At 42.3% G+C, this 144,179-nt stretch overlaps 2 protein-coding genes across 10 annotated transcripts; one reads left to right on the forward strand and one right to left on the reverse strand.

Annotated features, from left to right (window-relative positions):
• Positions 1 to 21,202: 21,202 nt before the first annotated feature.
• FBXO15 (F-box protein 15) lies at positions 21,203 to 96,243 on the reverse strand. 9 transcript variants are annotated; one of them, XM_023647979.2, is made up of 11 exons: positions 95,604 to 95,732; positions 89,031 to 89,141; positions 86,510 to 86,614; positions 82,049 to 82,291; positions 81,282 to 81,491; positions 77,332 to 77,458; positions 75,752 to 75,834; positions 74,415 to 74,557; positions 53,447 to 53,571; positions 24,217 to 24,249; positions 21,204 to 23,963 (listed from the first exon to the last, which is right to left on the reverse strand). In XM_023647979.2, exons 1-11 carry the CDS (start codon positions 95,705 to 95,707, stop codon positions 23,658 to 23,660), a joined length of 1,590 nt encoding a protein of 529 aa, XP_023503747.1. In that variant the 5' UTR covers positions 95,708 to 95,732; the 3' UTR covers positions 21,204 to 23,657. The 9 variants fall into 9 exon arrangements, with proteins under 9 accessions (XP_023503749.1, XP_070131959.1, XP_023503747.1 ...); XM_023647980.2 differs by lacking the exon at positions 95,604 to 95,732 and adding an exon at positions 90,334 to 90,613; XM_023647981.2 differs by lacking the exon at positions 24,217 to 24,249 and having other exon boundaries at positions 21,203 to 23,963.
• On the forward strand, positions 95,816 to 106,857 carry TIMM21 (translocase of inner mitochondrial membrane 21). The gene is made up of 6 exons (XM_001493345.6): positions 95,816 to 97,021; positions 103,216 to 103,278; positions 103,376 to 103,473; positions 105,985 to 106,058; positions 106,147 to 106,252; positions 106,356 to 106,857. The coding sequence occupies exons 1-6, from the start codon at positions 96,721 to 96,723 to the stop codon at positions 106,449 to 106,451; spliced, it is 738 nt and encodes a 245-aa protein (XP_001493395.3). The 5' UTR covers positions 95,816 to 96,720; the 3' UTR covers positions 106,452 to 106,857.
• The last annotated feature ends 37,322 nt before the right edge of the window (positions 106,858 to 144,179 follow it).

Consider the following 144,179-nt stretch of genomic DNA (forward strand, 5'->3'; position numbering starts at 1 on the left):
AGAAGGAGATAGTCTCCCTCCTGCACACCAAGAGCTAGAACACTCATTTGCCGTGACCTAAACAGAGCCAGTGCTGCGTTCCCCCCCAAGACTCTGACCCATGAGGAGCTGCCCTCAGCTGAAAGGTCACAGGTTGGCGGGGGGTTTTGTGGAGGTGAAAGTCGAGTGGTGGCAAGTTTCTGGTCTCGGCAGTGGGGTGCAGAGAGGCCAGAGGAGAAAGCACACTCTCTCTGCACCAGGGTCTTGGCTGCGCCTTGCCTCTCCTTACTCCTGACCAAGTCTTCCGGTGGATTCTGTGAGCAGCCTGAACACACTTCCAAAATTTCTTTTCTGTTTCAGTTGGCCAATTTGTGTTGTTTGCTACTAAGATCTCTGAGAGGTTCACACGTATCATTGTCTAAAATTACATTATTTATGTATTTTTTTACATATTTATTATCCATCTTCCCCCGTAAAAGATAAAATTGGGGGCAGAAACTTTGTCTTCTTTGCCAATGTGACCCCAGTGCCTAGTAGGCTCTCAATAAATAAATATATGTCCACTGACAGGTTGAAGCGAGTCTAAGGTTCTTATGAACAGAAATATTTTGTATTTTATATGCCCTTTGATAGCCCTAAGATACTCATCAAGATTTAAAAAAGAAAGACATCAATTTATATTTAAATTCTGGAGAAAGTAAAAAAAAATTTTGAGGGGATTTTGAGATGGTAAAGAAACTGATGCCAAGACCAAAATCTATGTATCGCTGATTCATTCATTTGAATTCAGGCCAGAAGTATCTAAAATGAACTATAAATCTGGTAGCTGGGAAGTTATCTAACATCTTACAAGTACAAACCATTCAGCAATTATGTCCATGTAGTTATGCTCTGCAAGGCCCTAGGACAAGGCTCTGCTTACAATGTCCTTTCTTGGGGAAAATACCAAATTCCATCAAAACAAGGCTCCCACGTGCTTTTGTTCCCAATTTCCATCACACACTGAATGGCATCTGAGGAAGATCAGGACCAGGATTGGCTGTGAGCATCCTACATGTCCAATGATTGAAGGTACCAGGTACATTGGTCCCATGTGTCCCCTCCTCCCAGCTTTCCCAGCACTTCGCATTACAGGTGCTCACCCGGAAGACTGGCATTTTTGGAACTGCACCCTTTCCTAAGGATGCTTCAATGAGGTGAAATAAAGTACACGGTCTCCAGTAGACCAATTGGAAATAATAATAGAGATAAATTAAACTCAAGGCTACCCAACTGGGGACAATATTCAACTCTTTTACCAAAATTACAGAAACCAATTAACGAGCACAAAGCCAGACACGTGGACAGTGTTAAGAAAAAGCTACTTAAGGGAATGAATGAAAAGATCAAGCTTATCCATGTCTCCCCACTTTGGGGCACCTCGAGCTTTTTTACGTTACAGATTCCTTCGAGGGGATATAATGAATGCCATAGACCCTTACTCCTGAAAAGTGCACATCTGACAACCTTTATGAATATTTCACACAGTTTAAGTGCCTTCGTGGTGTATCTGAAGCTAATTCCTGGAGTCCCTAGAGGTCTTCAGACCCAAGTTAAGAACCCGTCGCCTGGAGTTAACCAACATTAGAAGAATCTGAAGAAGGGAGCCGGGGCAGGAGGGCGGTCGGGAAGGATCAGTCTAAGATTTGGAAAACGAAGGTGTGAGGATTGGAATGGCCTGGGGGTCAGGAAACATCATCTCCACGCCTCCGTCTGCCCTTGTGCATGGTGAGAGCCTGGAGGGGCCGCACTTTCCTAAACATCATCTTTTTTCATCTGCAAAATAATGGCAGTCGGAATGGAGAATTCCAAGATCCCTTCCAGCTCCCAAATCCAATGACGCTGCACAGTCCTCGCTGAAACTTTCCTCTCTGTCAAGCCATCATCAAGCTGACAAAGTTATCTAGGAACAAAAAAAAAGTCGCTAAAGTCTCTTACCCTTTTAGGAAAAAAATAACATTTCCAAAAATAAGGTGTCTCTTTAAATAGATAACTGACTGTCTCACTAGGTAGTTGGAATTGTCACTTGAGGATAAATGTAAAAGAATCAATCCAGAAGCTGCATCAATATTCTAAGCCCTTGCCTCCCACCACCTCCACGCAGCTCTGTAAAGCTCTCGCTGTGACAGTGAGCTCCAGCCTGCGTCTGTCCTCTGACGTGGGGGAGAGAATCGAGAGCCACCAATTGTGCTGCTGTAAGTTAAGTGCTGTCAGCAACTTCAACAGCAAATCCTGGCCTAAAAGGATTCCAACTTGTCTTAGAAGCTTTGTGCAAGTTGAAACGCAAAGCTCGCCAGCTCATGTGATAAATCAGGGTGGTGGTTTGGCCGCACCTGCTGACAAGGTCTGACAGACTCCATGTAGAAGCCACCAGCATTAACTTTGACGTGTATACTGTCTCCTTGCTCCAAGGAGAGGAAGCCCCTGAGGCTGCTTTTCACGGAGGCTCAAGTCGTGAAGATTTCCTTATCCACAGAAATGTCTGCACCGATGGTTTCAGGCAGCAGAGAGTTCACACACGGTTAGTGTGAATATACCTTTTAAAAACCTCTCTTTTCATAGAGACACTTTTGAGAAAACAAAAAGCTGAAATCTATTGTCCTAATAGTAAAAAAAAAAAGTCACTTCAGGGCCTGCCCTGTGATGTAGTGTTTAAGTTTGGCGCATTCCGCTTCAGCGGCCTGGGTTTATGGGTTTGGATCCTGGACGCCGATGTACACCACTCGTCTGCCATGCTGTGGCGGCAACCCACCTATAAAGTGGAGGAAGATTGGTGCAGATGTTAGCTCAGGGCTAATCTTCCTCAGCAAAACAAAAAAAAAAGAGTCACTGTGAAATTTCCTCATGTCATGTTTTTCTTCTTTATTTGTAGGAGTTCTGTTCTGATCAAGAGTCTAATAAGTTCATCTCCAAGGCACTTCCTTTCACACAGGTCCCATCTCACTTTAGGGCTGATGAGTAGCACTGTTCCCTCTTCCAATCACTCAGTTTTATTTCCTAGAGAGAGGTCCCATGGAGCCAGTTGCTCACAAATCATTTGTTTCAGGGCTATTAAGGGGTTTCCATTAAAAGAAATAGACCAAGGCAGGCATCATTTTTCTAGGATGAAAAGAGCAATTATCATGAGATGCAGCCACAGTGGAGCTGGCGGGCAGGGGGAGGGGCATGCATCCTCCTGGGACTGCCTTTGCAGGGGAAATCACTGTTACACTCAAGGCCAAGGTCAGAGTGTGCTGCCTGGGATGTCCTGCATCTCAGTCCTGTCTAGCCATGCAAATCAAGCAGTACTGCCCTCTCCCTCCTGCCAGCCTCACCAGGTACCCGCCTCACTATGAGAGTCTATGCGACTCAACTGAGTGTTGAATTCTTCGGACAACATTGCTTCAGTGCCCATGGGGTCAGCAATGTGCTGGGCACTGGAGACCCAGAAACAAACTAGCCCCCAAGGTCCTGCTGTATTCTGGCAGAGAGAGACGGACGATGAAGACGTAAGCAAATAGAGAAGGAGATTGCATCGGCTAAAGACTAGGTCAGCAAAGTGAGGGATCCTTAGGGTGTCACGGGGGTGGAGATGGACTCCTCTAGACTGGGCACTCAGGGCCCCCATTTCCGGGGACGTGCTCTTTGCACCAGGACCTGAGCAGCCCTCTGAGAAGTCCTTGTGTGGAGATCCGGACAGGGAATCCTCTACAGCTGTTTGTCCATCTCTCGCCTCCACTCCCCAAAGTGCCCGGCAAAACTGTAAGGCTGAAAAGTGAGACCCCCAAACAATGTCCCCCTCACCTTGCCAAACAATGGAACAGGCAGTCCTGGTTTATTCCTGTTGTCGCAGATAATGTTAATACTGACCCCCACATACATACATGGTCCCCCAAATGGACCAGTTTGGATTGTAAACTGTGAGTTCATCCTAAGTATGGTGTACCTTGTTCTGGGCCTGTCTCTACCCCTCCACCTTTGTCAAAACCTGCCCTCCAATGTGATCTCAGAAAGGATTTGATTCCACCTCTTGGCTATTGCGAATAGTGCTGCAATGAACACAGGACTAACATCTCTTCAAGAGCCTGGCTCCAATTCTTTTGGATAAATACCCAGAAGTGGGATTCCTTGATCATATGATGGTCCTAGTCTTAATTTTTTCAGAGAGCATGATTCCATCTGCATGAGGTATCTGAAACAGTCCAATTCACAGAATTAAAGAGTAACATGGTGCTTGCCAGGAGCTGCGGCTGGGGTCAATGGGGAGTTACTAGTCAATACCCAAAGGTCCCAGTCAAGCAAGATGAGTAAGTTCTGGAAATCTGCCGTGCAGCAAGGTACCTGTTGTCAACTTAAAGATTTGTCAAGAGGGCAGATCGAATGTTGTGTTCTTCTAACGATAAAATAAAATTTTAAAAAAGCAAGAAAGGATTTGAGAACTAACTCACACAGAGGTATTAGTACTGGTAACGGCAGAGCGACTTACCACTTACATGCATTTGCATCAACACTAAGAAAGGATTCTTGAAAAACATGTCGTCAGGAGTTCAGGCACGGCTTTGTAGCTTCCGGACACTCCTCAAATCACCCTGTGAGGACGTCCACCTTCTGCCAGCAGCAGCCTGTCCCCATACACAGACTCGCTCAGTGAACCATAACCCTTGCTTACACAGAACCCTGTTACATTGCCTCCCAAGGGGGATTTCACCAAAACCACCAACAGAGCGAACTTTTTTTAAGTGTGTAAGTCAGCTGGTCAGCTGGTTAGCAATATTTAATGACCACCCAGTCTGTGACGCCAAGGTTACCAGGCACGGTTTTTGACATGTGGTACGAATATGGAATCCACCGAAATTCATGATGAAGAAGCACAGGGAGGGTCCACACCCTACCTAGGTTCTGTGAACAGAACGCGTTCTATACAACGTAGAACATCTGACTAATTTATCTATCTTTCTTCTAAGAGCAATTATAAGGAAGCAAAACAAGTCTGAAGACAGAGGGCTCAGGTCTGGAGGTAATTTATTCAGACTTCAAACTCTCTAAGGATAATAAAAGGTAGTAAATCCCAAACTACAGAGAGTCAGCGGCAGGGCGCCTCTCCAAATTTATTCTATTCTAGATGAGCGATGATTAAATCATACCGTGATTCATTCTAAAATGCAGTGGTTTTCAGTACTGCATATGTTTAAGACATTCAGTTTTCTCCTCCAGCTTAAAACAAAGAATACAATTCCTCATTTTTTTCAACAATAGTTCTTAGATTTTCTCTTCTTCCACCACTGAGAAAGAGCTTTCTTGTCTGAAATACAACTTCTGCATTCATAAAGCAAGTAAATTTATTCTTTAACTATATGCATGATACATGATTTTGCAAACAAGGAATTTTCCATGAATTTAAGGAGAATTTAAAGAGTCATCTGCATAGATAAATCTGAGCGATTAATTATTAATGTAGAGCAAACTAGGGAAGTGGGGTACACCTCTGCCTCCTGGGCTCCCTGTTATCCCCTCTCATTTTCCCTCATTCCCAGCATTTCTATAGGCTGATGCCATCCTCCGTGAAGAGGCATAAAAAAAACATGGAGAGTGAAGCAGAGAGCCTGTGGCCTGACAGTCGAGTCCTGGAGGGACCAGGATGAGGACAGGCTCTGTGACCAAGAGATGAGGGTGACAACACTACTGTTCCAGTAGAGCTGCAGATGGAGCCAACATCTTTCCCCAGGACTTCCACAAGAATTTAGTTCTCTCCATGGTGCTACTGAATGGAGAGCCTTTTGTACCCAGCACAGTTCCAAATGTAGCTTCTCAGTAAGTATAACTGGAATCAAATTTGTTTCCATTTGATAAAGCCAAAATAATGAGAATAGAATTTTCCAAAGGTCTTCGAGCTGAATTTAAAACAACTTGTAAATGCCAAGCGAAGTTCATGTTGGTATGTCCATATGTAATCTGATGCATGCTTACATGTGATGCCATGTACACACATGTGGAAACACGGGCCTTGGACTCTCCATCGCTTTCCCCTTTTCCAAGGCCACAGGGCCCCCCACACTCCACCCTCCAAAGCTGTACATCAGTGACCCACTCCCACTCCACACTATTTATTGTAGTACTGATTTATAGTGATTAGGGCAATGGCATTCCATTTATATCAGAATTAATGGAAATCTCTATAGTTTGTTTATATATTTAAGTTAATATATAGAAAAATAGGTAATTTTAGAATATGAGTTTAGTCATTCTCAACAAATCTTTGTGTCCTTTTATACAATGTCCCAATGTAAAGAATCCTTGTATCAGAATTGCTAACAGGTAGATACCTGGACCAAGGAGGTCCCTACCTGTCTGTGATAACAGAGATGCTCGGCCCCTAAAGCAAGAGCAGAGGGCGCTTCACAAGGTTGTTCTCCCTGGGTTTGCTACTCGTTATAGCTGCCGAGTGTGGTGCTGAAGGCAGACCTGCGTGGGAGGATTTGGTAGGAAGTGCATGGGCCATGTGATTTGCTCATATTGTCCTAAATGTTTCCTATGTCCAAAAGCACACAACAAGGAAAGCATGTTAGGTGATAAATGATATACCAGAAGAGATTTTTCATGGGAAGTCGGACAACTGTATATCTGAAATGGCTTAAGTACAATCCTTCTTAAAGACAGGCCGGTGACTAGATGATGTATTAAAATAACTCCTCACAGTAATTTATATACACCATTCCAAACGAAAGCATTTTATTTTTCAAATGTCCTACCAATAAGATTCCATATGCTCTCCTTATCAGCTTCGGCAGCATTTAACAAGCCTTCCTGGTTCTACTTTTAGTAGGAGTGGTGGTAGCGGGGGGAGGAGGAGTAACAGTAGTTGTGAAAGTTCTGCTTTTCACCTGCAAGTGCTTCTTAACCTTTTTGAAGGTCATGGACATTGTTGAGCATCTTTCGAAAGCCATGGACATCCTCCTCAGTGTGGTGGACTAATACACACCCAAATTTTCATTAAACAAATACAAATAAATATTCATAGCCTGATTATAAAATATAAAGATTAATTGCTACGGGTTGAATTGTGACCTCTCAAAATTCATCCGTTGAAGTCCTAACGTCCAGTACTTCAGAGTGACCTTATTTGGAGAAAGGATCTTTACAGAGGTAATCAAGTTAAAATGAGGTCATTAGGGTGAGCCCTAATCCAATATGACCAGTGTCCTTATTAAGAAAAAAGGACATTTGAACACAGAGACGCACAGAGGGAAGGAGATATGAAGAGACCAGGGAGAAGACGGTCATGTACAAGCCAAGGAGAGAGGCCTGGAACAGATCCTTCCCTCACAGCCCTCAGGAGGAACCAGCCCTGCCAGAACCTCGATTTAGGACTTCTGGCCACCAGAACTGTAAGATAATTTCAGTTGTTTAAGCTGCCCAGTCTGTGGTCCTTTGTTAGGCAGACTTAGCAAACTAATACTATAATTTTGTGAGATTCCTTCATGCTGATATGTGGACCTGTAGTTCATTTTCACTGGTGTCTGAATATACCAAAATTTATTTGTCCACTCTGATGCTGGTGGAGTGTTTCCAAAGGTCTGCAGTGCTGAATGATGCTGCTGCAAACACAATAACACACGCCTCCCTGTGTGTATGTAACGAGTGTCTCTAGAATGCCCAGGACTGGGATTGCCATGTTTCTTCATGCAGATTGTTTGGAAAGTGGATGAACCGATTTATATACTTAACACTAGTGTATGAAGACTTCCCTCTGTTCCTCAAACTGGCCTAAACTTGATATCATCAGAATTTTTCATTTTTACCAATCCGCTGGGTGTGAAATTATATCTCATTAGAGAGATTCATTGATTGATTTCCATTTACTATTACCACCATTATTATTTATGTCTTGCATTCACTGATTTTTCAATCTGTAGAAAATCACACAATATGATTTGATGTTACTATCTTACATTTCAAAAGTTGTCAGTTTGTGAAATGAGCATAGATCCAAATAAGAGAACTTGTTATCAGCCTTTCAACATTGTTCACTCCCACTGTTCCATGGAAAATTGTAAGTTGAGAGTAGTGGTCACAATTGCAGACCTGAGATGGAGGTTTTGTGGAAAACAAGTACTATGCTGATACATTTCTAGGCAGCTGTAGTGAGCACTGATTCATGTTTATGGCTATAATTTTGGGTTATTTCCCTAGAGAGCCTTCATTAACAGTAAAATATCATCATACAGACATTAGAAATCTCATCGTTTTTGGAGAATGTCATTCCTTGGAGATAAAACCTGTTGAAGTAAGAAGAAAAATTGCTCTTAGGTCCCTAAGGGAGTAAAGCATACAGATAGGATTTAATTTCCCAGAGGTCAACGTGCAGGTCAGTGGTAATATTTAAAATAGAAGCCGCGTATGCAGCACCCCCTGCTGCCCCATCCATTACATGATGCCAGTTCCCTGGGGAAGCGTTAGCCTTCAAGGCTCGCTCAAAAGAGTTTTATACACTTCATTTAGTCTTCTTGACATAAACTTAAACTTGTAGGATCAATATTTTAGAGCTGAAAGAAGCTTTAGAAATCACTCTAGTTCAAGCTCTCTCGTCTTAAATATTTCAGAAAAAACAAAACAGAGAAAATGGCGTTCCTTAAAACCACATGGCAATTTAGCTACAGAACCAAAATAAGAACCCGGATCTTCTGAATCCCAGCCCAGGGCTCCTTCACAGGACCCCTGTCCGACTCACACTGTGTCCTGCACAGCCCGACATCCTGCAGTGAACACCTGTAAGAGGAAACCTTGGTTCTCTGGACAGGGCTACATAGACCTGAACAAACAGCACTTGATGAAGACTGAAGAATTTCTCTCCGGTTGAGAAATATTAAATGACCTAAGAATAATCAATTTTTCTGACAGAAGAATTTCACAATCCATTGATTTAGAATCACATGGATGGATGATGATGTTTCTAGAACATTTGTACCTGCCACGTATATTTGTTACCTATGTTTACAGGAAACTGTAAATCACTTGTTGGGCAAACCATTAATTGCGAAAATACATTTCAACCTGATAAAACTTCTAAAACAATTCTTTTATACTATGAACTTTTAGTCATAGGAACGAATTCTCAAATTCCTCTTCTACACAAGTTAATTTTTAATTAAATAAAATATGTCTAGCCCTGAGCAGATATTATAGGTGAAATGTTACTCTTGGAACTAAAGATAAGCAAATATTATCAAATAAAGAGCAGATCTGAGCAAAAATCATTTATAAGGTGACAAGATATACAAACAGAAGTTTTAAATTACAACTTCATGAAAAATCTCTCTCGAGTTTTACTCATTTCAAATATAATAAATAACAGGGCGTAACAAAATGTCTTAAAAGATTTAAATATTTAAGTTCAACTGAAAGTTATTATTTAGGAGAACATCACAAATACACGAATTAAAATATATTAGCATTAAGTTGCATTTTCACATTATTAAGAAGAAAAGCAGCTAACTTTTCACTAGCTTTTCTCCTACCTTTCTGTTTCTTCTGGTACCCTCTCCGTTACCCATTAAATATTTTCCCTGGATTCCATTTCTCCCGTCTTCTTTCAGCGACTATTATTTGTGTACCGTTGCTAGTTATTGGCCTAAGCTCCTTGTGAACATCAGACTTTACAGATGTTTAATAATCACAATAGCTGGAGGTGGGTATTAGTAGCCTCAGTCGACAAACTGAAAGTTAAAGAGGTTAAGAAACCAGCTCAAGTCACAAAGATATTCTCTCCCTGAGTAGCGCCATAAACTAGTGTCATCAGGTAATTCTCATATGGGATGCCTGAGAACTCCCAAATCTGGATCTGTAGTCCCAAATTCTCTCTGTGCTCCAGACCCATATATCAAACCATGTAATAGACATTGCCACTTGGATGTCCCACAGGCACCACTGCCAAGAAGGACACATCAGAAATGCAACCATAGTCTTTCCTCATAAACCTGCTGCTCATTCTACACATCCCTGTGCTCTTCGGCACTACTAGGCACGCAGTGATCCACGCTGGGAAGCAGGGGCCCCTGACTCCTCCCTATCTCACTTCCCGCCCACTCACACCTACAATCGTTACACATACACTGTGTGCCAGGACCCGTACCAGACCCTGAAGATATGACAGCAGACCAGACTCTGCCACTAACTCTCATTCCAGTGGGAAGACGGAGAAGTCCAGTGAAATTTAAACAAAAGTCACCATTACTGTATTAAATGGTGTAAAAGGATAGGACATGATACAAAGGAAGGTCAGGTCAGGGTGAGGTAGGGGTGAGAGGTGTTGCAGAAGGCAGGAAGTAAGGTCTAAGCTGAGATCTGAAGGATGAGTGGAAAATTGGTAACAGGTAGGTGGGGAAAGTCAGAGCAGACAGAACAACATGTGCAAAGTGAGAAGAGCTGAGAGAAAGACAGAGTGAGTGCCCCAAAGGGAGGGAGGGATAGAAAGAAACGAGGTGAGCAGAAGCCAGATTAAAAAATTCTGTTGACTGTACCTCCAAAATATCCTCCAAATTTACTCTCTCCTCTCAATCTGGAATATGGCCACAGCTGGCCAACTTGTTTCTATGCTTCCTTTAATTCACCCTGAATTCTGTTAAAGGAGTCCTTTTCCTAAAACACAAATCTGATCACTTCACATCCTTGCTGAAGGCCTTCAGAGGCTCGCCATCACCCCCAGGCTCGACTGCCAGCTCCGCCATGCCACTGCTCAAGGCAGGCTGGTCATACCAAGCCATTACTCGGTAGTGTGTCCTTTCCCCACCCTTTGGGTCTTCTGTGTCCCAGCAGAGAGTTTCTGCTGGGCTTTCATTCACCTTAGTACAAAGTTCACTTCTCTCTGGTTAATTACCCGTGATAGTGACATGCATCAATTCAGAAAAGAAGACACCTAGAAATCCAGTTTGTCAACAAACCTTGGTGCCGAGAAGCCAGAGACCCTCCTTAGACCCGCTTTCGGAGCTGAAGGACCTGCCGCATGTGGAGACTGAAGGTTGGGCAAAGTAAAGATGGACTCCACCAACGGCTCTGAGCTCCTCCTCGAAAAAGCCACAGTCGCTCTTGCCTTTGGAGTGAGCAATCCCTGCTGGATCATAAATCCATGGGCATGGCATGAAGCCACTCAGAGATGGCCCCATGGAAATGACATAGCTGATTAATTTATCATCATGCAAAAAAACAATTGTAATATGAGTTTTTAAATGAACAAAGATTTTAAAAAATTTTTTGAAATCCCTGGCCAGGATCACATGTATTCTAAATAAGTTTGAATGCACTGGTGTCCACGTCGGTAATACAGCTGCCTGGCTGACAGGGCAATCAGCCAGGCGTCCCTTCCCAGGACAATTCTGGGTAGATGCTGCCCATTTCTTGTGACCTCTCCCATTCTGGGCTTTCTTCAGCTTTTTTCAGAAAAGGAGGAAGAGAAGAACACACCATGATGCAGGAAAGAAGTCTTCAATCCAGGCCACTGCATTACAAGTATTAAAAAAACAAAAGTTTCCTGGCTCTGAGACAGTCCTAAGAGGGCTCAAAGAGTGGAGACAGGTCTGGGCACACATGGGGAGACTGACACCAATTCGGACACGACTTGCCTCAGACTAAGCTGCTGCAGGAAGACCTGCTCCCTGAGGAAGAGGAGAAGGAGAGGAGTAATCCCCACCCTCCACCGTCTGCTCGGGCACCTGCCCCACTGGGCGCAGGACCCCAGTGCTCTAACGGGCTTCTTGGAGAAGGGCAGGCCCTCCTGGATCCAGGCAGTGCAGACTGCAGGGCAGGGCCGCATCCTCAAGGCACCCAATCCCCTCGGTGGTGTCCCAAGGACAAGCAGCCCAGAAGTTTGCCAGTGCCTTCCCTTTTCTCCTCTCCCAAGAAGGCAACTTCCTCTCATCTCTGGGCCTAGTAAAAGAAGATATGGCCTTACTATTTCCCTGCTCATGGAGAACGGGGTCTTGCCACCACGAGAGGCTTCTTTCAAGGTTTTCTCATACGCTTAAGCATCATCTAGAACCATGAAGCCAAGACTCCCCACAAGCTGATGTCGCTCCCCATTTGAGGCTGGGGGTCAGGAGGTATGAGGAAAGGTTTCTTGTGCCCCCTTCCCATCTCTCAGCCATCACCAGACGATGTCCCAAACTATGCTGGAAGAGGCAGATTTTGTTACTGAGGATAAAGGCAATTTCAAAGATAATGAATGTAGAAGTGGTAGAAAAGGACACTGAATAAAGGCATCTTTGGAACACACACACACACACACACACACACACACACACACACAGATGTGGCTGACCTACCCACAGATTTTTGCACAAATGTCTCAAGATCCCTGTTACCTAGTTTCTAAATACAAAAACTCCACACCCTTCTTCACTAAGAAAACTCAGCCTACTCCCCCAAAGAGAGACTCCACTGAGGGGACCCTCCCTACCCCTGCAACATCGAGGGTATCGCCTCAGCTCTGAAGGCACTGATGTCTGTGGCACCAGTCCCAGCGACCTGCCAGGTGAGCGGTGAGGGGACGGAGGATGGATTCCAACCCTGCAGGCGACTCCGAGTGCAGATCCTTCTTCGCGGGAGCTTCCTTTTCTGTATTTTCACCAGAGAACAGTTTCCACAGACCCTTCATCAGTTCACCCCTAATGTCGGCAGATCTCTCAGAGGCAGCCAACCCGACACTCTCCGGGAAGGAAGAGCATTGCCCCAACTAGTGGGCACGAGCTTGGCCCCGGTGACAGGGATTCCCACTGCTGTGACGAGTCCTGAAGTGTCCCCAAAGAGCTCTCCTAGCCCCTGATGTTCAGAGGCTGCTCTGTTACCTGAGAGGACCACAGCTAGATTCTTTCCATGGAGCGGAGCCCCTGAGGGAGGGTTTGGGATTGGGGATAGAGCAGGATGCCCACTCCTCCTGCCATATCTGTAGCATACTGTGCTGTGTGTGCAAGCTTGAAAATAAATGTGAGCCTAAGTGAGACTTCAATTGCTTAGTGATTAGTCATAACTGTAGGGAGCAGAGGGAGAGGAATGTTCCAGAAGACAGAAGCTGAACTTTGGTGTTGAATAACCTGAGTGTCACATGACCTCTGTGGTTATCAGCCATGTGACCTTCAGTTGTCTCATTTGTAAAAGCGGGAAGAGCAATGCTTACCTTCCAGGGATGCTGTGAGGATAAACTGAGATAACAGCAAGATTTCAAAGCATCCATACACTGCCTGGCGCACAATTGATGATGGCTTCCGTTCTTTTCCAATAAGTTCCATGATTGGGTTAATAATAAAGAGAACACAGAATTCTAAAGTTGCACAGTCATTCCAAAAAGCAAGTTGTTGTAAAATGTTCAAAATGAACAAAGGAGCAGTTTTTGACTCTCATATAATCTAAAACAGATTGGAAAAAAGGGAGTATGCACATTTTCAACAGCATCAAATATGTCAGAAATGGGAGAAAACACTGAATCATCTCTAGATCGTGGACTCTAATGCAGTTTCTAATTGTTCTAATAATTCACTTTTATGGAGAGATCAACTTATTGTCGAAGGAAATGATATCCCGTTAATGTCTTATTAATAATAATTACATTCTTCAGAAATTGATACCTAAGACAGAATTCAATTGGTTTAAAAAGATACAACTTCAACTGTATCATTTGGGTGGAAGTGTTCTGGTCACAAAATGTCCATAATTACTGTAATTCTCTCCCTGTTTGAGTCTGAAATTATACTGTTGATATCCCTTTAGTGACAGAAGCACTTTGAACAGCCAAAAAATTTTAGATATGGCTTGTCTCTTTTGATTGGAAGTTTGTTGAATGCAGCTGCAACATTTCTGAGTTAAGCTATGTTCATGTGCTCTCATTCTGGCTGGAACATTTCAGTCTCTGCTGTTTTGATTGCAATATTGTCCACCAGGCCGGACTTATGATTAATTCACGTTATTAAGATGACTAACGCTCCTTTCAGATGGCAGTTGAAAACCCACAGCAAGAACAGCCTTGAAAGTGATTTGACTGCAGATTTAGGGGGAGTGGAGGTTATGTACTTTTTCCTTCTATAATTCAGCAATATTTAAGCGGGATGCATTTAACATCCCATAGGCTGTTGTGGTTTCTCGAGGATCCCGCGAGGGGCTGGGGAGAAGAGTCAAGCTTGCTGTGTTCTCGGGGAGCAGATGATGAATGCCTTGATACAATCAGCCAGAGATGAGAGAAGCAAACTGGAGTCCCAGACAGAAGTCAGAAGTAGAACTTTCTTAGAAAACGTATCTGAGATGCCTGTTTAGCCCACCCCTTCTTAGAACACTACCTGCTTTCTGTGTCAGGGATTGGCTCTAGGAGACACCCAGCACTGTGCCAGAGTGGGCACTTGACCCAAAGTGGACTAATAGGATTTTTTTTTTTACCTCAAGAGCTTGCATTAAAAGTAAAACAAAAAAACACGTGGACTAGATTGTGCTAGGTATTGACTACATAAGCTCATATGGAGGTGAAGACACATTTCACACCCAAAAGCCACTTGCCTGCTGAAGTTGTGAAGGGGCAGGAGCTAAAAAGCCCATAGGGAAACCAGTCTACAGAAATCACACAGAGCAGATGCACGGGCGAAGTGAGTTTCTTGGGGAGACAACACACAAGCCCACTTTCCAACACCCCCAAGGCCCACATTCCACCCCTGGGAGCTAAGAGCCTCTCTTAGATCATTACCATAGATCCCCGTTTACCTCAAAACCAGGATAAGTATGAAGCCCCAAGTACCAAAGCCAAGGACCACCACTGCCCATCGCAGCACCACCAGGGGATAGCACTGGGGGCACCGGGCACTGAAGGAAACCTCTCCACCGTGTGTCTAACAGGACCCTCGCAAACCCCCTTGGCAGCTTAGGGTATAACTGAACTAAGGCCTGAGTCACAAATCATTTTTTTAATCGGATGTTCTTTCACTATCTTAGAAGATAATTCTTTCTTTGTATTCCTTATTCTGGATAATGAAAAGCACAAAATTGGAACCAGAAGACATGGGCTCAACTCCTGGCTTTATCGCTTCCTATCTGTCTGTGATGGGAAACTACTTCATCTCCCTGAATGTTTATTTCCTCCTTTAAAAAATAGAGATGATAGTCATTTCTATCAACTATTTCTATTGTTATTTTCTTTACAAAGCCTTCTCTAACTGCCCAAGATGAGACTAGTTTGAATGGAACTTGGTTTATATCTCTATAATAACAACGGACACGTGACTGAGCCAAGGGATGCAAAGATGTCTGGTCAACCACGATTCTGGGTCTGTGTGTCAGGTGCTTCTGGATGAGATGAACATCTGCATCAGTACACTGAGTAAAGCAGACTGCCCTCCCCATGTGGGTGGGCCTCATCCAATCAGTTAAAGGTCTGAAAAGAATAAAAAGGATGACTCTCCCAGAGTAAGACAGAACTCCTCCTGCCTGGCTGCCTTCAAACTGGAACATCAGTTTCTTTCCTGTCTTCAGACTCAAACTGAAACATCAGCTCTTCCTGGGTCTCCAGCTTGTGGCTCATCTCAGCCTCCACAGTCATGTGAGGTAACTCCTTATAATAAATCCCTTTCTATACATATGCGGATCTTATTTGTTCTGTTTCTCTAGAGAACGCTGACTAATACACACATGGTATACAATAATTCTCTGTGTATATTGGTATTCTCCAGCAGACTATGAGACCTTCAATTGCAGGAACTGTCTCAAATGCATCTTTGTAAGCACAACACATGGCATGACATCTAGCAGAGTAAGTGCTCAATAAAGATCGAATGAATGAATGACTGCCTTTCAGATTGGCTTTTGCAGCTGTTGGGAGGTAAAAGTAAAACACGTGTAAGTCCTTTGAAAAAGGCACAACTCTATACAGAAATTATATATTTCCCCACATTAGTCCCAAAATCCATTCTCACTGAAGAAAATCAAATCAAACTAGGATTCGAATGTTTTTAACCTCTGTTTTCCATTAATCTTGATTCATTTAAAATATAGCTAACGACTGACTCTTGTGTGCGTGGCATGCTCCTGGCACTGAAGACAAACAGTGTAGAAAAGGTCCCCGAGTTTCTATTCTAGTGCGGGGGTGGGGGCCAAGGCGTGGGGAGGCAAACTTTAAACAAACAAGAGGATCACCACTAAAAGCAATGCAGGGTCATCCTGGGAAGGGGGACTACATTAAATTGCGCCATCTTCTCCACCAGAAGATCTCAGTTCTTGTTTTTCCACTATCTTCTTAGCTCGTTTTCAGTTTCTGGCACCTCAGGAAGGAGCTTTAAGCAAACTCTGAATTCATTCAAATTAATTTTCCTAAAACAGAGTTTTGATCACAATATTTTCTTGCTTTTTTAAAAAAGCTGTATTGGTTTCCCTTTTCCTACAAAGTAATGGACAAATGACTTACTGGCGTCCAAGGCCCTCTGCAGTTTGGTCTGACCCTGTCTGAACCTTTCCACCCTGTTCATCTTTGGATATGCCTGCCCACTTTCTGCTTCATGAACATGCTACATCCCCCACCTTGACCCCATGCCTTCGCTCACTCCACTTCCCTGAGAAGTCCCTTCTCACTTCCTTTGACCTTCATACTCACCCATCGGCACAGAGTCCAACTTCTAAGACCCAGATTACTTGGATAATAGGTCTTTGGTACACATTATCTGCTTAATAAACATTAGCTCCTTCCTTCCTTCTTCCTAGAAGAAACTGTTTGCTTCACCAAGTCTTACAGCACTTGGTCCAAAACTCCCTTATGGAATTTATCTGGCTCTGACTTGTATTATCATTTTTTAGGAACATGTCACATATTCCATCTGGATTATTATTTCCTTGGAAGAACAAATTGTTTGATTCAAGTATGTTTTTCCTATAGTCCAGTACAAAACAGTATTCAATAAATGTTTGCTGAATGGATGATTTTGGAGAATAACAAATGACCCAGCAAGTAAAAACAAAGTACCCCAAACTTTTTCATATTTTTCTACTTCAACTGATGATGCCATATTTATAATGTCTTATACTAAAACATTCATCACTCCTTATGGAGTTTGGTAAGCAGTCACCACAGAAGTACTGAAAGTGAGAATAATTTCTTTTTAGCAAGAGTGACCATTTTGGTGACAATTCAGAAAATTATGTGCTGTGTATAATTATGAGCCATTTCCAACAAAAAAAATAAGTAATTTTGAAGTTCTCTTTTATAGAAGATTCTAAGATTTTACTCTGGTGATTCTACTACACAATTATAATGATAATACTTCCTGGCACGAGGACATCCAAGACTCTCAGAGTAGCATTAGGGTCTGAATGTCCTGCTAGATGCTGGGACACATAGCCCACTGGACAGATAGCATGGTAGTGAGGCTGCCTTCGCTCATCCAGCCCCAAGCAAGCAACCGGATGACCCTAGGCAAGACCAGGAAAGAAGTGCTCAGTTCTCAAAGAGTTGTCTCAGAGTCATGAGCAAGTAAAATGGTTGTTTCAAGGCATAAACTTTTGGAGTGTTTTATTGTGTAGCATGTGATCACTCACGTTCTATCTATAACAAAGGGAATGAATAAGAAATCTGTGGGAAAATACACAACATTCTAGTTAAAAGCAACAAACTATGTACATGTTCAGCAGTATGAATAGATGACCAAAAAAAAAAGTGGAGGGAAAAAAAGTAATAATGAGAGAAAGATTTATAGATCAACATCTTTAGGTAAATTAAAAACACGAAATCACCATCTAGTCAACAAGGATATATGTCTATTGAAGGGTAATCGCCAAGAATGAGTGTCTATGGGGAGGGCAATGGGAGTGATGAGAGGTGATGAAGGACAAATTCATAATACACATGACACAACAGGGACATAATTACATCATAGAATACAATAGAGAAAGGGGCCCTGTATGGACCAGACAAGCCCGTTATGACCTAAGGAATTAGGTTAATCTAACTCTCTGCAACTAATAATAAAAATTGTTGGTTTTTTTTGAGGGATTCTGAACTCAGATTCCTTTGTAAACATCTTTAAGTTCTCAATCCACTTTAAAGAAACTAAAACTAAAAATCATAGGTAATGAAATATGCTTGTGGTTTATGCAAGAAAAATGACACAGAATTGCAACCTGCTCAAAGAAGAGACTGATCTGTATCAAAAGACTGGCAAGTGAAAGTCCATACTTTGGCTTTAAATTAAAATATTAAGGTTATCATGCAACATTTCCTTATGATTCCCCTATTTAACTCACTTTTTCAATTGACTATTCATGAAGTAACTGGATTACTTCAGATTGTGGGCTTCCTCTGTACTTGATATTGTATAGCTCAGACTTTGAGAAGCATCTTGTATTGTGAGTGCCTTGTTTGTGTCGTGGAGAGCCAGTCTACACTGAAGGAAATGGTTATTTCTACTCTCAGTCATCCTGAGGAGGGAAAAAGGAAGTTGATCTTAGATTGGTATTGAGGAGGACCTGGTTTTACTCTGTGGAGGCTAAAGACTCCAGGAGGGGAGAAGGGAGTTGAAGGAAATGCCCTTCGGAAGAAGGAGCCGAGCCCTCACAGCCTGCCAGGAAAGCAAGTCTAAGGAAGACCTGCTCAACAGCAGCCTCCCAGAGAAGGGTCAAGACAAATGGATGACAGGCTCAAGGGCAGCACCTAACTCGCTTTCAGTATTTCTTTCCAGTCTCACAAGGCCCTTACTATATTCTCACACCTTCAATAAAACTGGTGACACACCACAGGCTGGAATGGGCTGAGCTTGCAGGAATCAGAGCAGGAGCTGTGTGCACACTTGCTTGAATTAGCCCAAGAAGAGACAGAGCCAGAGTGGGTCATGAGATGGCCCAGGGAGCTGCTTAGGGCAGAAACTCAGAACACAGGGTTACAGGCGATAACCAGATCAAGTCTATCAAACACACAACTTCCCCCAGGGGTCAGAAACAATGGAGAAAGGGCCACGTCCCTCAGCCACACTGCACAGGGTTCCTCCTGAGTTAGCTGGAGGCCACAGGGCGGGCTGTGGGAGCAACCTGTGCACTTCACTGTCCAGCTCCCTCCGCTCTGTCAGACCACCCTGCCTCAGCATCTGCTCCTCTTCCTCAGACCACCTCATTCAGGTGAGAGCTGCCCATCAAGGCTCCATGTCCGCCCCCATCACTGTGATGGCAAGGCAAAGGCTCTCCTAGGACTATGTCACCTGAAAAGAGGAGAGAGAATGTTGCTTTCTCTTTTGCTGAGGAGGTGTAAATTTGTGATTCCAAAGTAGCCAGCAGTTATATCCCCCAACACACAGGAAAGCCAAGAAAACAAAACAGAGAGAAATGCGCCTGGGGAAGAGGCTACCAACGAACCCTGAGGTACTCAAAGCCCAGGGCCTGCGGCCGGCTCATCCCTGCCCCTGCCAAGGCGCCATCATCTTGCTCTTCATTTGATTCCATAAACAATTCATGATCTTTTCACTCAACTCACGCTTTGCTTAAGTTGGTTTTTCAGACATCTTTCTGAGGAAAAAAAGCATCCAGAAATGCTAGAAAGAGTCTGAAAAGAGATAAGGTGCGTCAGTTTGCTGGGGCTGCCGTAACACAGCTCCACACACTGGGCGGCTTTAACAACAGAAACATATTGCCTCATAGTTGGGAGGCCGGCAGGGCTGGTTCCTCCTGAGGCTGTGAGGGAGGACCTGCGCCAGGCCTCTCTCCCAGGCTTGAAGATGACCGTTGTTTCCTTGTTTTCATACCGTCTGCCCTCTGTACTTCTTTGTGTCCAGGTTTCTCCTCTTTATAAGAACCAGTTGTGTTGGATTAGGGCCCATCCTAATGCCCTAATGCCTCTTCTTGAATTGACTCCCTCTGAAAAAACCCTCTTTCCAAATCGGGTCATGTTCATAGGTACGGGGCAGGGGTTGGTTAGGACTCCAACATCTTTTGAGGGGACACGATTCACCGTGAAATGACGTCACGGCTCTGGCTCCCTCAGGATGCACCCTCATTGCCCACATCATCTTGTTATTAGCCACTCCAAGTGGGATCCCACCCGCCTCCTCTAGAGAGACATTTCCTCAGCCCTTCCCTCTTTCCCTGGAGGACCCCCAGCCCATGGTGACCGAAGAAGGACCTTTGTCACTCCCTGCACTGAGTTTTCAAAGATTCTAAGAATTATGGCAGTATTATAACTACCCAAATAAGAATACATAACTGAGTGCCGTTTTGAGAGGGATGACAAGGAAGTGAGACGAGCAGAGCCTCCTCCCTCCTCGATTCTTCTGGGCCTCACGTGTTACCCAAACTGCTTGGCTTCTATCCAACAGTCAAGGCATAACATAAATTCTAACAGTTAAATGTACGTAAAATCAAGGAGGGAAGCTCTACAACTGCTGTAAGTAAGTACAGGGAAAGCAGACCAAAGCAGCCCTGTCAGGCCAAGGACTTCCATCCTTGAGGGTGGCTGCCAAAATCACCAGCCGTTTATGAAACAGAGTCTGCGGGAGAGACGGGCTGAAGGCCTCCAGGCTGAGGAATGACACCTGGAAAAACTGGAGCTTCTGCAGCTCACAGGAGGTTGGTGTTGTTGTGTGGACAGATGTCACATCTCCATACTGGCCGGGGCTCTAACACGAGCAGGGGAGGACAAGGGCCTCGTTGAGTTTGTGCCTCCGAGGGCTATGTTCTGAATGTTTGTGTGCCCCCAAAGTTCATATGATGAAATCCTAACCCTCAAGGTGATGATATTAGGAGGTGGGGCCTTTGGGAGGTGATTAGGTCATAAGGGTGGAGCCTTCATGAATGGGATGAGTGTCCTTATAAAAGAGACCCCAGAGAGCTCCCTAGCCCCTTCCACTGTGTGAGGATATGCGAAGTCTGCAACCCAGAGGAGGGCCCTCACCCAACCACGCTGGTACCCTGATCCCGGACTGCCAGCCTCCAGAAAAGTGAGGAATAAGTTTTTGCTGTAAGTTACCCAGTCTGTGTCATTTTGTGGTAGCCCTGAACAGACTAAGACACTAGGCCAAATGCCTGGTGAATATGAGCCCACCCAGGAATGGGAAGAGCGTCTGAGGCAAATAAGCAGGGTGAGCACCCACTGACCCTCCCCTGTGAGGAAGAAAGGGATGAACCACCAAGGAAAGTGAACAAAGGAATGGATGTGTGTTTTGACTCTAACCAGGACTTATAGAGGTGACTGAGTGATGACACAGCACGATGCCACTGAAAGATGTTTTATGACTCACAGTTCTCAAGAGGATGGGCATGCCACACCACACTGTTACTGAACCAGGTTCATTTTTGCCTGCCTCCCAGAAATCCAACCACCAAGACAACAAGATTGCAGCAGAGAGGGAGTTTCATCACAAGGCAGCCATGCGAGGAAGCAAGAGCATGAGTCTCAAATCTGCTTCCCTGAAAACAGGGACTTAGGGATATTTATGGGGTAGGGGGCAAGGTGGTCTGAAATGTGGAGAGAGCTGATTGGAGGTGAGGAGACGTGAGATGACTGATGATCCGTGCAAGTGTAGTCAGACTTCTGCCTCTTCATGGGACCCAGGTTCACAAAATGGCAATATTAGCATGAACTGAGGGTGGAGATTTTAGCCTCTTGAGGTCAAAACGTTGCCAATCGGACATCTGCACAGGCCTGGTTGATGAGTTGGTGGTCTCAACCAGCCTGAAGTGGACAAGGAGTTCTATTTCCTGAAAAACAGCTCACACACCCATTACCATGGTGACCCAGGCTCCAGGGAGATGTTAACTATAGGAACTTAGTGGGAGTCAAATAGCATATTGCCTAAACAGCACAGTTAACAATGGGTGGGTTAAACAGCTAAAAGCTATAATAAGTAATTGCAAAAAGGAAAAATCTTTAGTACCTAGGTACTTAATCATCAATGGCTGTTTGCCCATTTCAACACAGGGCCACATGGGGAAGCACCAGGGTCTGTGAGGAGCAGAAGGAGAGGAGAAGGCACGGGCTGGAACTTTGAGTCATTTCCACAGGAGGAATGGGCACACAGGGCAGGGAAGTTTGAACAAGTTTAGGATTGAATCGTCTGAGTAATTACAGTGGGTTCTGGCCCTGGGGGGCTCTGGGGCAGGGGAAACTTTGGCTGGTGTGTGAGAGTCACTTACAGAGGGGGCTGGGGTGTGACCTCTGGCTTGTTTGGCTTGTATGTGAAAGGTGTGCTCTCCGGCAAGTTGTTTGCTGTCTCTAGGAACTAGCCGGCCCTGGGAGGGGCAGTGTCTCCCAGCCAGCAAGGCCCCCACGATGTCAAAGAATCACAAAGTACAAGATAAAAAACATGATTAATGCAGTATAGAAGTGTGTCAAATGTTTCCTCAGAGTTATTCCCATCTGTGTATGTGTGCTTTCCTTTTCACTAACTGATATGACATAACACATGAAGATATTTCTTAATACTTAAAAAATACTTCATTCTCAAAAGTAAAAGCAAAAAATATAAAAAACTTACTGCTTTGTGTTATGTAACGTACCCTCTTCACGGATGCCAGACTGTTCTAACCATCTAAATGTCACGGCATCCCAACCCCACTTAAGTCGCTCACACAGCTCCTCTGAAGCTGAATTCCTCAGGAGGACACACATAGGCCCTCTGCAACAGGGGCCAGGGCAGATATTCAGCTCCAACTCCCGCCACTAAGAAGAGCAAACTATTCGCCTTTTATCTACACACAAAAATGATAAAAATCCCAGGGCTGTCCCGGTGGTGCAGCGGTTAAGTTCACACGTTCCACTTCGGCGGCCCAGGGTTCACCAGTTTGGATCCCAGGTGTGGACCTAAGCACCACTTGGCAAGCCATGCTGTGGTAAGCATCCCACATATAAAGTAGAGGAAGATGGGCATGGATGTTAGCTCAGGGCCAGTCTTCCTCAGCAAAAAGAGGAGGATTGGTGGCAGATGTTAGCTCAGGGCTAATCTTCCTCAAAAAAAACCCCAAAAAGGTAAAAATCCCTCACATTATCATTCACTATGTGCTGGGCACTCCACTAAGCATTTACACGCATTTCTCCATTTAATCCTTCAAATACTTCATTTTACATGCTAGAAAGTCGAGTCTCAGAACATAAGTAACTTGGCCCAGCTCACGCACTCAGGAAGTGGTGGAGGAGGACATGAAGCAGCCTGGTCCTTTCAGGACCCTCACAGGTGGCGGCCTTCCTCTGGCCTTTTCATCTTACTGTTCCTCTCATGGATGTCCTGCTCCTCCCTCCCCCACTGTGACCCGAGGTGGGGGTGGGGGGGGCGCCTCAGCTGGATGGAATGTTGACAGGTTTCTTCCCGACTCTATGCCCCTGACCTCCTTTTCCTCAGAGCATTTCCTTTAGAAAACTTGTCGTTGTAAATTCTTTTTCTGCCCCTTTGAGATGTAAATCTCCCCCCAGCACCTGCCAGTTTTACAGCCCAGGAAAGTCTGTCTCAAAGACGTGGGAGCCAGCACTCGGAAAGGTGACCATCAAGGAGATGCCCCTTGTCTCCCCATCTCCGTGGGAGGGCAGGAGCCTAACTTGGTGAGCACCACTTAGCAAACGCAGGTGCCTAACACCTTGACTAACCTCCCCCTAGGTACTTTCCAGCACTTACAACTCTGCAGTCTCTTTGCTCAGCTGCAATAGTCTTGAATAAAGTCTTCCTTGCCGTTTTTCACAAGCATCGGCTGCGGTTTTTTGCATACAATTTTTCTCTCCTTTTCCTGCTCACAGGACACAGCCTCTGTGAAGCTCCCCACCCCCCCAGCAGGGGGCAGCCTCCCCTCCACCGTGGTCTCCCCCATTGGAGCTCCTCTCCGGCCCCACTGAGATCATCTGCCTTCATGACCACATCGCTGGTCCACCTGTGCACCTCACTCATCTGTATACTTCTCTTTTCCCAGCCTTCTGGCAGCCAGCAGAGCACATGCCACTCAGGAAGCACTCCGTAAGGGTTTGTTGAAGTGATCAAATAAATGAGCTGAAAAAAGAAAAGCAAACAAATCTTTATAGAATACCTTATTTTAAATCAGAAGGAATGCAAAATATGAGAAAAGTATGTATTTTATGTGTATCACACTAGCAGTTTCCAGGTTTTAGGATAAGGTTTCAGTTTTCCAAGGGCATGACTCAACAGGATGAGAAAAGAAACAGAAACAAAAAGAATGAATGTCAATTATTGCAGTATATAAATTTCAAGCTTCTGTTATCTGAATTTTCCAAATTCTACTCACCTTTTGCATTTCCGCCCATGTCACTGTGGTATGCTGCCAAGTAATAATACACAGATATAATTCATTATAATACGCTGCTCAGTATAAACAGAGAGAAATGATAACTGTATCAGTTAGACATTTATTATGGGCCGGGTGCTTCCCTTCTCACTTAATACAGCAATCCTGTGAGGAATCTACTGCCATCATCTAGATGACATTTCACAAATGACAAAAGTGAGACTCCAAGAACTAAATCACATATACAAGGTTACTCAATTAATGGGTGGCGGAGCGCAGAATTGAAACCACGTCGATCAGATGCCAAAATCAATGCTATAACCATCAGACTAGCCTGCCTCCACGCCGAAGGTCACTTACAAGCAATGGACACCAAACTTGAGAGTCTCTTGGTGATTTCTCCCAAAAGTGACAAATCATCTTCCATTTTTAAAATTATCTGATCTCTATCACAATTTTTTCTTCATTCTGTTCTATTTAGATCACTACACCAAAACTTCAAAGTAAACAATTCAAACTAAACTTAGGGAGAAAATATTTGGTGAGAGAACAGACAAGCTTTCATTTTTATCATACTGTCTTTTCTCTCAAAACTTTATATATTTCCTTCTCTTCCCCAAAAGTGTCAATGCATTTTCTATTACATACACACACACACACACACACACACACAGAGCTATCCTCACTGTCAGATTTTCCTCTTTTCCTTCACTAGCACAGTAGAGGTCTCCATATTTTCATTTTCCTGTCTTGTCTCCTAAGAATAAACAAGGAACCAATAACGACAGGTAGACCACTCTAAACCCTCCCACATAAAGAGAGGTCATAAGATACATTGGAGGAAATGTAGTCTCATGAGATTATGCCTCCTAAAATGCTCAGGGTGCCACCTACAGAACTCAGCTACACTAGGCAGCTGTGTGATTTAGTCACATCAGTGCAGGGTCACCTCTGTGTCCCTCAAGCCTGGGGGCTACAGGAGCCACCCTTTCCTCCTGCACTCCTACAGGGACAAGCAGACCACCTTGTCACCTCCATGTCACACGGTAGAGACAGCACCTGGAAGTCATATAATAAAAACACAGTGCATCAGCCACCCTTCTCATCTAATTGGAAAAGGCAGAGTGACAGCTTACAAGTGAACTCGCCCATTCTTCTGTCGCAGAGACACACACACAGCTCCTTTGAATGTGGAGCCCTTAGCCCAACACAGGGCAGCCGACAGGGTGCAAAAGTCGCAGTCCCCTCCCTTACATCGCTTTTTGTCCCCTCACCCACTCAGATTCACTAAATTCCCTCTGGAAGAGGAAAGGATTGAATGGAGAGCAGGCACCCCTGCCTGACCCGCATGATCGCTGGAATAATGATTGACTGCTGTGAGGCAGGCATCATCTCCACTTGGCAGAATAAGAACAGGGGATGGGAGAGGAAGGAGACATGACTCAGATCACATCCCAGTAACTGACAAGGCTACGATTTGACTTGGGCTTTGCCGACCTCGAAGGGCTTACACTTTCAGCTTCATCCTCCTAATGTTACAGTTCATGAAGTACAGTTTCACTAAGAAATGCAGATTTTTAAAGTGACTTTATTTCAGTATACCCAACAGAACAGCCAAAGCACAAAGGTGGAGGATAAAGACGGTTTCCTTTGGGGTCTAAAGCTCCTCAATCTGTACCTTTAGTCAGAATCTTTCCCTTACCAGGCCCCCCTCAGTCCCAGCTTCCAGCTGACCTCTCCCCTCACCTGGCCCAGCAGAGGTCCCCTTCTCTTCCTTGCCAAAAACAAATGATGGTGATTCTCCATTTCCCATCGCTACTAACAAAACATGTGATCAAAGTTTAAGGCCACAACTCTTCATTTATAAAATGTTTTTATCTTCTCCAAAACACCTGCCCACTGGCGACATCATTGTATTTATTTTTTCCAGGTTCTTTAAGGCCTTCTGATTCACACTGAGCAAAAAATGCTCAGAAACAAAAGGACAGGTCAAAGAATAAAATGGGGACATAGAATAATAAAGCTATAAATGCAAAGCCTCAAGAATGTCCTTCACTATCCAAGACATCTATTTGCTTTTCAAATATTAAACAGCAATTATCTCCATGACCTACATAAAGTACATGAGTGTTAAAGAACTTGCCAGTTGTGGTAAAACAGGCCTCAGTATATTTAGAAATAATGGCCACTAACGTGCTACCCACTAAACCAAGTCAGCTGTGGTGACAAACTAATAACAGACTTTCATCCATTTGTTCATTAAGTAAATTACATTTTTATTGGGTATTTATTGTGTGCCAGGCACTGTGGTTTATCAGTGTTCCAGGGGGATCAAGAAGCCCAAATATCTAGTCTGCCTCCACTCTTCAGCATCACCCTTCATCCAAGTGCTGGACTGAAACCTCCCACCTTCACCTGGGGTGGCCAACACCCCAGTCCTGCTATCAGCTCAGCTGCACTTGCAGTAGAACACACTGGGAGCCTTTGGGAGCTTCAGAAAGCTAATAGTACATATTAGGTTAATATTTTTCCAACATTTTCATCTAAATTTCCACCTTTCTACTACAAAGTAGCATAGTCCTATTTTCAGCCCTCTTTTTGAAAGTCCAAAGTTGATGCTAATGCCCTTGAAGTGCATCTTAACAAGAGAGCAGCAGGCAGGGAGCCGTGGGGTGGCGCTCACAACAGCCCACTTGATTTATCCATTACCTAAAAGGACTCTGCAAATTGGTACATAACAGCGATCGGCCCCAGGATGAGCCCAGGGCAATAATTGCCTTAATGAGGTTTTGTAGCTCTTCTCAGTCAAATCTGGAAGTGACAACAGAGCTTTGATTATGAGAAGAAAGAACTCAGCCATGCATCACTGGTGACTTTCTCACAGCAGAGATTACTCATTGTTTTGCATCAGTTCTAAAGCTACATACAACAGTTCTCTTCAAACCAAGGAATAAGTGACTACTAGTGTAGTCTGATGTGGTACTCTAATGTATGAAGAAAATACATCAGAGGCTGGCCCCATGGCCAAGTGGTTAAGTTTGTGTGTTCTGCTTCGGCAGCCCAGGGTTTCGCTGTTTTGGATCCTGGGTGTGGACATGGCACCGCTCATCACGCCACGCTGAGATGGCGTCCCACATGCCACAACTAGAAGGACCCACAACTAAAATACACAACTATGTACTGGGGGGATTTGGGGAGAAAAAGGAGGAAAAAAAAAGATTGGCTACAGTTGTTAGCCCAGGTGCCAATCTTTAAAAAAAGAAAATACATCAGAGCAAGTGATGGAAATGTTTGCAGTCACACTGTTCTCTTGTTGGCCTGCTAAATTTGTGCATTAAAACTCAGACCAGTCACTTCCTAAATCCAGTTTTTATATTTGAGGTTTCATTTATGTTCAAAATATCCTTTGCTCAGACCTGCACATGTGAGGGATTGGCATGGAAAGGCTGGATTAGGAGGGGGTTGTATGAAGATCAGAGGTAGCGACCTCTGTCCACTTTTGGTTCTCTCATAGTGTTCTTAAGAATTGCCAGTTGATGCAGTAAATGAGACTATAGGTGTACATATATTTACACATTACAAAGGTTTCCAAAAATTTAAATAAACCCAAACTTTATATGTTAAAGATCAGTAAAGCACTCTTCAACATAAATCTATGAAATATGGTAAATACTAAGAACACTGAAGATCTTAAAACTTAACATAGATGATGATGATAGATAGATGATAGATAGATAGACAGACAGAGGTAGGGATGGATGGATGGGCAGGCAGATATAGACAGATAGATGGATGGATGGATGGATGGATGGATGGATAGATAGATAGATAGATAGTAGAGATGGATGGATGGATGGATAGGAAGATGGATGGATGGATCAATGGATGCATAGAGACATGATTCATATTGATGACAGTTTTAACTTACATATGAGATATTTCAAGCATACTAGTCACTTAACATTTTGCCATATTCGCTTCATATCACTTTGTTTTTCTTTGTTTGTTTTGCTTGTTTTTGTTTTTGTTTTTGTTTTTGTTTTTGTGGGCATCCTTGTCTGGTTCCTCTTCTTAAAGGGATAGCTTTCAGTTTTCCTCCATTGAGAATGATATTAGCTGTGGGTTTGTCACATATGACCTTTATTATGTTGAAGTACTTTCCTTCTATACCCATTTTATTCAGAGTTTTTATCATAAATAGATGTGGTAGCTTGTCAAATGCTCTCTCTGTATACACTGAGATGACTTTATTCTTCATTTGTGATTTTTATTCTTCATTTGGTTAATGTGGTGCATCATGTTGATGATTTGCAGATGTTGAACCATCCCTGAATCCCTGGAATAAATTCCACTTGATCATGGTGTATGATCTCGTTAATGAATTGTTGTATTCAATTTGCCAGTATTTTGTTGAGGATTTTTGCACCAACGTTCATCAGTGATATTGGTCTGTAATTTTCTTTTTTTGTGTTGTCCTTCTTTTGTGTGGGTTCTTAGTATCAGGGTAATGCTGGCTTCATAGAATGAGTTAGGAAGCTTCCCTCCTCTTCAACTTTTTGGAAGAATTTGAGAAGGATGGATATTAAGTCTTCTTTGAATGTTTGGTAGAATTCACCAGGGAAGCTGGCTGGTTTGGATTTTTATTTTTTGGGAGGTTTTTGATTATTGTTTCAATCTCCTTACTGGTGATTGGTCTATTCAAATTCTCTATTTCTTCTTGATTCAGTTTGGGTAGGTTGAATGATTCTAAAAATTTATCCATTTCTTCTAGATTAGTTGGCATATAGCTTTTCATAGTATTCTCTTATAATCTTTTGTGTTTCTGAGGTGTCCACTGTAATTTCTCCTCCTTCATTTCTGATTTTATTTGAGCATTCTTTTTTTCTTGGTGAGTCTAGCTAAAGGTTCGTCAATTTTGTTTACCTTTTCAACGAACAAGCTCTTGGCTTCATTGATTTTTTTTTCCATTGTTTTTAAGTTTGTATTTCATTTATTTCTGCTCTGATTTTTATTATTTCCTTCCTCTACAGATTTGGGGCTTTGTTTGCTCTTCTTTTTCCAGTTCCCTTATGTGCACTGTTAGATTGTTTATTTGAGATTTTTCTTGTTTGTTCAGGTAGGCCTGTATTGCTATAAACTTCCCTCTTAGAACCGCTTTTGCTGTATCCCATAAATTTTGGCATGCTGTATTTTCATTTTCACTTTTCTCCAGATATTTTTTAATTTCTCCTTTGATTTCTTCATTGACCCAATCATTGTTCAGTAGCATTTTTTGTTTAATCTCCACATATTTGTAGCTCTTCCAATATTCTTCCTGTAGTTGATTTCTAGTTTCATACCACTGTGGTCAGAAAAGATGCTTGGAATTATTTCAGTCTTCTTAAAGTTACTGAGACTTGTTTTGTGGCCTAATATGTGATCAAACCTGGAGAACGCTGCATGTGTATTTGAAAAGAATGTGTATTCTGCAGCTTTTGAACTTTGTTTTGAAGTATTCTCAGTCCCTTGACCCTTCCTCCCTTCCTCCCCCAAATTTAACCACTCACTTGAAGTGAAGTTGATCACTCCCATGCATGTTTTTAATACCTTAAATGCATTTTCTATAAATGCATGTTTCCATAAAATATATGGCAGTTGGTTTTGAACGTTTTAAACCTTATATAATATAAATTCTATCATACTGAATGCTATGTTTTTGAGATTTATCCAGGTTCATGCACATAGCTCTGGTTCATTCCTTCTAACTGCTGTATAATATTAATAATTTATTAATATACAATTTTTATTCATTTTCCTGTTGATAAACACAAAATTTTTCCAATTTCTTGCGATTACAACAGTGTTATAAATATTATACATCTCTCCTTGTGCACATGTGCATGAATCACCTGCTGATATGTACTTAGAAATGGAATTGCTAACTTGTAGAGTTTGCAAATTTTCAACATATTATAGAATGAAAAATTATTTTCCAAGGTGGTTGTACCAGTATGTACCCCTACCAGTAGGGCATATGAGTTTCTAGGCTCCACAATCTGACTAATACTTGTAATTGTCAGACCTTTACATTTTTGCCAGTTGAAGAGTGTGAAACGGTATCTTACTGGCTTTTAATTTGAACTTTGCTGATGACTAGTGATGTTGATTATTTTTCCTACATTTAGTGCCTATGCATGGTTCCTCTCCTGTGACTTGTCTGTTCATATCCTTTGTCATTTTCCTATCAAATTTCTGGTCTTCAGCTTATTGCTTTGAAGGAGTTTTAATATATTCTGGATACCAATCATTTAACAGTTATGTGCTCTACAAATGTCTCTCAGTCTGTGGTTTGTCTATTTCATTTGTTTCATTTGTTTACGAATGGAAGTTTTGTTTACATTTAGTCAATTTGATCCACATTTTCATCTATGGCTTGAGTTTTTTATGTCTTTTTATTTAAAATCCCTCCCTATGCTAAGGTTAGATATTCTCTGATGTTTTCATTTAAAATTTGAAATTTTGCTTATGTCTTTAGTCTATCTAGAATGTATTTTGGTGTATGGTGTGAAGTAGGGAGTTAATTTAATTTTTTGCATATGGGTCCCAGCACCACTTATTGAATAGTCCATTATCTCCCAACTGACTTATAATGCTACCTTGCCATAAATTGTTTCCATAATTGGAAACATATGCATAGTTTTGTTTCTGGGCTCTCAGTTTTTTGTTTTTATAAATCAATGTTTTACCCCTTGAACTAATTTCACACTGTTTTAATTACATAGCTACAAAACCAGTCTTGAAAGCATGTCCCGCTACCTTCTTCGAACTTGTCTTCTCCATTCTTCATCTTATAGTTTTCTATACGGTTTTTCAATTAGTTTATTAAATGCAAAACTTTTTTTGCAATTACATTGCAATGGTATTAAATTTGTGGATTAATTTGTTGGGAACTGAAACTGTTAAGAGTCTTTCCAACGAAGAAAATGGCAACTCTCTCAACTTATTTACGTCTTTGTTAATGTCTTTTAAGAAAGTTGTAAGTTTTCTTCATAAAGATCTTACATATCCTTTGCTGGATTTGTTCTCAAGTATCATAGAGCTGTTTGTTTTGTTTTGGGTGGATTTGTTGGCAATTACAAACAATACATTATTTAATTAAACTTTCTGATTTTTTATTTTTAAAAGGAATTAATTGATTTTTACACATAGGTATTTTATCCAGAAGCCTTGCTGAAGTCTCTAATTTTAATAATTTTCCAATGGGTTAGTTTAGGGTTTTGATGTAGAAAATCATATCATTTGCAAATAACAGTTTGATTACTTCTTTCTAATCCTTATTCATTTTTTTCCCTCTTTTTCCAGTCTTACTTCACTGCCTTGGGCCTCCAATCAAAACATTTATGCAAAGATCACAAACGGACAAAACTAAATCATTTAGGAACGCACACTTGGATTATTAAAGTAGGAAGAAAAGTAAGGATGTGACAACCTAGAATTCAGGACAGTGGTTATCTTTAGGGAAAAAAGAAGGAGTTTTCATGGGAAAGGCACCTGGGGATTTGAGGGGTTATGTCAATTCTGGGTGGTGGTTATGCAGGGTTTTGAATTATAGTAACTCATCAATCCATACATTTTTCCTTCATGCAGTTTTCCATATGTGTTATAACTTACCATTTAAAAAGGATTTTTTAACTGTTTAAAAATGAATTGGAGAGCATCCTCTGTTTTCATATGCTCTAGAACAGTTGGCAAAATATTGATATTATCTGGTCCTTGAATATAAAGTGAAAAGCCAGCTTCAAATTCTTGGTGGGTTTTTAAAAAATATATTGGTTTTTGATTATTAATTGGATTTCTCCAATCATTTTAATTGAATTTCCTTAATGACTATATTTCATTCACATGTTCCATTTTTTATTGAATCAATTTTTGCCACACTTTTCTAAAAAATTATTAGTTTTCTTTGTTTTCTATTGAAATAGATTAGTTCATAATGTCCTCATATGTTTGAGTCTCTGCCATATCAGTACTTCTGTCCATTTTATCATTGCTAATGTGGTTTCCATCCACTTCTTTGGGGGTGATTTTTATTTTCCTCTTTGTACTTTGTTTCGTACTTTTTAAATTTCTTGCAAAAAGCATATATCACTTTTATAATCCGTAATAATCTAAGAAGTCTATTTCAATTTTTGGAGGAAAAACTAAGGCCTCTGGGAATTCTTTCATAATGTGAAGAAGCACCTCATGAGGCAAAAAATCTCACCCTAAAGTATTTAGTTAATAACTTAACATCTCACAAATAAGATTTGTTTAAAATGCACTTCCACACATGAAAAGGGATGTCACGTGGCACTTTTTAAAACAAAAATAATGCGTGTATAGGGACAATTTTGAAAAGAACTAGATTGACCTTTGTATTTGCATCTCGCACTATAGAAGCCCCAACTCTGGTGTGGGAAGTGAAGGGAATTTGCCCACATCCTCACTTTCTTGGTCTGAAGACAAAGTGTTGCACCGTTTCCGTGACCACTGGCTGTTGGGATCATCTGGGTGTTGGAATAAAATTTTTGACAACATATTTAGAAAGGTCACTTCTCTCAATGGGAAGAAAGTGGATTCAGCTACTGTCACCAAACCCTAATATCCTGAGAGACTGTAGGAATGCAATGCATTGGGAAAATCATTTCACTTGCTTTTCAAGCAGGAGTCATCTCTCAATTACTTGACTTCATATTTGTCATGCCCCTTAGTTGCATCTCAGTTTTTATTTTATCAGTTTTATTTTAAATAATCGTACCACAGGATCTCAATGTACTTTTATCTTGTATTTTAAGCTATAGAGCAAAATAAGTGAAAATATCATCCTCATAGGTCAGTATTGAACTACCAATTTCTTTTTTACTTCTCAAAGACAGGCAAGCTCTCCAACTCATAATCTCTTATGCATGGTCTGCAGAGTCAGTAGATTGGAAGGTAATTCTGCAAGTGACAGGAGTAGTGATTTATCATTTGTGAGGTTCACAGATTGCTAAAAGGGGACTTATTCCAATGTTTCTTAGGTGAATTTCATCCCAATTATACACATTTTCCAGAGACTGGCCCTGGCTGAGGAATTTCACAAAAGCTACATTCTCCCAAATGAAGCTATTAACTTCTCCGGACACTCACAGTGATAAACTGCGCTGTGAGCAGAGACTTGGGCACAATTTCTAGTATTCATTTGCCTTTAAAAATAACTTGCCTATTCACATAAACCAGCATCGCTTTTCTAATGGATATTAGCAGTTTAACTATTTGAGTCAAGTCAGGAAAAGACATGTAATTGCATTCACTTCAACAAATTCACTTAAGCCGGACATTTGTTGTCTGTCTACTATGTGAAGATAACATTTCCTTCCTTTGGCAAACTTTAATGAAGTATGAAGCTTTATCAATTCAACATGTCCTCTCTATGGGCTTATATTTAGCATGCTATCTTGGTCAGCAAGATTCTCTTCTAAATGACATCCTAGAGGTCACTCTGAAAGTGAACCGCAAAGTTAGAACCAGGACACAGCATCCTCCGCTCCCTCTTCAATGCCCAGATGGTTGCAGTAAACACTGTAACCTCCACACAATCACAATGCTCTTAACTTTCTAAAATTGAATGTTTTCAGCTGCATCCTGCCTTCCTCATCCACACATCTAATATCTTCCTTTAGATGTACTCATAGTTTAGCTGCTGAGGAGGAGGGAGAGAATTACACTGCAGCATTCAAGACCATCTGCAGCTGGTTGTTATATATATCGGATTTCCGATCCCAGGATGGGCATAACTGACTTCCTTTCACATGGAAAAACTTCTCTAAGATTTCAGTACAGCAAGTGGAAAACAGAGTTATGAACCCATTTTTAATTCATGAGTAGTTTCGGTTTCGTCTTTGAAAGTTGTCCAGGAACTTTAATTTGAGCTCTGAAAATGTAGGCATATCTTCAAGTTAAATAGACATTGAAGGCTGAAAACAGGGAAATTATTGTTGAATCAGAGAAATTTTATTACAGACTGCAATAGAGTCAATACTGTAAAGAGTCAGGTAATAATCTGTGCCTGCTATATACACAGTAAATATTTGCTGTATGGAATCTAATACCTTGGGAAAGAGCCTGAATAAAAGTAGCTGTCTCCACTCTACTATAGCTGCAGTTTCTTCCATATGACTCAGTTCTGGACCCTGTCCTCCAGTGGACTTTCTGAGGGCGTACACTAGCTCCACAAGGGACTTCTACTCTGATTATCATGTGATTTTTCATACTGTACACTGCCCTGATGGAACAGTACGAACACAATTATCTACCTGAGGGTGAATTCCTGGTGGCTCTGACTTATGATTCAGAACTCTTACGGAACATTTTCCCAGAAAATTAACCTGTTAATGTTTCTGGAGGAAAAAGGGGGAGGGGGAGTGTGCAGACATAATATAAGTTTGTGCATTAAGAGTAGCATTGTGTGTTTGCATTGCAAGCTACTAAATCCACACCTACGTCTACCTCCCAGCAAATTTTATACAGGGATGACCTCTGTCATGTTGCGTTGTGCTTGTCCTACACAGATACTTTTACTTTCATTGCTCATTTATGTCTTTGGAGAGCTCCATTCTGGGTTACACGTGGCATGCGGAGTCTCACCATATAGAAAGGGCACCATCACCTGCTCCGAGAGCAGTGTCCATTATTCATCATGGAACAACTGAGTGAACAGCATTAATCTCTTGGTATCGAGCACCCAGAATGTTCACTTCCAGCCTCCTCCATCCAACTAAGTAGCATATTCCCCTAATCCAGGATGGCCTGTCCCAGCAGCCAGTGCTTCTCCATCGGACTGTGAGGGGGTCAGAAGACTCCTTGCTCAGCCAGAGCACAGACTTTCCCTCCTTTGAGAACACAGTTTCCACGAGAGCCTCAGCTAGGCTGTGTGTTTCTTGAAGGCAAAGACAGACTGGGATATCCCCCACATGCATAGCATAATGTCTCCCACGTGCTAGGAGCTTAGTGAGGGTTTTGTAAATGAATGAATGAATAAATGATGAATGAATGAATGCAGACCTGTTACATTCCTTCTGCTAGGGGTAGTTTCTCAGGGGGAAACACACAAATATCACCTGGTGGATGCACGGCAGATCTGAGAAGGACAAGTCCTCCTGCCACGACTGAATATCATTACATAGAAGTCTGACAGCTGGTCACAACTTTCAAGAAGGGCATTGTACGTCCATTCAGTGAGCACTTACTGAGTGAGTCCTCTGAGCTAGAACAGTACTAAGCTTTGGGGACATGATAGTGAGCAAAAATCCTGCCGGCCCTACCCCAGGGTGCGACTCATGGCATCCAGGCCTCTGTTTCTCTTTTTCAACCCTTCTTAGGACCATTTTACACTGGGTTCCCCACTGCTCCCTCTCTCCCAATCTTCTTGGCCATGACCCTCCCCAACCTCCTCTCTATACGTGAATTAAGTACTTCTTTTCCTGAAGTCAGGATATCCTCATTACCTCTCCCCTGCTTTCGTTCCTGATGCTCTGGTGACATGGTCAGAGATGAGTGTCTGCCAGGGGACTGGCCAGGGGTTCTCAAGTCGGGCTGCAGGAGCAGCAGCCTGGGCATTATTCATGAACCCATTAGAAATGCAGACTCCACAGCCCCACCCAGTGTTCTGAATTTGAAACTCTGGGGGTGGGGCCCAGGAACCATGTTTTAAAAAGTCTCCCCAGATTCAGACTCTACCAGAGTCTATCAGCCAGACAGACTGGGAGAAGCCTGCTCTAATCAAACGCATTTCTCCTAAGGCCCTCCCGAGACACTCCCGGGTGGGAGAAAATGGTTCTGGCCAAGAAGGGCAGTTCCGGAGCATGGGACAGGCCTTCGGGAGGGGGAGACAAGCACTAGGGGACGTGAAGTGGGCACTGAGCAGCAGGAGGAAGGAAGAAAGGGCGAGGAGAAAGAAGGCCCAGCCAGCGCACAGTGTGGAAACCGTCAGTCAGGCCTCCCCAGGGAAACAGAACCAATAGGACATAGGTATGTGGTTAATTTGAAGGAACTGGCTCATTTGCTTGTGGGGGCTAGTATGGCCAAAACCCACAGGGCAGGCCCATAGACTGGAAACTCAGGCAGGAGCTGATGCTGCAGTCTTGAGGCAGAATTCCCTCTTCTCTAGGAAACCTCAGTGTTTACTTGTCAGTGACTAGAGGAGGCCCACCAAGATAACAGAGGGTAATCTCTTTACTTGGAGCTGGAGTTAACAACATCTACAAACTACCTTCACAGCAGCACTAGGCTTGTGTTTGATTAAATGCCCAGGAACTCTAGCTTGGCCAAGGTGACCATGAGACTACCCATCACAGACACCTCACCTCTGGGGAGATTTTCTGAGGACGAGCATCAGACAAGGGAGTCCAAGCTAAGACTCCAATTCCCAGGGGACCCAAGTCCCAGCAAAGGCAGAAAACCTGTGGTTTCAGCATAAGATCTCAGCCCACGGATCACGCAGCTAGAGATTAATGTCAGATAGATCAATTTTGCTGCCCACACTAGTAATCGAAGTCAATAGTTATTGAACAGCTACCAAAGACATGAAATTAGGCACTGGGGATGTTCAGGGTATAAGACAGAATCCCAAACTTGAAGGTCATTGGAAGTCATTAGCATAATTATTAAGAAATTGAGTTTCACAAATATTTATTAATACATTGTGTTCCTCATTGGTACTTCTAAAACTTGAGCCAATTAATTACATTAGTCCCCTGCCAAAAAAAAATAATTGAAGAATTATGCTACGGGGCATAACCTCCTTTCCTAGCATTCCTGGAAAAATCTGAAAGATAGGACAAGGACTTCCACCCCAAAATCTTACTAGAAAGCTAAACTGTCAGAAACTACTACATAACACATATGGTAAAAAGAAGTGTTTGTGCTCAACTGGAGGGTGTGGCTTAGACTCAAGGCAGTAGATGAGGGGTCTGCCTCCTCCCTCCCCAAAGTCTTATCATCATCAAGTTCAGGGGTGAAACAGCTTGTTCTGAAACATCCCCTGGGCCAACTTACCAGCTCAACTATCTGTGCAGAGAAAGTGAGAGGAGAGGACACTGGCAGAGTTTTGCCCAAAGGCCACGTCCGCTCTGTGCCTGAGGCAGGAAGCACAAGAGGGGACAAGGCCCTGGGCTCCTGGTTGAGGGCCCAGTGACTCTGCCCCTTCGTCAAAGGAGCCACTCCGTCTGCCTTAAGGCCTCCTCCTCACACTGTGGGCCCTAGAGCTGGTTAGAGATGGGATCTCAGGACCAGAAGCTTCATTTGACAAAAATCTGCAGATGATTCGTCAACACATCAAAACACAGTGCAGTAGGTGAGCAGGGGCAGAGCTGGAACCGGCAGGGAGGCAGAAACCTCTCCTTCCCGACACCCCTCCTTTGTTACAATCTCCAAACCATCAAGCCTCATAAAAGCAACCTAGAAGTGACAGCTGTGCTCCTCAGAGGAGGCCCTCAGCACATGAGGGAGCCCTGACACCATAAGGACTCACCCTCATTGTCTATTGTCCTTTATCTCCTTCCTGGGCTCAGTTCAGCCATTGTCTCTAAACATCGCTGAAGTCGATCAAAGCTTGGCAGTTAAGTTAAATCTAAAGTCACAGCATTTAAAAGGCTAAAACTTCACCAACAGCCACTTCCACAAAGCGAGTGCTGCTGGTTTGGTTTCACCATGCATTCTGCACTCAGCCCCATCCCGACACAGGGTAAGAAATTAACTTCTCCACTCATACCAGCCCTCGCACCACACAGAGAGCCCCTCTGACTGACAGTAGTTTACATCTGAAATCCACTCCTATCTTTCAGGGGTATGAGCAAACTGAAATGCAGAGAGGCTAAGAAACTTGCCCAAGATCACAGAGCCGGGACTTGAACTCAGACAGCCTGGGACCAGCCTTCATCTTCTAGGCTAGGGCCTTGAAGCACGGGGCCTTCTAAACCCTGACCCATAAATATCCTTTCCCATCCTCACTGAGGAGACGGGGCACTGCACTTCTGCATAGAAACATGTTTTCACTCTATACAGGGGCTGCTGCACGGCCTACATGGCATGAAGTGTATATATTTGAAAACATTATGGTTTGACACATGTCTTATGTGAAATCATTAATTGGGATGCTGTAACATATCAACTTAGAAAAATTAACAATAATAAATAAAATGCAAACTTTTCCAATATTATTTCCCAAAACTGTGCCCACCTGAACTGTTGGGCACAAACATCACTGCCTGCTGTCCAGGGCTCAGCAATGCACATCGCCTCTAACATTCACACCAGTGCCTAAGGCATCTGTGAAAACTTCCTAATTAATGTGCCCCAGCAGAGGACGTACAAGTACACCATACAAGCAACATGCATCGGCTGAAAACTGCCCAAGTTGCTGACAAACATCAAAATAAGATGATGACACTCAAAGACACCTATGAGTGAAAGACACTGATACAAGGGTATTAGAACATTGGACTCCAGTGAGGCAAAGAGAAGGAAAGCTTTGGACTCTGGGGGTGCAGCCTGCCCCACATACAACTTTCCCTCCGTCTGAGCCTCTGCCGCAGACCAAGGCCCTTCTTCTCCAGCTGCCCTTCTCCTACTCCGTCTCCTCTTTCCCCACACCTCTTTCCCTCTCCATTCACTTGTCTCCCACTTTTCCTTTTTCACTCTTGTTCAGAACTGTTCATTGCTCTTGCACTTTTGTGTAAACTGTCACATTCCCTCCTCAAAGTGAAAACCAAGTCTATTGAATATTGAAAAGGAAACTGCTGTTTTTTCACATATCTGTCCATTTTCTTTCCTCCCTTCAGGCCCTTTCTTATGCTTTTCTCTCTACCCGGACAACCTTAATTTTGCAAAACAAAAATCAACCCATATTTCAAGGTCCATGCTGTCTTCTCCATTACCCAGCCAGACCTCATCCCCCTCCTCCCAGGGCATGGAACGCTAGGCCTGGGTTCGCTTTATGATTATTTTTATCAGTTGGTGCCCACATCTGTTCATCTCTGTATACATGGCACCCAGATCAGCACCGTGTGCTGGAAAGGTACACAATGAATGCCTGTTGAATGTCATTGTTAGGGTCACTGGTCATTGTTCAGGGGAAAAATCTTTTCCCATCTGTGATTTAGAATGAGTGCCATGAAGTATGAGCAAGAACTCACAACTTAAATGTGAAGTATTTGCTGCAGCTCAAGGAGAATGTACATGCCTACACCCCAGAGCTCATGATGAAGTCCAAAACAAAGAGTTTACATTCATCAGCCACGTGATAATCTCACCATTTTCACAGAGTCCGGGATATTTTAAAGAAGTGAAGGAAATCCTCAGTAGTCTGTCCAAGAAGCCACATTCAACTCCAGAGACAGGACCAAGTTTCAAGCCCATAAGGAATATTAAAGGCACAATTTCCTCACATAGCCGACCATCTACAGATTGATGGAGGGAGAGGCCACACACAGAAGTAATGCTCTCTGTTTCTATTAAGTTTTTAACATAAATCATAGTGATTAAAATGCATGGTTATACTCCCTAATTTAATCACACCCTTGAGGAATAAAGGTGAACGGTAACATAAATCCATGAGATTATATTATGCTCTCTGCCTCCTGAAGGAAACTTGTAGCCTTTTTCTACTATCTGTGTAGAAGGTTTTCCATTTTGCCGCACCATGAAACAGTTTTGCAATCTGGGGATCTTTTCCTACAGACAGTTTTGAGAATCTCTTTAAAAAATAGCTATAAATGTACCACAATTATCTCCTTGTGAAGAGAGGAGAGCCTACAATTTCTGGCTGGGCATCACGCGGGCCTATTTAGCTGTGCACGGAGTGGGTAGTAAATAGAAACATCAGCACAGCCATTTCAGAGGCTGCCTCAGAAACAAACTTCTCTTGCATGACCATTCATTCCACTTACACAGAACAAATAATAGTGCAAATTAGCAATTTAGCTATGGATCAGTGGCCCACAGAATCCTATTACAGAAAGAAAGTATCTTATTCAGGGGAAATGGGTGGATGGGGTTTATCAATCTGTAAGAGATACCACTTAGTATCTTATTCCATGACAACTGCAATTTCTTGTGCCCTAATCAAAAGCAAGAAATCAGTATGCACTGGAAAAGCACAAGAACCAGGGGCAAAAGAGGACGACTGGGGTACAGGTTGTATGTAAATAAAAGATCAAATAATTTTTATTGCAGGCTCCACAGTCTAGTTACATCAGAATCTAACAGTAGAGTTCATGCAACCATGAACCAAATTTCAGATTTTTAAATATTTTATTACATTATAGCAACATTAATAGAATTACCAATAAAATGTACCCATAATCCCATGACTTCAACAAATCAAATTGCATTTACTTGTCCATTTTTCCTTCTAGTTCCTGTTACAAAAATACATAATTTTTCTTAGCTTGAAGCACACTGCAGTTAAGAAGTACTTGACATTTTAAATCAATACAGAATGTTTTAACCCCATCATTTTGACCCTGAGCATGTTTAGACTCTATTTATCAATAAAAACATTTCCCTCAGAATTATAGCAACGTTAAATGTCATTAAACCAACGTAATCCTTCGCTTTGTTTTCTGGACTGCATAAGTAAACCATGTGCATTTTTTCATTTTCATCAGGACCAGTCCCTTTTCATGTAAATATCACAAGACAAATTTGATTCATTGATTTTTTTGGTCCCTATCAAATTTTACAAATTGACATTTTTGCCACCAAGTATTTTCTGAAGTGTCCATCATTTCTTCCAAGTCTAAGGTTGTGACGTTTTAGCTACTATTTGTCTTATTTTGGGTTTACTGTCTCCCCCAAGTCTAAATTTTCCTAATAACGTATGCAATCAAAACACCACTGCAGCTGAGATGGAAAACTCCAAATACTCTTTTAGACACACATGATATAATAAGACTTTCCTTTTGCTTTTCATAGGGATAATCATCCATGACTGACTGAAATCCCCTAAGCAGATGTAGCATAGACTACTCCTCCAGCTTCTCAGTAGAGCTTTGAGACCCGCCACAGCTTCCCTTTAAAACAACAGAGGTGGAGCCGGGTGGGATCACACTTACTCTGTGCATCTCCAGTGGGGGAAAGTATGGTCAATGAGTCATGTTTTCTTTTGACAGTTACTTAGAGGCAGGTGTTGGCACCACGTGGAGAGGAATATTGCGGCAAGAGTTATCAAACGAGGGAGCATGTTTCCTAAGACAAGTGAACATCCTGTTTCTAAAAGAGTATAAAAACGGTGCTTGAGTTCAATGCCAGTCAGAAATGCCAGCAGGTGGAAATACTGCTCATATTGTCTTTTTTTTTTAAATTATGGTAAGAACACTTAACACGAGATCTACCCTTTTAAGTTTTTTTAACTATACACTACAGTATTGTTAACCACAGGGCTATGCTGTATAGTAGATCTCTGGAACTTACTCATCTCGTATAACTGGAATTTTACACCTATTAAGCAACAATTCCTCACTTCCCCCTCTCCCAGCCCCTGGCAGCCATCATTCTACTCTCTGTTTCTATGAGCTTGACTCTCTTAGACACCTCATATAGGTGGAATCATGCAGTATTTGGCATTCTGTGACTGGCTTATTTCACTTAGCATAATGTCCTCAAGGTTCATCCATGTACGGCAGGACCTTTTTTCTTTAAGGCTGAATAATATTTCAAGGATGTACACACATTTTCTTTATTCATTCATCTGTTGATAGACACTTAGGTTGTCTCTGTATCTTGGCAATATATTGTGAATAATGCTGTAATGAACATGAGGTGCAGATATCTCTTCTCGATCCTGATTTCAGTTCCTTTGGATGTACACCCAGAAGTGGGATTGCTGGTTCTATTTTTAATTTTTTGAGGAACCTCCACACTGTGTTCCATAGTGGCTAAACCAATTTACATTCCCACTAACAGTGTAGAGGGCTCTTCACATCCTCACCAACACTTGTTATCTTTTGGTTTTTTGATAATAGCTCTCTCAACAGGTGTGAGGTGATATCTCACTGTGGTTTTGATTTGCATTTCCCTGATGATTAGTAATGTTGAGCACCTTTTCACACACCTCTTGGCCATTTGTATGTTTTCTTTGGAGAAATGTCTATCAAGTGTTCTACCGATTTTTTAAACCAAGTTACTGGTTTTTGCTATTGTAGGATGCCAATATTGTCTCCCAGAAGCTTTCTTATTTTGCTTTTCACATTTAGGCCTATAACCTTCCTGGAATATGTTTCTAGGCATGGTGTGAAGTAGGTCCACTTTTCTCTCTTCCAGACACTGTCTAGTTGTCCCAGCATCGTCCGTTAAAACCCACTCTTCTCCCGCTGCTCCGATGCCACCTTTATCACAAAACGTGCATCTGTGCAAGTCTGTTTCTGAGCTCTGTATCCTTCTCCAATTGTCTGTTTGTCCTTTTCTTGCATCAAAAGGCCTCTCATACTCCCCGTGGCTTTATACTAAGTCTTTCTATGTGGTAACGCTGGCCCTACCTCCTTGTGCTTCTTCAAAGTGACTTGGTTAGTCTCAGTTCTTTATGTAAGCATATACCAGTTTCATTGACTTAAGGCATAATTCTTTTAAACAGTTTTATCCCTGTTAGAATTGGCTTCATTACATGTTTGTTTACATTATGCTAAATACCTAGTTGATGGCATTTTCTTGAGTGCTAAATGTTCATGAGGGTCCTTCCACCTCCCACTGCCATGCAACATGGAGCAGAATGCAGCAACAGTCAGAGCACGGGCCAGAAACAGGCAAATCCTAGCTTGTGTCTTACCAGATGTGCACCTCTGGGTATTTAACCTGAGTCTCAGATCCTCATTGTAAAATGTCATTATCATACCATCTACCCCGTGGGGTTATTTAAAAGACGCAGGTAAAGCGTGTTGCACAGTGCCTGGCACACATAAGCTCCCAATCTGTAAAAATGAAATTCACCATGATCTCAGTTTCTCCCCGGCCAACATTAAATCAGTGAGAGATCACAGGTGTTTCATCTCGAGTCTATGGGCACTTCTCTGAATTAGACACATAAAAATGAATGTATCTATTTTTTTTACCTGAAGAATATCATCCCTGAGCTAACATCTGTGCCAATCTTCCTCTACTTTACTGTGGGTCCCTGCCACAGCTTAGATGATGAGTGGTGTAGGTCTGCACCCAGGATTTGAACTGGTGAACCTGGGCCACCAAAGCAGAACGTGCTGAACTTCACCACTATGCCACAGGGACAGCCCCATAAAAATGAATGTATTTTTTATATCCATTTCACTGTGACTCAATCAAATGACTATATGTCAACCACTAAGCACACATCTGCCTTTGAGGTGATTCCCAGAGTTCATTTCATAACCCTCAAGAGGCTAGAAGGTCAAGTGAGAGTGTTCACTAAGGGCAGCTGACCAGGCTGAGGCTGAGCCAGTGCATAAGACTCTAAAATCTGACATTTCACAGGCAAATCACAACTTTCACACATTCCTCAGAGCATGCACTCACACCTGCTCATCATTTTCAGGAACAAAACACAATTTTCTGTGCACCTGAAATGATGGATGTGTGAGCCTGAGCCCTGCCTGAGGACCCTTCTTTCTCATGTTTTGCTGAAGGCAAGGCCTATTGCTGTTTGTAGTTGTCCCTTTAACCCCTTTTGACCCCAGAGCAGCCTTTCCTTTCCAGACCTTCCCGGCAGCCTGGTAGAGTGGCAACAGTGAGCAGGGGTGATGCAACCCTCAGCTGCTCCTGATCATGTATTACGTTTCTCAACAGCCACTCCCATTCCTCTGGGGTCCCACTGTCCCCTTTCTTTCCCTGTGCTGAATCCTACTGAGCTGTGCTCCCTGAGCATGGCTTTCAGCCCCAGTGGCTTCTGCAGCCCAGGACTTGTCTAGCGGGAGCTCACAGGAAATCCAGGTGTCATGCCTTGAAGCCCCAAGAGACCACAGAAGACGTCCTGTGCTGAAGTCTGGTGCCGTATGATTCCACATACAAAGCGGATCCTGGAGCATAGGACCCACACTTTTACACCCAGCTTTATAAAGGTACGTTTCTCTAATTTATAAACATTGGAAAGACATATTGCATAGAGTGATGTTTCACGCGAACACTTTCTTTCTGCAGTGTTATCAGTAGACTTATAAGGAGATGTTAATGACAATAAGAGACCACTATCAAGTCATCCACAAAAATCATCTTTGCAAAGCCTGGTCAGAGCATTGGTCTGATTTTAAATCAGGCAAGATTTTACATCTGGAGTACATGTGAAGTAAGAATATGTCCCTTTTATTCTATACTAGAGGTGGGTATGTTTTTCTGTAACTCACACTTGTCTCCTTTGCTGACTGCGCAGTTAAGAGTTTGCACCTGTTACTTTTCTTGAATTGATTCAACTCAATGAGCTCCACTTCTTAATCTCACTGTATTTAAGATACCCCAGCATAATCATTCCTCTTGCTTTGCAGACGAAAGGCTTCCTCTTGGACAAAGGAGTATGATTAGTACATGCTTTTATTTCACGTGTCTGACAACTTAATTTCAATACGTACAATACTGAGATAGCCAGCCCCCAACAAAGGAGCTATGATTTATATTGGGCATAATCTGCGAACATGTATGACACACAGAACTAATACAATGTTAGTATCTCAATCCTTGAGAAATGTCTCCCCTTCCCTGATTATTGATCCCCACAACCACCATGTGGGGTAGAGCTAGGCAGGCACCTGAAGCAGGTGGGGTGGAGAATTCACATGGCCCACGCAGGGTGAGGTGGGGTCCTCGCTCGGGGCAGCTGGTGTGGGAAGCAGGGCCTAGGAGGGTGGTAAGGACACCCACACAGAAGAGTGTCTATAATAAGGTTGTTTTAGATTTTGGACTTTTTCATTGCTGTCTTAAGCCAGTCTTGAGGCTAGAAGCAGGTCAGTCCCCTTTCGGACCTTCTGATTGAGTCCACACCCCACCCACCGCCCTTATGGGGCTCTCACTCTCAGGGGCCACTATGCGCCTGCCCTAATGGCCCCAACACCAGACAACTAGGGACAGCCCCTATGCCAGGAGCCCATGGAATTATTCTAATTGTCCAATCCACAGGGAGCTTTTGGAACCTAGCTAACCCCACCCTGCGTGCCATCCATAAGATGCCTCTACAGCTCCAGCTTGTTGGTGCCCTGTCCCCAGCACAGCCCCCTGCGTGGCCCTGCCTGGCAGCTTCTCACATTTGGAACTCCCTGTCATCTATCCAAGTGTCCATATGTTGCATCCCAGCATCAGAAGAATCTTTAAATCTTATAAAACAGTAGCCTAGTGGCACGTTTCTGGGCCCAAGAGGGGTGAGGAAGCTGCAGGAGGAGGGATCATGGAGGCATCAGGTGTTGGGGCCCTGGAGGGGTGAGAAAGTTTTCCTCGTAGCAAAGCGTCCAACCACAGCGTATCAGAGCAAAAGAGAGGACGAGAGGCATCTGGCAAGAGCAGGGCAACAGGATACTGGGTTCAGGTGCTGTCTTTTCAGGCTCCTCCTCCGTGAACTTACTATTCTTTCCTTTGTGACAAGCATCCTGTGACAAGACACTCTGAGACAATGTAAATATCTTGTTTCTCACCATACTTTCATCCACAAATTTTAACATCCACTGATTCTTGCTTAAAACAATTATTACTATGGTTTTGCCAAATGGTGAAGATGAAAACTAAAGTTGATAACCTCAGAGACTTTTGCCCAAAGATTGCAAACTACAGCTTAAAGACCAAATTCAGCCTGCTGCCTTTTTACGGAAATAAAGTATTTTGGAACACAACCAGATCCATTCGTTTGTTTACTGTCTGTAGCTGATTTCATGCTCGATGGCACAGCTGAGTAGATGCCACAAGACACCACATGTCCCATAAAGCCTAAACTTTTATTGGGCCCTTTACAGAAAAAGTTTGCCAACCCCCACATTAGAGAAAATACTGCATTTATGAAATAGGTATAGGTACAGAATATATTATAAGGAACTAGAAAAAGAATCCTTAAAAAGTACAAATCTGATAATCAAAAAAAAATTCAATAGAAGGGTTGAAAATAAATTGAGGCAATATTCCAGAAAGCAAAACAGAAGACTAAGAGAGAGATAAGATGGAAAAGATAAGGGGCTTGAGAGGATCAATCCAGAAAGGATGACAGCTGATTAGTAAAAGTTACAGAAAAAGACAACAGAGAAAATACTGAGTTTTTTTTTTAAAAAAATCCAGAACTGAAGTACACAAATTCTTAAATTAAAATGACCCATAATGAATAAAAAAGACGTACTCCAAGGCACATCATCTTGAAATTTCAAAATACCAAGAAAGAGGAGAGAATTCTAAAAGCTTCCAGAGAGAGAACAGGGCACATACAAATGAAGATCAATCAGATAGCATTACAGACATCAACAATGCTAGGAGAAAGACTCACAAAAATGTCTTCAAAGTTGTAAGACGAAATATTTTTCATCCTACAATTGGTACCCAAACTATCCATCAGACATTTTCAGAAATTGAAGGATCCAAAATATATCTCCATCACTTTCTTAGAAAGCTGCAGGAGAAGGTGCACCTCTGGAAAGAAGGACACAAATCAAGACAGAGGAAGACAAGATTCCGTAAGACAGAGGATTCACACGGAAACTTCCAGAACGACAGCTGTCCAGCAGGGCTAGAGAGACAAGGTTGAGACTGAAGCAAACAGAGTCGGAAATCTGGGAATGAAATAGCCTGAGAGGAAAAAATCAGAATTCATAGATTATTTGATACGTTTAATCATTTAGGAAAAAAAACAACACTGAAAAAATTGACCAACATATGAAAGACTGAACAGACCTTTAAGGAAAATTTTAGATTCATTGAAAACTAGGCAAGTAAAAAGAGGAAGCAATTATTCATCCAGGAAAAATAAAAGATTGTAAAAGAGAGAAGAATCAGAACACTCCATGCGACCCTGCAGGGAACGATGATATCACAGTCACAACAACAGACCAGGACAACTTATTTAAAACTGTAGTAATTATTTGGTATGACACAAGAGGAGAGGAGGCTGGTGTCAAAGGGCTATGTTTTACCTACCATAAGTCAATAGATGTCTAAAACTGCTAAGTCCAGAAACAGCCATAGAAGATGATTACTTAGAAATAGAGGAGTAAATATGAGAAGAAAAAGCTTTAAAAAGCTGAACACTATCTCAGACCTTGAAAAGGCAAGTGGAGGCAAGGTTGAGTCTTCTAGCATCATTTGATGACGTGTGGTGTGTGCACGATTCTTTGAAGAGACACTTAAAAACACCCTGACTCTGTGAATGCCTTCGCTCTGCCTCACTTAGCCCTTCCCCAGCACTGCCCAACACACTTCCCCTCAAAAGTTAACTAAGATGCAAAGGGCTCCAGAGTCAAGACAGAATTTATCCCTGCCCCTGTCATGCTCCCACAGTTCCTGTTATATTCCATGTAATAGTTTCCATTGATTTAACAAATAGCTACTGAGAATGGATTATGAGCTTGGCATTGGGCATCCCGTTAGGTGCTGGAGAGACAGCAGTAAACAAGACGACACAGTTCTGCTCACAGGACTAGTAGTCTGGCAGGAAAACAGATATTAAACACATATTCAAGTCAATCGGAACAAGCATTGTAAGAGGAAGCCCCAGCTTGCAGTTTCCCATCATACTGCCATCATGGAAGTATCTGGTTCCCGTTCTATTCAGTATCATTAAAACAGAAGTAAAGAGAACAGCACTCTTTCTCTGGCTCTACCTCGTTTCAGTATTTTCAAGACATCTAGTCCCTCCACAATTTAACCCAGTGAGTTCAAGGAGTCACCACACATCATTTTGTGGTTGTTTTTCAATTCAGTCCTGAAAGTGAAACATGGCCTCCGCCACCTGCCTCTTCTGTCTGGGCTGATCGCTCAAGCCACTGCTTCTCCAGCCCCTCTCACCCAGGCGGAGCAAGTGCTCTACGTCCCCTCTGGTGATACGATGAAATAAAGTCCTCCTGTCCTCTTCCTTCCCACGGGCGCCGGCCCAAGGCTACGAGGTTGGGAGGGTGAGAACAGTATCAGCACCTGGAATCCTTTTCACTCTCACACTTCTTCTGCCAAGAACCTAATATCTGTCCCAAATCTTTTACTGCCGTCTTCAAATTCTTCATTCTACACTCACACACACACACAAACACCTCAAAAGAGAAAACTGATCAGATAATTCAATATAAGAATGAGAAACAGAGAGGAGGGAACTTTAAGCAAGCATGCCCCAGTAGAAGCAACACAGTATTTCAAAAATCACTTCTGAGAATAACTTTAAGTGGGAGATAAAAATATGATCAAAAAATAATCAACACAATTTAAAACAAATTTAGAACCAAATCCCTAAAAAACATATGCTTAGATACATGTTACCTCTATTTGAACCCCAAGCATCTGTCAATTCTCTTAAAACATTTCTGCAGAGGAAGTGTTCACTAACTCATCTATCTTCCCCCACTAATGTAGACTTGGTGTCTTAACTGCTTTTGTATCACACTTTGCTCTTTCAAGCAATAACAATTTCTTCTGATGATTTCAGATACATCTTTCCTTGTGAAGTAGGCTGTCTATTTTACTTTGCTTTATTAAAGACTAATGTGGCTGCTGAATGCCATGAATATAGCACTAATTTTAATGAATACCATGAAGTTTATATTTAATTATATTTTCTCATTTTGGGTTCTAACCAATAAAGAAAAAAAACTTACCTATACAACATACACACACACACGATAATCACATGATCACACGCTTAAGTAGAATTTCTTGTTTTTTAAATTAAGAGCAGAGGAGAAGCATCTTTTTTCTTTTTATTTTATAAGAATTTTCATTGGCGTGTGCTATTTTCATGTTTTTAAAATTTAACTTAATCCTCTAAACATTAAAATGACCCAGGAATCATAATTTCTAATGTGAAATAAGAAGGCAAACAGACTACCGCTTTATTTTAACTTCCAACACCAAGAATAAAACTGGTCAGTCCAAAATAAAGAAATAGCAACAATAATTTGCCACCTACTGCTAATATTTAGTATTTTGTCCCAAACCAATGGTTTATTTTTGCTATACTAAGGTAAAGGACCAGGTTGACAATAAAGTATTCTTCTGTCTCTTCGATCCACACCAGCTGCACATGCACTTTTCCTTCCGAGTCCATGTAGTCAACATAGTATGTTTGTCCCAAGAAATTAGGACCATCAGAGGGCCTGGGAGAAGATCTCATGCAAACCGGGGAACTAAAACACCAAAAAGGTTTCCCATATTCGTCCAAAAGAGTTATGTCCATTATAGAACAACTCTACAAAATAAACACAAATATTTACAAATGTAAGGATAAAATGGACAATTAGACACGATTTTCAGATCTAATTAATAAATGTACAAATGAAGGCTTGTCATAAAGGATGAACAAGAGTTAAGTGAAAGAGAAGGGAGAAGAGAAAAGAGAACAAAATTACAGGAAGAGGGAACAATATACATAAAGATCTCGGAAGACCACGACAGGTTTGCAGTACTAGAAATTACTCAGCATGGGGTCAGGTCAGCTCTGTCCACCATCGTACCTTTGCCACCTGCCACGGTAACCGGTGCCAATAAAGGCACGTCAGATAAACAAACGGGAGGAATACAATGGGGGTAGGAGCAGCAAGAACAGCCACAGGGATGTCAGTTATCATTACACACTAGTAAAGACATGATAAAAGCCCTCAATCAACAGCGGCGGTAACTCACAGGAAAGAAGAGATGGAAGAAATATTTAAAAGACAAACTGAGCAGGATCAGTGGGTAGATAACCTCTGCTGGGCTTTCTGAACTCTATCTACAGTCTCAGCGGATACCCAAATCCCTGCTTCACAGGGCACAGGGGCCATCTCCTCCTCACTTCTTTTGGAACCTCGCTGCCTACTCCCCATCCTGTCTGAGAGGTCTCCTTTTCCATTTGGTTCCTTCTCCATAACAAATCATTTCCATCCTCAGGGGAGAGGTAGCAGATAAGGCATAGGGGTATTTATTTTAGGACCTCCCTCAAACCTTCGTCCCACTCACCATCCATCTTTCTCCTTGAGAGATGTATGTTTCCAATTATCCTTTCCAAATCAATCCCTTCTCAGTGTGAACTTCCAGAATGTAGACAGCTAAGCAGTAAGCAGAACTCACCTCCCCTATAGCAGTAAATCAGTTTTCCTTACCTGCACCCCATCTATAAATGAACTCTGCCAGACTCAAAATTCAGTGTCTGGGGAGAGGATGACACTCGCACACATGGGAATGTTGTATTTCTTAAGAGGCATCCTCATATTTAATCACCCATTTCACTACAGTACGCATCAGCGAACTGGCCACAGCACCTTTCTTATGGGGGGGCCGGGCACAGCCACCACAACAAGTTGAACCTGTAATATGGCCATCAGTAGGTTCTACTGAACTCAACTATTCTCGAATAAAGCAGAACCCCAGAGTTATACTAAAATATCTAGCTTAAATTAAAATTGATGCTGAGCTCCATATAGATTTAGAAGTAACATTAAAATAACATCAAAAAATGCCAAAGTATGAAAGAAAAAATAAAAGGAGAAAGTACAAGAAAAGCCTTACCAAAAGAAACTCCATCACTCAGCCCTGTGCAGGGACTGAGGGCAGACAGACCGGGAGAGCGCTTATTCTGAATTAGACTGAGGGCTGCAGCACGGCTGCCACTCCAGCTACTCAAAATGGCTTTGCACAACAGCACGCTGACCAGTCAGAGCAACTGTCCTGTGTGCGCTCACTACTAACATCAGCCACTGCAAGCGTCTCTAAACGTAGCTGATATCATAACCTGACTTAAAAAAAAACACAAAGAAAAAGCTGATCTGCTTATAACACGATTTTTTTTTATTTTAAAGTTGGATAATCTACCCTACAAAATTATAAGTTGTTGAAATTAAGACTCCAGGAGCTCAAGCTACAGACACTTCTGATCTGAGTGACCTCTGTGCCAGTGAGTGCTGGCTGGAGGTCACCACACCTCCACGCTCCTCTGAAGGAGAAGACTCTTCTTGAAACAGTAAACCAGAGGACCTCAGAGACCCCTTTCCTGACCACACATCGCTTCAAACAACGTAGTGCAGCAGGCAGTTCCTCTGTCATTGTCACTAACGTCACCTTTCCATCTTTTTGTCCCTTGACCAGATTTGGGTGACACACCTTCTTATTGACCTGTGCTCTGACGGGCATCTGAAATGACAAAGCTAGCAGGCTCCTTCCAAGAGGCTGTTTCTACAATTTCCAAGAGATGCAGGGCTTTTAGTTTGTTGGTTTTTAATGGTTATATGTACCTAAGAAACTTTTTCTATCATATGCCCTTGCTTATGAAAAGTTTTTCACTCCGTGAAATTGACTTCTTAAAGAATATTTTATAGTTTCAGTATACTGAGGGGGATCAGATACCTGGAAGGAAATTCCTGACTGCACGGCAAACACAAGGGATGTCACATCACTTACTTGACCTTTTTTCTTTAGGAACTCTAAAGACATTTTTAAGTCTTAACACCGAACTCAGAATTATACGCAGCAAAATGCAAATCAACCGTATCCACCTGCAGGCCCGAGAGAGCAGGTACAGGCTATGCAGCTCCCCTCCACCTTCTCCCCAAGCCCATCTGAGAGAAGGAGCTTATGGGAAAAACTGTCCAAGGGACACATAGTCCATGCCTGACTTTAAGGGCTGGAAATCCTGTTTTCAGGTCAAGCCATTTTGCTAGAAACCTGCATGCATGAGTCACACTGCTTAGCGACCTACAGAACCACTGCTCAGAGCTCCTCCTGAAGCTGTATCCTCAGCTCCTGTGAGCGCTGCTGTGCACTGGCTGCTAAACCATTCAGAGACGGCCCCTTATGGGGCTCTGTCTGCCCTACATAAAGCCCCACTGGAGACTGTGTTTTTAATGGTCGGAGCTGGATAAAGCTTTGTTTCTTTGTATAATTACTATACTTCCCTTTCCTCCCTAATGAGAACTAAATCACTGCTCTCATCCTGCTCTAAATACCAGAAAACACAGAACAAATAATGCCATTTTTATAATTATGCTGACCCTTTCAGTCTGTCGTACTTATATTCTGCCTTTCTTGGTCCTCAAGGACTATTTCGACTTTAATATTTTATTTTAGTACATATTTTTATTATAAGACCCATCTAAATAAACAAAAGAAGTCAGGTCTGTGCTCTTAAAGACATGAAACAACATTCTTTTGTATATGATAAACATAATCTTCACCAAAGTTTAAACACTTGTTTACAAATAAGAAGGATTAATAAAACATCCCATTATATCAAGTAGCTCAAGTGATATAAATAATTACCAAGAAGCTCAAGAGACAATAAGGACAGTTAAGTGTTTTTAATGTTCAATAATACTGCTCTTGGTCTCAGTAATCATTAATAATTCTAATAAGGTCCACACATGTATGGCAGAATAAAGACACCTTACTGGAGGCCCTCTGCATTCACAGGAGATCGATCCCACTGAATATGAAAATCCTATTCATCCCACAAAATAAAGACAGAGAGTAATGAGAACCAAGGGCAACCATGGGCACTAGGACCACAGAAGAAAATGAAACTGTTAGAACAGCTCTCATCTTCCTCCTCCTCCTCTCTCCTTCCCTGACAATTCCCAACCACTAAATCAACTCTCCCATCCATGTGGCTACTTTTTGATGGAGGTATAAATTGATTTAACTGTTTAAAGAAATATCTGTATCCTGGAACTTATAACTGCAATAAATTTTAAACTGGTGCAGGAGTAGTTAAGGGGTTTTTGAGTAAATGCTACTTGCCTGGTCCAACCTACAACTCCACTCTTTCTCCCAAAACAGGCAGACAGACAAAGGGGCTTCAAGGGAGTGCAGGGGTGCAATCAACATTGTTCAGAAATGTCGCTGCATGCTACCTACCACCCCTACCCCACCACAGTCAATGAACAAGAAAAGGTACTCAATAAGCACATGATGAATGAATCCACTGATTGACAATGGCTAAGAAGATGTACATAAATCTTCAGACACTAAAACAATAAATCTAAGACTTTAAAAGCAGTATCACAGATATACATCAAGAGACATTTTTTATTATACAGAAAACAAATTACTTTAAGAAAAGAAAATAACAAATTACCTTTATACAGCCATCAAAAATATCGGTTCTCCAAGAGAGGCCAACTTTTCCGATAAGAGGCAGGTGTTCTGTGTTATTTTTAAAACTTATAACAATGAGCTTTGCATATCCATTTTCAATGTATCCTGAAAAGATTTGAGATTTTTTAAATTACTATATACCACCGCAGGACACCAAATCAAGATTCTTCAGGTTTGCCATTCCATAAAGGATGCCTCTCCACAGCTAAGTACTAGATTCAGTGATGGAGGAAAACAGTGGCATAGCTAATTCAAACGTCTGGCTTGAGGCCAAGGCAGTGTACCTGCTTTCCAGAGACACAGAAATGCGTGTGTCCTCACTCGGGAAAAGTGATCTCAAAGGTGAGTCAGGGGGAGCTGCCTGGGGTGAACCTGGATATTCACACTGTCACTGATGGAGAGTCTGCTCAGGAGGCAAATGTTCTTCGGATTTGATGAAGCTAACAGCAGTGCAAACAGAAAACCAGAAGTGTGGAACTTAAGAAAGCAGATGCCAGAAATGGTCCAGAAAGGACAGCAAATGTGAGGGAGCAAGGAGAGAGATGTCCAGAGAAATGAGGAGTTTGAGAGCCAGTGAATATGGAAGAGATAAGGGAAAAAGTCCAGCACACATAAAACAAACAAACGTCTTTGCACGTACTTATAAGTCGAAATCCTTGCCATGCTTACCAAAAGCTAAGACCAGAGGCCCTGCCCCTCCTCTGACTAGCTCAAAGCTGATTAACAGCAGCCTCCCCATGACTAAGGGCCGTCACAACCCAGGCGCATTCACGTTCCACTTTCAAGGCACTCATGGTAGGGGTGCCTTCACATGACCACGAGCTTCACATGACCAGTGACCATCACGCATAACAGCATATAGCACCTTCACTCAAGACTTCTTCAGAGAGAGACACCCGAACAAAGGTAAGATCTCAGTTACAGTGCAAAGTGGAAAGAAGAGCGAAAAGAGCAAATGCTCTTTCACTCTACATTGGTTATTCCACGGGACAAAATAAAACCAAAGCTAAGTTGCCTTGGGAGCCAAAGCCCTATTCTAGAAATTCTACACAGTGTTCTCACTTAAGTGTAGCCAAAAGGTGAAATGCTTCACCAGTGGCCTCTTCTGTGACACAATAACAGGCTCTAAGTGAGAGGTCCTGTTAGAGGCAGGGCATTGCCACCCTGCAGGAGGGTGCTGTGAGCCCTTTTGTATGGAGGACAGAGGCAGCCCATATCTTCTCCATGGCTACTGGGTAATTAACAAGCACTGTGCAGCTTCTCTCCTCCGCTCCCCAGGTGTAGGAGTGAATGCCAAATGACACTGACCCTTCCCAGGCAACAGCTCTACTGTCACCTCAGCAGGGCTCAATGGAAGCAGGGAGGAAATCTGTGGAAAGCAAAGCCTCAGAGGAGGCACAGTAATGACATTCTGAATGGACCAGATGTGGCTCGGCTCTGCTCTATATTACTGCACAGCCATGTGCAAAATCGAGAGAGACCTCTGACTGGCTGGCATGTGTGCTGGCAGCCGGACGGTGTCATACAGAAAACCAGGAGTTCATTTTCCATGTGGCTTGTCCTCAGGACACTGCAGAAAATGGACCCATAAGTACAACAGCCAATAACATTTCACTGGCAATTGTCTGAGCTAATAAACATGAAATCGCTGTAGGAAGCAAGGACGCAGTTACTTTGCTGCCATCAGATATTCTCCCACTTTAAAACAACCATCACATTTGCAGTATCTTAAAAGGTCAGAGCTCCTTCCACCAACTCTCTCTACCTATAAAAGAAAAAGGTTAATCTCTTCCTACATTTAAAAAATCTGCACATAGAATGTATGTGTGAAAAAGTGTGTGTATATATAATAGGTAATATTTTTGAGTACTTATTGCACACCAAGCATGGTACTAAGCACTTTATGTATAGTAGCTTAAAAGACTACTTTAAAAGAATACCTTAAAGTAATACTATTAATCAGGTATTACAGTTTTCTGAATTCACAGGTGAGAAAACTACACACAGGAAGGTTAATAGTACCTTGTCTAAGGTCATACCACTGGTAAGTGGCAAAGACATGATTCAAACCTTGTTCTGTGTCTAGAGCTCATGTTATAATAGATTAAAACATACACAAAAAGGAGAAAATATAATCACCAATTAGTTTAAATACTAGCTGAGAATTTATAATGTAGATTTAAATTCTTATGAAGCTTCGCTTTCATATTACTGCCACTAGAGAAAAATCTGTAAGTTAGCAGACAAGAAACATTGGGGAATCATTTACGGCTCACCAAAATTTTCAGTAATTTCTCTGTTTGTGAGCCCCACAGTCACTATCTCCCACTTCAACCTTCCTATAACTAAGTCGTTAGTGACCTGGGTTCCTTTGCTGTGAGCCAACATGTGCCTATTGAATTCCTGTGTTGCTTAAACTATTCAGAATAAATTCTGTTGTTGGAGACTCTAATCTTAACCTACCAATGTAAAGAAATACAATTCAAGGCTCACCATTCTTGGTTCCAGTGACATTCACTTATAAGCATGGCCTCACAAAGACCTCATTCCAAACCCTGCCCAGCCATTTACTAGCTGTGTCACCTTGGTCAATTTTACTCCAAGCTGAGTACAATAGGGATAAAAAAAGAGAGTACTTTATACTTTGTGATGATTAATGGAACTAATAACATATCTTAACATTACAGGGTAGATTATTATATATGCCAGGCTAAATGTGCTAAACACCTTACATGCATTATTTCAACAATAATACTCCATCTAAAGAGCCAAACCTACTGCCAGGCAGAAATTAGAGATGTACTATGTTCATGGACTGTAAGACTCAATACTGTTAAGGCATCCATTTACCCAAATTGATCTATAGATTTAATGCAATCCCAATCATAATCCCAGCAGGCATTTTAATAATTTATAAATAATCAGTATAAACAAATAAATAATATTTGACAAGCTGATTCTAAAGTTCATATGGAAATCATAAGGACCTAAAATAGCCACACATTCTTGAAAAGTTGACTTCAAGACTTACAAACAGCAAGCAACACAGTGTGGTATTGCTATAAAGATTAACAGAATAGAATACGTGGGTCCAGAAATAGACCAATACTTTCACAATTGATTTTTGACAAAGACATCAAAATAATTCAATGAGAAAAGAAAGTCTTTTCACAAATGGTGCAAAAAACAACTTGCTGTCCATATGGGAAAAAAGAATGAAGCTCAACCCTTCCCTCACACTTTACATGAAAATTAATTAGGCAGGGATCACTGACCTAAATGTAAAAGCTAAAACACTAATACAGCTGGAAGAAAAGAAAGAATATCTCCATAACCTGGGGTAGGAAAAGATTTTTAAGACAGAAAGAAGAAAACAATAAACCATAAAATAAAAAACTGATAATGAGAGACTCCTTATCATTAAAAAATACCATTAAGAAAATGAATAAACAAGACATAGACTGGGAAAAAATATTTGCAAAATATTCATCTGAAAAAGGACTGGTATCCAGAATACACAAAGAACTCCTATATTGAGGAATAAAGAGACAACTCATTTTTTTCAAAAAGGCAAAATGATTAAGAGGTACTTCAAAAAGAAGATATGCAAATGGCCAATAAGCACATGAAAAAGTGCTTAACATTATTGGCCATTAAATAAATACACATCAAAATCAAGATGAAATACTACCACACACTAGAATGGCTAAAATCTAAGACTTACAACATGAAATGTTGGCCAAGATATGGAGCAATCAGAACACTCATACACTGCTGACAGGACTGTAAAATGGTACAACCTCTCTAAAAAAATTGGGGGTAACTTCTTTTACATAAAAAAAATTTGGCCATTTTTAATACATAAAGCTAGCCTAAGACCCAACAATTCCAGTCCATGGTATTTAGCCAAGAGAACAGAAAACATATGTCCACAAAAATGACCTTCACAAGAATTCTATGGCAGCTTTATTCATAATAGCCCAAAACAGAAAACAACCCAAATTTCCTGTCCATCGACAAGATGAGCAAATTGTGGCATACTCACTCAATGGAATACTATTCATCAATAAATAGGAATGACTATCAATACTTGCAAGAGTATTGATGAAACTCAAAGACATTTTGCAAAAAGAAAGAATCTGGAAACAAAAGAGTACATCCCATATGATCCCATTTATATGAGTTCTAGAACAAGAGAAACTAATCTATGGTGAGAAAAATCAGAAAAATATACGTGGGAGTTCTTGTACTATTGTAATTTTTTCTAAGCTGGAAATTATATCAAAATAAAAAGGTTACAGAAAAAGCAGCACTCAATAAAGGTTAGCTGTTAACAAACAGCTGTATCAACCTTCCTCCGAAGGCCCCTTCTGCTCATTGCTCCGGCTGCTGTTTTCTTCCAACCTGTAACTCTGGGCATGCCCCATAGCTGTGTGTCCTCAGATCTTCCTCAGCTTCCCCTATGCCCTAAAACTTCAACATTCACCTCCACGCTGTGCTGATGGCACCCTTCTACCTATACTAATCTCTTCCTTTTCTAAACCCTTACTGCACACACTTGAACATTTAATTTTATTGGAGTGTTTCTACATGTTAGATCTATTTCCTCAAATAACCTACAGTTTTTGGGAATAAAGGTCATGTCTTCTATAGTATATTAATGGCACTAATAGCATTTCTCATTTGTCATGATTAGAGTTCATTTTTTGCCCTACAAACAGAACATAGAAAAGGTGGGAAGTAAAGACTATAGAGAGGAGAGATTATTGGTTGATTGGTTGATTGGCTGATTGAATGATTTTCCTAAGGCAAAGAGAAGGCAGGCAACCAGAAGCGGGAAGAGGGCTTAAATTATATTAGAACTACCTGAGGCAGGAAAAACAAAACACAGGCTAACTAAACAGACAAACTTGATAAGCAGACTGAATGAGAGAGGACCCTAGATCACCATCTGAGAGGCCAGCTTGGTAACAGACAAGTAAGTGGAACAGACGTCAGTAAGCAACTCTCAGGTTCTTGTGTAAATCTTGGGTAAAGAGGTAGGGAGAGCCTACAAACTCAAAAACATTTGCCACAGAATATTAACAATTTAAAGCTTCAGAAACCTGCTGCTACAAAGGAATAATTAATAACAACATGGTATAATCATTAGACCCTAATGATCAAATAAAATTGGCAGTATCTCTTTAGGAGAGAAAATCTTTAGTATTCCTCCAGTCCCTGTTAGATATCTAACATAAACCTCCTCAAGGCATATACATGGCCCCTTCTTTTTCTCAGCTAATTATTTTCAGATACCTCTGTTATTTTCCAAACACCTGATAAACATGAAATTTAAGTAGCTAAATAAAGACATAAATCATGGAATCTTAAGAAAGAAGGCCTCTGAACATAATAAGGATCAGAACTCTCTCTTCTAGTTTCATTTGTTATATAGGTTGCAAAAGTGAAATGAATTGGAGTTGCATTGGTGGGAGATGGAAAAAAGAGAACTTTCAAGTCTTTAGGACAATTGCCCTCTCCAGATCAGACTCGGTGGATGTGATCACACCAATAAAATCTGTAATCTTTTGAGCAACAGAGTCTCTACTTCTTTCATATCAGCTAGGATCCTAACAGGCTACATTTGCTGGTGGTATTGTTCCTGATACTGGTGAAAATAAACCTAATTTTAAAGAGAGTAAAGTATGTACTTAGACTCTTTGAAAACTCAATGTTTATTAATTCACTAGTGTTTGAAAACAGCTTTTTCTGTTGATGTATTTAAAGGCTCAGACTTGTATTTTCACAAGACCCAGTTCTATTTTCCATGCCTATTTTCCTATTTTCTATCAATTTAGTCCATTTGAGTATAAATTATTTTTTCTAGACTAATCCTGGAAGGGAAGTTTAAGGGAGAAGTATAAGGATATTTGTTTGGGGCTCTCTAACACCTGTTCTGCTTCTCTTGCTAAGCACATTCCAATATTTCTCTGATAAACACACCCAGGTCAGTCCCCAGGCTTCATGTGGTAGAAGCCAGGCTCAGATATGGAGCCTTCTGTTCATCTGGCCACATGGCTGAGTCAAGGATGAGTTCATGACCCAACCAGAGCCAAGGAGATGCAGTGAGACTCTTGGGGGGAGGGTGGACCAGAAAGGAGAAACTTAGACTTGGACGTGAGATCTAGAGCTAGCCAGAGTTGTCTTGAAGGGAGGAAGTCTAACTCAGAATATAGCGAAGCAGGAAGAATCAGAATGGGAGAGAGACAGACAGGGTGCTTAGACATAGGCAGTCCCACTGACAGGCAATGAGCCTGTGCATCAAACTGCACTTGAAATAAAACCTTCCCCTGGATTTTTCAACAACATAAATCCTTCCTGCTAAACCAGTTTTAGGTTAGGTTTATCTGTAGCTTTCAAAGAAAAAAACTTTTTTTATCTCTAGAGAAGTGAATTTTAGAATCAGAAAACATGAATATATTTATCAGTGGAAAAGCAGTTGATGGGAAAACAGATTCAAGATGATGAAGAGATGAGACAAATGGCTAAATAAAGGCCCCAGAGCAGGAAGGAGCAGATATATTTAAGAAGAGAAATTGGGAAGCATGTTTTGGAAAGAAGTGGGACATCTTTTTTTCTGAAATAGGAAAAAAAAACAAGAATACAAGAGACTATGATACAGTGACGATGTTATGGCAGATGAGAGAGGAGGACGAGGAAGCACAACAGGGTGACAGTTTTTCTTAGCAGAGCAGGTAGTGAGCCCAAGAACAAGGAGTGGAGGAGGAAGATGACTGAGTCATATCTGAATAGCCTTTCTGTGAAACACAAAGGGGAATTAGCAAGAGCTGATTAACGGATTTCTAAGTAGCAACAAGGGGGAAGTTGAAATCTGACAGCCTCAATGGACAACGAGCATTTGTGATTTTCCCCAAGGAACTGCTGAGCACTCAATACGTTAGAAAAGCACCATCAAGGTGAGCAGTGAGGGAATCCATAGGGCAACAAGGAAAGAGATTCTGTGCAGCTACAGAGGAGGAGACCAACAGTGTAATCCAGGCACACACCCAGAAAAATGAATCCAGGAAGGGAACCAAGAAGCAGAAGAGTGAGAAGAAACCCAAATAGTTCTGTAGAAGTAAGGCCCCGGAATGATAGATGGTAAGGAGGTTGTGATCTGATAAGCGGCTCTAAGCTCAACGTCCTGCAGATCTAAATTCCTAATACCAACTAAATTCACACTACGGGAAAAATTAGAAAATCCATCACTTACGTTTCTTATAAGACTTATCTTCCTCAAACTACTTGTTTTAAGGAAGAGACTCTATTTCCAAATTGCCTTAATAAATATCCATGAAAAAGGCAGAATATCTTATTTAAACAATATTCTTGAAAACAAAAACATAAACAAAGAACTCATAGCCCTCCCTCTAAATGACTAAAAGAATTCAAACCACCAGAGAGGAAGAACAAATCAAAACCTGAGGTCAAGTCTCAAATGGCAGTCAGAGTCCAGAAACACAGAGAACATGAAAAGGGCTCACCTGAGGTCTTCAGAAGCTGAGGCCCCTCCTCGCACACCCTGTGTTCTTGGCAGCACCAGCTTCTAGGGCACAACCCACGCAGCTGCAAAGGGACCCTGTTGGTCTAATGTTCTGCTGCCGCCATTTTGAAATTCTTAAGAATCTTCTAACAAGGAGCCCCGCAGTTTCATGCTGCGCCAGGCCCCACAAATCAGGCAGCCTGTCCTGCTTCCAGGTAACATGCCTACTCCTGATGAGCTCTCATATAAAATGTATGGAGATCTGGGCTGTCTCTTTCTGTGAACAGTAATTTGCAATGCTGATTTTTCATAATGGGTCACCAGATGCACAAAACAGGAAAAATGTACTCATAACCACTGATGAAGACGCTATAGAGAATTATCTGTTCTAATTTTTCTGGGTAATCACCACCCAGAAAGGACTGCCCTATTTCCAATGCCTTCCTGTTATGATAAATGCTTAGAGAGGATACTCTGACCCAGAAACATAGAAAGTAATTAGTATCAGGGAACAGAGGGAACAAAAGAGTCATCTATTTCTGGAATCACAACAACAAAAATGAGCTAACATGCTATATATGAAAAATATGTGAAAAAAACGATAAAACTTTAAAAGAAGAATTTCTCAAAGAGAGGTTATCTGGGCTTATCAGGTTCTACTGCTGAAGAGTTGAACAATTCTACTTTTTTGGTAGGAAAAAAGAAGTTACTAAGGCCCATATCCCCTTTTTATCCCCTCAACATTTTCTATTGTGTCTTACAGAGTAAGAGCTGAATATTTACCATATAATCAGTATTATAAAGAAAAGTATATCACAAAAACTCTAAAGGATATAGAATGAATCTAACAAACAGATAATGGAAACATAATCTAAAAGAATTTCTTCACAATAGCAACACAAAAATGAAGTACCAGTGAGTGGAGAAAGGTGCAGGATCTACATAAAGAACATTTCTCCCAAGAGCAGTGAAGGAAACTTAAATACATAGAGAGAGAGTCCAAAACGCTAAATAAAAATATATCAATTCTGGGGCCGGCCTCGTGGCCGAGTTGTTAAGTTCGCACGCTCTGCTGCAGGCGGCCCAGTGTTTCGTTGGTTCGAATCCTAGGCGCGGACATGGCACTGCTCATTGAGCCACGCTGAGGTGGCATCCCACATGCCACAACTAGAAGGATCCACAACTAAGAATATACAACTATGTACCGGGGGGCTTTGGGGAGAAAAAGGAAAAAATAAAACTAAAAAAAAAAAAAATCAATTCCTTCCAATGTACACATTTAATACAAATCTGATCAAAATCCAAATGGGATATTTGAAATTCGGGCCAAGTGATTATTAAATACATATAAAAGAATGAGTGAAAATAACTGAGAAATCTTTGATAAAAGTTCCTCAGTAGGGACCAGCCAGTGGTGCAGTGGTTAAGTGTGCATGCTCTGCTTCAGTGGCCTGGGGTTTGTTGGTTCAGATCCCAGGCGTGGACCTACAGATCACTTATCAAGCTATGCTGTGGCAGGTGTCCCACATACAAAATAGAGGAGGATGGGCACAGACATTAGCTCACCAGTCTTCCTCAGCAAAAACAGGAGGATTGGCGGCAGATGTTAGCTCAGAGCTAATATTCCTCAAAAAAAAAAACTTCATTAGTAAGAAATTTTATACTGGGGGAGGGACATATATTTTCACGACAAAATACACTTGTAAAGCTTGAAATATCTGGGGACACAAGAAGAAGGGGCACTGATCCTCAACAGAGAGAAAGAATCCTAAAAGAGAAGGGTATGGGAATATATAGGCTGTGGATAATGCCTATGTTAATCAAAATGCAGCATGGGTTTACACACAAGTAAAACCTTTGAGAGATCCAAAACAATATATAACAAATTAAAAGGCAAAAAACAAAATAGAGAAAATATTTACAATGACTGTAACTCAAATAGATCTCATAAACATTTAAACCAATGGAACCGATCACACATAAACAAATGGCCATTCAATTAGAAGAGAAATATAAAAACAGACGGCGGCAGCAGCACACGCCAAGCATCCTGGAAGCACTCCTCGTTACCTCACCTGAATCCTTGAGGAACTTGTAAGGTAGGTTCTGATGTGACCGCACTTTACACGCGAGGACACTGATAACCACCCACAGTCACACACGCCTGTGAGAGGCGGTGCTTAAGTCGGAGCCTACAAAGATGCCCCTTCAACAGCCTACCTGAAGGCTGCTAAAAGAACCACAGTAGTTTTTTTAAATAGTCAACCTAATATCCAAAAACATGCAAATTTCAAACAATCAGATGTCACTTTCACCTCTCAAATCTTCAAATATTTTTCAAAATAATGCTCATGATGATAGTGCTATAATCCCGAAAAATGGAGATCTAAATACCCAACATTAGAATGGGTCAATAAATCATGATAAAAACCAAACAATGGAATATTATGTAACTTTTCAAAATCAAATTTTCAAACACTATTTAGTGACAAGGGAAAATGCTCACAATGTAATGGTAAGGGGAAAAATCAGGATACAACATTAGTCACATAACGTGGTCCAAAGATATAAATATAGTTATATATTTGAAAATGGACCAAAATATAAACAATAGTTGTCCTTGGGTGATTTTTATTTGCTTATTTACAAACTTCTATATACTCAGAATTTTCAAATTCCATAACAAGAGAAGGACATTAGTTTTTAAATGCATTTTTAAAACAACTCAGATAGAAAGTCAAATGACAGAAGCAGGACACTTTGTTTTTTAAAAATCCTTTCCCTTTGCTTCTTATCACTCTCCCTCTCAGTACTGATAAAAAGACCAAAACATGCTGTACTGTGCAATATCTTTTCCTTCAGCTTCTGAAAATTGGTAATAATTAGCTTGATACAAAGATCAAAAAATACACATTCCTTCCTACTTTGCATTGCTGATCATGGCCTTTTTCAAGCTCTATTTACACTTCAAAGACACAACTGGACCATTTCCTGTCTGCTCTTTCACTGGGCTCTCCCATACTCTCATCAAAGTTTTCATGGACAGTGGTGCAGAAAAGAGCTAACACAGCAGGCCTCAGACTGTCTAGGCTTGGAAAGGCCTGCAAGATAGGCCCTTGCTGGTGTCCGGGAACTCAGATTTCAGGAATGTTCCCACCTCCCCATCCCTAACTGGTAAGAGTTGCTCACTGTGCCTAAACGGTTGGTACCAACAACGTGGTTTATGCTGAACACTTTTCCTTCTGGGAGTCTGGAATTTTGGTACACGCCAGGCAGAGGGTGCCTATGTGAAGAGCCCCCAAAAAACCCTAGGTGCTGAGTCTCTAAGAAGCGTCCCAGGTAAAGAAGATTTCACTCATGTTCTCACAGCTCACTCCTGTGTGCCTCCACTGGGACGGGATCTTGGAAGCTTCACCCGGTTTCGTCCAGACTTCACCCCGGACACCTTTTCCCTCTGCCGACTTCGCTCTGTAGCCTCACTGTACACATCTCAGCCATTAATACAACTATATCCTGAGTCCTGTGAGTCCTCCTAGTGGATCACTGAACCAGGGGTTGGTCTTAGAGACCCAATGCCAACAGTCCATCCACATTTCCAAGAGAATAGAAAAACCCACCCAGCACTTTCTATTAAGCTTACCTAAAGTTTTCATTTACAAATGACTCTGTCAGTATTTCCTTCACTGTTTATCCTTCCCTCCCTCCTGCCTCTCATAAATCCAATTTAGGTGACAAAATATTGTTTCACCTAAACTTCCTTTTAGCTTAATTTTAGTGGCAATACACAAAGTAGCAGGTAGCAAATATGTGCAGGTTCAGGGATCATAATTTTTTCTTTGAAAAGGAATCCTTTTAAGAAAACTCTTAATGCAGCCGTGACTTGCCAAAGTGGCAGGACACATAAAATACAGAGAGAAAACTTCCCAGTCCCTTGGGGGAGGAATATGACAAAGTTCCAAGAAGCAGCCATCAAATAAGCCTTGAGGGAAAGAAGAAAGGACACAGATCCTTTTTATTCACTATCAGGTGGTGCTGGGAGGGAGTAAATCCGATCCCCAGACATAGTGTCTGACTGAGGGAGAATAACGTCCTGAAGCTTGAGCTATAGATCATGAAACGGGAGGACTAGGCTACTCCTGAGCATGCGAGTACAGAACCTGCTCTGATCTGAAAGCAACGAAGGGTGGAAAACCCAGCAGGGCTTGGCAGCACCAGCCCAGGAACTGTGCCCGCCAGATGAATGTTGGAACCCAAAGCCAAGAGGCATTAGCTGTGGACTCAACTGGATGAGGACAGCACTGGCCGAGTGCACGGACCCTGCGGGGTGGCAGCAGAGGTGATGCTTGTCCCTGAGTGTCTACCACTGAGTCAGCTTGAGTGTGATCCTCTCCTCTGTGTCTCAGGAATCGCACTCCAGGCACTAAGAGCTAAATAGCATCTTCTGGTTTGTTTTTAGTAACATGCATTGTAAAAAAAATAAATAAATTCAAAGGACCTTGTAGCAAAGTACAAGAGACAGAACTAAGAAAATAGAACAAAGAGATATTTTGTTCACAGAAAATATCATGACCGTGTGATAGAGAGTATCAAATGGCCACTACTCATTCTGAAAGCTTCACTGCGATTGCTCTGTCTACATATAAGCATGTCCTGAATCCTTTAATTATCTGTATTCCCTGCAGAGTCAACTCCAGAGGTCCTCTTAGCCTATCTTAGGCAAATTATCCTACACAATGCATTCTATACTAACACTCTAAAGAAATGTATACATACCCTCTAAAGGATGAAGATATACTTAGATTTATTGATATATTATGGTACAATTAACTACAATAGCTACTAATTGCTTTGCTATAAGTCCAATATTTATCAGAGTAATTTGACAAAAGAATCTGCAAGTGCAAAAGATGTGTACCAGGTGTCTTTGTACCACTCCTCTAGGTATCTACCGGTTCAATGACACCACACTTCCTTGTCACTGCAGTTCTATAGAGTGTAACATTCGGGAAGGCCAGTCCCCTCTTACTGGTCATTTTCAAAATTTAATCAAGACCTGGATGGTGATCACATAGGTGCTTGCTTTACGATAATTTGTTGTATGCATTTCTCTGTATATAATTGCACAATACAAAGAAGTTTAATTACAAAAAAGAGAAAATCAAGGGGACAATGAACACAATATACAGAACGGTGGTAACACAATACACAGAACTGGCAGGAAGAGAGGGAGAAGAGAGCAGGAGCGACACGCAGGGGGCTTCAAAGCTACTGTAATGGTCTATTTCTTAAACTGTGTGGTGGCTACATGGTTTTCCTTAATTGTCTCTTGATGGCCTAAATATATATCATACACAGAAAAGATAACACTATCTCACAAATTAACATTTTAAAAAAATTTTTATCAGCCATTCCATACGCATATGTGGATTTCTAACTGGATTTCAGACCCAACTAGGCAAGTTTCACGATATATTCCCGTTGGGATTTTTTAATAGAACTGCAATGAATTTGTGGACTAAACTGATACATCCTCAGAATTCTTATTTAAAGATGGAATGTTGGAAATAGCCTGACAAAATGACCAATTCAGGCTCTGTTGATGAACTACGTCATATGGAAAGCTGTGTCCTTTCCACTACTACATAACCCCACTACCTTAGTGTGGACCACTCCCCATTAACTCATCTGAATGTCAAATTTGTTGCTTTTCCCATCCCCAGCCCTCTTGATCTGCCCTTCCTCAGAACCCTCCAGGATTCCCAGAGCCACCCTTCCCCAGTGTGTCTGCACCTGGCTCAGCAGGCTTCTCTGTGCCCAACTTGTGGAGGGCAGACACCACGTGTGACACACGTCTATCCCCCTGCACCAGCACATTCCCTGCATTTAGCAAGTGTTTGTTAAAGAATGAATCAAATAAACAAACCAGCCTGGTCCCCTTCACTTCCGGCCACTCCCTACAGGCTGCCTCCTTAGAGTCAGGCCTGGCTTCTCACGTCTCACTGATGACAAACAGTGAATAGAGCCACCTCAATTGTAGGGACACTATGATAAAACATTTTATCCTTGATAGGGAGAAAGTGTTCTTAAAAAATAGGGGCAAAGTGCTGTCATCCCCAACTGCAATGACATAGCTGGAATTTACTAAATATACCACATAGTACCACAAGAGAGTTTCTCAAAAACTGTAGAGGACATTCGAGTTTGTATTTTTTTTAAATGTAAGAATGACTCTGATAGCAACAGCGCCCTCTGCTGATTCCTAATCGCAGAACCACGCGCAGACGAAATGCATCTTGAGTCTCGTGCAGTCTTCTTATGATGAAAATGTTTTCTTATTGTGAAAATAACAGATGAAAGGTGAATTATTCCCATCCTCCTTAATTTTACCCAGCCTCTTATGTTACAATAATCATCTAACCTTCTCAGGGGTTTATCAGCATTAACAGGAAATTGGCTTAAACGCTGCTGCTTCAGCAAGGCAGCAGGAAGGGCCCTAGCTGACCACCCTTGGGAGGCCAACACTTTGAAAAGACAGAGTCACACACACAAGGACATACTCTGGAAGCACATTGCTGAAAAGCACAAACACAAGTGAGATGCTATAGGCCAGTGTTTAAGACCCTCGGCTCTGGAGTCAGGGGCCTGGTTGCGGCTGGAGCTCTGCCGTGCATTGTACATGATTAGAGAACTGACCTAAACTACCAGCTTCAGCTGCTTCGTCAATAACAGCAGAGATGATAGTACCCAACTCACAGACCTGCTATGAAGATTAAGTTAAATAATATAAATATAAAACATTTAGCAAGAACCTATAACAAGTGCTCATAAATGTTCTCTGTCACTATCGACTTCATCATTATCAAGGGCATAGCCCAGGTATGAGGAATGCATACAAAGCTTAAGCAACATTATGCTGCATTTGTTTAAGAGAGGGTGACTCTTCTCTGAAGTTCTAGACATCCTCCAAGACAGACCTGGACCTAACAGACCTCATCCCTGGAGAACACGGTGACGAAGCTCTTGAGGAGAGTGTAGGTCACGTCAGACAAGAACTGCTGGAAGTGAGGGCCCCTGAAGACATGAGGGCTGGAGCCAGAGAGCCAGAGACTAAGTTCTCCCTACACCAGCCCAGAGGGCAGACAGTTTGTACCCTGGGTATAGACCGGGGCATGTAGAAGCACCCTCTACAGTGTATAATGGAAGAGGGATGAGATTTTTTTCTCTTTTAAATACCAGAATAAAGGTAAACAAGCGAAGTACAAAGAAACCAACTTGGGCTCAATGAAAGGCAAAATGTTCACACCTTCACAAAACTGGGTGGGCTGTTCCCAGGGCAAAGCAAATTCAGGCCCAGGAGGAGTCATTCGCTAGATCACCTTTCAGTTCCTCCCCAATTCTGAAAGCCCAAGATTCTGGGCACAGCAGAAAGAACACGGAAGAAAAACAAGAAAACCTGAATATTAAACAATCTAAGCAACCAGCTAAAAGAAGCTAGAAAAGGATCAAAATAAACCTAAAGAAAATAAACGATTTTCTAGGAAATCATATAAATACTAAAATTGAGTGGTTGAAAAGAGGAAAACTTGATTATGACTGGATCAGAAACAGAGTAAAAAATGAAAACTACAGATACTCTAACCTGTGAGTTTCAATGGAAAAACACTAAATACCAAATAACTGAAACGAGTAACTAAAAATAAGCACATATATGACAAGAGGAGCTTATCTTAGGGATTCTAGGATACTTACCATTGGAAGATATATTACTGAAATTCACTATATTAATAGCATGAAGGAGAAAAAAATCATATGATCATCAATAGTTGCCCCAAGATGTATTTGATAATACTTAACAATGATTCCTGATTTTTTTTAAAAATCCAACTACTCTAGGAATATAAAGAACACATTTGTAAGGAGACATAACAAAACCTAGAACAAACATACTTAGTAATAAAACATCTTACTAAGTTAACATCCTCAATTAAGTTGGAAATACCTTCTCATAGGAGGAATTTGCTAGTGTCCTTCAAGATTATATATGCATTTACCCTTTGCTCTATCAATCTTATTTCTAAGAAAGCATCGCAAAGACAAGCAGGCAAACTATGAAATGGTGTGTGAACAACGCTGTTCACTACACCACTATCTGTAACAGCAAAGCTGGAAGCCATTAACGAACTACACAGCTGTTTTAAAAAGAGAGAATGAGAAAGGTCTCCATCTCATTCTAAAGAGTAATCTCCAGAATATATTAACCGGGAAAAAACAAGGAACTTAAAAGAGAGTATAGTGTGCCTTACTAAAAAAAAAAAAAAAAATGGAAGAAATATGAATACATTGATATATAGCATTATAGATACAGAAAGAAACATTTAAAGAATAAGCCAAAAGCTAAAATAAAGGGTCACCAGTGGAGGGAAGGAAAGAACAGGAGTGAAGGAATAAGAAGAGTAAACCTCCCTGAACGACCTTGTTTTATAGTTTCAAACTTTGGCACCGTGTCAATGTGGCATGTAACTTTTATAAATGTACCAAAAAAAACAAAGCAATCCTGAAAACTCAACTGAAACAAATCACTCTAATTGTATATCAGTGATAGCACAAAGACAAAGTTAGTGACTTAACTTTATATCTCTAGTATAATTGATCTTAAGCACACAAAGAATTACAAGGAAATTCTTAATTTAAATAACATTCCATAGGCTTATTATCAGTAATAATATCAGCATTGTTATTTTGAAATTATAATATATTGTAATGCAGTTTGGAACAAAGACTTTCAGAATAAGAAGACAGCTACAAGATATAAATTCAAAAGTTAATTAAAAACCCTAAGATCTTTAATTTAAATGAATATGATTTATTTCTTTCCATTATAAAATTTTCAAACTTCTTAGCTTTGCCTATTGAAAACCCTAAAAGGAATGAAAACCCAAGAGTAACAGGCATCTCTAGGATCCAGATTATGGTCTCTAAACACCATAGTGTAGTGGGAACTAAAAGGAACCACTAAGGAAAATGGACAATTCCAGGTCTGGGCAGGAAACAGACAAGATGAGCTTGAGGTATCTCGTCATGTGAGAACACAAGCCAGCTACCAAAGATGACTAGAGTCATGTCGAAAGAACACAGGAGCAGATGACCAATAACAGGACTATCTGACCATCACGATAACAATACAAATAATAATGACTGCAAATAGACTAAAACACGTACACAATATTTCTTAATCCATTACCCCCAAAAAACTTACAAGTCATCTTTGAAGACTGTTAGAGCATTAACTCACTATTTTGTGAATTAATAAAGAAAAAGACTCAAGCATGTACCCCACCTTTCTTGTACTAACTATATTTCATGGTAACTAAATAGTTAATAAGAGAAAACTCTTCTTTACAGAAGAATCCTAGCTAATACACAAAGAAAGAATACACATAGAGTGATAGAAGTAGGGAGTCATCATTGTGCAATCTCTAATAAAATAATGGATATAGGTACCCATCATTTGGTAAACATTCATGGAGGAATTTATCATAGGAGCAGGCTGAAAAATCCTTGAACCCACTGATCATCTTAATATAATTAATATTTAGAAAAGTAGAGGGGCTGGCCCGGTGGCACAGCAGTTAAGTTCTCATTTTCCGCTTCCGGCGGCCCAAGATTTGCCGGTTCGGATCCCAGGTGAGGACATGGCACCTCTTGGCAAGCCATGCTGTGGTAGGCATCTCATGCATAAAGTAGAGGAAGACGGGTACAGATGTTAGGTCAGGGCCAGGCTTCCTCAGCAAAAAGAGGAGGACTGAGAGTAGTTACTGGCAGTAATCTTCCTCAAAAAAAAAAAAAAGAAAAGTAGATACTGTGTCCTTCTGATAATTGCAATGGGAAATACAGGGCATCACCTATGAAGTATTCTTGCCAAAAAAAGAAAAATTTAACTATGATTAAGCCTCTAGATATGACTACCAATGTATAGGAAATATGGGAGAAAAATCATCCAAAACACAGAAAATTGTACAGACAAACAACATATCCAATTTTTTCAACAAATAAATAGCATGAAAAAAGAGATGGACTATCATAGATCATAAAGGACTTAATAAGCATATTGACCAAATGCAAAGACACAAATAGGCGTAAAGTAAAAGAATGGAAAGTTACACCATGCTAACACTAGTCAAAGAAAGCTGGAGTGCCTACATTTATATCAGATGGAACAGATTTCAGAGCAAAGAATACTACCAGGAATAAAGAAAGTCATCTCATAGATGATGAAGGGGTCAGTTAGTCAAGGGGGGCATAACAATCTTGAATGTTTGTGAATAAAATTACAGAGCTTCAAAATACACGTAGTAAAAACTGATCGAACATCAATAAGAAATATACAAATCCACTATAGTTGGAGATTTCAATACTCCTCTCTCAATAATTCATAAAACAAGCAATCAGCAAATCAACAAGGATACAGTAGACTTCAACACTCTCAACCAACTTTACCTGATTAATGTTCATAAGACACTCCACTCAACAACAGCAGAACATACGTTTTTCTTAAATACACGTGGAACATGTACCAAAACAGTCTGTGTTATCAGACATAATACAAGTCTTAATCAACTTAAAAGAATTCAAGCCAAAGCATATTCTCTGACCACAACGGAATTTAATTAGATATCAGTAACTGAAAAATCTCCAGAAATATCTTAAACATTTGAGAACTAAAGAAAACATTCCAAGCCAATCCATAGATCAAAGAAGAAATCAAAGGAAAATTGAAAGCATTTTAAAGTGAATGAAAATAGACTTTTATCTCAAATATTTGAGAACTAAAGAACACATTTCAAGCCAATCCATAGATCAAAGAAGAAATCAAAGGAAAACTGAAAGCATTTTAAAGTGAATGAAAATAGGCTTTGAATATGATGTAGTCTACACAGAAATTGAAATATAATGATGTTCACACCTGAAATTTATATAATGTTATAAACCAATGTTACTGCAATTAAAAAAAAAATGAAAATAGGGGCCGGCCCCATGGCCAAGTGGTTAAGATCGCGCACTCCACTTCAGTGGCCCAGGGTTTCACCAGTTCAGATCCTGGGTGCAGACACAGCACCGCTCATCAAGCCATATCAAGGCGGTATCCTACAGCACAACCAGAAGGACCTACAACTAGAATATACAGCTATGCCCTGGGGGGCTTTGGAGAGAAGAAGAAGAAAAAAAAAGAAGACTGGCAATAGATGTTAGCTCAGGTGAAAAAAAATGAAAATAACATATCAGAATGTGTGGTATGCCACTAAAGCAGTACCTAGGGAGAAGTTTATAGCAACAAATGTCTCTATATCAGAAAAAGAAAGTTCTCAAATCAATGACATCAGCTTCTTCCTTAAGAAACTAGAAAAACTAGAGCAAATCACAAAGTAAGCAGGAAAAAAATGGAAATAATAAAAATCAAAGTGCAAATCAATGAAATACAAAACGTAATAGAGAAAATCAATGAAGCCAAAAGCTGATTCCCTGAGAAGATTAATAACATTGATAAACTTGAGCCATTCTCATTAGGAGAAAAAGAAAGAAGACACAAATTACCATTCAGGAAGCAGCTGGCATTAGATTCTACAGACATTAAAAAGACAATAAGGGAATATTATAAACAACTTTATGCCATAAATTTGGCAACTTAGATAAAATGGACAAATTTCTTAAAAGACACAAAATACTAAAGCTTACTCAAGATGAAATAGATAAACTAAATAGCCCTATATCTATTAAACAAGTTGAAACTGTAGTTAAAAACCTTCCCACAAAGAAAGCTGCAGGTCTTGATGCCTTCACAGGTGAACTCTATCCATCATTTAAGGAAGAAATACCACCAATTCTATGCAAAAACCCCCAATAAATTCAAGAGGAAGGAAAACTTCCCAACTCATTCTATGAGATCAGCAGTGGCCTGAGACCAAAACCACACAAAGACATCACAAAATAATTAGAAGATATTATGGAAGAGAAGTAGCAAAGATAAAATACTAAAAAATCTTAACAAGAAACGTGCAAAACTGGTATGAAGAAAATTCTGAAACATTCCGAAAAGACACAAAAGTATTTGTGAAGAAACTGAAAGGCTTTCACATTTTAGGTAGGACAACTCAACAACAAAAATGTCAATTCACCCCACATTAATACATACACTTGACATAATCCTAATTAAAAATGCCATCAAGCACAGAAAAACCTAGAAATCTTCTTGAGTCAAAAAGCAAAGACTCAAAAACTAATGGAAGCATATCAGTAGGGCACAGAACCCAGTCTGAAGTAGATCCCACTGACCTAACCGGGGATAATTTTAGCTTCAAAAAGAATACTGTCTGTAATTGATTATAAATTATTGAATAAATAAAAATCCAAGAGTCCAAAGTGACACTAAACAAGAAAGAGGGAGGGAAGAGAGAAAAAGGCCATGCTCAAAATCATTTCCATCATAGGAGGTAACTATTACATCAATTTCTTAATCTAAAATTGGCAGTTAAAGGGAAGGGACTAAAGGATTTACCCTGCTGTTATAGGCATTCACCCAGTTGATGAGGAAAAGTTCTTTACAAAAGCTCAGCTAATAAATGTAGAAATAATGACATGATTAGAAAATCCCTATTTTCTAAACTCAAACAAAAAACTGACTTAGGCAAGGACTAATAACGGATGTCAAATCCATTAGGTGAAAGAATTTTGGGAAACAGGATATTTCAAAATAAAGTATACAATTTCTGCTATAAAATGTTTCTACAAAAAATGTTAAACTTCAATCTATGCAAGTTTTTACACCAAACTTCCCGTTTATAGGATACAGAGGAATGCTAGCAAGAGGAAACAATCACACAAACTGAAATGGGGGGCCTTCTATTCTTTCCCACATTCCTACATCCCTTCTTTTCTTTCACTTGGCTGAAGTCCCCTCCTTTCTCTGTCTACCCCAGTCTCTGTTGCAGCCTTGATAAGCACAATAAACACTGATGCACTACATACAGAAGGGCTGGTTTCTCTTTATTCTTATCCTGGACAGGTGCTACTCTGGCCCAGCTGGCAAATTTACCAAATTCCTTTCAGAGAGCAGGGAAGAAGGTGGGGGAGGGGAGGAGGCCAAACAACAGGGAACATATCTGTAGAAAAGATGAGTACAAAATACACCAAGAAGGTCGAAAGTGATGGTGACGAAGGAAACAGAGCCAGAAGCTACAGAGATGAGATCTGGCCAAGGTACTTCACAAGTCCTGGACGATACTGAGAGGGTCTGAGAGGACAGAGGGCCGAACAACGATAAAGTGACCAGTTAGGAGGACAATTCTTAACTTGGACATAAAAATTGGTTCTCTGTTCTCTCCAACCTTTTAATTTCATACTGAAACAAAAACTCAATTAGTTTCACCTTTCTTGGTAAAGAGATTGCGAAATGTACCACACAGGTAGAAAATTCCACCGCTGTGCATATCAACATGGAGTTGGTAGCCATGCAGTCCATACTCTGGGTTGTCATCCAAAAGGGGGCTATGAGGAGGCAGCTCGTAGGGGCTAAAAAGCAAAACAAAATATACACACAAATTTGTCAACACCAGAGATAAAACGTTTGGATTGAAAATACTCTTTAAAAAATTAACATCCATTCAAAGCACAGCTCCTATCAAGCCTCTATAGGATTCCCAAGAACCTTCAATACTACGAACTCAAAAAACTGCTCCATGTTCCTTTTACCAACTTCTACAAAACAGTCAAAGATAGGTGTTCCGTAGGCATCCACAGGCCTCACAGGCAAACATCTTTCTGAGGTCTGCCCCAGGGCAGCAGCTCTGCAAAGCCAGCTCTGCTCCTCGTTGGTCTCAGTATCAGAGGACAGGACTGCTCAGCAGGAAAATGCAGCAACAAGACCTACAGCTTAGGGACCTGGGCAGAAGACCCCAAGCCACAACAAACAAAGTTCTACTCAGTAAGAAAAGCCTTCTGACATAAGGGAACAACTCAAAAGCATTAATTTTCTCCAGATAATAATAAAAATAAATAAAACACATATGGGACGGTCTAAGCCCCTAGGGGAAGGGTGAGAGCTACAGTGAAGGGAAGGCACAGTCCCTACCTGAAGACCTTCAAATTCATTAAAAGACATGCACTGCACAAACCAAGCAAAAGCACATCTGCAGGCCAGACCCAACAGGCCAGGGTTCTGTGTGTCTTGCAAGATATGGAAATTCACATTAGTGCAAAGAACTTGAGGCATCTTGATGCACCGGCATCTTGTAGTAATGAAGCTCTCCTGCCCCTATAAATAATAGTCTACTAGGTACCTAACCCTCTGCCGTTGTTAGTGCCGTCGAGTGGATCCGACCTCTCGTGACCCTGTGTTCAGCAGATGGGAGCCCTGCCTGGTCTCTGGGCGCCACTCTCACTTTCCGGCACTGTATCAGACAATGACCTGCTACTATTCATAGGGCTTTCATGGCCAGCCTTTTCAGAAATGGGTGGCCAGGTCCTTCTTCCTAGTCTGTCTTAGTCTGGAAACTCCACTGCATGATCCCAGAACAAATAAAGCAAATACGTACTCATAAATAATCCAATTATTTTAGCAACAGCTAAGTAATTATGCCTGTTGGCTTGTGTCTGATTAAAAACAGAATATCTTTGTAGCTAGTCTCAGGATACTAAGATGGTATCAAGTTCTAATCCGTTCTATCGACTGTACAAAAATTTAATACACCACAAACAAATACATACATAGTGGCTGAGCCTAACGTGCTCCTCTCCACAAGGTGATGGAAATGAAGATTTGCCATAACAAAAGCCAGTTCTTCCTCCCTCTGAAAAGTTAATTAAAAAGAATACATTTTTCAACTGAAATATTTTAATTTTTCACAAGGTCGTTGTGAAGATCTCAGCACATTCATCTTACAGACAAATGCAGTTTCTTACAACTCTAGGATCACCACGGTGCTAATGCATTATTACTGCTAATACATTATTACTATCTAATAAGACTTCTTTGTCATATTGACAGCAAGACCACAATTCACCCAAACATGCAGAGCATGCAATAGCAAAATGTTCACAGGATGTCTCCCATACTAACTTGTGAGACATCAAAATACTGTATTACATATGATGATGGTGAAAATATATTGTTAGTTCCAGGTTGTTTCAAATTCTGTTCAAAGATAAAGACAATACTGGTAAGACCTTCACAGATACAAGATTAATTCCACAAATACTTAACATTGGTGGCATAACATTCTTCTCTCGAGTACCTGCTTGACTTGGCAAACCCAGCGGGGGTGATTAGATTCAACTCTTCACTCACCCATCAGGTTGAGCAGCAGAAAATGTGGCTGCACAGGAACTGATACCTATTTCTCCCCAAATTCACAGCTGGACTGACCAATGTAGGTAACCCAGAATGGTAAATCTGAGGGTGCCATTCTCAAGTAGCCAGACAGAGGACAATCAGATCAACCAAAGTCCTCATAACTATGTGGGCCAACATATACTGATGAATTAAAAAAAGGCAAGCAAGCAGCCTGCTGTCTTGCCCACAAGCCACCACCACACACAGAAAGGGAGGGAGGGAAAGAAACAGTGACTACCATAGCAGGTTGAGAAAAGAAAAAGGTACGAGAGGCTGCTGCTGTAGATCTTGGTTCTACCTAATCATCATACAGAGACACGTGCTGCTATTCTCAGAATCAAATTTGTGAGCTACTATCTTAAAACATCCATAGGCCAAAGTCACAGATTTAAACAAACCTGTGGTGTACAGAGGCACATCACACTCTTACGTTCTTCACTGAAGTGACTGCCCAGAAAACAACCCAAGAGGAGGGAGCTAGGCAACAGGCTCAGCCAGCGAAAACAAAAACCTCACCGAGTGGGAAGGCTAACTCCTCAGACGCTTTACCCTGAAGGGCAGGTTACACTCAGTGTCTACAGGATCAGAAATACATTAGAGGGACTGCCAGGTTCAACGCACAGTAAGAGACTTTGGCAGAGAAAGGACCAGAAAAAAGGAACACGGATTGACTGGAAGGAGAAAGGGGGAAGACCCCATGATGTTAAAGCAATAATGTGAACAGAACCATCCAGGCAGGAATAGGTAGCTTATCACTAGTGACAGCAGAACTGCAGAGTAGTCCCAATGGAACAGAGGGTCACTTAGCTAGAAAAATGCAGCTGGTAAGATGGTAAAAGGGAATGCAGTTAGTGAGAAGTCTAAAGGACTATACTCTTGATATGATGCATAATGGTGAGTAAACGTGGGATTGTGAGTGAGGAGATGACAGTACATGCAGGGACTCAAATCTTACCTTCCACAGCCCCACCAGGAGGCCTGGGTTTAGGCAGAAGATCCGAATGAGTCTGTCACAGCCAAACATGGTGGATGCAGTTAAATTACTCAGATTGTACTTTGCAATTAAAGAATGCCATCGAGGTCTTTGAACATCCATGCCAAAGAAAGGAAAGAAATAAATGAGCTTTCACATCTTCAATGTTGTCAATTCTCTTTAGCGTATCTAAAAATACTTTGGAAGAGCATGCTAATAATGTGCACATTGCTAATAAGGCACGTGTCAAGGGGCAGGGGGACACAAAGAACTTGTATAAATAAAAGGCAAAGCGGACACATCCAAATTCCTCTCCCAACTATGTTTTTCTTCCCTCCTTCTTGCTCTTACTGTCAACTCAGTGGCCTGGTCAGAAGCACACTGAGGAATCATGTAGGTGAGGAAGAGGAAGAACTGTCTTCTTGTCCATTCCCCTCAAACCCAGCACAGTGGGTTTCTCCCTATGTATTCCTAATTAGGTGAGGGAAATAATGCAGAAGCAAAGACGAAATACTTAAATGGCAAAACAGCAAGTGTTCTCAGCGGGCCATGTGAAAGCAGACATACCTTTTAAAGTTATTATCAAGAGCAACTCAGAGATATTGAAAACCGAAACATTAGAAAATAAATTTAAACCCAAATCATGAGTGTTTGCATAAAGGAGATACACTGTGAACTCTATATTAGAATTAGTGTCTAAGAGTAAATAACTTAGATGTGTAAGAAAACAGAACTCAACTCTCCCATTCATCCTAAGACTTAAAATCAACACAGTGAAACATTCTGTAAGCACTATAATGGTAGACATAGAGGTCTGTCATTCCCAGGAACCCAGGGACAGTGCAGGAAACTAAGAGAGGGGAGATCTCAATGGTCAATTCACAGAGCAGAGCAGAGAAGAAAGTCTCTAAGGAGCTGGGCCACATTGCATTCAAGAGTTCACCTCCAGGGGCTGGCCCATGGGCATAGTGGTTAAATTCACCCACTCCACTTTGGTGGCCCAGGGTTCACAGGTTCAGATCTCAGGGGCTGAACCTACACACCACTCATCAAGCCATGCTGTGGCAGTGTCCCACACACAAAATAAAGGAAGACTGGCACAGATGTTGGCTCAGGGCCAATCGTCCTCAAGTGAAAAGAGAGAAAAAAAAAGAGTTCACTTCCAACACCAAAGGCACAAGCCAGCAGGCGACAGGTATTCAAATGTTCATTCAGTAAAAGAATTCAAAAACCAAAGAGTTCAGCTGTGGCACTGTTTCAAAGCAGAGGGCCTGTAAGGATCAAAACCAGATCCACAGCTACCAGACTTCCCCACTCCCTTGTTCAATTTTCAGAGAACTTCTTGTGCTGAGAACACATTAGGTAGGGAGAGGCGGTAGGTGAGCATACGTGTGATGGATAATCTAAAAAGAGGGCCAGCATAGGTAGAATATACTGGGAAGAAGCGGAACTCAGGGTTTGGAATCTAAGTGTGGAGTCATGGAAACCACAGTTGAGACCTTAGCTCCAACCCTCCAGACCATCTCAGACTGCCTTCACCTGTGTAGGGGGAGACCACCAGCCACCTAAGCGGGGAGAGTGGAAAAGGAAATGAGAAAATATTACTAGAGTACTTGGCACACACCAGGCACTCAATAAGCAGCAGTCACTGCTACTCTCATTATTAATGTGGACAGACGAGGCCGGGAGGGTGTGAAAACCCTCCTGCCATTCTTCAGTGTGCCCAGAGCTGGAGTGGCCTCAGAAACACGGCCCCAGAGCAGTTTAAACAGATCCACAGAGAAGGAGCTGGGTCTCCATTTGCCCCAGCCTCACGGGCCCCTGAGAGAGAAACTAAGGCTGATATTTACCCAACATTTCTCACAAATTTGGGGAGGTATAGCATCAACTACAGAATGGAGAACACTGGCAAGAGAGAAAATTTAATGAGTCTGACTAGAAAGGTATAAGTTACAGGGAAATTCAAACTGCAAATTACATTAACAACGCTTTCACTGTTCTTGAAAAAATTCTCATGGAGGAAACAAAAAAGACTGAACTAAAAACCACCAAGTCTCTCCCTCACTGTCACACAGATGCATACAAGGATTTGTATTTTTGCATGATGAAAGCATTTGCTTACAAACTTGCAATAAAAGTGCCAATAAGACAGATTCCTGAAAAACATTCTCAGGGTTTGTTTACCACTGTTTATCAAATGCTGACTGAAGTCCACTGAGTTTTAATTTAAATAAACTACATTAAATGAACATTCCCAGTGAACTCTAGCATTTCTGTCACTTTGCAGTATCTAGTATTCCTGACCTGGATGACAATTTTCAGAAACACAGCCTCTTTAACTGAGCTTTACAATTCAACACTATCCATTTAAATTAGCCTTTCATGATCATTTTAATTGATGTTAACAATTTTGTCTTAATACCTATAAACAATATTTCATGATATGCCAAGTAACATATTGTTCAGTCAAATTAGTACAAACGTCGTGCACTCATTCTCCAAACACAATTTCATTAAGCATAAAACCTAAATTCTGCATTAGAAAAATCTGGTGTTCATCAATAATATCACATGAAATTTCAGAGATTTATCCAAATAAGGGTACCATTTTAAAAAGTAACCGTGTTTCTAAAATATCTGCAGTAATATAATCAGGGAAAGTATTTCACACGTTTTTCTTCATAGCATTAAGACAGTTTGAGAATACAATAAAACCTGGATTTACCAGCACTAAGAAGTCTGAGACTCTCACATTCACAGCCTGACAGCTAGATCAGCAATCACTAAAACAATCCTCAAAGAACCAGCACCAGAGAGAGGAACCACAAACAAGGATCCCAGGTGTTAAATTGCAAAAATGTGTCCCTATCCAGGGAAACCACGAACAGTGTCCCTCCAAAGAGACAGCAGGCCCTAAGGTGAGATAGCTCAACACCTTCCATAGCAAGGACATGTGTGAGAGAACCCAGTGGGTGGGACTGTAGCACACAAGGCTGGTAAGAACAATAACGTGGTAAATCCCACCGCAACATCAAAGGACACCGAGACAGTGAAGGAGGTGGTCAAGAGCAGGACACCAACGCTGGAGAAGGCAGCTGTCACTTTTGCATTTGCCATGACTTTTATACAAAGATACTTCCCTTGGTCAGGAGGTCAGGATGCTACACATGCCACAGTTCAGCTTTTAGGAGAAAACGACATGGTGAGAAAAATGAGCGTGAGAGATTCGCTGGTAAAAGCAAGACGCAAGCCTTATAATGACTGTGTACTTAGCACAAAGCCACCTCATGACAAAATAACAATAAGTACTCAGTAAGCATCAGCAACATGACACATACGTATGTGATTTATGCACTTGACAATGAAATCTTTTGACAGTCTTCACAGTGACCATGCATGCTAAATACATCACTATCAGCACGTGTGTATTTATGTATGTGTGTATCGCCACCCCACTTTACAGATGAGAAAATGAAGGCACAGAAAGAGTACGTTACTTGCACAAGGCCACATATATAGTAAGTCAAACAGAAAATCACATAAAAACAACTAATTATTATGACTTTATGATCTAATGTTTAAATTAAGATTATTGTACCATTTACTAAAGAAGGAAAACATAACAGTTTTATATATCTTTGTGTTAAAATGGTTAAAACTCACAAGGTTAGCCATCAAATCATCCAGGAGATTTTGTTAACTAGAATATCATTCCCTAACCATTATAGATAACAAAGATATGAGGAACCTAAATTTAGACCTAACCATAAATGTGATAAACCTATTCTTTTCCTATTCTATGGTGATCCACAATGAAAGAGAAGTCTTTAAGATGCAATCAAATTAAAATGCACTGGTAGTATTTTTTAATTACAAAAGTAACGCCAACTAATATTTATATGTAAGATGTTCTTACCCAAATTAGTACTTACCCATTTTTCATGGGGGTTTTAGACCGGTCCATAAAAACTGGTGTCACACCACACAAATCTAAGGTTGACAATGTGGCTAGAAGTGGCCAGTTTTTGCCATACCACACAACTGTAACTGATGAATCATTTACTGAAAGATCAACATGCTCCATCATGTACTCTTTTCCACTTTTTTCTTTCAATATAATTACCCAACCTAAACCAGATTTTCTGGAGAAAGAAAAGCAAGCTAGAAATGTTTGCCTCAATGGGAAAAAAAAAAAAAAAGAAAAGCTAATGTCTATTTCACACATCATTTCTAAAGCATCTAGTTCCCTAAAAGCCAAAGTCAAAGTTCTCAGAACATGCTCAATGTTAATTTTCATTTCACCAACAGTTCTGTCTTGAGAGTTTTTCTCCTCACCAAATGCACATTCATGGAACAATGTTCTAGGTACAAGCAATACACAGATAAGCGAGACAAAGCTTCCACCCAGAGGGAGAGGTGCCTTGAATGCTCCTGGCTTTACTAGAGCAAATTACTAGGTTATTTCTGCTTTTCATAAAACCTTCAGCCCATATATACGGAATGGGAAAATACTTGGTATTTTATAGATACACAAAAACACATAAATAAACAGTCCCTCACAATATGAACTGCACATGTCCTATATACACAATACTTTAAGCTTATACTATCATTCTTTTTTTAAAGCATTTGCATATTTAAATGTCTAACAGTACTCTCAAATAACCACGATGCCCCTTCTTAAGAAGCCACTGCATACCTGAGGGCCTCTTTGGTTTTAACAGGAAGGCCTGTGTAAGGGTTGACAGGTTTGAGAACCTGAGCTAGTGCTGCTTTTACAGATGCTATTTGTTTTGCAATATATTCTTTCTTCCAATATCCAGCTTCTTTATCCTCAACTGACAATAAGTTCATAGTCACAGCTGTCTTCTCTACTGAATTAACTTTCCAATTAGATCTCTTAGGTGAAAAGGCAGTTGAGTAGATTCTGATCCAAATAAAACTGGGGGAAAAGAGGAAATATGTTAACTGTCTAAGAGACACTGTCATGCACCTGTAGTAGCAATATATTAAATTAGAGATGTACAATAATCTTTAGTATAATTCCATGAATAAGTCAAGCTGACCATATGCCCTTGTTCACATGTGAAGGTGAACTGTAGTTTGAGGTAAGTGTTTTAGATTCACCAACCCCAGAAACACAAACAAAAAGGAAAAGCTTGTTTTCCAAGGTCAAGTCAAAATGAGTGATCTCATGTTATGCGGGATCATCCAAACTACTGCCTTCTCACACCAACAATTGAATAGGAGATCTATTATAGAAAAAGAGGATGGAAGAAGTGTATACAACGGGATTCCTATCTTATTTGAAAGATATACTTTTTTTAAAAGATCAGAAAGAATATATACATACATACACACAGAGAGAAATGTCTACAGTAACTGAATTCTATATTCTTTTTGCTTTGTATATTTTAATTTTCAACAATGAGCATGAACTACTTGCACAAAGAAAAAAATGAAGGTTGTTAATAACAACTAACAATGACAGTTAACATTTTTTCAGCACTCTATGTTCAGCTTTGTTTCAGCACTTCATACCTTAACTCATTTAATCTTCACAACGAATCCATGAGGTAGCTACCATTATTGTCCCCATTGAGCAGACGACGTAACTGAGGCCCAGATGCAAAGTGATCCGGCCCAGGTCTGTGTACGTGAGTAAGTGGTAGAAGCGGGGCTGAATCCACGCAGCCTCAACCAGAGCTCACATTCTCATCCCCTGTACTTCACTGCCTCATCAGTAACATAAAGAAATGGGCTCAAAGAAAGAATAATTTTATCGAAATTCAGAAAGCAATGCTGGAATTCAAATTCAGCTCTGGCTCAGAGTCTGTGACCCTCCAACTCACCACTGAGAGGCCCACAAGAAGCCACATGAGCAGTGGCAGTTAACAGGGGCCAAAACTGAGCCCAGGGTGCCTCTCTCCCAGCCAAGGCTCTCCATCAGGGAAGAGAAGTAAACTTCTCTTGGGGGAAACTGAGGCAGGGGTTAAAATCAATTTCCTAATGTGAAAGGTGAATTTTACATAAATAAACTTAATTATTTGCTAATTTATGTCCCCACATTTCTATTTAGTGCAATAAGGGAGAAACGGCCAAGAGGCAGCTGGGAGAGGGTGATTTCCCCATAGAAGGGGACGATCCTGAACTGCAGGAGGTCCATGGGAGATGCCACAGAGACTCTGGAGGGTAAAAACTGTTTCAGTCATCCAGAAAGCACCGCAGCAGAAAAGGAGCATTTCTCAAACATACAACTTGGGAACACATCTCCTTGACCCAGGCATTACATGGACAAACACACATAATCAGATTCCTACTGACATCTCTTTTAAGTATGAGTTTTAAAGTCATTTCTCATCCCACAAAATCATTTATTTATATCATGCTTTTCCCCTTAAAGCATTTATGCTTTCAGTTCAGAAATGTCTAGGCTTTCACATGTGAGCTAATAGATGCAAAATGATGATTATTTGAGTACATCTGGGTAACAAAACTGTTTCATCAAAATCCCTTGAATGGACACTTTTAAAAACTACCTTTGCATAAAAGCTTGTTGGTGTTTTCATCGACTTTATTTTACTCATCATTTCACTCCATGTAAGTGATCCTTCGCTTTAGCAAGACTTTCACTGAACCTCAAATTTCTCCCATCAGCACTACGTGAACCATGGCTGATTCTATTTTGTACCTGCTGGAGCACTCACAAACCACACACACACACACTGCCGTGGAGAGGGGAAGCAGAACACGAACCCCACACATCTCCAGTTATAACTACACCTAACCTTTGCACGAAGAACCACTTTCACATACATTATCGTACTGAATTTACTGTGGGGCCTAAAGAGAATAAAAACATCTTACAGAATTAAAATGTTGTGTAGATTGTTCCCCCTGACTATTTATAAAATACAAATATGAAGTTTAAGATGCTTTTAACGTCTCCAAAACCCAAAAACATTCACTTCTTGATCACCAAATGCTCCGGTCCTGTTAAAAAGCTAAGGTGGATTTGAGAACAAGTGCATATTTATCTAATCTGACTATCAGTCAGGCACAGAAAGACTCCAATCCAACAAGTTATTCAGCAAATGGGGCTAATTTAATGTTCTGATAAACAGTGTTTCCCAGAGGGATGGAAAATAAAAACCCAGATGATAACAACCTGTGATAATCCAGATCCAGCCTGATGCTGCTCCCCTGTCATCCCCTCGCAGAAACTGTGCTCACACTGATGTCTGTAACACACACGGCAGGGAGGCAGGCCCCACTGATGTAATGGGGTGTGGGGAGACCCCAACCCTTCAAAGGTGTCTCCTCATACGTCAAGAGTATAACTGACTAAGGGCATGCTCCTGTCCTGTCTTCAGAAGCAACACTTAGAAAATACCATTAGTTTTCAAAATCATCTACTGTTTACACATTTGATTGTTAATACATCCTTTTATGAAGGCAGACTATGACTCTTAACAATACAGTTCAACTTACACAATTAAGATTTATCCTTTGAAAACGAAAAACATGAATGCAATTTCATCAGAAGCTCAGATTTTTTTAAAGAACAACATCCAAGAAAGTGACGTGGATACACAATTACTACTAAAAGTATGCAATGAATATGACTAGAGCTATGGTGCCAAATTCAGAGAGGCCTGCACCATCGAGGCCTATAAAGTTAAGCAGAGAGAGGTGATATTCAGAGAAAGTAAGAAATTTATAATTTATCAGCTTATCTAATTAAATCTGAGTTCTACCCTTAAATAAAGTAAGAATCCTCCAAAAAGCTACAGTTTTAGACGCTTAGTTGACCCCTTCCTTGAAAAATGGCTCACTGCACTTTGTTTTAGTGAATGCCTTCATCTCTTCTTAAGGTCATCATGGAAGAGACACATAAAAATTGCTCTACATTCATTCCAGAAACTTGGTCAAGAACTTCACTCGTTATTTCACTCACTGATGGGTGTGTGTGTATACTGACATAGACAGACAGACGTTTTCTCATACAGGAACATTCTTCTAAACTAAAAGATAAGAAAAACCACCCTTCTCAACCCCAGAATGGTATATGTCCCCTTCTCATTACAAGAACTTGACTGTCATTAGTATGATTTAGAGAAATTTTTAAAATATAGGTTCCAGAGCATAGAATTAATTAAAATCTCCAGAAATGCAGGCTAGAGATCCAGCTGGTTCTACTGCAGCCATTCTGTGACTGGCATGTGAGAACCATGGCACCGGATAATGTTTCCTGCCCACTATGTTCCAAGATTAAACAGCATTACCACTCTCCCTCTGTCATTATCCACATCCTTATCTATTAAACAAACCACCAGTGAAATCTGCATCCTCACTTATCTTGACTCTTCCCTGGTTGATATGTGGGGTCTACATGGGAATGACATCTGTCTGATCTACTGATCTTAAGGAGAGAGGGACCTAAAAGCCACGATGTTCAGCTGTAAGCCACAAAATTCTCACCAGAAGTTAGGAGGATTCCACTGTCTCACCCTCCAAGATAAAATTCTGAGCTGCAGACAAAGATGACAGTGACAACACAGAAGAAGGGGCTTCGCCCCTTGTCCCCTACTAGCCCAGGTGAGCTGGGTGCACCTCATCTCCGCCGGCTTCCCGTGGTAGAGCACTCTCACCTCTCTGCAGCCCCTTCACGCCTCCCTGCAGAGCAAGGGGCCACGGTTGGCAAGTTTGGGTTCTCCCCAAATACACCTCACGGAGCCCCGTCCTCTTCTTTCTTCAGGATCTGCTTGACTGCCAGCAGAGCAGTTTGCCTGCTCTGCCAACCCAGGGCCAGGTTTAGCCAGAGGCAGGCTGAGACTGTGTGGCTAAGCCCGTCTGCCTCTGGCAGACGCAGCAAGTCTTCCTGGCCAACAGACTAAAAGCCACTTTCTCCAATAGTTACACCAACAACAAGTTTGATCTTTCTCAGTTCATGCAAAGGATATTCCTTTCTTCAAGCAAATAAATGCAAATCTTTGAAGATTATATCATATGACTAAAGCATGAGACATATTATGTCTCTGTCTAAAAATAACTCAAAGTTCTTTTAAATTTTAAAAATTGGTCAAAAAGCTCTTACGGTCTTCACAACTTCCAGAAAACGCCATCAAAACATGACAGAGAGAGTTGGTTTTCTCCTTACTTGTCATTGGCCAGATGGTAAAAGCGCCTGTTCACACATCCGGTACACAGTAGGGTCCCAGCATCCAAGTAGGAAAAGATCTTCAGCAAGATTTCTGAAGGCATACTGAGATGGGGGAGAAACGAGAGAGGCGGGCCAGTGTTTAACCTACGAGTTACCCAGAAAACTGGCTGTTCATCTCCAAATAGAAGGCAATAAACAGACTCTTGCTGTACAAGAGGCACCCTCATCTTCAATTGTTTTCTCGATTGATACGCTCTGGTTATTATAATTCTCATGACATAAACCAGTGTGGACACCAAGGGGACAAAGAGCTAACTTCCTTGGCATTTTGATCACATTCTCACACTGTGAATCAACAGGCAGGATTTCACTGCCTCCCTCATGAAAGTACGTATTATTCATTGGGGAGATAAATGGAAATAACAGACGAGACAAAGAATGCATTCTTAACTATTAATAAGCAAAACACAGAATCCCCCCGCCTCCAAAAAAACAAACACACTAAGTGGAATAGAAAGTATCAACTAATTTTGCACCTAACCTCAGCCACTCTCATGCACCCTCATCCTGCATGTCCTCACACTGCGACTGTTCTGCTGGGGCTTCACCGCAGCACCAAGCCCCTCGTGGCTCCCGCTCTCCCTCTCTCAGCAGCACTTAACTGACCATTCCCTGTTTCACAGCGATCTTCTCTTCTGGTTCACAAACACCACCCCCCCTCAGTTTCTTGGACCTCACTGGTGTTTCCTGGCTCCTTGGTTGGTTCTAAATGTCCCAGTTCCTCCGAGCTCGCTTCTGAGCCCCTTTGCTTTCATGTCTACACTCTCTCCACAAGACATCGCGTCCATTTCCGTGGCTGCAGACTCCTCCCAGACCTCACCCTGACCTGGACTCACATACCGGCTGTCCATTCGGCATCCTCATTCCACATGCCCTAGGCATCTCATCTCTAACTCTCTCCCACCCCCGACTCCAAGGCCTTTCCTTCCCACAAACAGCACCTGCGCTTGCACATCAGCTCAAGTCAATAGTGGCAGATTCCTGTTTCACGTCTCTTTTCCTCTCCCACCTACATCTAATTCATAAACAAGTCGTGGGAGTTACACCCCTAAATATGCCTCAAATTTGCCTATGTCACTCCATCTTCCGTCCTTCGAGAGAAGGGAGACAAGTAAATAAGTAAACAAGACAATTTTAGAAATCCAATGACATCACACCTCTGTGCTTAAAATCACCATACCGTGAATAAAGCCCAAGCGCTCCTCCCCACAGTCTCTGAGGCCTGGCCTGATCTGGGCCACCTCTCCCTCTCTTCACTCACTGCCCACTGCCCAGCGCCCGCCGCTCCTTCAGCATGTCAAGCTCCTGCACCTCTGTCACTTGGCTTCCCCTCTCCGGATGCCCTTCCCCAAGCTCTTTAATCTCAATTTTCAGTTCTCAGCTTAGATGTCACCTCCTCAGAGAAGTCTTTCCTTACCATCTTACCCTCTATTCTGGATTACAAGTCCATTTGTTTTCTTGATAGTTCATATCCCAATTTATAATTCATTACTTTTTTTTAATCTGTCTCCCCCACTAGACCATAAGCCTCATGAGAACACATGTGAGTGGCTCGCCATTTGTGTCCCAGCTCCAAGCACAGTATCTGGGATGGAGAAGGTCCTCGAATATTTGATGGATGGATTAACTGAATGAATATTTGTTCTATTTCTCCTATCAGATTATTGTACGACAGATTCTATTCCCAGAGTATACAGTTTAAAGCTTAAATTGATGTCCTTAATTAAATCCTTCTTTTTGGCTTTTCATTTCTTTTTAATAACACACTAAAAGTATGTACACTGTTAGCAGAGATAGTTATGATATAGTATTAAAAGCCCAAAACCTGAAATCAGGTAATTTATACTTGAACCTGAATTTTGCAATATGTAGATTATGTGAGCCTTACTTCCTCCACTGTAAAAAGTCTATCTATAATAATGCCCAGCTCTCACGGCTCCACACAACACTTAGCATGTAGTTGGTGTTCCATAGATGTTAGTACAGTACAAATCCACAGGCATCTCAGCATCAATTTCAAGTAATAATTTTTTTAAAAAAGATTCTACTGATCTCGATGCTGGGTTCACAGTACAGAATCTTGCCATGGCAAAATGGATTCCCAAAACACTGAAAGCTAAGAAAGTCAGAGACCTTTCGAGATTTTGCAAAATAGACTTCAATCTTCTTCCTCCTTTTTCAAGGGTCTTTATCAATAATTTTGAAGAACCTTTTTAAAAAAGGAAAATTAAATTTACTTGTCACTTTTAGAAGTTTAGCTTCATAAAATTAGTCTAATAATGATAGTGGTGACAGGCCAATGACTCATATCAAACTCTCCATGTTGTACATTCTTCCTACACAATTCTATTCTTAGGGAGCTCAAAATAGCAACTTGGTATATACAGCGTTACCACTTTCTCTAATAACTCCATTCCTACAGCCCCCAAAAAAGTGGCAGACTGCTTCTGCTACTTACCTATCCAGAGACACAGAGCAGTCAGCAGAGGCTCTCTCGCAGTGCCTTTCCCGTCTGGCATGTTGCTTCAGAGTAGCACAGCCTGCAGCATATCTGATACATGGCCCATTCCTGAAAGTAAACATGGAAAATTCAAATTATAATGAAAGGTGAACTGTCCACTCCCCTCTATAAAATTTTAGAGGATTCATAAACTCCAAAGACTACTCGCTGTAAAACTTCACCTCTGCAAAGAAAGAAAGGCAAGGTGAGAAGGAAGGAAGGAGGGACTATGAAACATTCAGTGTCCTGAGTAAGTAATCCTGAAAACTGGACTTACTCTCGTGTGTTTTAAACCTAAGATTCAAAACTTGCTTTTATTAGAGCACATCACAGAGGCGCCGTACAATGTGTTTAATGGAAACAAAAAGGATAAAGCAGTTTGGCTAGTTTCAATAACACAACAAGAGAAACCCAATAAAGATAGCATCGATAGAGTTAAAAAAAAAAAAACCTGTAGATGTGTAAGCCAGAACTGCCAACACGATCTACAATTTCACCGACCTTTGAGGGATACGACTGGGTCCAACTCTAGATTTGGCAGTCACAGCCAAAGAAGTACCAAACACTCACCCACAAATCTGTTCACATTTTAACATCTCACATTCAATGGAATATATTTTAATTGGCCATCTTTTTTTTTATTTTAGTGGTACATAGAATAATAGTGAATCTTATAATTAATGGCTTTTAAGATTCAGTGAAATAGGGTATAATATTTTATGCAGTTAGTCCTTTTCAGAAGTTCCTAAAATAAATTTCTATTAAAATCAGTCCTCAAAACCAGCAGTACTCAACAGCAGCTTGCTGAGATCTGAAACACCCAGAAAGTCATGGAGCTCACAGCCTCCCATTTCTAGGCAGCAGCCCATGGAGAAAGCGCCTAGTGGATATGCTATTTCTCCTGAAGCCCTGGAAGCTGCTTGTTTACCACATACGTGAATCAATTATTGACCCACCCCCGACCCAGCACACTACTGAAGCAAATGATATCTGGAGGACACAGTCTACACGTTCAGTTCTCCAACACCAGCGCTCAGAGCACATACTTGGTTCACCAAGAGCGTAACTACCCTCGTTTTTCTCACGAGGCTGATTCCCTAGATATACTTGGACTAATACTCAGAGGATGGCCCTGGACCCCGAACACAACCTGCTCTTAGGAAGCACGGGGAGTGTATCGCCCACAGCCTCACTTAGCCTGCTCCCTCCTGCAGAGACAGGCACACCAAGATGTACACACGTCAGCAAGCACTCCAATCACCTCATGATTCCCCATGTGGTTCTGAGCAGCCGGAGAATGAGTTTCTCTTCCCTTGGCAGATTTTTCTCTTTAGAAACAAACAGTGGCTGGCACATGGCAAGCCCCAATAAACATTAGCTATCATCTGCATGATGGCACTTCAACCTAGGAGAGGTGGAACACAGTAACCTTTGCAGATCCCGGAGGGTAACAAATTCACCACGGTAAAAAAATGCAGGCTACCCATGCCTCTCCATTCCAGCTTCAGCAAAAGGCACTCATTGTTCTTTTTGTCTTCTCTGACTTTCTAGCCAATGCGTACCAGGAAATGCAAAGCAGGGAGGCTGAGCCAGTGGTTTTCAATCTGTGCTCTGCAGAATAGAAAGGAGAGGCGGAGAGGGCAGGAAGAGATGCTAATCTGAAAGCTTTGCAATGCACTCGCCCCCTTTAATCAGAAAATTCACCTATGCAATATATTTTTGTACTTCCTTTGAAAATTTTGTTTAAGCAAAGATTTCCACAGCAGAAAAGCTTCAACTCCACTGCCCTGGTTCTAACAGAGTAATCAGAGGTGAAATACAATTTCCTGATTGTATTAGTTTCCTAGGGCTGCCTCAACGAAGTACCTCAAACTAGATGGCTTACAACAACAGAAAGTTATCATCTCACAGTCCTAGAGGCCAAAGTGCAAAACCAAGGTGTGGGGAGGACCCGCTCCCTCGGGAGGCTCTAGGGAAGAATCTTTTCTTGCCTCTTCTAGCTCCTGATGGTTGCCAACAATCCCTGGTGTTCCTTAGCTTGTGGCAACTAAGCTAACTGACTCCAACCTGTTCCATCTTTACCTAGCCATCTTCCCTCTGTATGTGTATGTCTGTGTGTCTCTTCTTATAACAGCATCAGTCATATTCCATTTAGGACCCACCTTAATCCAGTATGACCTCATCTTAACTAATAATATCTGCAAAGACCCTACTTCCAAATAGTCACATCCTGAGGTTCTGGCTGGACATGAATTTGTGGGAGGAGAGGAAGGCACTATTCAACACAATATACAATTTTAAAACTATACATTTTAAAATGATTTGAAAGCATTCTTTATTTCAAGTGGTGAACTATTCTTGTAAATTCTAAACTGACCTGTATTACATACTCAAAGAAAAAATATCTTCAGTTAACAAAGGTTTCTAACACTGAAGCTTTAAGTAAAAGGGATTTGTATTACCCCTCCACCAAAAAGTAATATCCATTCAGAGTTCTCAACCCGTGACCCTTAGACTTCTGCAAATGTGAAGGGTCATGCCAAGAAGTCTGGGAGTCTGGACACACACACTGTATGAAGACTGAGAAATGTCTCTCACTAATAGATACTACTGTTTTTTTAACTTAAATGAATACTGCTATGGTTAATCAAATACAAATTTGTTGAAAAGCATTAGTAAATTGATAACAGCTTTTTGCTATTACGTATTTCCTCAATCAAAAGATGCCCAAAACTAAAAACTATTACCCTAGGCCTTTCCAAGGGAACTGAAGAAAAGTAAATTAATATGACATATCAATCAGTTTCAATCTAGCAAATTGGCAAAGACCAAATAAATGATAACGGCAACTGCTGGCTACGCTGCAGACAGATAAACATTCGCATTCACTGCTGGGAGCATGAACTGGTGCAAACGGTATGGAAAGCCAATTGGTAAAGTATATCGAGATTTTTGAGAGGCACACATAATTTTTTTAAGCCAGGAATTTCACTTCCAGAAATACATCCCAAGGCAAGAAAATGAGCCCAAAGACTTCACTCAAGAACATCTAACTCAAAGTTGTCTCCACTAGGAAAAATGCTAGAAACAGCACAGGGCTTGGTTAAATTGCATGGCCTCCATACAGTTAACAATGTTCAGCCAATTCAAATGGACAGTTTCAACAAAGGCGAAAGCATGTGAGAGAGAAATAAGTTCATGAAGTCTTCCAGAAGTCTGCACGGCTTGCTCTCTCACCTCCTTCAGGTATTCATGCAAATGTCACCATCTCACTGAGAACTTCTTTGGCCATGCTCTCTAAAACTCCAATCCATACTCTACAGACTCTCTAAAACTCCAATCCATATTCTACATACATACACACACTTTATGCTCCTTCCCTATTTTTTTCCTTAACACATATCACCATCCGACACTACACAGTTCACTTACCTACCTTATTAACTACCACTGGAACATAAGCTCCATATTGGCAGATCTTTCGTATGAGTTTTGGTCACTGCTGATTCTTAAGCACCCACAAAATGCCTGGCATGCAGAAAGCATTTGATAAATATCTGATAAATTAATAATATATCAACTGAAAAAGTAGGTCATATCAGTATATGCTATATAATCTTATTTTTGTATTTCTCTCAAGAGAACAAGCAAACACATACATACAAAGAAAAGACGTCCGGAAGGAAAGTCAACAAGGTACTACCCTGATTCACAGGATTACAAGGCTAGAAGGTTTTTGGGTGGTGGTTGTTTTCAAACTGGGGCTGGAAGATTGAAGGGACAGAACTCCATGCATTTTCTAATATTTCTTAATATATTGAATATGTAATAAATGGGGGGGTTCTTGTTTTAATTTCAAAATAGAGAATCCCATACGCAAGAAGGTTTGGAATCACAATTTCATAGCACAATCCTTTAGGCTGAAGCTGTGGTTCCCAAACACAGCATTCTAGGGTACCAGGTGCCTCAAAATCTGCGGCACAGCCTGCAGAAAGCTCAAAATTTCTGTGACGTCTCTTAAAAAATTAATGCAAATGTTGCATTATTGTTGGATAACTTATCTGTATTTGTCTTATTATAAAAATGTATTACTTACCGGTTAAATGATTTAACATTTTTCCCCAAAACCATTGCATTAATTTTACATGTTGGGAAGATGCCCCATGCACCCCCACCCACTGGCCCCTATCTGTTTGAGAAGTGCAGCCTATTTGTTGCTGCTTGTTTTTCCATAATTAAAATAGATCTCATGAGTCCCGCATTTCATAGATCAAAAGACTAAGACTCTACCAAGGCAATCACAGTGACTTGTTCAAGGTCTCAATCTAGAGACAGAGTCCCAGACACCTCCATCTCCTGACTATCCCTTCAAAAGCTCTTTCTACTGTATTATTATATTATACATCTTATCAGTATGGCTTTTGGTACAATTGAAAACTAATCTCCATTTCTCCATAAAATAAACCCACAGCACATTTCTAACGGTCACACAATTCACAAGTAGGTAAGTGACATGCACAGCCTCCTGTAGATCTAGGTCTACAAAGGTAAGTGCACATTTAGCTGACACAATTACTAAGATGACATTTAGTTTAAAAACACTTTTTTTCCAAGCGACAGATTTTGCCTGATAGCTTTGAATAAGTTCAATATTTTAAAAATCTACTTTCTGGGCCTGATTTTTAATATCCGGTAAATCAAAGAAATTAGACCAAATAGAAATTAAGCTAACTTGATATGCTGTCCGCTATATTTCTTACAGTTTATGATGTTTGTATATATTCACATTATGTGTTGAAAAGGGAACCACTGATTCCTTATTAAAACTTAATTTTTCTGAATTGAGAATTAAAAATAACCACCTACTTAGATATAATCTTTCTTAGCAACTGACTTTTCTTTACCAAAAAGAATGTACGCATCACCAAATCACGGGTTGACATGCAGGCTCCCATGCAAGGCACAATGACAGGCACTCTAATTACATCATTTCACCAGGAAGTTCTCTCAACTCATAAAGTAAAAGAAGACTCATCACATAAAAATCACTCTGCTTCCCACTAACAGAGCACTATATATAAAAACTAATTTTAGTAATAGTAGCAAATTGATTTAAAGTTCAAGCTTCCTATTTAAATTCCAGTCTTTCTCACCTACATAATAGAAGAAATTTTGCAGACACTGTTACCATCTTATTTGTCACAAGGCTTGTGGTATGTCTCATGTTACAGCTATTCTCAAGAACCAACTATTAGCATAATACTAAGGTACAGGGTCCTGCTTCTGAAACCAGAGTAAGTGGGGTAATGCACCCTTGGATGAACACAGGACATAGTTCTGGAGATTCAAGAAAACAAAAACTAACTTTAATTGCAGTGGTACGTAACACAGTCCTTTTTCATGCTTACACATTTGGTTTATTAGAAGGGATAAAACGCATGACTTTTTATATCTATAAAGGAAGAAGATTTGCAAGCAAAAGGATAATCGTCAAGGACGCAAACTGTCCTTAGCATCATCCCTCCACCTAGTAAAATAACTGGGATGATAGGTACAGAGCTAGGTACAACTCATGACAGGACGAGACGGATTTAGCAAAGAACCACAGCACGTTGATACTTCTGAGGGGCTGGATCATCCACTTTGGGAAATGAGCCATTCCCCTTGGAGGTAAGGTCAAGATCCTTTTGGAAAGCAGCTGCATCCTCCTGTTCCTTCCTCACCTCACTCCTCAAAGCTGCCTTCTCTCACTGTAGACGAGGACTACCCTTCGGTTCCCGGGTGCCCCAAGAGACACAGAGGAGAAACGAGTCTCTAGACCCCAGAACAAGAACACGAGAGGCCCTAGCACTTAAACAGGAAGACAGGCAGAAGAGGATTAGGAGTTGAGCACCAAGGGGTAGCTGTCTAGAAGGCATCCCCCCAGGGTTTGCTTAAAAACACAGACTTCTTGACGTCAGAGGTGCAGAAACGGCTGCCCCGGGAGACGCTCCCAGAGCAACCTGCCTGCTAGAGGTATCGGCTTAGGGGTGGTGAGTCCCTTCACGAATCGTGGGCGGGAGAGAAAACCGAGGTTTTGTCGAGCTGATTCTACTTCTCTAAGTTATAAAGTTATTAAAAGGCCGTAAGGTGATTCCCGGGCCCAGAACAAGGAAGCTACTTTGGGAACGCGCTCTGGAGGGCTCCCTCTGGGCGGCCCGCAGGCGGGGACCGGTGCCTGCGCCTGCCTGCACACGTGGAGCGCTTTCCCCCGCGCTCTCCGCGAAGCGCTGCACGTTCCCAGCTCCCCACCGCGCCTATTCACTGAATGAACGGAAGGAGAACGAAGATTTCCGGGGAAGCCACTCTACTCGGATCAAGACTTGGGGTAATCCCACTTTTCCAGGTTGAAAAGACCTTTCCCGCACTAGAGAGAGCTGCAAGCCGTGCGCTGGAGCGGGACGAAGGAAAATAAAGAGAAAGGGACGGGGCTGTGGGTAATTGAGGGGCTTCCCTCGCGCGGCTCCCTGGGCGCGGCCCCCCAACCGTCACCTGAACCCGGTGCGCCCGGGGGCCGAACCCACGCCGAGCGGTAGGCGCGGCGCCTGGAGGCCGCGCCACTGCAGCTGCAGGAGCCGGCCGCGTCCGGTCGCCATGGAGACCTGGCTGAGACGCCCAGCGGCGCGAGGGCGGGAGGGAGCAGCGCGCCGCCCCGACACGCCCGCCAGACGCCGGCGCACTCCGAGACGCGCGTGCGCAGAAGCGGAGCGGGGGGCGGGGCCGAGGACGACAAGGCTTTCCAACGCTCTAGAAGTTCTAGAAACTTCTGGGGCCCGGGTTCCTCCCACACTCGATGTCCTGACGCCGAGGACGCCGCGTGGCGAGTGGGTGACTTAGACTTTAACACAGTGTGGGCATTGCGGCCGCGACCTCCCTCTCCAGTTGCTGGCTCTCTGGTAGTTCGCACTTTCGCACTGGTTGCTGTCTGGTTTCCTGGGGAAGAAACTGAAACGCACAGGCTACATCATTTGCCCATGAGGAATGGCAGAGCCACATTCAGATGGAGAATTTCCCAGTTTACACAGTCCTCTGTAGAGGGTCGCAAGAACACGCAGTTTATAATTACTAATTTGATTTTTGCAAGTTCTGTTTGAACTACTCAGCGCCTATAGCACGAATTCCCCCCACCAACACGGATACATCTTCCTACTGCGAGAAGTACGTGCAACGCAGGCGCAGGCGAGGCTGGGAGGTGGCGAAAGGCCCGGCGGGAACTCTGGCCGCCTTGCACTTTGGGAGATGTAGTCCTTTTGCCTTCCCGCTGTGGCAACTCAGTAACACTTGAGATCCTCAAACTACTATTCCCAGGACTTCTAGGGGTTTCCCAGGTTGCTTTGCAAAGACATAGTGGGGCGATCGTGAATGTCGGCACAGAAGGTAATCAAAGCACTTTAATTCAAGTAAAAAGATGCCGAAAGAGTAGGGGAGGTGGACGTCAACGTCCTTCGGGAGACTTTTCGACTGCAGAAGCTAACGTTTTTGCCGAACACGCCGCGCAGAATTTCCGGTGTGAATGTGTAGACTGGAGTAGGCGTCCGCCTGGGGTGTAGCGGGAAGTGAAGCTTTTCGAGGTTGGCATCTTGCATAAACGGAGCGGCTTTCTGTGAACATGATTTGTACTTTTCTACGAGCTCTACAGTGTACGGAGAAGCTGCACAGGTCTTCGGGGAAGCGGCTGTTTTTGCCACACTTGGTGCTTAACAAAGCTTGCTTGAAAACTGAGCCCGGTTTGAGATGGGGGCTGCAAGAGCGGAAGAAAACGGTGCGGCCTCCGTGTATTGTTGGAGTCTCCCAGAAAACCATCTGGACGCAGGGACAGAGCCCCCAGAGAGCCAAGGAGGACAGCAGCAAACAAGTGTCTGTGCACAGCAGTCGGAGAGGGGAACCCGTCATCTCAACGTCACAGAAAGGTAAAAAGGAATTCTCCAGTAACGATCAGTCTGTCAACAAACGTGGCAAGAGCTGCCAGTGCCCCTTTACACAAGTTCAGTGCTAACGGTGGAAAAACAGTGCGTACAAATTAAAAGGTAGAACCGTTAGACACAGTTTAGAATCAGAGAATATAGGCCTAAAATTTTCTTCGCAGGTTTGCATTCAAATTTGAAAGTTGATTTTGATATAATTTTGTTGAATTATGTCTAGAAAATTTTTCTCAACTTTTATTAGTTCTGGTCTGGAGACAGCTATATAAAACTTAAGCATTGTTAATACTTTGTAATGGAAAAGTCGATTCCCAGATGTTTCATCTCATTTGAATCTCGCATTCGTTTTTTCAGACAGATCAGCACTGCCCCCTTTGTGTATGATGCACACTCCCCCGGTTTCACACAACCGAAAATTGAATGCACATTTTCCTATTTCAGTTTTCTGATATCCAGCTCAATGCTCTTTAGGTCAACCATTCACAAGTATTTCCTGAGCTTCCATTTTCTCTAAACTTAGCGCTTGAATGGGTGTTATTGGTTGTCCCACGGAAATCCTGTACACAAATAGGTTACCACCAAATTAGGAGGAAAATAGGTACAGAGTGTGAAACAGTGAAAAAAACGTTAATTGTGCTACAAAGAAAAAGTACTAGGGAGCATATGATAAAGAGTAATTGGATAGAATAAATAGAAAAGAAAGATTATTGAGTCATAATCCATAGAGATTAACTCATGTAGTTTCGCTCAATAAACACTTCTCTTGAGTGACTACTGTTGTGCCCAGATACTGAGTTAGACTCTATATATTACAGAATGAAGGATGTTCAAAACATCACTTACCTTCAAATGAAATGTGCAGTAATAGAATGTATAAAAGAGGAAAGGTAAAGTGTAATTCTGTCAGGTAAAGTCAGAGAAGTCCTCACAGATGAGATAAGAAATCATTTCATTTAACTTCTTATTGTTTATTCCTTCACTTTACAAGTAATTTGTAGAAAAAATAAAAAGGAAGCAAAGAAAGTATTCCAGACACCCATGGCTATACCACACAGGATGACTATTGTTAATATTTTGGTTTATGTCATTTCAGTGCACATACTTTTTAACAATTCCAACAAAAAAAATTTAACTGTATCCTACCAGTTGTTTTGCAGTCTGCTGAATTTATCAAAAATATAATCATTCACTCATTCATAATAGCCTGAACAGGGTTGTGAGGGATGATTAAAAGTTCAGTACAAGTGAGCAGCCTGTATGCAGAGGTCAGAGGCACAGAAGTGTCAAACAGCGTGTGCTAGGTCATCTGGCTCCAGCAACAGCACTGCTTACACTGCAGGGGGAGCCCTGCTGCAGAGCCCTGTCCTGATCTGGACCCCACTCAGAGGTGGCAGCTTTCCTGGCGCCTTAGTGAAGGGGTGGGAGCACTGTGCCCAGATGTGGAGCGTGCTGCCTCCAGAGTCCACAGAGGCCCGTCACGCTGTGGTAGGACAGACGGGATCCAGTAGCTGGTCTTTTACTTGGCAAGGAGTGTCCCAGCATGCCCCACACAGTGTCCTCCTAAGAGTTTTGCTGATGTGTTGGCAAGCCCTGGATCTTTGCTGGGCTCATCCCCCACACTTGGAGCACATGTGTCTTACCAGGGGTCCCAACATACAGCATGCATGCCACTTGTTACTTTTGCCTCTGCCTAACATGATGGCATAAACAGAGTGGACAAATGTGATGTGTTGCAGAATATCCAGAACAGCAATGTCCAAACAAAACTTTCTGCAGTGATGGAAATGTTATCTATGTGTGCTTTCCCAGTAAGGTAGCCGCTAACCACATGTGGCTTTTGAGCACTTGAAATGTTGCTCGTGAGACTGAGGAACTGAGTTTTTATTTAAAGTTAACTTGAAGTCAATTTTAAAATTAAAGTCAAACAGCCACTTGTGGTGTATAGCTGCTGTACTGGACAGCCCAGATTCAGAAGGTCTGGGTCCCTTAAAACTATTATGACAGGTGGGACACTTAACAAATCCTGGGCAAGACTGTACATGTACACCGTTATTATCAGTTTCCTGTTAGTACAAACTGCTACTGCTGCTCCCTCTCAATAGAGAAGGAAAAGAATACATTCTCCAGATCAGTGGCCAATGCCATGAGTCTGTGTTAATGTGCTCCATAAAGTTATCATATCTGGCATTGCATCCGTATTGGGGCTACTGCTTGGTTGAATTTGCAGTGGACTGCTGTCATCCTCTAGTTTCTGCCTGGTTTTTGTAAGGGGCAGACTGGTGAATTACATGGGACTGTGATGGGCACCACTGCCCCTCTATCTTTAGGTCTTTAAGAATAGCTCTGTCTGCACCATTCGCCCTTAGATGTGAGACTGTTTTTGATTTACTGTCTGGGTCAGTTGGGGGCAGTTTCAGAGACTTCCATTGGACTTTCCCCATGCTGGTAGCTTTTAACCCACCCTCAAAGGAACTGAAGTAGGGGTTGTTGTTGCCAGTTACTGAGTATGTCGATTCCCGTTATACATTGGAAATCAGAGAAATATTACCTGGTGGGTCCCTGGACCCAGCTGTGAAGCTTTTACAAGCCAGGCTGTTTCTTACATGACCACCGTATATACCTAACAGAGGGGCCGTAATGGCTCTTTGGGTTCTGGGGTGTCAGTGTCAACTCAGACCGTCCAACAGACCTTGAAATGTTTGGGTATTCCCCTTTTTCTAGTGCATGGTTACCAAGCCAGTGGCTGTAGGTCTCTTTGGTGAAGAACCAGGGGCATCCTGTGTACTTGCTCAGGTGTCTCCTCATAGAGGCTGGTCTTTCCTTTAGTATATGGGTTCCAGGTCTGAAAACTGTTTCAGGTCCAAAAGCTGAGTCAGTGATCATGACTTTGCCTTGAGTGTCTGCCTTCAGCCTCTTGATCACCCATAATTAATTTCTCATGATAATATAGATTGAGCAATATCCTTGTCAGCTGCCCATCAGTCTCACCCTTGAGAACACTATGTTCTAGTATCATGTCTGTTGCTTTCTGCAGGTCAGACACCCCTGGCTGCCTCTTCACCCTTGCTATTCATTATGATAGTTGCACCCACCTACCTTCTGATGGTTCAGTGCCACAACCGTCCCCATGGCTGTCAGGATACCCTCTTCTGTAACGATGTAAACAGTGTCCTCCAGGCCCTCTACACAGCTGGTGGGTTTGGGATTTTGTTTCTTATATCCACTCTAGCATGCCGTCTCTCTGAGCCTTTCGATCCTTTCCTCCACAGTTTGCCATGGCAGTTCTGTCATTTTTAGCTCACTTAATGTGGACCGTCCTCTCTCCATGTTTCCAAGAGCAAACCTAGCTGTGCCTCACCTCCCAAGGTGCTTGCTGGATTGTTCAATTCTTGACCACAGGAGAGTGCTCCCATATTGATACACTCTCACTTGTCCTGTTCTGTGTTCTGTGCCCCTTGATGCCATCCTTAGGATACAGTCACATGTGTGCTCTCACAGCTCCTGCTGGGGGGACCTACAGCTCCTTCAGGGCTTCATCCTTTTCCTCTTTCCTCCCAGTTATGTCATAACCTGGCAAGAGCACATCTTGCTAGATTGAAGCCCCCAATTAGTCTTCAAGGAGGAGAAAGAGCTAGCCTTGAACTGGGAGGCATGAGCTGCTGCTTCAGACCTGGAGGGTTCAGGAGAATCTGTGGATTTGAGATTTTTTAGTGTATCAGCCTATATGTCTCCATACCAAGCTTCAGATTCCCTTTCCTCCCAAAATTAGGACCCTGGCCTTGACATGGGAGACCTGACAGGTTGAAATTCCAACCTCTCTGCTGCTCTTATGCCCTGGGCCTGACCTTCAGCTTTTTCTTTCCTCTAGGTACAACAGAGGCTCATCTCTGTTTTGTTATCAAGGAGGCCTCTACTTTCGCACTTCACCTTCACTGGGGATTAGTTACTCTCATCTTACTATCTTTATCTTTCTCTATTGCATTGGCAGCCCCACACCACAGCCATTCAAACCAAGTCCTTAAAGTGGCTTATTCCTCCTGAATTCCCAATATATGATACCAACTAGTGCATTCCCTTTCACCAGTATTCCAACCCAGCTCTCCATGAGTAGAGCTGCAACAACTGCATATCACTGTGTGCCAGGCCTCTCAGTGCTGTACCCACCAGCCAGCAGCCAGTGATCCAGCTCCAAAATCCCAGTTTGGAACAGCTCCCTAGGACCACTCCTGGTAGCACCTGTCCCAGTTGGGTCCCCATGGAAGCAGACTCAGTGGGATTTGCATACAGGAGGTTTTTGGGAGTGCTCAGAACACATCTATGAGGGGTGAGGGAAGCAGGATTATGCAGAGGGAGAAGTTGAAGTGCAGTGCATTTGCAGTAGGGGCCTCAGCCAGTTCTCCAGGGAGCTCTGAGGCTGGGCTGGCCTGTCACCTTCCAGCATAGGGTGTGGGGGCTGAAAACACCAACCAGGCATGAGGCGCGGGAAGGGCCAAATCTTTGGTGAAAAGGCTGTCTTCAGATGAAGGGCTGTCTAGACGGGAACTCAGCTGAGAACCATCAGCCCCTAAGCTCTCCATAGCTGGGGGAATGGGAGCCTCAGTCCTGAGGGGAGGAGCTGGGGCCTCTCACCACAGCAGCCACTCCTGCAGAGACAAATGGCAGAGTTTTTTGCATGAAGGTATAGGTCTGAAAGGGTCAAGAAGAGGAAGGTAGGCAATGAACAGCTTCCAATCAAGACAACTATAAAATAACACAGAGACTTTACACATGTGCGGACTGTGGACAATACCCAGCACAGGGCTTTGCACATAGTGGATACACAGTAAGTGTTTATAATTGAATAATAGAGAACGCCTTCCAGATACCCTCAGCAAGGCGGGATGTTTGCATTGAGAGGGGCAATCAAGAATCCAGGGTGTTGGGACCAAAGACCTGATGTGGGTAATGGAATAATATGGCTACTTACTAGTATGGTCATTATTGTAGTCTCAGCTTGGGGCTTGGCACACAGCTGGCAGTTAATATTCAGGACGTGTATTTCGTAAACTTAATAGAGAATGAAATGAGACGTTCTCGTTGTCGGCCTCTCGACTCCTGAGCCCGCTAAGGAGATGAGATTGTGGCAGGGATTGCATAGTCAAGCCCATGAATTGCATGTTTGGGCAGATGCAATCTTTTTGTTATTTCAGTCACATCTTTTTAGTTAGGAACCTGTACTGAAATCTTGAAGGATTATTATGCTAAAAAGTACTTTTAAATAAGTGTTATTTTATAAAAGTAACAGAAGCTTATTGTACAAAAGGGAAAACTATAAAAATAACCTGTAAACATTTTGTTGTATTTCTGGAAAGAAAATTTGTAAGAGATTTGTATTCCAGAAATCTGTGTTCCTAATGTAGTGAATAAATTAATCTATAAATATAGCACCAGGAGGTGATTCACTTTTCAGCATCAGTGAAAAAGTATAGTTGCAATTGTAATGTTAAAGCTCTTTGCATATGTATGTACATATGTATATCTATACATATAAATATATATTCTGTCCCATGATAATATGTTGATTGAATTTATTTAGCTTTCAGAACTTCTATTTAATCCATATGCACATTTTATTAGTATCGGGGAAAAAAAAGTACAGATTCTGGGCAAGTTCTTCATTTTCTAAATCCATTCAGTTCACAAATCTGTCTGGCCAAGCAAATTCCTGTTCTGAATTTAGTTCTCTGTTCATTGTGGGCACAGCCAGTGGGGTGGCCAGAGGAGAAAGTTCCTGAATGTTAAGAGTCAAGGCCTGTTTTGAGCCCTTTGACTCAGTTGACAAAGCCAGCACTTTCCTTAATCTGACAGCAAACTGTATCGCCTGTTGCCTAATCTGTGACAGTTGTTTTCACACTGAGGGGCTGGATCACTTGTTAAAAGGATTTCCTCAGCTTACAAAGTAAGGAAGTATTAAAATTATGCTAAACAAAATAAAAATACTGACTTCTAGGCCTTCCTCCCAGAATTCTACTGAGGTTCTTTAAAAAGTTTCTTGAGGAGGTTCTGATTTGCAGGGAGATTTGAGGACAGCTGCTGTGGAACACGTGGAGACCCACTTAGGTCCTGAGGCCACGTCACCTCCTGGAAATACTGTGGCTACCCGTGTTCCTACTCATGTGTGACTCGGTGTTTTCTCTTTACAGTGAAAGAAGCCGGACGAGATTTTACCTATTTGATAGTGGTGCTTATTGGAGTCAGCATTACAGGTTGAAAACACAGCAAGTATAATACCCCTGAATATCTTTTTTATTTATCATTTGTCTTGCTTCACTTTGCTTGATCTTCTTTTTCTGTGATTTCCAGGTGGCTTGTTCTACACGATTTTCAAAGAACTTTTTTCTTCATCCAGTCCTAATAAGATATATGGGAAAGCCTTAGAAAAATGCAGATCACACCCCGAGGTTAGTCCTCAAGACTGAGTGACACGGACTCTGATAATCGGGAGAAAATGTTGGGGAGCGAGGGGAGTGGGCAGAATTCGTGTACCAGTTCTGAGACTAGTGAAGTTTGTGTATGGTAAAACCATAAGGCTTGGATTGTGATTATGTTATTAGCTCTTTGTTCTGTACTAGAAATGCTTTGATTAAGAGCAACCAGGTGCTGGCCGCGTGGCCAAGTGGTTAAGTTTGCGTGCTCCGCTTCGGCGGCTCCAGGGTTCCACCAGTTCAGATACCAGGCGCGGACATGGCACCACTTTTTAGGCCATGCTGAGGCGGTGTCCCACATGCCACAACTAGAAGGACCCACAACTGAAATATACAACTACGTACTGGGGAGATTTGGGGAGAAAAAAGCAGGAAAAAAAAAGGAGCAGCCAAAGTTCCCTGGAGGGGTGTTTTCATCCTAGTTGTACGAGAGAGTTATTTTACTAGTTGTCATTAATAATAAATGCTTAGACTATACCAGAGTATTAAACTCACGCACTGTCTAGTCCTTTTAAAATACCTGATTCATGACCTCATGATCATAATAGTAACTGTTGATGCTTATTGAGAGCACAGTGTGTGCCAAGCAGTGTGCTCAGTGTTCCAGTGCATCGTCTTTGTTAAACGCACAGAAACCATTTGCGTTAGGTACTGCTGTTACCCTGTTTGCAGAAGAGGATACTGACACTTAAAGAGATTAAATGACTCCACTAAAATCAGAGCCGATTAGTGGAAGAGCCCGAACCTGAATCCAAGTTCGTCCGATTCCACATCTTATGCTTTCAAGCACAGCCTGCCTAAACCGTTCCCTGGGAGGAGGGAGACGCCGAAGAGCCACCTCAGTTCTTTGAAGGATCCTGTCCAGAAGGAAGGCTTTCTGTGAGGCTTTCCAGTCGCAGATGGAAAGGCAGCAGAGCCTGTGGAATGCCCGATTCCTCATCCCTAGGCAGAGAGCTCCAGCACTGAGAAATAGTACTCACTGGAATCCTCACTCTTGTACCCTCAAAGAAGACAGCAGATAACATCTTAAGTATGAGGGCTGTTTCTCACACAGGCAAGGAGTAGTGCCAAAGAAACAGAACATGCACTCCCTGGGAGGGGAAAGATGGAAATGCACGCTCTCAGCCCAAGTGCCCTGCACTAGTTTTCCCTGGGGCACGCCTCCAAGTGCTCCATCCATTTCTCCTCATGTCAGGGAGGAATCCTCAGAAGCTAATGCTCTCTGGCATGTTTCTTTTGAAATCTGCTGATTTCTCTTAAGGGGACTGGACAGTCTGAGAACCATGAAGAAGGAGGCAGGGAGGGAGATGCATCTCTGAGTAAGATGAAAATAGTAGGAAATGAGGAAGATTCCCATTATAGTTATTGGGAGTCCATGTGATACCTGACGGAAACTCTTTAGAAACTACAAAAGCAAATATGAGTAGTAGCATAATTAAATGATTGGACACAACTCTAAAAAGAGATGAAGAGTGGCTGTATTATTCACAAACTCAGCCTTTCAGAGATCTGCAGCATTTCGAACAAAACTATACAGAATAAACACAACGAGTGGGCATTATTAAAGTTATAACTTAATTTGCTACCTAAAAGAGCTTTGCAAATACTAACTTCAACAATTCAGTTTGTCAACACTGAAGAGCCTGTTCTTTGCCAGGAGCTGTGCCCGGTTGAAAAAGAGAAAATTCCCACATTCTGATGCGATGTATTGAATCTATTAAAGTAAACTACCTGAACTGGTGTTCAGTTTGTTTCAGCTACTCAGTTCTTAAATATTTCTCTCTTATCTTAACATTATTCCTTTTATGCCTGAAAAATGTTTATGCCTGTTTATACCTGAAAAATGTGATACTGAAGATTCCCAACAGACAAAATAAGAAAACTTTTATAGAGTTGAGGCAATATTTGTTTTAGTTTGATGTCACATTTCTATTTTTTTTAAAGATTGCGAAGTATTTGCATTTTAAATTCAATAAAAACTACATTTGCACTTCATTGTGAGTTTTCCAATTACAAATAATTGATTCCCATCTCTAGGTCTGGTAATAAGAGATCGTTATGACTTGTTTTTATTTCACTGTGTTTGGTGACTTAAAAAACTATTTTGCTCTCATAGTTTTTAGTATTAGACCCCATTAGGTAAATTTCACTAAAAATATTTGAACTTTTAAATATCTGAACTCTTTATTTTGTTGTTTGTTTTTATAAGGGGAGTGGGACTAGCTTCCTACACTGTTGTGAAACTACAAGTAACACCATGAAGTTACTTATTTCAATCTCTGTGCCTTAAATATTTATTTATGGGATGATTTTTACATGATAATTTTTTTCAGTTCTCTCATCATTGGAGTTGTTGTTTTGAAAGGGTCCTAGGCTTACTGATTTTTTTTTCCTAAAATAAATCACTTGGTTTGTCAGAAAATATTTCCTTAGAAAGCTTGAAAAAAAATAGCTCTTACCAAATGAAGCATTGTCTTTATGCTCCAGGTGCTCAGTGTCTTTGGGGAGCCTGTGAAAGGCTACGGGGAGGCGACGCGGCGCGGACGAAGGCAGCACGTCAGGTACCGCACTTTGCTTGAGTCTGGAAAGCTCGGGGATGGTTTTTAAATGAAATGAGTTTAGGCTTATCTTCCTTCATTTTCTTGGCAGTTTTATTGAATACGTAAAAGATGGGCTGAAACACATGCGTGTGAAATTCTACATCCAGGGCTCTGAGCCTGGGAAGCAAGGAACCGTGCATCTCGAAGTGAAAGAGGTGTGAGGCTCAATCGTAGTGGGTTAGATGATTCTGAATGCAGTGTTTGCTACTGAAAGCACTGGAAAGAAAAATAACACCTTGAAATACATTTTTTTTCCAGAACCCAGAAAGTGGCGAATATGAATTTCAATACATATTTGTAGAACTTGAACCCTACCCTAGAAGAACTATTATCATTGAAGATAATCGGTCCTGAGACAATTAAAAGAAGCAAGCAAGCATGCTAATTGCTGCTGGATGTTGGGTGGTGCAGACTCACAGCTCTCATCTTCACAGCTCCTCCACAGTCTATTTTGAATAGGACGGGAAAGAGTGTGTAGTTCATGAAAGTGAATGTAACTGGGTAGTTGTTGCATTTAGACAAACTGAACTAGAGATCTTCTTGTAGAGTGAAAAATCATGACATAGAGCATATTTTGTGTTATCTCATTGAATCATCAATCGTGGACAGTATTTGTGCTCTACTTAAAATCATCTTTTATGATAAGAAATTTTGATTATTAAAAATTTTTCACCATGTAAATAAGAAAACAGAGTTCAGTATTTTATGCTTTTTTATGTTGTATAAATGTATAAAATCTGTAAAATAAAAGTAACAAAAAGATGCTTCCTTCCATATACTTCAGAATCTGACTTGAGGTGAACACTTGGAAATATTTGAGAACTGTAGGGGAACCACATGGTAAATAAGCTCTTCACCACTATCATAGGAAGGTTATACACATTGTATGGTTTTTAGTAATCCGGGGTGGCTCGTTTTTCCCCCTTTGTGAGTTGGGGGACATTATACCCAGTGGGGAAAGTACGCACTCTAAAGTCAGGTGGACCTGGCTTCTCACCAGGTGTGTGGGCCTGTGCAGGTACCTTAGCCTTGTCAGACCTCACTGTCATGGCTTGTTAGGGCGACTGAAGGAGATGATAGGTGCCAGTGCCTGGACCATAGCGGGCACCCAGGAAGTGTCCCCTCCCCTTTAGGACTTGCACTGATGCTTTATACTGCCAAAAGAAGCGTGGAAATGAGTGAGAGTCATTTAAGCATATATGCAATGCCTTTTTGGGATAGCACACCGTATTTTACCTGAAGTATTTACAGAGGACCTGGAACAAAGTGACATTATACAGAATCGTGATTACTCTTGTAAGTTAAAGTGCTGCCTGCGCTGGGAGAGCTCTGCACTATTGAGGTATCGCTATAAAATGTCCCTTCTCCCTCAGAACTGGCTACAGAGGAATTTCTAATTGTGGAGTATTTGGGATGGAAGGACCCCCAGGCAATCTGTCTCCCCTTTTTAGTCCATCTCCCTGCTTGGTTTAGTTCTACCTTTAGTTTGTTTAGTTGCTCTTTTTGAATGTTTTTAATTTTAATTATGAAAAATTTCAAACATTTAGGAAATACAGAAAATACCACAGCAAATGCCCCTGTCTCCCTGATGTACCACATTTTCAAGTGGCTAGGTGAATTTTTAACTTGGGCTCTGTCTCCTAACCATTCTTTCCTCTCCTTTCCAGTAGGATGCCCAATTTCAGTATTGTTATTTTTGACTGAATTGTCAGCATTTAACAGGGTGAGAAGTTCTGTTCACTATCCTACACTCAGAAAAGCAGCCCTGCTCTTTCATAAGACCTGCTCAAATCAAGGCTTGACTGGGACCTGGCCTCTGAGCCCATTGGGGCTTTAGCCTGCCCTCCTGACCCTGTTTTTATGGTTTAGGACCAAATTCTATATTCATCTTTATGTGCCTCCCATTTTATGATAAACCCGTGCCTCTTAGATATGAACTTATCATTAAGTTGCTTCTATAATCAGAAATTAATTTTTCAAAAGGAAAAATCTCTGTGCTCAGATTCTTCTGTATAACCATGGGAAAATGTTGTATGCAATTTTTTAGATACCTTTGTTTTCTTTCCCTCTGACAATTTGATACCACATGTTAAAATTTTTCCGTTTTAAAACAATTCCTTTAATCAACTTTGGTATCTCTGATTCTGATTTTGGTATCTCTGTCTATGGGCTTACTCCGGTCTTTTCTCTGAAATCTTTTCTAAAATCTGGAGCCCACATCTGACCATGCCCAGTATCTCCTTCTATCATTTATACAAATTAAAAAATGATATGGTCATTTTCTTCCAAGGCTTTTATTACTTCATCCGCAATCAGTGAACCTTTTTGTCAGAATTAAGTGTAGAGCAGCATTTCCTCTCCTGTGCTCTCTCTTCAGTGAAGAACTTGTTGGCAGGACAAGTCAGGAATTTGTCAGAGGTTGTACGTTTAACACAATGAGATACCAGCCCATCTACCTACCTCGCAGACTCCACAAACATTTCCTTCCATTTAGTGAGCTACAGTGATATTAATTGTTACCCTTATTATTATTCAAATATGATTCCCCAACTCCTATTTCATGGATTTCCACTTAGGGTCATACTTACTTTATATACTACTATTTAATATAACTGATAGAGTACTAATGTGTTCCATCTGTTAGATTTCATTCATTCAACAAATGTTCATTGAGGACAGGCTGTATGTCAGACCGTATGCTAGGTTTAGAGAACCCTAAAAGGAAAAATTATAACCCCTGTCTTTGAGGAATTTCAAATAGGTGAAGAAAACAACACGTGGTTGCTCTAGTGGTCTGACCCAGCGAGAGTGTGAGGATCAGGCAGCAAGTCAGCCCAGGGCGGTCAGAGGCTTCAGAGAGGAGGAACCATTAGAGGTGAGGTTGATGGGGAGGTAGGAGATTGCCAAGTCACCATGTGAGGAGGGGATATTTTCAGCTGAAGAAAGCATGTGCCAAGGTCTAGATATAGCTACACGCACTAGCAATTATTGGCACAGAATACACTGAAAGGGAGAGGGGACGCCCAGTAGTGGGAAGTGCTGAAGTTCCAGTGGTGAGCAGTTGCCGACAGCGCCCTCGCTCTCTTGGGACTTAAAGTCCAGAAGGGGAGACAGACCCTAAACAAATAGCTATCCATGTGATAAAATGGTCTGTGTGATTAAAAACCGGTACATGTGTAAAGGAAAGTTAGGACAGAGGGACCTCATCCAGTGGGTTGGTCAAGAAAGGATTTCTTTCAGACGAAATGCCATTTGAACTGGAATGTGAAAGGACAGGTTATGACTGAAAGAGCCGTATATACAACAGCTCCAAACCAGAAAGGTGCCAAGACTGAAAATAGGCCGGTGTGACTGAAGTACTGGAGTGGGGTAGGTCGTGGGGTGCAGGGGGCCTAGCACGTCTGGTAACAACAGGTAAACGTTTTCATTCTGTAGGCAATGGAGAACATCAAGGAAATTGGAGCAGGAACGGAAGCTATCTAATTCTAGAAAGAGAATTCGTAGCTGTGTGAGGGATGAGACTCCAGGGAAAGAGACTGGGATGAAGGTTATTAGGATAGCTCAGACAAGAGGTGAAGCTAGAAAAGAGTTGTTACATTTGAGAAATATTCAGGGGTAAGAGGACAGGACTTTGCAACCAGGGGGTGTAGGAAATAACATGGAGGACTCAAAAACAGCCTTCAGATCTGGCTGCAGTGACAATATTAAGAATTCAGGAACAGGGGTTATGAGTTGGGGATAATAAGATCTCTGAGCTTGAGGTACATCCGAGTCAGCCAGGGGAAGGGTCTAGAAGCAACAGGATATTCACGTCTAGTGCTCAGGAGACTATGTGGCCTAGAGAAGGGGATCTAAGAGTCACCTGCAGAGAGGCAGCAGCTGAAGCTGATGGGGGGGCGGGGGGCGGGTGGTGAATTGCCCAGGGGGAGCATGTAAAGGGAGAGTGGGGACTGGAGGACTGGAGGGCAGGATTACCACGTGACTGGGTCCTCTGCCCCAGTACCATCTTGCAATCCCCTCCTTCCCTGAGATGGTTAACAGAGGCTAAGAAAGGACTTTCGTGTTTTCATTTTAAATTTTAAATTTGTTTTGTCTTATATTTTTGTTGTGTTGTTAAAGATGAAGAAATTTGAGAACATGCAAAAGGAAAGGAGGCAATGGAGGAGAGGTTGAAATCCAGGGAAGATAAGGGACAGGATGGAGCAAGGTCCCTGGGGACTCGGTTCAGAGCAGAGCTGAAGGCAGGATAGCGGCACGTGCAGAGAAGTCTGTGCATGGGTGACAGATCTGGAGGCATCTCCAGCTGGTCAGCCTCAGTACATCATCAGCTAAGAGAGAAGTCAGAGTGGGTTTGGGACTTGAAGAGGGAGCTGAAAGTTTGGAATATCCTCTGAAGGAGAAGAGAGGAAACTGACCATGGAGAGATGGCCAAGGTGAGGCCAGACTCAGAAAGTGTGTGGAAATTCTCATCTGCACAGATGGGTCACCTTCTCCCGCAGGGTCCGCAGTGATAGGCAGGGACAAGGCAGCTAGTTGGATCATCTGTGGTTAGTTTGCTGCGCTGCTGAAAGAGTTGACTTGTTTCTTTGGAAGAATGTATGCCCTCACAGGTCAGTGAAGAGGGCCTTGCCCACCCAGACTTCAGCACTTACTGGGACGCTGCAGTCTTTAACACTGCTTGGCGTTCACGAAGCCTTAGATAATAAACAAAGAGAACGAAGTAGAGACCCAGACAGACCCAGAGACAGGAAACTGGTTATACGTCAGAGGCTGCGTTACAGAGCTGTGAGAAAGGATTCAATATTCAACGAATAGTGCTGGAATGATTGTTACGCAGGGGGCGAAAATGAAATTGGGTCTCTACCTCACAGCACACAAGGATCAATTCCAGGTACATTAAAACCTCATAACTTTTAGAAAACAATAAAGATTATCCTTGTGACATTTTTGGAAATGTCCTTAAACAAGACACAAGATTCAAAACCATGAAGAAAAAGATGGATTTTAAGATTAAGAACTTAATCAGAAATAATAACTAAATAAATAAAAGTAAGCCACTAATGAGGAAACTTTAAAGCACATGTAGCAAAGAAGGGATTACTTTTCAGAACACGCGAAGAACTCCAAAACAAGCAGGGAGGAAGAAGCAGCAACCTCGTGCAAAAGTGGGCGAAAGCCCAGAAGAGTTGTTCAGGAAAGAGAGAACACACAGAGCTAACGAACTTCTGAAAATACTTTCAGCCTCACTAAAATCCAGCAAATGCAGAATGGGTGACTAGTTTTCATGCACCAGATTGATAAAAAATTGTCAATCAGTAAAGAAGTGAATGGAGCACAGGGACCCCTTATTCTCCACTGGAGGGATATAGTGGAACCTGCTGGGTAACAACCGAGCATTATTTAGCATAGCTGAAAAAGCAGGTCCTCCATAAGCCAGGACATCTTCCTGTAGCTGTTTACCTGAGAAAACCTGTGGCACATGCACCTGGAGTCAAGTACAAGATACATAACAGCAAAAATCTGGCAAGTTTGGACAGAAGACTGATGAAAAATACTCTGATACACAATTTCGGTTACCATGTGCTGTGGTCTGAATATTTGTGTCCCCCTAAAATTCATATGTTGAAATCCTAACCCCAAAGGTGATGGTATGAGGAAGAGAGGGCTTTTGGGAGGTGATTAGGTCATGAGGGTGGAGCCCCCATGAATGGGATTAGTGTCCTTATAAAAGCGACCCCAGAGAGCTCCCTCAGCCCTTCGACCATGTGAGGACAGTGAGGAGTCTGCAACCTGAAAGAGCTTCCTCACCAGACCAGGCGGGCACCCTGATCGTGAATTTCCAGCCTCCAGAACTGTGAGCAGTAAATTTCTGTTGTTCGTAAGCCACCCATTCTGTGGTATTTTATCCTAGCAGCCCAAAGAGACTAAGACACCTCGGAACCAAGCAAGTCCAGGGGAAGGTTCTGATACGTATGTGTTCCACGGCACTATGCAAAGCAGGGGCCACCTGTACTTAGACAATGTGAGGGAAAGGGAACCAACAACAGCTACACGCATCGGCACAGATGAATCTCACAAGTACCTTGAGCAAAAAGGCAAATTGCAAAATACTATGTGTATTTTGACATCATTTATATAAAGTCCAGAAACATGCAAAGTAAATAAACTATTGTTTGCAGATACATACATATGTGGCACACTCCGTAAAGACATGAGGGAAAGATGAGGCCACATTCAGGAGAGTGATACTTCTGGTGGGAGAGGGGGTGGGAGGGGGGCTTCATGGGGTTGGAGTTCTTAAGCTGGATGGTGGTCCATGGCTGTTTGTTCTATATAATACTTCACACCTTCCAATACACACGGGCGAATTTACCTAGAAGGGAATGAAGCTGAAGATCAGGGTCCCTCACTTTCACAGACCCCAAAGCCCAGTACTTAATTTTGTATTCACTTTCTTACAGAAGATTCTAGAAACTGTCTAAGCCTTGGGCCCTCAAAACTTGGACCCACCCCTGCATACAAGTGATGACTTTTATGCACGCCAAGCACTTCATAAATTTCAGAATGGAAAGATTAGACCACTCAACCTACCAGGCTGTGTCCCAGGCCTGGGTGTGTCCCTCAGCCTAGTCTCAGCCTTAGATTTTATCTACCTTGGTACCCTGAGTCCTGAAGTCTTCCCAAATGCTGTGCATTAGTAATATACAAACCCCTGTTTTCTGTTTTTTCCGCTATAGTGTCCTTTATTGGTTTCTTTCACTGGTGTTCTTTTTGTATCCTAAATTGCATCTAACTTTACAATTTTGGCTCCACATTTTTCTCTTCCCCCCTTAAATTAATTTTTAATCCATTTCCTACTACTCCCTGTTCACATTGCCTCCTTTCTGCTAGGTGCTTCTAGCACACTCAGCTGGGAAGTTAGAATCACCTCCTACATCACCGACTCTGCCTCCAGTTTCTCCCCAACTAATTTTCTCTCCTCGCTGCGTGAGCTGCTTTCTAAAACTCGGATCTGACTGTGTACTGACCCTACCCACACCCTTCAGTGACTCCCAGCCATCCTGAAAAAGCTAACTCTCGCCAGCAGAGCTCTGATTCTGAAATCAGGGCCTAGTCTTCTGCCTCACTCTCCACCGTTCCCGGATCTGTCCTTCCGCCAACCGTGGTCCCGCCACCCTGGATGAGCCCATCCTCCACAGGCTCCCTCCTCCATACCCTGACATTCAAAAGCTCCACTGACAGGTTGTCTTCAGACCGTTATGTGTGTTTGCTAGTGAACATTCTCAGCTACTTGGAATTTTCTTAATGCTTAGCATCGGGCCCCTTGCACATTCCTTTCTACCAAAGCAGTTAGGGAAGTTACAGTTTTATTGAGTAAGATTTCTCCTTCCCTTGGTGGCATTTTCAAAAGCTTTCTACAGAATTCCATAAACTTCCACATAAAAATTGGGACCACAAGGCATTTTTTAATCACCTATAGTTATTGACAGTGCCTTTACGGTGCACTAAAAGATACACAGCCAAATCTCCCACATGCCAGGCCCATATATTGGTGTACTGAAAGTACCCCTTAGCGTACATTAACTCACCTGGTCCTCACAGCCATTTGGGGCTGACCAGGGGCCCCTGTCTTACTGATGTGAAACCTGGGGCTCCATTAGTCCTCAGGAACCAGAAAGAGGATTTCTCACTTTCTCATGCATTCATTCTTTCAACACCTTTTAATGCCTCCTGGGTCTGCCTGATGTGGAACAGGAGGGAGGGGTCTCTGCCCACTATAGGATTGGAACCAACCTCTTCTGATTCCCATTTCAGTTCACCTCCCACTGCGCCTGCCAGATCCTCATCATCTTACAGATACAACATATAAACAACATACCAACAAAGCAGGAGGTAGTGACCGACGGAGAAAGAACCGCTAAGGAAATAACGCGTTCCTTCCTGCTCAACATGATGGTCATGGAGCTGACCGATGCTGGGCCATCACATAAGAGAAGTCACGACATACGCATAAAGAAGTCCACAGCATGTAGACAAAGTCCCAGGCTGAATCGTGGTCCCTCCCACTGAAACCCAGCACAGCTAAATCCTTGGCTGTGCCAAGTCAAGGCTGAACCAAATAACCCAGGATGAGCTCATCCTCTCAGGGTCCTTAACTGAATCCCATCTTTTGCCTAGTAAGGTAATATCCACAGGTTCTGGGGATTACAATGTGAACATGTCTTTTAGGGCCCGCCATTCAGGAGGCAACGAAAAGCGTCTGCTAGGGCAGCAGGTAACTCAAGATCATCCACTTTTGGGTAGCCTCAGAACCAGGGCTTTGAACCCAGGCCTGTCTGACTTACCATACCTTTCACATTTCCCCACCTCTCTGCAGTTAGTTTCCTCGTCTCTCAAATTAGGACGTCAATACTACTCTTAAGGTTTCCATAAGGATCACATGAAGTGGCACGGAAGGTGTTTCAGCAATGGCTGGCATCTAGTTATATTGCAACTATCGGTGTATCTCCTGTGCTCCCTTTAGATTGTAGATGGAGAAGATATCACTTTCGTTTGTGTACCTCCAGCACTTAGAGTATTTGGAAGATAGTAGGTTCTCAAAAATGTTTCTTAAATCCGATCCTTAGAAAAGTTTATAGTTCTAATACAGAGAAACATGTTACTCAGAAGCTGACTGAAGAAGCTGCTGAATTCCTGGGATGTCAGCTGTAAGAAATAGAAGACTGCAGAAAATATAGATGCAGTCCTGTGCCGCCCAAAAGCAACCCTGCATTAGTAAAGTCAAATAACAGCAAAATCACATAAATCTAATGCCTCTAGGAGGTTGGTATACCTCCAGGAGCAGGGCTGGCAGAAGGAAAACATACGCTGCTCTTCAGGATGTATTTATAAGGCAGCAAAAAACGGTTTATGGAACAACCAACTTCTAAGACCACTTACTTCATAATAAAACAAAACTGCAAATAAAAGAAAGTAATATTCAGATCAAATAGTTGCTGGAACCACAATAAATGCTTTGATTCATATGTATTGATTTGACTCTAAGGAGAGTTTTGTTCACTTTTAGAAAAGAATGTTTTCATGGTAAAACATTGTGACTGCATTGAAAATGGTGTGACCATTTACTTGAAAACTCCAACATACACAGCTCAGCATAACTATTTGCATTAATCAGATGTGTTGGATATTCTGCAATTATCTGATGACTGTCCAGAAGGGATCTTGGCTCCACCATGCTTTTCACTGTGCAGCACATGATGCTCCTAGCAGTCACTTACTTATGTGCAGCTTTTAAGAAAGTTGCTCTGCAAATTTCCCCAACAGCCAGACAAGTTGCTGAGGCATTCTGTCCTTTTTCCACCAATATCCTATTTCCAGATTCCCTAGCCAACCTAGACAAAGATTAGTCAGTGCCCCTCTGGTTTACAATCCTAATACTAAGATCTCTGATAAATTATAAAATGGCTCCCCCTCTCTTCCTCTTTCTGTCCTCTCCCTTTTTTTGGTGGAATTTGTAATAATTTTTTGTTAAAATCAGTTAACAGGCAAATGCATCATAAGATGTTTAACATGAATCAATTCCATGTATTACTTTGAGATCTGAGGAATTAAAAAGTAACAATAAAGCATACCAAAATGAAACCTGAGTTGGAAAGGCTACATTCATTGGAATAGAGAATACTGACTTCATTTCGTGCAACTAGTGTCAATGGCTGCATGTATTGCTCACACTAACTGTATCTGATAGATATTATAGCATCAAATCATGGGAGGGGTGTCATGACAATGAATGAGGAGAAGGATCAGAATATTCTTTGTCAATAATGATACTCTAGGCCATTTATGAGACTCATTGTTCACTCACTGTTCCTGCCACATGAGAATGTGGAAATGGAATTTTCATTTATTTAAGCAAAATTGTCAGTATTGTTTTGGAGAAAAGTAGATGCTATCAACAAATCAATGCTGTGAGGCATATGGCTTTCTGCCTATAGAGGAGACTCGAAAAGAATATGTATTGATTTCTCAATGAAACAAACAGGACGCCTTGTCTTTAGCACAGACGATAAAAATCAACTATGTTTTTCCCAGAAGCCACCAGCTGCTGTGTGTGATGGGCTGCCAGTAAATGCTGTCAAGTTTATTTAGGGACAATTCAGATAAAAGCCATAAATGTGTTAAACTAAATGTCACAGTTGTTGATATCAATTTGTATTTAGCCTATAGATACATGAAATGGACATAATACATAAAAATAACATGTCATTTCAAGTAGTTTTAAATAATATAATTGGATCATAATAGGTTCATTATTTTTCATATCAAATAATTATCAAAATGTTCATTTTTGTCCTTATCAAATGTGATTGCATCAAGATTTGTGCTATTATTAATATTGATTTATTTGTAATTTATTTAATCCAGGAGTGCCAATGCCTTTGCTAAGACCCGTGGGGAAGTTTCTTGTTAATGGTGCCACCTGGTAGCTCCAGCGCTGGCCTGACAGTGTAACAGTGGGGGACGTCTGACCGAGGGAGCAAAGGAAGCTTGATTGCCTCCAGTCTTTGCAGTGTTCTTGATTTGGTTCCTGTGGTTGCAACTCTGACAACGTTTTTCAAGTGGGCTGCTGGCATTCCTCCCATGCAAAGGGCACCTGCAGACTCCTAGAGTCTAGACTAGAGATTTGGGATTCCAGTGTGTGGGGAGCTCTGAACAATAGTTACACAGGGGCCACACACATCAATATCCAGGTGACTTCACGCAGGAGCTCACATCCAAGAAAATAGCAGAATGCAATCTCTAACTCTCGTTTAAAATCCATCAAGCCTCCATTCCCATGTTTTTCTCCTCTGTTGTCTCTCCCTCTCTCCATCACTATCTTTGACTCGCTGTCTCTCTTCTCTCTAGTCTCCCTCCCACCTCCTCCATTCTCTTGTCTTCTCCCTCTTCTCTCCTTAAGGGACCGTATAAAGACTTATGTCTACCTGTAGGCCATCTTGACAAATGTTTATGTTCCTTCTTCTTGATTTAAATCAGGTGAGATAAATCTTGTGGGTCTCACTGGATCGGGAGAGGTGAGGATGAGTCTCACTGGTGGGAGGAAGCATGGAATTAGAAATGAGCCATTTCGTAAAGTCAGCTGAGGGACCCAGAGAATCCTGCCCATCTCACTAATGCTAACAGCAGGACCCCATCTCATTCTCAGACCAGCTCCTCAAATTTTTATTTTCTTATTTGCAGTGAATAGGTCCAGGGACTCAACCTACTTTTCTTAAGAAGCAATACAGCTTTACAATCAAGCGTTTGGGCTCAGGATTCAGAGAGCCTTGGCTGCTTCCACTGTGAGAGGTAACTCACTTTACTTCTCTGGAAAATGGGATAATAACAGTACCTATCTCATAATTTCTTCTGAGGATTAATTGCATGTAAAGTGCTTAGGAGATAAAACACTCGGAAGAAACTTATCTAGAAGCATGCAAGAACTTCATAAAGAACAATTCAACATTCCACAGAAGGATACAAAAAAAGATTCGAATAAAGGAAAAACCATGCTCTATTCTTGGGGAAAACGTATTAATTCCTTCGTGTAGATCATCTCACTGTGCCTGCACACACTAAACACCCAATACATGAGAGAAACATTGAGAGCAAGAGGAGACCATGTGTGTCAAGTCCTACAGTCCCAACCGACATGGTAAGGACGCTCTAACAAGGAGAAACAAAAATATAAAAAAGGATTGAAAAATAAAGCAGACAGAAGGCAGATGAGCCTAAGGAAAGATGCTCCACATCACATGTCATCAGGGAAATTCAAATTAAGACAACAGTGAGATACCACTACACACCTATTAGAATGGCTAAACCCGGAACACTGACAACACCAAATGCTGATGAGGATGTGGAGCAACAGGAACTCTCATTCATTGCTGGTGTGAATGCAAAATGGTACAGCCACTTTTGAAGACAGCTTAGTGGTTTCTTACAAAACTAAACATGCTCTTACCATATGGTCCAACAATCACACTCCTTTGTATTTACCCAAAGGAGTTGAAAACTTATGTCCACACAAAAAGCTGCACATGAGCGTTTACGGCAACTTTATTTAAAGTTGCCAAAACCTGGAAGCAGCCAAGATGTCCTTCAGTAGGTGAATGAATAACTAAACTGTGATTCCTCCAGACAATGGAATGTTATTCGGTGCTGAAAAGACAGGAGCCGAGAAGACATGAGAAGACAAGGAGGAAACTTAAATGCATGTTCCTAAGTGGAAGAAGCCAATCTGAAAAGGCTACATGCTGTGTGATTCCAACTATAGGACATTCTGGAAGAGGGAAACTATGGAAACAATGAAAAGATCAGTGGTTGCCAGGGGCTGAAGAGAGGGAAGGATGAACAGGTGGAGCACAGAGGATTTTTAGGGCAGCGAATCTAGTCTGTATGACACTATAATCATGTATACATGTCATTACACATGTCTCCAGGACCACAGAATGTCCAACAGCAAGAGTGAACCATAAACTGTGGACTTTGGATGATGATGATATGTCACTGTAGGTCCATCAATTGTAACAAATGTACCACTCTGGTGGGGGATGTTGATAATGGGGGAGGCTGTGCATGTGTGGGGGCAGGGGTATACAGGAAATCTTTGTACCTTCCCCTTAATTTTGCTGTGAACCTAAAACTGCTCTAAAAAAATAAAATGTTAATTTAAAAACTAAAGTGGAAAATAATGTCAAGAATAGAGAAGTCAAGTTCTGAGGAACCAAAAGAGAATGAGCATTTATTTCGGGGGGGGATTGGGAAGGCCTCACGCTGTTTTCGTGAGCTGGGCCCGGGGAAGGCAGGAAGTGACCAGGGGGCTCTAGGCATCAGTGAGCTGGGCCACAAGGTCCATGGAGGGAAGCAGCTGAGACAGGTAGGAATGCCTGCATGGTCACCACCGTACCTGACCTGGAGAAGGGTCAGAGTCTACATGAAGGAATGCCCGGCAACGCCCAGCACTCATCTTACCTTGCTTCCTTCTCTCAACACTTCCTCTCCCACCGCTCGACCCAGTTCCTCTTCCCAGTCCTTCCAGCTGCGCTCCTTCTTGTGTTCTCTCAGCGCATAGCTTTGGTTCTAGTCTCCAGCTGCTGCTTTCCTTTCTTCTCTCGGCCCAGCTTTGTGATTCCAAGGATGGCCTTCCAGGCAATAACACTACCTCAAGTGCCCTGCCCAAGCTCTACCCTGCCTCGAAAGCTGCTGTCCTGCTTCCTTTTCCTTCAGGAAACTCCCACTCAGACCATAACAGCCTTGGGAGGGAGCTTGGATACGAGGTGGAAGGGCTGCTGATCAGGAAAGTTTCTAAGAAAGAAAGTGACTTGCATTGAAGAAGATTACTCTGGCAGCAAAGTGAAGGCTGGATTAAAGAGGCAGAACGTTAAAAAAGAGGGAGACTTCTCAGAGACTGTGCAACAGTCCTGCGAGGGGGTGGAGGCCTAAAGGTAAGACAATGGAAATGGGGACACCAAGGCAGAAACAGACTTGGGAGATATTAGGAAGTAGAATTCACGAAGATTGGAAATACATATAGAACAGGTCTAAGCCAAAGATGGCCCTACGGTAGTATTTCCCAAAACGTGCTCCGTGGATTTTATTAGATTTCTATTTAAGAAAAGAGTTTTACGGTCAAATAATTTTGAAAAATCTTGAATGATGTTTTAACTTTTAACCAAAGTTAAGACGCTTCTTGACTGCAGGACTTCTAAGCGCATCTATATGGCAATTGACAGTGGTCAGCATCTCAAGGGGAGTTAGAATAAAGACTGTCGCAAATTTATGCAACTGTAGAGCCTCCCCCACAGACACACACACATGCACACTTACACACACACTCACAGAATATGTGTTCACACCTCAAGGAACAATCACGAGGAACACAGTTTGGAAAGTGCCACCTTAAGGTGTCTAACTTTATACTCGAGAAGAATGATGGTGTCAAAGTGGTTTTAGAAGTTGGTAGCGCAGAAGGGGGAAAAGGATCAGGGAGTAAAATTATAGTTCAGCTGCAAATTTCCATCTCAGAAGAAAGGTCAAGAATGGAGACAGAACCTTGGGACTCTAGCATAGAGATGATACTTTAATTTATTTTTATTTTTATTTATTTATTTATTTATTTTGAGGAAGATTAGCCCTGAGCTAACATCTGCTGCCAATCCTCCTCTTTCTGCTGAGGAAGACTGGCCTGAGCTAACATCCGTGCCCATCTTCCTCTACTTATACGTGGGACGCCTACCACAGCATGGCTTTTTGCCAGGCAGTGCCATGTCCGCACCCTGGAACCGAACCAGCAAACCCCGGGCCCCCAAGAAGCGAAACGTGCGAAGTTAACTACTGCACCACCAGGCGGGCCCGAGATGATACTTTAAAGACAGAAAATTAGAGACCCAGAAGGAGAGGAAAGCTAGAAAGTGGGCAGAAAAAAATATTTGAAGACACAATGGCCAAAAGCAATTCTGAATTTAATGAAAAGCAGCAACTCGCTAATCCAAGAAGCTCAGTGAGATAAAAACAAAGACAACTATAACTGGGCCTGTCAGGGTCAAATCAGTGAAAACCAAAGTTAAGAGAAAAATCTGAAAATAGGTAAAGAGGACAGGTTACATTAGAGGAACAAACAAAATTCATTTATAGTGATAGAAATAATAGCACTCTTCACCTCTCTGGGTTGGCAGAATTGACTAGAAGGGGATCCAGAACATTCTGGGGTGGAGGAAATTGGTTGGTGATTATGCAGATAGACACAACTGTCAAAATTCAAAGAATTCTTACCATCTGTGGATTCTGTAAGTAAAAATGCCTCTATTTAAAGAAAAAGGTGCGGGCAGATGGAGAAGGGTCAGGACAAAGAGGGTGAGCCAAGTGGCCAGAGCCTGGAGGACCCAGGACAGGGCCGTTTCCAACGACAGTGGTTGCAGAGGAGTCAGTGGAACGAGGACCGACAGGAACCCCCACCTCTACCTGAGCAATGTCTGCACACTTTTAACATCTCAGGTAGCGGCCAGCTTGCACCTTACTGCACATTAGAGTCCCTGGGGGCTCAGCTCCTCCTCAGGCCTCCAGAATCAGTGTCTGGGGGCACGGCCTGGGCATCCGTGTGTTTAAGCTCTCCAGGTGATTCGATGTACACTAGGTGTCAAGAACCTCTGAGCCAGACCAATGACTCAGATTACCATCTGATAGGTTTCTCAAACCTCTCTGATCATCAGAATCGCTTTAGAGCTTTGTGACCCTGCATGTCACCACAGCAGAGTCTCTTCGAGTGGGCTGGGGTGGGGAGCCTGTATTAGTCTCCTGCAGCAGCCAAAACAAATGACCACAGCCTGGCTTGCAACAACAGAAATGGAGACCAGAAGTCTGAGATCAAGGTGAGGGCAGGGCCACGCCCTCGGAGACTCTAGAGGTAGAACCGTATCATGCTTCTCTCCACCTCTGGGGGTTCTAGGTCTTCCTTGGCTTGTGGTGCATCACTCCAGTCTCTGCCTCCTCGTCACATGGCCCTCATCATATGGCCTTCTTCTCTCTGTGTGCCTCTCCCCTTCTCTTCTCTTAGAAGGACACACTTGTTGGATTTAGAGCTCACTCGTGTCATCCAAGATGGTCCCAACTGAAGATCCTTAACTTAATTACATCAGCAGAAAACTTCCAAGTAAGATCTCATTCACAATGGGCAGCTAGTAGAACATGGACACGTCTTTTTTGGGGGGCAGTATTTAATCTAATACAAATCCCAAGAATCTGCCATTTTTAATGGATTCTTCAAGTAATATGGATGAATTGGGAACAATCGGCCAAGAGCATGCGCACCCTTGGCTCTAACTGCTTGAGCGACCTCCTCATTTTCTGACTTTCCTGTTTGTGTGGGCTCTGTCTCTCCAATTAGGCTGTCTTTTTACTGAGGACAGGAGCCTTCGAGGGGCTTCAACAAACTCACAACCGTGAGATAGCAACATCTCTGAGAGATGCTGCGCAAGGTTGCATCTAAAGAACGATCTAATTCCTCCAGAACGCAACTGTGACGGTTCTATTTGCCTCCACAGCTCTGCTTCTCAGGGCTCTGCTCCCATCTGTTCACACGACATGTGCGGTAATTTACTAAAAGCCAGCACGCGAAAGGTAACTCCGTTTCGGAAGGACATTCACCCTGCTGTGGGGGTGAATTATTTGACCGTACCTGGTGAGAGCAAAGAAAGCTGCCCTGAATGCAGCTTGTGTTGGGCTCCCCGTGCACCCAGAGGGAGCCAGCTAGCGGAAGGTGAGGACAAGGTTTCCAGAGCCGCTTCTCCTCCAGCCAGCCTTCCCTGTGCGCTGGGCGGCAGGAAAGCCATTTACAGCCAAGGGTGGAAAAGGAAAGTGAGTTGGCTATAACTCACAAAGTACCTAGAAATTCTTCTCTTTAATAGAGCTGTCTCTTTTTTTCCCCTGAAAAGCAGAAAACCATAGATGATTTACCCCGTGAACATGGTGCTCTATAGTGTGGCTGACGAGGCGTCAGGAGCCCTGGTTAGACATAACCACGGGGATTCAGCAGTGCACCACAGCCACAGTCAAGGTTAAAACTGCGGTGAATTTCCGGAGTTCAAAAAATAATTCAGGTCTTTATCCACCTCAATGCCTCTTATAACTGTTACCCTGAAGTCCTCTTGACATGATTGCCAGAGGGAAATTCCGCACGTGAATGTTCTGCTTACCTGCCATGGACTTTGGAAATACCCTTTGGCTCTTTATGGAAATTATGACATTATGAAACAGGATTCCTGGAAACCAGCAGTACACTGCAGTGCTGGGAGACCAGGCTTCAGACGTGAGCGTATTTGCAGAACGAGAAGAAAGATTGAATTGTTTAATGTGCCTAAAGGGTTTAGCTTAATTAGATTCTGTCTTTTGATCAAAATAATTTACATAGCACAAAGGAAGTATATCCTTAGCTCTGAAGCATTTTTAATATGACATTCCAATACCTTGTTTGAAATTCTATGGAGTAGAACTATTTGGAAAAGTATTAATGCTATTTTATGTGTCCATTTTAAAAGCTTGTCATAGAGTTTAACTATGTTTTATAACTTATCTTCAGTATTTCTCAGTGAAAAGGAGAAGTGGTTTCTTTATGCCGTGAAATCTTTTCCCTCATGCTGCACTCTGCATAGAACGTTTTCCTTCATCATTATCTTCTCTCCTGCCCTTGTTCATTATTATGACTTTAGTTGCAGAAGCCCTCTTCTGTCCTGCCCTGTGACTGTTTTCACGTGTGAGAGGACGTCACCACCCAATCTCAGAAGCATGAGGAGCAGGGAGATGAAGCTCCGATCTCCCGCTCCCTCACAGGATGCTGGGTGAGACCAGGAGTGCTTGGCACCCCAGCGGGCGGGAGAAAGGAAGATGCTTCTCCGTGTGGCTCTTCTTCTGTACATGGCTGCAGGAACACTGTAGAAATCAATGGTCGGAAAATCTACATTTCCGCTCTTTACAGAAAGAAGTTTTCAGAGAAATCTTAACAGTACTGTAAAAATCAAGCGAGAATTAAACTAAGATTTGAAAATTATTAAATTTATTAAAGTCAAGTAGTTAAAGGCACAGCTTTATAGCTAACAGACCCCAGAATGACATCCTTGTTCTGTCACTGACTTGGCTGAGTGGCGTGGATAATTTTACTTAACTTCTCTGAGTCTCAATTTATCTCCAGTTGACATGGAGACCAGGAAGCGTGAAGGCCAGAGGCAAACATATGTCCATTTGAGCATGAGGTCCGGAATATAGGAAGCTCAGAAACACGAACTGCAATTACCACTTCTATCTACTGGCCTTTGCTCAAGAATAACTATTCACATTGACTAAGACTAGGAGTTTTGGAATCAAATGCCACATTTTTCTATACAGTGGAAATCTGTGACCACAAGAATTCAATTTTATTTTCAGGAACAGTCTAACACATGTAACCCAAGTATGCGATGTCAAAATGCAAAAGAATAATGCAGAAATGAGAAATCGAGAAAAATTTCAACACCACCACAATAGTGTAGAACTATTTTTAAAGAAAAAGTTAGCCCTTCTTCCCCTCCTACTTTATCAAACTCTATTAAAAAAGTGACCTTGTTTTCTTATTATTTGCCCTCTATAATTGACCTTCCCTCCTGTTAGTGATAGCCATTTGTCCTAGTTTTTAAATACTTGGAGAGTAGCAAAACTTTAAATTACTTTTAATTGAAGCTGTGAACAGTATAATAACTTATAGTAATACATTATTTAGCAACTCTGAGCTAACTTCATTTACCAAAGGGAATATACTTTAAAGGAAGGTATCCTCCATAATTTCCTCCTCAATCAGCCCATTATAGGCCATGTGCCTTCTCTTTCATTGCCATAAATTCTCAAATTGCTACATCAGAGACAACCCTAATTGTATCCTGGACATTTATAAAAATAAAGATTGCTCTGGCACGATGGAGGAGCTGGGAAGTGAACCTGGCTAATCACAGACAGAGTGAAAATAAGTTTGTACTAAACACTCTGGATTTATGTGTCAGGCATGACAGAGTGTAGGACAAGCAGCCGAGCCTACTGGACTTTGACACAGCTCAAGACTGGCAACTAGAACTGTATGCCACTCACATGCATGCTGCAAGTTCCCGCTGAGCCGTGAGAACAAGAACGAACATCACAGTCTTACTCAGGGTGTGACTGTGGATGGAGAACAATGGTCTGATCCACATAATGATCAAGAGCTGACAGAGGATGCTGGGAATCAAAGACAAGCCTCAATACTGATCCTGTAAGGAGTTAAAGAGTGTCCCCTAAAATTCATGTTCATGTGGAACCTCAGAATGTGACCTTAATTGGAAATAGGGTCTTTGCAGATGTAATTAAGGTAAGGATTGAGATGAGGTCACACTGGATTAGGGTGGGCCCTAAATCCAATGAAAGCATCCTTACAGGAGACAGGAAAGGGCACACAGAGAAAAGAAAGCCATGAGAAGACGGAGGCAGGGACTGGAGCATGCAGCTGCAAGCCAAGGACACCAAGGATGCCTGGAGCCACTGGAAGCTGCAAGAGGCAAGGAAGGATTCTCCCTAGAGCTTTGCACGGAGCACAACACTGCCAACTCCTTGATTTTGGACTTCCAGCCTCCAGAACTGTGAGAGAACACATTTCTGTTGTGTTAAGACATCCCGTTTGTGATAGTTTGTTATGGAATCCAGAGGAAGCTAATCCAGAAACCAAAACAGAAGTGGTCTCCAGGAAGTGGAAGGGGAGCAGTGGCATTTGCTTCAAGGGTGTCAAGAAGAAAAGGAATAAGAGGAACGTTATGGAGACCTTCAAGGAAGTGCTTTAACGGGGTAGAGGGAGATATCAGGAGGGACTGGGGGACACCAAGTTCAAATCAACTGATGTAAGACTACACGCTTGACAAGTTAGGCAACCAAAAGGAGGCACTAGAATGGACAGAACACAGCAATGATTGGGAGAGTCAAGAAAGGGATTTTAAGGTGGAGAAAACTTGCTATATTTGAAAGCTTCAAAGAACGTACATATTGGCTGTAAGGATTGTAGCAGTCACAGAATTGGCGGTACAACCACCACATCAATGAAACCAAGATCAATTTTCACTTTACTACTGGAACATAAATTCTATATTTCATGAAACCAAGGATTCAGCCCACCAAATGGGCACATAAATTTCAGTTTCCTGAAGAGTTATTTATAAGCTGCTGGCATCTCATATTAAGGTTAGATTGCCCGGAGAGTGTCAGTGGCTCTTTTTCTCACCTGTGTCAATGGAGGGCAAGGACATTAGAAGTGCTTATCGCTCCTGGGACTACAAGTAGGAGCCTTAGAACATGGCATTATTCCAGCTTGTTTTGTGGGTGTCTTCTAATACAGTCACACAATTCTAGAGGCCCAGTTTTGAATGAGACACGACAAGGTGAATTCCAAGAGCTGGCACATAATTCTTATTCAAGGAAATTTGGCCCCATTATTTCAGAATCAAATCAGCGTGGAGAAAAAAAAGGCCATTAGTTATGACAAAACGATGTAGGCATCTCCATAAGTGGGAGTGAGGGAGGAGAACTGAGGGGTCCCAGAGTGGGGTGATGGTGAAACAGGATGCCTCCAAGTGGGGCTATGGCCAGGTGCTGGGGGCCAGACCCTGAGGAGAGAGAGAAGAGCGACAATGGGGTGTGGGGGATGTGCAGGGGTGTTGGAGCTCAAGGTGGGAGGAGGTCCTCAGGCGCTGGGGGTGTGCTGCTGTGGGGTGTCCGAGCCTGGACAGGTGAGGCAGGAGGCTGCCACTCAGACTGGCCTGTTGGGAGAGGTGTTTGCGTTCAGGTGGGTGAGGAGGAGTGACGTGAGGGGGGATGTGAGGAGAACAGCCAACATGGTAAATGATCCAACAGTTAGATATATGAGGGAGGGGAGCCCAGTTCTCACTCTTGGAGAAGAGAACTGAAAATATGAAAAGGGAGAAGCCGAGATTGAGCTCTGGGTTATTAGACTAGAGTTGGAGGTGGCAATGAGAACCATGGCTGGTAATTCACAGGGATGGATAAGAAATAAATACAGATGGAAACACGCAGGTACGTGAATACACACACACACACACACACACATATATATATGTGTATATGTATGTATATTCCCTAACTCGTCCACAGGTGACCAAGTCTGGTTTCTAACCACCAATTCCTGCTAAAAGGAACCACCGTTCTCTAGAGAAATGGATGATTCCAGGACTGGGACAGGCAAGGTATAGATAACCCTAAAACATCTTATGCCAAAACAAGAGAAAGTGCCCAGAGAATTATGGGGACATGTCCAAAGAACACAGGAGCCAGCATGAAGGGGCTCCCACAGGCCAAATCTGGGACAATTTGCACATCAAAGTGAATAGTAGTTGCGTACAATCTGTTGAATAAAATAGGGAACCTGAGTCCATACTGATATAAATAAAGGAGGAAAATGAAAGTTTCATGAGGAATGGGTTATTTACATAGTCTCGAAGTACCTGCCGCAAAATTCAGTCTTTATTGATTACATGGAGGGAAGAAGTAACTTTCCAGAGGAGAAGCTGGGCAGACACCGCCTTCATCTAGTGGCTGCAGGGGACAGCATCAGTAACGGGCCAGATGGAAAGTCTGTGCCCTGGGAGGATGCAGCGAGAACACAGCACCTCTTCTGTGATGTTCCTGCTGCAGAGGCATGACGTTAGACACGCCCAAATTGCGGGCCATTCACTGTATAACTGGCCTGTGATGTTCATGACATCAAGGTCATGAAAGTCAAGGAAAAAATACCTGAGACTCTGTTTCAAACTGAAAGAGACTAAAGGGACAAGACAGCCAATACAACACATGATCCTGAATGGATGCTTTTATTATAACAGACAATGTCAGAACAACAGGCAAAACTTGAAAGGAGTCCGAGGCTTAGATGGTGGTAATGGACCAGGCTTAGTTTCCTGATTCTGACGGCTGGCTTGTCGTTGTGTGTTGCAGTTGTGTAGACGTAATAGTTTCCTAGGGCCGCCACAATGGAGCACCACGGACTGAGTGGCTTAAACAACAGAGATTTATTTTCTCACAGTCATTGAGGCTGGAAGTCCAAGATCAAGGTGTCAGCACGGCTTGTTCCTTCTGAGGCCTCTCTCCTAGGCTTCTAGATGGCCGTCTTCTCCCCAGGTCTTCACGTGGTCTTGCCTCTCTGTATGTCTGTGTCCTCTTCTTATAAGGACACCAGCGAGTTGGGTGAGGGCCCACCCACTTGACTTCATTTAAACTTAATTATCTCTTTAAGGACCCTTCCTCCAAATAAGGTCACATTCTGAGGTTCTAGGGGTTAGGACTTCAACATATGAATTTTGAGGGGACACAATTCAGGTGAGAATGTCCTTGTTTTCAGGAAATAGTCACTAAGGGATTTGGAAGTAATATAACATCCCGTCAGCAGCTTATTCTCAGACGGTATCAAAAAAAAAGAGTTCTTTGTACTGCGCCTACTTGCAACTTCTCTGTCAGTTGGAGATTGTCTCAGAGAAAAACTGTTAAAGAAAAATACGCAGTGAGGGGCATTTAAAGTTTTGTTAATAGGTAGATGAGGCCACCAGAATGAACTGAATCATGCTGAAGCACTTTGAAATTTCAGCTTTCTTCCTATCCTTTACCAAGATAAATGTTTCACTAGCAAAGCACTCTGCGGATAACCCATTATCAAATGTTGGCATGAATTCTTAATATTCTGCAAGAAAATGATCCTGGAAAGTATAAAATATTTACAGCCTGCTGTCTGTGCTGCCTCACTTGAGGAAAATTCTCATCTGTACACAAATGCTCTTCAGCTTTTGGGAACAGATGGTGGAGAATAATAAAAAGACTGCAAAATTAGAAGGCAGGAATTGGAGCGCGAGGCCCAGCAGAGAGAAGCCACCCCCATGGGCAGCCAGTGTCTTGATGTTCTTGAGATAAAGAACTTGAACTGGTATCGCAGTTCTAGTCCATCCCGTTCCACCCATTGCTCCTCTTACTTGTGCATAAATCTCCCCTCTGTCCCCTGAAGACGTGCTGTTATGCGGAGGAAATGCCTGGTGGTCTAGTGGTTAAGATTTGGCACTCTTACCCAGGGTTTGTTTCCCGGTCAGGGAACCACACCACTCAACCACTGGTTGTCACACTGTGGTGGCTGCCTGGTGCTGTGATGCTGAAAGCTATGCCACTAGGATTTCAAATACCAGCAGGGTCACCCCTGGTGGACAGTTTACAGCAAGCTTCCAGACTAAGACTAGGAAGAAGGACCTGGCCACCCACTTCTGAGAAATGTGGCCGTGAAACCTGTGCATAGCAACAGAGCACTGTCTGACACAGTACCAGAAGGTGAGAGGATGGCGTCGAAAGACCAGGCAGGGCTCCTGCTGCTGGCCACAAGGTCTCTAGGAGTCTGAATCCACTCCATGGTGCTAACAACAACAGAAAACCTATATGCTTTAATTTTTAAACCTCTCTCCAAAACTATAACCATACTTCCTTCTGTTTAATAAGCTCCACATTACTTACTAGCTACCATTCTGTCATCAGTTCATTGACAGTTCCATTCAAGAAGCTCATCGTACTTGTGTTTGTGGAACTAAAATCTTAAACCAAAGTCCAGGAGCTGAGACTGTGGACTATAAAGCACAAGCCAGTGGGGAGGGAGGTTTTATGGGAGGGCAGGCTCTTCCCAATTTCTCTAAGTCCCTCGCCATGGGGCCAGTCACTCTGGCCACCGTTGCAGAAGGGGGCTCAAGGATTATCCCTCTAAAGCTGCCATTCTGAGGACATCCACAGGGTATTTTCTGTCCTATAGAAATTTAGCAGAGCAAGATTCTTTTCTTTGGTTTCCAGAAAGCCAATGTAGCAGGTTTCACTGCTCGTGGGTTTTAACGAGGGGAAATGGCCTTACATTTTTGTAAGCCCTGAGTAAATGCCGTATCTTTCACTGGGAGTTTTTTGGAAGATCTTTTTCAACTTGCCTCATTACTCTCGAACACATACCTATAGGAAATCGAGCCGTGATTCTTAGAAGAACAAGAGGAAAACACTCTTCTGGAAGTGTGACAGCCTTGAAAGGGGCCATGTGCTTTATTTTACTTACTTCTTCTATTCACTGTTCTTCTCTGAAGAAAGACAAATGTGCCAGTTAGGGAGCGAGGCTGTGCAACACAGGCCTCTCTTCACCAAACGTTCCAACTTAGGTTCTTTCAAAAAGCAAGACCCTTGCCTAAACTTAGTGATGATTATGTACCATGGAACATTATTACTTTTTCTTTTTCTTTTTTTGAGGGAGATGGGCCCTGAGCTAACATCTGTTGCCAATCTTCCTCTTTTTTTCCTCCCCAAAGCCTCAGGACACAGTTGTACATCCTAGTTGTAGGTCCTTCTAGTTCTTCTAAGTGGGATGCCTCCACAGCATGGCTTGATGAGCGGTGCACAGGTCCACACCCAGGATTCAAACTGGTGAACCCCAGGCTGAAGTGGAGCAGGTGAACTTAACCACTAGGCCGTGGGGCCAGCCCCCGTGGAACATTATTAACAATCACATAGAGGTGTGATTATTAACATTAACTTTAAAAGGCCTCACAGCACAGAAAGGAGGAGAATACGAGTTTGACCTCTTCCATTAGCTGATGTCATCCCAGGCAGAGATGGTGCTTCATCTTCTGCCAGGCGCATCAGAACATTCTAGAAGGGCCTGGAGCATTGTCACTCAGGGTTAGTTTCAGTCTCTCTCAAGAAGGAAAATCTGATTATTTGGATCAAAATCCTTAATGATGTGCTTATTCTTTAGCCTAGCTGTTCTATCCCCACACATTTATGTTTTTTTAAAAAAATAATTCATAGTTTCTCTAGACCCCAGACTTATTTTCCCGCTCCGAGAGGCCACAATAACTGCTATTAAAATTTAGAAACATGTTGTATATTTTTATAATGTTACCATCTGTAAGATAACATACTTCCCAGGTGTCAGAAAATAAAACTTAGGATCAGAAAATAAAAATGGAGAGCCAGTCCTGATGGCCTAGTGGTTAAAGTTTGCTGCTCTCATTGTTTCGGTGGCTTGGGTTCGCTCCCCGGTAGCAGAACCAGCCACCCGTCTGTCAGGTGCCATGCTGCGGCGGCAGCTCACACAGAGGAACCGGAACTACTTACAACTAGGGTATACAACCTGGTAGCAGGGCTGTGGGGAGAAAAATAGAGAGGAAGATTGGCAACAGGTATTACCTCAGAGCAAATCTTTCCCTACAAGGAAAAGAAAAGAAAAGAAAAACCTGGAAGCTATTAGAGAAAAAAATGAAAAGATTTATTATTGAATAAATATTTGGAGATAATAAAGAAATGTTATAAAAAGCACATGTTCCATAGTTACCACAACAACAAAGCATGAGGTTGAATTTACTGCTGTCATCCACTTCCTTGTCCACTGTAATTGACAGATTTCACAAAAATTGGAAAAAGGAAAAGAAGACAAAAATACACTAAACTAATTATTATATTCCGGTGACTTTGAGTTCCTAATTGTTTTGCTTAATTTTTTTAAACTTCTAATTGGGTTCAACAATTTGATTTATGTAGAATGGTTTTATGTTTTTAAATTGTTATTATTGAGAAAAAATAGTATTCCAAATTTTTTCCTTCTCATTAACATGCTTTGTGGGTTGGGGGGTGGCCAGGGGCTGAAACAGAGGGCACTGGGGGCTCCGTAGCTGAGCAAGGGGAGGCGGCTCCCCGGCTGTTATTGTAGACTTCTAAATATGCATCCTACTGTTAATTTAGCTTTTAATAGGCATATAAAATAAATGGAAGCCTTTATTTTCTTTAGCTTTTCACAAAAAGAAAAAAATCTTAACACATGCGGATAGCAAAAGAAAAAGCAACAGCTGTTCATTAAATGAATATTATGTATCCACATCGGGCATGGTATTCGGTGCCAAATTCCTATGTCATAAACATGAAAAAAGCAGAGAGTAGCATTTAAAGAGCTTTTCATTTTTCAACAACTTTGAACTCTCCTTTGAATCTCCTACTGCCTTGGTAGCCGTGTAAAGGATACATGAGAGTCCAGGACAAGGATCCCCAGATTGGGCATGGGAATGGGGGGTATAGAGCGGAGGCTACAGAAAGACGTGCAGTGTCAAGAACAGTTTATGCTCACTACCCTGCTCCCTCAACCGGCCATCCGCAATTTCTCTTCTTCCTTGCGGAGGTGCTCTATGCAAATGCAAGCATATGTGTATTCTTTCCCTTTCCTTAACATCCCCAGTGTTTTGCCCCTTATGCTTCCTCTTGACTGTTACTGGGGATTGTCCCATGTAAGTGCACATGGAGCTCTTCCATTCTGGTCACCGCTGCACAAGAGTCCTCTGTCTGAATAGTTCTGCAGGCATGTATTCTCATCCCCCTCACAGGTCCTTGCCAGCCTTTTGCTGTTCAAACAAGGCCGCGTTGTTTGAGCTTTGATGTCTCCCCAGCTGGCAAGGCTGTTCGTGATTCCAAGCCCCTCTTCTCAACCCCACCCACCAATAGATACTTCCTCCAGGTCCTAGTCCTTTAGGTCTGCTGACCGCCCCCCAGCCCAGCCCCTTAGTGCCAAATGAGGAATTCTCAAGTGTAGGATGTCAAGCTGCCTTCTCTTCTGCCATCTGATGACTGAGAATCTCTAGGGAGCTTTTTAAGACTCCCTACACTCCTTGCCTCTTTCCACTGTTGAAAACCACCAATCTAAAATCAGAATTATTAGGGGGCCGGCCCCGTGGCCGAGTGATTTAAGTTCGCACGTTCTGCTTTGGTGGCCCAGGGTTTCACCAGTTCGAATCCTGGGCATGGACATGGCACTGCTCATCTAAGCCATGCTGAGGCGGCAGGCATCCCACATGCCACAACTAAAAGGACTCACAACTAAAAACACACAACTATGTACCAGGGAGCTTTGGAGAGAAAAAAGGAAAATTAAAAAAATTTTAAAAATAAAATAAAATAAAACCAGAATTATTTTAAGAAGATTAAAAAAATTGGTAATAAGAAGTAATAATGTTCTTCAAAATATAAAGGAATAATTCCTTAAGTGGATCTTTCTGTGGCTGTCCCGCTGTCTCCATTTCCTGTATGAGAAGGGATAGCAGTCTGACGTGCTCAGACTGTGCTGTACCCACTTGTGCTGGGCAGGTGCTGTAAGCTCCTAGCAGTGGGAGATTGTCAGGTGGGTGTGACCTAGGAGGTACTTCCTGTGGGGCAAAATGGAGTGAAGCCTGTGACCCCTCCCACAATTCAGACTAAAGTGAGGCACAAGCCAGACACAGAGACACAAAGAGCAGAGACACACACAAAGAATGGAGATAAGAGAAAAAGAGCGAGACCGTTCTCAAGAAGATCATTTTTCAGAGAAATACCTCACAGTCCAACAGGGAGGGATCTGCACAGGAGCAGATTAGGAACACAATTGGGAGAGACAAAGTCCTGTGTGACTAGAAGGAAGGCTCCGCTCCAACGATACACCTGTCCTACGGAGACAGTCAGTCCCGGGAGGTCCTTAGAACAGTGAGAAACTCAGTAAGGCAGGATCTAGAGATTGGCGGAGGATGAGCTGAAGACAGTTGGTGACATCCTTACATACCAGGGTAAGGACTTAGATCTTATCCTCTGGGAAGCAGTTGTTAGCGGGTGGAATACATGATTAGACTTATTTTAGGGAGGTCAATAGTCCTCAGAGTGGGATCTGCAGTCTGTCATGGACCACAGGATGCCAGCTTTGGAGCCTTTAATTGATCTGAAAATGCAACCTTTATCCTCATTTTTATAAGCGCATGATGCACAGCTCTATAGATTTTCACTTTTATGGACCACAACACAAGTTAATAAGGGCTACAAAAAATCAAGAATCAAGAAACTAGGAATAGAATATGGCCAGTGTGTACTGAGCCCTTATTTCAAGATTCTTCTAATAAATCTGGTTTGGCAGCTCTTGTATTGTATAAGCAAAAACTCAAATATTTGACATGCCCACACTTTCAGGGAAAATACTTGGATGTCAATTCAGTTTTGTTTTGCCATGAATATTTTAATTGCTTCATTTCTTGTCATAACTATAAAGTATAGTGATGTTTCTTCACTCATCAGTTTAGTCTCTTGTAAATTATTTGTAAGCCCATTGTAATATAGGATTGTTGAACCCCTATTTTAGTGGTGATGCATTTTTTTAAATCACTTACATTCTTGTTCTATAATATTCTAATAACACATCTTTAATAGAAGAATGTATTGAAGTTCAAATAGGAATTATTCATGTTCTAATTGCTTATGCAGATGTATTAAGAATGTTCCCCCAGATTTGCTTGTGCAGTCTGTCTGCTAGGATGCTTTCTGTTATTTCTATTAAATGAGTAACAAAGTCCAGATCAAACTGGCTTAATAAAGATAAATTCTTGGTTCACATAATGGAAGAGCCCAGGGTAGATCAAGTTCAGGTAGGGCGGAATCCAAGGGTCCAACCTCAACAGCAGCCCAATGATTTTCCAGTCCCTTCACTCAGGCTTCCAAGGTGTCAGCTTGATCCCAAGTCTGGTCTTCCCTAGCCTGAAAGACATCTGCCAACAGCTTCAGAGATCCCTGCCTCCTCATTTACATACAGAGGGATAAAGAACATCTCTTTCCCCAGCCATCAAAGCTTCATTCTCACCAGGTTAGGTCAGGCACCCTCCTGAGTCATTGTGTCCAGGAAGAAGCATTGCACTGAATGGTTTAGGGTGAGCTTCTTGTCTATCCCTGAACCAATCACTGCATAATTCGTGTCCACAGCTAGAGCTGGGTGTGGGTCTCTCGAACTCTAACAGCATGGTTACTAAGTTATGGGGAGGGTGAAATGGATCTTAGAGAAGCCACCACAATTTGCCAATTTTCCCATCCAGTTATTTTTCCCTTGAATATCAGGAATAGATGTGGCATGTATGGTCTACAGTCTTTTATCCTGCCCACGTGAGCAACAATCAAAAGTTTGAGACCCAGGCAAAGCTTATGGTATTTGTAGTGGATTGGTGTCCTCCAAAAATTCACATCCACCTGGAACTTCAGAATTCGATCTTATTTGGAAATAAGGTCTTCGCAGATTTAATTAGTTAAGATGAGGTCACCCTGGATTAGGGTGGGCCCTAAATCAAATATGACTGGTGTCCTTATAAGGAGAGAGGACACAGAGACATACAGAGAGAAATGGCCATGTGAAGATGGAAGCAGGGATTGGAGTCAAGCAGCTACAAGCCAAGGAACACCAAGGAATGCCTCAAACCACCAGAAGATTCAAAAGGCAAGGAAGGACTCTCCTCTAGAGGCTTCAAGAGGCAGCACAGCCCTGCCGATGCCTTGGCTTCAGGTTTCCGGCCTCCAGAACTGTGAGAGAAGAAATATCTGTTGTTTTAGCCACCAAGTTTATGGTAATTTGTTATGGTAGGAATACTCTATCAATTAGGATTGTGTTCAGCTGCAAGTAACAGAAATCCTTAAAAAATATGACATAAGGTTATTTTTCACACAGAACAAGAGTTTAAAAGTCAACAATCAGGGACAATTGCAGTGTTTCTAGTTGACTATGTGGACCCACATAGTTCTTCTATCTTCCTGCTCCATCATCTTAAATATGAGGCACAAGATGGCACCAGGCAGGGGAAATGCAGAAGTGCCTTCTCATTAAAAAGTATCATTTTTTTATTTGGAAGAAATACCTTTGGCAGGGACTTCTGCCTGCATCTCATTAACCAGAACTGTGTCACATGGTCGCTCAGGTTGCACAAAAAGGGTCTAGGAAATTGAATATTTTAATGAAAGAACATCACTAGCCACATTATAGAAGTCTCCCATTGGTGGAGTGAGGGGATGTCACTCAGGTCAAAGCAGGAAACTGTGTGTTGGAAATTGAGTTTGTTGCAATCTTGTGCATCCAGTGGGTCTTGTTACTGAATGTGGTTCCAGTTTCTCTTTGGCTGCCAGGAAACTTAGAGCTAAATCTGAGACCCACTTAACCACTTTAAAGGGCCAGTTAGCATTCATTTCTGTCCTAATCTTACCTGCTGGCTTTTACTATTTCCTCTTTGGCCAGACCAAATTCAACCATTTCTTTTGAGCTTTGGTATTGTATGTGTTTTTATAAACAGACTCAAGTCCTTCATCAAATGATAAAAATATAGAAGGAAGAAAGATAGAGACAAAGATATAGATAGATTGAGGGAGAGAGAGAGAATGAGAGCTATGGCTAACAGGATATTTGGGTGGGGGATAATGGGTTCTCTTTGGGATGTACTAAGTTTTGAGATACCTACGAGACATTTAGAGATATTGAATAAAGGATAATATATAGATTTGATGAAGATTTCTTCCAAAAAGACTTGGAAATGGCATATAAATATTAACATCATGGGAGTGGCTGAGACTGATGAGGATTATTTTAGGCCGGTTACTTTTAAAACTGCAGATGAGAAGGAGGCTCTGAGGAGTGGAATTTGCTTGCCCTTTGATGAGAGACATTTGCATTTGTGAAGGAAGTCTCCATCTGTGGGGGGTGTCTCCCTCTCTGCACCAGGAGGAAGCGGGGATGGCCTTATCTCTGGAAACTCTTAACGGGGAAGGCAAGAACTTAAGGTGTTTACTGTCTGGCAACCTCATGTAACTGACCCCCCCCCCCCAACATCCTCCTTTGTCTTTAGCTAAAGATAATATTTAAGTGGTGGCTTCTGCCATTTACTTAATCTGGTCTGATTCTTTTCTAAAGTTATAGGACCACCCAATAACCAGACCCTACCAGCACTGATACCATTTTAACAACTCTTTTTACATATTCTTTCCTTTGTCTTGTAAAGAGAGAACTCGCATACCTATGCCTTAAATTTAGCCCTACTCTCCACCCATGTTGGCAGCAGCAGCTCCTCCTGCCCATGGGTCCTGTCCCCACGCTATTCCATACTATTCTCCAAATAAAAGAGCACTACTGCCAGACCTTGAGAGTCCAAGAAATCTTTCTTTCGACTCCTTGGCTCACCAACTGCACATCAGAGGCTACTAAGGGAAATGGCAGAAGGAAAAGTGAAACTTGGTGGCTAAAACAACAGATATGTCTTCTCTCACTACACATGTCCTTTATAAATGACTATTTGAAATTTGATCCAACCAAGCAAAATGTAAGACTGTGTCCATAAGACAGCCCATTTTCCATCTGCTAGTGAAACAGCCCTCATAACAATCCTGGGGTTTGGATGATAAATCCATTTACTGCTATCCACTGGTGAATTTTGAAATCATACCTAGTTGGTTTCCAAAATGAAGAATATGTCTGATTGCTGCTGTCATGTCCCTCCCTACTTTGTGTGTGCACGTGTGTGTGTCTCCACTTCGTTCACTGAGAAGTGTGGCAGCCCACATTGGCTCTCCCTCATCCCCTCACTCTCATCAATTTGGTGTCATTACGTCCTATTAACTGCCAGCACCTGTAGACATCGGCAAACCATGGGTGACAGGTTCTGAGCACCACCTCAGCTTCCGCCATTTGGAAACTGTTCATTTTCTATGGCTGCCACAACAAATTACCACAAATGTAATGGCTTAAAACAACACAAATTTATCTTGCAATTCTGTAGGTTATTAGTCCAATGTGGGTCTCACCAGCTTAAGCTCAAGGTGTCAGCAGGGCCACAATCCCTTCTGTAGGCTCTAGGGGACCGTCTGTTTCCTTGTTCATTCGGGTTGTAGGAAAATTCAACTCCTTGAGGTTGTAGGACCAAGGTCACTGTTTTTTGCTGGTTGTCATCTGGGGGCCATTCTCAGTTTCTAGAGGCCACTCACAGTCCTTGGCTCCTGGTCCCCTTCCTCCATCTTCAAAGCCAACATCGGTGGGTGGGCCAAGTCCCTCTCACACTTTGAATCACTCCTCCTGCCCCTGTCTGACCCAGCCAGGAATGATTCTCCACTTTGAAGGACTCACGTGATGAGATCGGTCATGAACTTTGCCACCGTCAGGCACCTAGTAAGTAGCAGCAACTGGTTTGAAACGCAGGTAGTTCTGCTCCTGACGCCAGGCCCTTAAGCACTCGAAGAGACTACTTTCCTAACAAAGCTCCTTTTGAGCAAAGAGAAAACAGTACCATGTCAAGCCATGTTGGAAACTATGGTGAAAAGAAAAATCTAGGAAAGTTCTACTGATCCTGTCTTTACCTAAAATGTTGATATTTTGTTTATCGTGGACATTTTGCATTAATTTTGATTTAAAAAATACTTCATAAAAATGTTAATTTATCTTGATTACTGCATTTTGGGCACTCCCTTAAAGTGTGTGCCTCCCCTCGCCCTCCTCCCAGGCCCTGAGAGAAAAGAACACACTGCTGATTGCCCTTTACAGGGATCCAGGTCTGCAAACAACGTTTCCAGATCCAGGATTTATAAGCTGCTTAAAATAATAAAACGATTACACCTGACAGAATATCGGAAAGGGGATCAAAACTGTTCCTAATATTCTGAAACATACACAGCAAAAAAAATCTTATCTTTACATTTCCATTGATCCAAAGGAGAGAGGAGTAATGAAGATGAAGAAGACAGGGCTCACTCTGTTCTTTACTGCAGTGGGTTTAACTTTTCAGGAAATTGCAGCAAACACGTTCAGAACTTCGTTTGCTCAGAAGAGGGAGCTCTGCTTTGCGTTTCCCCAGCACCTAAGGCTTTGGGGTCTTTGTTTCTTTGTTTTGTAAACAGAGGAATACCATTAAGGATTCTATATAAAAGGCCAAGTTACTGGTTGAGCTGATTACACTGTTGCTGCTGAAACATTTGTCTCTTGTCGTTGTTCTGTCTCCAAACTGTCCTGCTCTGCTCAGTAGATAACGTTTCTCCCTGGTGAGCAGCCATCTTGAGAGAAGGTCAGGGTTTCCAGAGCCTGGAACTAATGCTGTAACCCTTTGGCGCCACTAGAGGGCCACTGACACCCACTATAATGAATTTCAGATTCGGGAAATTTAACAAATTGGTAATTATTGACTCTATAAAGGCATTCTTTAAAGGTGAATTTTTTAGAATCGTTTTTAAAGATATTCCTTTCTTTATTATTCATTTTAGAGTCTTAATTTAAATTTCAAGATCCCCTAGTAAGTCCAATTAAATTTAAAGTAAAAAGTTACTTACATAGCCTCCATGTATTCGACAAATATTTAAATGTTGCAGCCTGCATTCTGTAAGAGTCTGTGCTAGACAAGGAGGCCAATACCGAGAGAGCCTGTCTTTGTCTTCAGGAATAGACGAATTAGAAGCATAAATAATCCGTGACAACACTGGATGTTAAGTGCACAGGAGCAGGCAGGGCTGGTGGGGTGTGATCAGCTCCCTGGGGAGAGAAGGGGGGGTCAGCTGAAGGCACAGCACAGAAGCCACGTGGCCAGGACGCAAAGCACCTGCATTTCATATGAAAAGTGAGTCCATCTGTTTACTCTCCCAGTGTTTATTGGTTGATATTTAGGAGCCCCGACATAATTCCCCAACTTTCCCAAAGAGAACATTTTGTTCACCATTTGGTTCATCAGAGAAAACAAACAAACAAAAAACCAGGGGAAAAACCCAAGACCTGACTACATTGGAAATCTAGTTCCTCACTAAACACCACTGTGTTTGTCCCCTTAAGAAACTTAACATTTTAAAACCCTTTAAAAGATATTTTTAATGTTAGAAAGTGTAAAAACAAAATACACTTTCTCCCAAAGTCATGCTGTGTAGCCTGGCTGGGGACTGTCCTTCCCCTCCCTTTGAGAAGCCAGAGCCATCCTAAACGGCCCGCTGGGTCACTGTGTCTCCTACTTGGTTAAGCGGGCTGTGCGGCCTTCCCTCTTCCCTTGTGTGCAACGTGGAGCTGAGGGATCCCTTAACTGAGGGCACAGTGGAGCCCAGCCCAGAGCCCAGAAGGCTCCCCTTTGTCCCACTTCCTCTCCCTGGGCTCTGAGCCAGCTCAGACCAGAAAGCAATCAAAGGACTTCTGAGCCCGAAAGGCCTGGGATCAGCCCCTCCCATCCCAGGAGTTCCTAGGATTCTAAGCCAGGGGCATAAGGGAACTGGACGTGGAAACCAACCCAGAAAACAAATGCCCGGCTTCTCCAACTCTTGCTCTCCCAGTAGAGCCAGCAGGCGGAGATAGCACCCCAGCGGGAGGACATACAGCACCCCAGCTCCTGACCCTGGGCCATCAGGGACTCGCAGGCAGACGGAGAGAAGGGCAAGCCAGGCCCAGGAGGTGAAAGCAGGCAGCCAGCTCAGGAAATGCTGAGTGAGCCAAGTGAGGACACACACAGCTCAGGGTGGGGCGTGTGGTGGGGACAGAAGCCGAGAGGGCCTTGCAGTTTCAGGCAGGATCAGAACAGGGCTGTTTATGGATGACCATAAGCAGAAGCGGATAACCAGGAAGAGAGAGGAAACAGAATGGGCGCCCCCCGCAGGAAGGCTGACTGGATGACACGGTCCAGCTCCATCAGCGACCTCTGGTTCCCGCGACCTACGCCTAAACCCCAGGGGGCTAGGGAGCAGGGCCTGGGGGCTTGATCACTCTGATAGACAAGCAGTGCTGCTTTAGTGCTCGGACAACAGCCATGACACAGACATGAAGGGACCCCTCCCCCACCCAGCACTGAACCCATTGCAGCTGTGGCCTCGGTGGGCCGGGTGGCAGAGGTAAGACAGCTGACCTAGCCACAGTGAAGTGACTCAGCCTGGCAGGAAGTGGCTCCTGGGTGGGTGCTGGAGACACAGGTGACAACGTTCAGGCAACAGATGCTGCCCAAGAGGTGAAAGACCCAGAAAGGAAGACAACAGTGGGCTCCCCAAGTGCCTCACTGTCTGTGAGCCCGCGCGTGCCCACAGGGACCTGCAGACCTGACTATAGATGCTCCGATGGGAGCGGTGGAAGGGGGCCAGCGAGGCCCAGCTGGCGGAGTTGTAGGGAGGTTCTCTGGCCACAGAGCAGAGGGCAAGCTGGAACTATAGGCTCCTTGAAGACGAGCCCCGCATGTTTTCATTGTTGTATCCCTCTGACTCTTTCTGCAGTTAGCACCTGGCTTTGTGCAAAGGGGAGAAGTGATGTTGTTCCCCAGGCAAGGTCGGGGCAGCAGACTGGCTGGGACGCCGTAGCAAAGGTCTGGGTGCGATGGCTGAGACGGCAGGGCCCGAGCCAGGGCCACAGAGCGGAGATCTGCCTCCAAGAGAAGACATGTTGAGGGAGTAAAATCAACAGGATTTGGTTTCTGAACGATTGGGAGGGTTGAGGTGAAAGTAGGTTTGAAAATGTTGGCTGATTTTTGAACTTGGATAACAAGGGACAAGTTGGCAAAGAGGAGTCTGGGTTGGAAAATACTGAATGCAAGGAGCTGGGAAACAAGCTAATATGAAGTAGTAAAAAGTCTGAAAAATAATGTGCGTCAATTACACATCACATGTAATTGCTATCAATTATACAGAAATTAGACTGTGCTTCCCAGTAGAGTCTTAGGGCACTTGAGCTAAGGAATACATCAGAATGAGCAGTAAATGCCATATCAACTACAAATTATGCTCTGACACACCTTAGGACACTTAACATTCCACTTGTCGTTCCCATGTTTAGAGACGCCTTTGAAATTGTGTTTAACCATTAACCTGTTCTGTTGATGCAAAGAGATGTTCCTGAGGAAAGCTCAGCTTAGCTCACCCACATCTGACAAGTGCATGAAGGCTGAGACTTTCCTGGGCAACAGTTGACAGACCTCTTAACAGAGGAAATGCACAAGCTGCCAGAGAATAACACTTTGGTCACAGAACTAGAGATCCAAAAGATTAAATGGAGGTTGTTAGATGCTATATTCCAGGGTTAAAAATAGTATCCTTATTCCTCTAAAGATGAGATCTTCATTCCTGGGATATTTTTTTCTTTAATTTTTGAATCACTTATTTCTTCTCCATTTGCGTGCAATTAAGTCCCAAGAAGAAGGAACCTTTCAGAAGGATTTCCAGTCTGACATTGAGGTCAAGAGATCATAGACCTAACTGGTAAGAGGATCCAGAGTTCTCACTTTTCAAGCGTCTTGCTTGCACCCCTCCCCATGCCAGACATGAAGCTCAGGCACATCCCACCAATGTGAGGGCTGTTGACCCATTGACCATGGTCCTCTCCAAAACTCAAAAGCTCTGGGGAGGAGGGAAGGATCACCCTGTGTTGGTGTGGCCTCTTTCTCTAGAGTGTTCCTTCCAGTGTTCCTGGATGAATGTTTCCATTGTGTGGGGAGAGGATGAGAAGGCAGCAGAGGGCAGGAGACAGCACGCTAGATTGGCATGCCCTTCTGGAAACCATTGGACAGCCCAGAGAGTTACAGACATTTTCTAAACATTCACCAGTAGTTATTTTACCCTGGATGATGAAAAGAAAGCAGATGTCGCCTGGTGTGCTGGGAAGCTTCTGACATAAGCAGCCTCATGGCCGTTAAAAGCACAGAGCCCAGAGTTCTTATGAACTGTGAGGCTTGGAATAAGTTTCTTAACCTCTTGGTAGCTCTGTTTCCTTGTCTGTAGAACAGGGAAATTTACAGCCCCTTCCTCAAAACCTTATTGGGAGGGTAAAAATGAGGTTGCAGATACACAGCACTCAGAACAGTGCCTGGCACTTGGGAGTAACTCAAATGTTAATGATTGTTATTATTACCTTTTCCCTGGAAAGAGAACTAAAAGTCATGCCAGTTACATGTTGTGTGCAATGGCTTTGCAACAGTCAGAATAATTAGACATGAAAAACACATTTTGGTGTAATAGTCTTATTTCATGGGGACCACCTTTTGCGCCAGCAGTACTTGGGCTCTCTCACTCCGTTGACTGGTCGTGAAGGAAATAAGCCCTTGTCTTGGGAAGAAGAGATGTGAAAGAAGCAGATCCTACTCTGTGGGAGTGAGGAGGGGGTTCCATAAAAAAAGAGGAGGTTTGGCTAAGGGGATGGAAATCTGAGCTGCTTCCTTCTGCTCTCCTTCCAGTGGGAGCCACTTGCCCTGCGTGGCCATCAGCCGCATTCTTCCCACAGGAAGTATCGGGCTTGTGTGGTCTTCTTTGGGATCTGGGGAGGTGGGGCAGGAGCAGAAGGTGCCACTTCTATCTTTGTTCATAAAATGCAAATGCATGGGTCTCTTTATTTTCTTCTTAAGTGTATCTTGTAAAAAGTACTCAATTTAGCCAAAATCCAAGGGAAAAATTTTCTTTAATTAAAAAAAATTTTTTTTAATCCATGGAAAGAAAATTGAAATACGGTGTCTGTAAATTCTTCAGATTACTGCCACGGGGAAGAGAGAAGGAAGCTGATCAGAAAATCTCCCCTTGTTGTCATTTAGAATGAAAGCTCCTCGGCAGCCCGCCTTTCCCGGGAGAGGCACAGGGCGCCGCGGCCAGCCAGTCGGTCAGAAGGACTGCGCAGTCACAGTGTTTGCTGAGACCTTTGTAAAGTAGGTCAAATGGCTTCTCCTTCTTCATGCTCCTCTCCTGATTTGCTAAACGTTGCATACACAAAATAAAAGGCTCTTAGGTTTCACAATCTCCGTTTGTTCTTTCATCCCCTCCCACAGTTTCTCCTGTTCCGAGAACTTCAAGTCACTGTGTCACCTGGAAAGCCCAGGTGAGTGAGCCAGCAATGCTGCCAATGACCAGGAGCCTGTTTATTCCCTGCTTCTGAAGGCACGCTGGGTCCTGTAGCCCCTTCCATTGGAGAGTGCTCTTGGCCCGTCTCTGCAGAGTCCTTCAGCTCAGCCCCAGGTGGGTAGCCCGGGTACCACCAGGCAAGGCTGCTCTCAACAACCCAAACTCACACTCGGGTTCTGCTGTCCCACGGAGGATGAGTCTGCGCTTTCCGGGATAATGAAACTTGATGGATACTTACCTGTTTGTGGTGCAGAAACTTTCACGCCTGTGCTGCAGGAATAGAGGCAGATGGCAGTGGATGCAAGAGGGCCGATGCAAGCCTTTGGGGCAGGCTGCCCGGCCAAGAGAGGGGCCCTGGCCCTAACAGATTGGCTTTGAATCCTGGCTCTGCTCTTTTACAAACTAAAACCTGAAAATGAGTCAACTGCTGTAAACTTTGGCTTTACTCATCTGTAAAATTATAGTGATTGTTGGCGGCTAGTGTGTCACCCAAAAGATATGTCAATATGGCCTTATTTGGAAATAGAGTCTTTGCAGATATAATGAATATGTAAATTAAGATAAATCATACTGGACTACAGTGGGCCCTAAATCGAATGACTGGTAACCTCATGAGAAGACGAGAGGACACATAGGGAAGAATGGGGCAGAGATCGAAGTGATGTGTCTGTAAACAAGGAATGCCAAGGATGGCCGGCATTACCAGAAGCTGGAGGAAGCAAGGAAGGATCCTTCCCTGAGCCTTCAGAGGGAGTGTGGCCCTGCTGACACCTTGATTTAGGACTTCTCGCCTCCAGAACTGTGAAAGAATAAACCTCTGTTCTTGTAAGCCAACCCGTGGAGGATCCTTTGTTA

The sequence above is a fragment of the Equus caballus genome, chromosome 8, assembly GCF_041296265.1.
Source record: "Equus caballus isolate H_3958 breed thoroughbred chromosome 8, TB-T2T, whole genome shotgun sequence".
Classification (NCBI taxonomy): Eukaryota; Metazoa; Chordata; class Mammalia; order Perissodactyla; family Equidae; genus Equus; species Equus caballus.

Bases quoted from the DNA above. Each gene is read 5' to 3' on its own strand.
- FBXO15 (XM_023647979.2), bottom strand. From the start codon at position 95,707: ATGGCGACCGGACGCGGCCGGCTCCTGCAGCTGCAGTGGCGCGGCCTC. The intron at 82,292-86,509 runs GTAAGGAGAAAA...CTTTTCCCCCAG, and splicing joins TACCATCTGGCCAATGACAA to TTTTATTTGGATCAGAATCT. The intron at 53,572-74,414 runs GTGAAACTAATT...AAATCTTTTCAG, and splicing joins CAATCTCTTTACCAAGAAAG to GATACATTGAAAATGGATAT.
- TIMM21 (XM_001493345.6), top strand. From the start codon at position 96,721: ATGATTTGTACTTTTCTACGAGCTCTACAGTGTACGGAGAAGCTGCAC. The intron at 97,022-103,215 runs GTAAAAAGGAAT...TTCTCTTTACAG, and splicing joins CATCTCAACGTCACAGAAAG to TGAAAGAAGCCGGACGAGAT. The intron at 106,253-106,355 runs GTGTGAGGCTCA...TTTTTTTTCCAG, and splicing joins TGCATCTCGAAGTGAAAGAG to AACCCAGAAAGTGGCGAATA.